Below are 144,179 nucleotides of genomic sequence, written 5' to 3' on the forward strand. Positions count from 1 at the left end.
CTGAAATGAAGAAAATAAAAAAAAGCTAATCGCGTCTACCTCCCGAATTGGGGGAGTTGTTTAAAAGCGACACCGAGGATGAAGATTTCATTGGATTTAGTGATTTGGAGTGAAACTGATAGTTTGGTAAACTTGTTAGCATGTTCTTTATGCTAAAGTTATCATAACTATTAACATGTTACGTCGTTACTGACATTACCAGGCATGTCAGTCATGGAACGTTAATACCGTACACTTATTCAGCCTGTTGTTCTCTATTTTCTTTTTATTTTAAATTGCCTTTCAAGATGACATGTATGTTTTTGGTGTTGGATTTTATTTTTAAAAATTTCCCTCCAAAATGCGACTTCTACTCCAGTGCGGCTGTTTTTTTCCTTCTTAATTATGTATTTTTTGGCTGGTGCAACTTATAGTCCAGAAAATACGGTATGTCTGTGATTTTTTTTCAATAATACCTTGCACTATAAAGTGTTAAAATCCCCATCTTGGATGAAACAACTGCACAATATCAATTTTATAGTTTTAATTCACCTATTAAAGCATTGTGTTTGGCAAGGACTGTCAGTAATTTGTGTTAATATAAATTCCAAATAATTTTACCTTGAGGGCAGCCCGACAGCTGAGTGGTTAGCGCAGCCTCACAGCTCTGGGGTCCTGGGTTCAAATCCAGATAGGTCCACCTGTGTGGAGTTTGCATGTTCTCCCCGGGCCTGAGTGGGTTTTCTCCTGGTACTCTGGTTTCCTCCCACATTCCAAAGACATGAATGAGGCATGATAGCTGAGTTATATACAGAACATTTTAATACCTCTGGACTTAACATCAACATGCAAACATTACTATTGTCTCCAAAGCCTAGGGCACATTTGAGGGGCACTTGATCACCAGCTCATGTCCACGTTCATCTCTGACAGACACTGTGCAAGGTGGCTATCCCGGTCCATCTGGGAGGCCCTGGAGTGGCAGGAAAGATTTTTTTTAAAAGTATTTCATTCCAAAACCTATAGTTAAATTCCTGCCATAATGTAATATAAGAAGGTAGTACGAGGCAGTAATGGACAGTGTTAATGAGTGAACAAAGTACAGTTATTCGTACTCACTCAACAGGGAAGGCCAGCAGGCACATAGGGCAGCTGTTCAACTTTTCTTGAGCTTGTTCTCCACTTTTTGAGGCATGAAAGTGCTTTTCCTCATCCTCTTCCTCTTCACTTTCCATTATCACCTCAATCATATCAGCGTCTCTCATCCTATTGAGACAGCTGCCTTGTACCGGTGGTCTGTTTTCATTTTGTTCCATTCCTGCCCCAATGCGTGAGGGCCCAGCGACAGCGTCGAGATATGTTTGATCTTTTTCAATGCTAGCTTTTATAGTTTTACTCCCGCAGTCTTGCCGACTGAGGGAAGAATGCGACGTATCAGCAATGTCCAGTTCCGTTTTGTCCTGCTGGGGAAAGATAACTGGGAAATCTGGTTTCTTTTGCGACACCTGAGGAGATTTGGGAACCTTTTCATTCAATTTAGAGCACTTTTGTTCAGCTGGTGGCTCTGATGTGACTTCCTAAAACAAATGCAGAAAGCCTGTTAAATCAGTCAGCAAATACTCAATAACCTAAGAAAACCAGATGACTACTATTAATTATATTGTTAGCTGAAAATAAAAACAGTCATTATCATACTGACTGGTATAAAATATATGCAAGTATATCGTCACCGTCTTAAAATCGCTGCTTAAGTCACTTGTACTAAAATGACTAAAAATGTTAGTAAAAAATAATAATACAAAAAATAAGTTCTCCCAGGCTTGCGTAGGTTTTCTCTAGGTGCTTTGGTTTCCTCCCATTTCCCCAAAACCTGGGTGGTAGGCTGCTTGAACACTCTAAATTGCCCCGATCTATGAGTGTGAATGGTTGTCCGTCTCCTGGTGCCCTGCGATTGGCTGGCCACCAAGTTGGAGTTTCAAAGAGTTGGTTGGGATGGACTCCAGCACCCCCAACGACAGATACACGTAATTCTACAAGAGTGAGTCACATTCAGGTGGAAGTGTTTTTAACGCCATCCAAGTATTCGCCAACGGATCGCCACTCACCAACCAATTGAAGGGCACAAAAAGGCAAACCACTGTTCACGTACAAACTGAAGTAGTGATTGGAGCAAGTTATAGGGGGGGAAAAAATAAAAGTTCACATACTCTTGCTGATGGATGTGGAAAGTCAGGAATTTCCTCCCAATCTTGCTCATCAAAGTATGGCAGCGCTGCCTGTAGAGTCAAAGCCCACAATTCTTCCCCAGAAGATAGGTTTTCCTTCTTCCAAAATGGTAAATCACAATCTGTGGACCTTCAGATGACAATTTTCAATCTTCTAAAATAGATGGACTATTACACTGTGAAAAAGAGTTGTCTTTCTATTGAATGCTTACCATACCGCGAGTAATCACATTATTAGGACTACTATATTTATGAGTTGAAGTACACTATTCAATAGGAATAGTACTCTTACATCTTACATATATTGTTAGTTACATATAATTGCTAGTTCCCGCCATGCTTATTATTTCCACTTGTTTTAAAACTATTTAAAAAAATAAAAAACATGCATTGTCCTACTCCTCGTCAATTTGAAATGTTTCACCTACCTGGTCACATTGGTCTTTGATAATTTATGTTTTGTCTCCGGTGAGCCGGTGGAAGTTGTTTTAGTTGTCGAATCTTCGAGGGAAAACTTGCGTTTATTCATGTTGTTTGATTTCGTAGTTTCGCGGTACTTCCGTGTTTACACTGTGACGTCACTGTTTTGTGTCCAATTAAAGATCGTATTTTCATGAGAACCTCCCACGCAAGTGAGAAGCTATATTGAACATTTCGGAAGCTTATTGCATCCACCTTAAAAATACAAATAAAAATCAAATTAAGTTATTTTTGGGTTGTTTTTCAAATTTATATTTTTTTTGAAAACTCCGTTTTTCAAATTTATTTATTTTCTGTGGTTGTTTTTGATTTTTTTTGTTCTTTTTTCAAATTAATTTATTTTCTGGGGTCTCATTTCATCTCACTTTTTGAACCGCTTTATCGTCACTAGGGTCACGGAGGCTGTTGGAGCCTATCCGAGCAGTCTTCAGGCCAAAGGCAGGGGACACCCTGAATTGGTGGCCAGCCAATTGCAGGACAGACAAGGACACAAACAACCATTCACGCTCACACTCATACCTAGGAGCAATTTAGAGTGTCCAGTCAGCCTACCATGCATGTCTTTAGAATGTGAGAGGAAAACAGAGTACCCGGAGAAAACCCACACAGGCCAGGGGAGAACATGCAAACTCCTCACAGGTGGACCAACCCGGATTTGGATCCAGGTCCCCCACTGTGAGGCCGTCGCGCTAACCACCTGTGTGGATTTAATGTTGAAAAACAAAGAAGAAAAATAAATTGAAAAACGATGAAGGAAAAAAAAAAGTCAGAAAACAACCACAGAAAATACATTAATTTGAAAAACTGAGTTTTCTAAAAATAATTAATTAAAAAATCAACCCCAAAAATAAATTCATTTTAAAATCGGCTCAGGCTTTTTTTTTTAATTTAGCTTATTTTTAAGGTGAATGCAATAAGCTTCTATAGAAAATGGCCATGGAACTCAACTTTCTTTTTACATTGACTATTTGAAAAAAATATATATGTTTTTTTCCTTCTTGAGTGAAATTAAACAGAAGCTGTCCTGTTGCAGCTCAATTAATCATTCATTCATTTTCCGTACCGCTTATCCCATGTTTACCAAAATTCATATTTTTAAATGCAGACTGAAGAGGGAAACACCTTTGCACAAAGTATGATGACTGTGTCTTTGGACAATTTGGGAACATTTAGTAGATTGATTTCATGTTTTTAGAAGCTTCTGATCTGTTAACTCATTAGATGCCAATGGGGCCATTTAGTATCCAGTCCTTTATAACTGGGAGGGCTCGCCGTGAATGATCACTGCCAGCTCTCTAGGTTAAAACCAATTGGGCGATGTGAAAATGTTCATTGTCATTCACTTTGGGCAATTTACAGTGCTCAATCAGCCTACCCTATCCAGCGAAAACCCACAGAAGCCCAGGAAGAACATGCAAACTGTGAGGACCGACATGGGATTGAAGCCTTGACCCCAGAACTGTGAGGCCAACAAGCTAACCACTCATCCGCCTCTTCCTATTATTACCATATTATATTAAAGTGACTAAAAAAACCTATTAAACACAAACTACTGCCAGCAACATTACTCCAAAGTGCGGTTTTCAAATTCTCTCCCTCTTTTATTTTGTACAGATAGACCACAGAAATAATTATGAAGTTTTATTGTGTTTATCCACAAGAGAGCACTCATGCTTTTGGGATGGGTGTTTCATTGTTGGATATTTTTTTCCAGTTTGAATTGGAATATTGTTCTTTTTTTGGTCTAATATGGTAATGTGTAATCCGTTGTATTATAATAACTACAGTTCATATAGATTACTTTTACAATTACAATATGCACACAGGGAAAAATACATTTTGGAGACTAGAAGTCTGATGAAGCTAAAATGTAGGTAATTGTTTGCAGCCTTTAAAGAGCATTCATTTCACTCATTGGCTCCCACTGACAGGGTTGGATATCCAAACCATTTTGAGTTGTTTAAGTGGGACATGTTCATTCCCTCTACCGCCATCATTAGCATTAAAAAAATGAAGATTCCAACCAGTTCTCGCAGTTTAAAGGAATTGGACGTCTACTGTTGTCAATGGCAGGCAATGAGTCAACTGAAAGCTTCTCCCAGTTTAAATGAATTGGATTCCGATAATTGTATTATTAGGGGTCAGAGTGCTTTTTTTAAACCCATTTCATCAACATTTTATTGCTTTTCGATTGTATTTGGCGGCCCGGTGGTGCGAGTGGCTAGCGCATCGGCCTCAAAGCTCTGGGGTCTTGGGTTCAAATCCAGGTCACGTCCACTGGGTACTCTGGTTTCCTCCCACATTCCAAAAACATGCATTGTAGGCTAGACTCTATATTGTCCCTGCGTATGGGTGTGGGTGTGCATGGTTGTCCGTCTCCTTGTGCTCTGCAATTGGCTGGCCACCGATTCCTGGTGTCCCCCGCCTCTGGCCCGGAGATAGCTGAGATTGGCTCCACCACCCCCCACGACCCTAATGAGGATAAAGCGGTTCAGAAAATGAGATGAGAGACCATTGTATTCAAATTGTCATGAAATTATTATTTAAACATTCATTTATTCATCTTGCGTACCGCACATACGTACCTTCAGGCGAAAGGCAGACTACACCCTAAACTTGTCGCCAGTCAAGTCGGAGGGCACACAAGGAGACTGACGAACATCTGCATTCACATTAATCATGCCACCAGCGTGTGTGTCCACAAATGTCAACATGTCCATGTGTGTGCACGCTATTTATTTGCGGTTACATTATTTTTCTCTTCTCATTTTCTGAACCGCTTTATCCTCATTTGGGTCGCTAGGGGTGCTGGAGCATATCCTAGCTGACTTCGGATCAGAGGCAGGGGACACGCTGTATCGGTGGCCAGCCGATCGCAGGGCACAATACAATGTGACAATACATATAAATGAACATATACATATTCATGTTAATGAACATATATATCCTCCTGACTACCAGTAGTTCGAATTTTTCCTCTGTAGAGGACATTTGTAAACCTAGTAAATACCTCCCACCCAGTGCATCCAATCGCATTCACTCCTTTTGACGACATTCAGAGCTCTCCAATGATACCCAATTTATTTTGCAGTGTTCCAATTACTTCGCATAGATTGGAGAATTTCAAATTAAATGTGATTGGATACATTTTTTTCCTGGTAGTCAGGAGGTTAAGTCAATATGTAAGATTATAGCCAAAGGCTGATTTTCATCTTTATTCGCTTGTGCAGGTTGAAGATAAAATCAATAAGGCTATACAGGACCAAAGACTAGAAAGCAGCATAGAAACAATGGGACATATACAAGTAGCACAGGTCTAGGCTGTGTTGTGCTCACATTGTTGTTCATCCAGCAGTCAGACTTTAAGATGATTACCGAAGAAACTCCTGAAATTTATATATGTATATATATATATATATATATATATATATATATATATATATATATATATATATATATATATATATGTGTATATGTATACACATGTATATGTATATTATATTATATATATATATATATATATATACACATATATAATTTGAAAAATAGATAAGATAGACATCATAGCTGGTATTTCTTCTCAACAAAATGAGTTAAAAAATGAGTTACAGCAGGGTCATCAGCTGCAACAGTATAATACTTTATTTCCTCAGTGAGGACACATGAGGTGGAAACTTCACGGAATAGCGGTGGGAATTTCTGAGCCCTGTAAGCTTTTGGCCGGCAGATATGGACCAATGGAGATTGGCAAGCCCGATGCAATGGAAACAACACGAGAACATTCAGAAAAGAAAGAACAGAGAATCACAACCAAAACGGAAAACAGCATTATGGGGCAAACCTCTTTAAAATTTGGTGACCGCATTTCTTTGGCAGCTGACCTGCATAAAACCGGTGTTTAAGAAGGCCTATTACGGGGGAGGGGATATGAGCTGATGTTTCTTTTTTTGTTTTGTTTTTTTTCTTCAAGCTTTGCAGTGAAATAGGCAGTGGTCTGGTCCTGTCGTACATAGTGCTACTCTGAGAAAAAGACAGGCAGCGCCAGGAAAGAAACTTGACGTCATTCCATGTGATGCTGTTTGGTGTTCTGCTACCATGGAGATCCTAGCGACGATGAGCAGAGCAGATGTAATGTTAGAGGCCGACCAGCACCAATTTAACCACTTGAACAATCAAATGTAAGAACTAAACGCAGCATAGAAATAAATAATAGTCTTTGGTTGTTGTCGAGCACAAAACATAAGGATAGAACCACTTTGTTTTCAGACAAAGCACTGCATTCAACTTTCTATTGTTTGTATCTTCCATTCTTCTATAAATTCAACTTTCTTTTATCTGTTGATCCCTCTCAAATGAATACCATTCTGATGGTGTCGAGAGGTTTGTACGGGTATTTGAACCATTCAGTTGGATGACACAGTACTTCAATGTGGAATGCTACATCAACAAGGACTACAATTGACATAACTCGGCTAGAGCGGTAATGTTGTTGTAAATGGTGAATTTTCTTTTTCAATAGAAACTAATCTAGGTGGGGAAGTGAATGGCTCGGTTTGCAATACCACTCAAGAAACAGTGGCATGTAGCCGTGACATTTAGAATTCTCTCTTATTGATGTTAGAACACGGATAATTGGTGTCGTTGGTGGTTTTTCTATGATGCTTAACCCTATTCATAGTCATCGAGCATTCTTACCAAAGACCTGGCTGTCTATTGCATTCAGTGAGAGCTTTTAAAATACATTTTCATTCTTATTAACAGGCACAACACATTCACATTTTTTGAATACTATTATTTTACCTGTTATTTGATGCCATTGAGGGCAATAGATGTCCAATCTATTTGAATTGGAAGGAAAGTTCATTTGCAGCCAGCCATCCTATCTTAAATAGATTGGATGTCTATTTGTAACAAACTAACTTACACTAGGAATCCTGGGTTCAAATCCAGGTCGGTCCACCTATGTGGAGTTTGCATTTTCTCCCCGGGCCTATGTGGGTTTTCTCTGGGTACTCCGGTTTCCTCCCACATTCCAAAGACATGCACCGTAGGCTGATTGGACACTTTTAATTCCCCTAGGTATGAATGTGAGCAGGAATGGTTGTTTGTCTCCTTGTGCCCTGCGATTGGCTGGCCACGAATTCAGAGTGCCCCCCGCTGGGATAGGCTCCAGCACCCCCCGCATCCCTAGGGAGGATAAAGCAGTTTAGAAAATGAGATGAGAGATGAGATGAGCAGAAGGATCAACAGAGTCACATGATCTGCTGTCTATTGACATCAATGGCACCGATAGACGTACTGAGTTAGAATCAGTAGAATTTGGATGGCTAGTTTGACATGTTTTTCCAGATGTAATACTTAGCTCAAAGAGCAAACTGTTATAAATCAAAGAAATTGGCCTCTATATTTTTATGCACATTGTATACTCGTCCCATTTTTAAGGGACACATAGTAAAAAGAAAGCTACAATAGTGTTCATTATTATGTATTTTTTTAAATAATCATTTTAACACTCCCCGCGACCCTAATGAGGATAAAGCGGTTGAGAAAATGAGATGAGATGAGATTTAAAGACTATTTGTTAGGGTTATCATTATTATAAATGATAACCCTAACACTATTCATCAACAGCAATTCAGTTTTACCATGAGAGTATTGTTCTTCAATTTCTCATTGAAGAAATTGGTGTCCGACATGACGATTTTGCCCCATTTAATTTAATTTATTTCATTTTAATTTTAGACGAGAGAAACCTTTCATTTTACTGTAAGGTTATCACGTTGCAGTGGCAGCAGTGCCTGGCTGGGGGGCGCCACCAGAGCAGCCAACTATGGCACTTCCCTTGAAGTTGAACTTGACACGTTGAGTCAATGGGTTTTGGTTTTTCTTCACCAACTTTCTCTTTCTGTGACACGTCCTGTTTTAACATTCAGAGAGAAACTGAGTGGAAGTAAGGACTTCAATTCACAAGTCACAAGTCACAAGTGGCCGGATGTGTCAAAATGATGAGGGCAGCCTCATTTGTATGGCACAGAAGCAGTGCAGGCCGCAAACCCCACACGCAGTAAAGCTCAATTTTCAGAATATAGTATATTATGTTTTACAAGTTAAGTACTATTTCAGGCTCATTCATGGCAAAAAATAATGGATTAAAAACAGCCAGCAACCAACCCATTTATGAAAACAAGTAAAATAAAAATAAAATTCACTAAGCTGCCGTCTCAAATTAACCTATGTAAATATTTCCATGTGGCCTGGTGGTGCAAGTGGTTAGTGCGTCGGCCTCACAGCTCTGGGGTTCTGGGTTCGAATCCAGATCAGTCTACCTGTATGGAGTTTTCATGTTCTCCTCGGGCCTGCGTGGGTTTCCTACGAGTACTCTGGTTTCCTCCCACATTCCAAAAAACATGCATGGTAGACTGATTGGACACTCTAAATTGCCCCCAGGTACGGTTCTGAGTGTGCATGGTTGTCTGTATCGCTGTGCCCTGAGATCGGCTGACCACCGATTCAGGGTGTCCCCTGCCTCTGGCCCAGAGTCAGCTGGGATAGGCTCCAGCACCCCCGTGACCCCAATGGGGATAAAACAATTCCGAAAATGAGATGAGATTAAATATTTCCATCAAAATGTACAATAGCAACGCCTGATGGTAGGGGGTTTACTCGCCTTACTTCGGCGTGGGCAGGCGCAGGCTCGATTCCCACTGGTGGCAGTATGATTGTGAGTGTGGATGATCGTTTGTCTCTACAGGTGACCTAGAGCTGACTAGCGACCAGTCTAGGGCAGGGTGGAAATGAAATGGACGTCTATAATTGTGAATGGCACGCAATGAATTAAATATACTATGATTTTTTTTAAAGGAAAGACACAACTAGAGTTTTTAACCATAACCATTTTAATTGCATTAATTTTCCATAATTGCATGTATGAATCAAAACATAATAATTAATAACTGAAAAATAATTGAGTTATAATGGTGACCTAGTTTGTCCTAATGTTGATATTGCGGCCTACATGACCCAAAATGTTACCCAAACTTGCCCTCAAGGACTGTAGTGCGTGTACGGTTTTCAGTCAGATGAGGATACATTTTCACCAATCTGGGGTCTTAAACGTGTAATCAGTTGCCTGTCATCAGGTGCTGCTGGGTTCCGAAGAAACCTCATTGGTCAAGCCAGAGTTGCCCTACTCTGGTCCTCGAGGGCCCTTATCCACTCTGATTTCCATATGTCCGCCCCCCTCTAGCACACCTGTATCAAATGATGAACTCATCAGCAAGCTGTCCAGAAGCTTAATAACAATCCTGATTATTTGATTCAGGTGTGTTGTTGCAGGAAAACATGGAAAACAAACTAGATAGGAACCCCCGAGCACCGAAGTTGGGCACCCCTGGGTCAAAGTGTCTGTGCTGGATCAGTTGGAACAAGAAATACCTGCACCCACTGCGACCCCTTGTGCAATAGTTTGGACACCCCTGTCATATGTGGATGGGAGGTCTTCATGGGGTTTAATTTGTTTTCTAAAAAATTGAATTTAAAGATGGGCGGCCCAGCGGCCGAGTGGTTAGCGAGTCGGCCTCACAGTGGGGGACCTGGGTTCAAATCCAGGTCGTTCCACCTGTGTGGAGTTTGCATGTTGTCCTTCGTGGGTTTTCTCCAGGTATTCTGGTTTCCTCCCACATTCCAAAAATATGCATGGTAGGCTGAATGGACACTCTAAATTGCCTCTAGGTATAAGTGTGAGCGTGAATGGTTGTTTGTCTCCTTGTGTCCTGCAATTGGCTGGCCGCCAATTCAGGGTGTCCCCCGCCTCTGGCCTGAAGTCAGCTGCTCCAGCACCCCCTGCGACACTAGTGAGGATAATGCGGTTCCGAAAATGAGATGAGATGAGAATTTAAAGATCCAAAATTGTCATGTTAATGGTTAATCAGGTAACTAGGTGGTTTCCTGTCTGGCTGTGTGCTGGCCAGCAGGGGTGGGGGTGCAGGCTGTTCCCTGGAACAGCCGTGCCTGCAGAGTCACTCACATTCCTGGCTTGGATTCAATGACTGAGCCAGACACACAAACACGGAGGGGAGGGGAGCGCGTGCGCGTGCGTGTGACCGAGACAGACTGGGCGAGAGAGAGAGAGAGGGAGAGAGAGAGAGAGAGAGAGAGAGAGAGAGACAGAGAGAGAGAGAGAGAGAGACAGAGAGAGAGAGAGAGAGAGAGAGAGAGAGAGAGAGAGAGAGGGAGAGAGACAGAGAGAGAGAGACAGAAGAGAAAAAAAACTCATCACCATACAGTCAGTCACAGTGAACTGCGGGGGCCGACGGAGCTGTCCTCGAGAGCGGAAAAAGACTAAACTAGACGATTCAAATTCAATGCGTATCGACTTTTCCAGCGTCTTTCGCTTCGGAATTGGACGCGGGGAACTTTTTTTGTGGCGGAGTTTGGAAAAGCAGCCCCCATTTCTCGTCGCCATGGACAGTGCGAGATCAGGGAGCCACTGACCGGCGTCCACTCTTTTTCGTCCCAGGAATTATAAACTCGGATTTTACATTTTTTGTATTTTTGATTTTTATTTTATTTTTAATTTCTGTGGTTCAACTCGCACGTTTGATGAAGTACTCGGAAGTTCGAGGCAATTCACGGACGCGGTGGATTTTTCCGTTTCAGGCGCGCCAAGTGGCTGGTGGTCCCCGGTCCGAGCAGACGAGGAGAGGGCTGTTCTCTGGTAAAGTTTGGGGGAAAACATGGAGACCTTAAGTCGGCAGAGCTTCCAGCCTCACCCGGGACTGCAGCAAACTCTCAAGCAGTTTCACCTCAGCTCTATGAGCTCTCTAGGCGGGCCGGCCGCCTTCTCCGCCCGCTGGCAACATGAGCTCCTCTTCAAGAAGGAGGGCAAGGAGCCCGAGCCGCCGGTCCTGCAGCATCTGCCGCCGCCAGTGATGCCCGGTCCGCTCTTCATCCCATCGGACCGCTCCACCGAGCGCTGCGAGACCGTGCTGGAGGGCGAGACCATCTCCTGCTTCGTGGTGGGTGGCGAGAAGCGGCTGTGTCTGCCCCAGATCCTCAACACGGTGTTGCGGGACTTCAGCCTGCAGCAGATTAACTCGGTGTGCGACGAGCTGCACATCTACTGCTCCCGGTGCACCGCCGACCAGTTGGAGATCCTCAAGGTGATGGGGATCCTGCCCTTCTCGGCGCCCTCCTGCGGCCTCATCACCAAGACGGACGCCGAGCGCCTGTGCCACGCGCTCATCTACGGGGGCACCTATCCTCCTCGCTGCAAGAAGGAGGCCAGCGGCGGAGGAGCGCTGGAGTTGGAGTTGGAGCTCACCGAGAGGAGCTTTAAGATCTACCACGAGTGCTTCGGCAAGTGCAAGGGCTTGTTCGTGCCCGAGCTCTACACCAGCCCCAACGCGGCCTGCATCCAGTGCATGGACTGCAGACTCATGTACCCCACGCACAAGTTTGTGGTGCACAGCCACAAGGCCCAAGAGAACAGGACTTGCCACTGGGGCTTCGATTCGGCCAACTGGAGGGCCTACGTCCTCCTGGGCCAGGATTACACGGGCAAGGACGAGAAGAGCCGCCTGGAGCAGCTGCTGGATGAAGTCAAGGAGAAGTTTGATTTCGCCAACAGGTACAAGAGAAAAGCCTCGTCCAGGGTGAGTTCCCTCATTTAGAAACTACAGTCATACCTCTATTGGTTCCAGAACTGTTTTCCTAACTTGAACATTTTGTAAATAGAGCAGTACTTTATTAGTAAATCCTCTAATTTTAATCATAATAAGATTACATATAATCCGATTTCGGAATCGTTTTTGAGGTTCATACGATTCCTGTTGATAAAACTTTGATGAGAATGACTTTATATTGTTAATATAGGCGATATAGTTTTAAATTAGAAGATTTTCAGCCGGTGATGTTCCTTGAGATTTGTTCAATGCAAAAAGTGTACCGCAGCTCAAAAAAGGTTGGGAAACACTGCTGTAGGGGACAACCGGGTGTCTGCCTTGGACATTCCTCCCTTTTTTTATGAAGAGCTTCCAATCCACAAATCTTTGAATAATCATTTTTGACATGCATTCATTAGCACCAAGCTTAAACCTTTGCAGGCCAAGTGACTATTTTAGGCGATTAGAACAAACTTAATTTAAACTTGGCTTCCACACACTATATGTGAACGTCACATTTTGGAACATGTCGGCTACAATATTAACACTTGGTGTGTGTGATACAAGATACTTTTTAATATCAATAATGAATGCATTACTACTAATTTTTAATGAATAAACTAATGTTTAAGTCGATAAATGGTTTATAAAACCAAATATATCAAATTAAAATGAATTCAAATAAAAATATGGTTATGACCCTCAGTGACAATTCATTTTTTTCCATTTCACAATATTTAACCGCTAAATGCTCATATTTCAATGCCATTGACGACACTGGACATTCAGTGCATTTGGAATGGGAGGGTTGACAACCATTATCTGCTGCGAGCCTCTCCTCATCAAAAATGGATTGGACATTTAGCACAGTCAATGGCAACCAATATTTTAAATGACTGCCTAATGGTTTAATATTTTGATTTGGATTTTACATCTATTTTTGAAACAGTAATTAAATATCAATCAAAGACAGACAGACACTTTGTCAGCTTTAATTTAAGTGTGATTTTCTTTAAAAATGATGACAACATCTGATTGGAGTTCATGTGTGCTCTTAATTAATCATCTTAATATACATACAGGTAACATTAACAGGACGGCACTATAACGTTTCTAATCAATTCGAATGAGTTTACAAAAAAGAATAGGTTTAAAATGTTGGTTCAAAATAAGACAGAAATCATTTGAACTGTTACATGTGTGACAATCAACCCCAACTTGTTTTTGGGATATAAGCTAAGTCAATTGCTAGCATTCAACTGACCATTCATTCATTCATTCATTTTATGAACCGCTTATCCTCACAAAGGTTGCAGGGGTGCTGGAGCCTATCCCAGCTGACTATGGGCACTAGGCTGGGCACACCATGAATTGGTGGCCAGAGCACAAGGAGACGGACAACTATACACACTCACACTCACCTAGGAGCAATTTAGAGTATTCAACCAGCCTACCATGCATGTTTTTGGGAAGTTGTAGGTAACCGCAGTACCCGGAGAAAACCCACGCAATCCCGGGGAGAACATGCGACCCCAGAACTGTAAAGCCAGCGTGCTAACCACTTACCCACCGGCCCTCAACTGACTAATGAATGAGAAAAACTACACAATTATAAAGACCTGGGCATTTTTAATTTGAACATAAATAAGCAATTGTCTGTTACCTCAAAGTGATGTGAGACATGACAGTAAAAAGAATGTCATATTTTTTTACTGAGCACAATTGTGATCATTCTGATACTCATGTTGTGCAATACCACCCTCTAGTGTTCGAGTAATAGCAAGTGTGACAGCGAACCTATGGTACAACTAACCCCGCTCCCCCTTACTTCAGCGTCAATGTGCATTTAATTTATTCGCTGCCTTTGACGGCAGTAGACGTCCAATCCATTTGAAGTTCAAATGGATTGGATGCCAATCGCCGTCAATGGCAACATATCCTATTGGCTGAATGGAAATGACACGCTAAAAGTAACACCTTGCTCAGAAGTGTGTTTTAATGAGTGTTTGATCACCATTTGCATGTTATTACTAATTAGCCCCCACACAGTGATGACACTAAAACACCTCTGGTGGCAATAAAGCCATTATTTGCAGGGGAAACACCTCTCAGCCTCAGTTTTATTGGGCCTTACTGTAAATAGAATCCCGTTTCCCAACAAATGCCTCATGAGGACTGTGTAAACACAATATTTGAGGTAAAATGAAAACAGAAAAAGACTGACTCAAATCACTTTTTCTGTATACACGCCAATGGGAAACTTTACTTTATACATCCTGTGGTATGCTTTGATTTATTGCACGTGTGTGTGGTCGTTGCACTGATGCCTGTTGGTTTTGATTATCATAGCAAGTTCAGCCAGTTCGACATATGTGTTGGTGTGTTTTTATGTTTGAAATATTTGGTGACTACATAGCTCTCTCTTCTTGCTGCATAGATGAAGTGATTTAATATTGTCGTTTTTGTAGTGTTGCTTGTGCTCACATTTTTTCCCAAATCCAAACATTCCCCGGTTATTTGAAGTTGAAAAAAACCTTTACAGTAAAGTAATGCCAGCTGTGGTTGCCAGAGTTTTACCATCAACTCTTTCAGTGCCACCGACGATGATGTGGTTCTCAATAATCTTCTGCTTTGAATTTGAATGAGTTTATCACTAGTAGGTCAATCCAAATAAAATGTGTGTACGTGTGTGTGTGGAGAGGGGGGGGGGGGGGGGTTGTTGTTTTCTAGGTCGGATTGAAGAAACATTCGTTTAATGCAAGGAGTTCTAAAAAACAAGCAAAATGTATAAAGTTTGATTTCAAATTAACAACAAATTACTGTAAAAAGAATTGCATTTTCTATTGTTATTCTACACAACAAAATGAGTGTCCCGCACAGAGGATTACCCCAGAGGAACATGCCAAGGAAAGAGAAATGTATGTGTAACCAGTTTGATGGTGACGATGCTGCACTACATTTCTCCCCCCATCAAGGGTTTGAATCCACATGTTCACCGTGGCAATTAAGCATGTTAACTACTAAATCAACAACGTAGTCTAGTTTTATCAGTGCGGACGCTCTTTTTGGTTCTTAGGGAGCAAGATTTTCCTAAGCCTCCATGTATACGCATAGTACTTTCTTCAATGGGTTTACATATAGATCAGAGTATGAAATAATTTTCTGTGCCATAATTTTCATTTATCAAATTACAAAAATCTACCCCAAAATCTACACTTACCCAATCCTAATACTGTTTTATGTGTGTTTTATGGTTTTCCCTTCTGTTTTTTATTGTAATAATCTGGGAATTACAGCTGCGAGCAGTTTATCACAAAAATATCTTGTGTTTTTTCGTTTTTTACAATGTCGTAAGAGTTATAACTTAGTAGCCTTGATGACAAATGTCAAGTATGAGCAATTGACAGACAGGTAAAATAATATGAATGCATTATACACCATTGATGCGCCTGTAGCAGTTTTCAGGGAGAAGAAAGAAAGAAGTTTGTGTGGGAGATTGATAGAAGAATCCCACCCCCACCCCGCCCCTAGGAAAAAAGACTAGTGATGCCATTTGCATGAACTGTTACACATGAATGGGGTTGATGAAGCAGGGTTTAGAAGTATTGTGGTGGAAACATAATATGATCCCAACAAAGAGGAGCATTCAGCAAACATCAGGCCCACCCCTCCCCCGAACATCCACCTACCCCAGGCCGGCAACCCACCTCTGACACACACAAACACATTGATCCTCACCCTCTCGTACCGAGTCTTTACTGAGATCTGATTGCCAGGAGAGTGGACTCGCGGGTCAAAACACTTGGTTTTGATCAGGCGCGGTGACGCAGTGTTTGTCCCGCACAGTGGATTCCCCCAGAGGAACATGCCAAGGAAAGAGAAATTGGAGAGACCCTTAATGTCCTGGAGAGTGCCAAAGTCTTGCCATGCATGGTGAATACCCACTCCTGGTACACACGTTCATTCAAGCTAGAGTGGGCACACCTCAAGGACCCCATTTTCTAGGGCCTCTTCTACTTTCATAGAAGAGCCCGCAGGCCACTCAAGTGTTATGCCAAAGGCTCATTTGCTTTTTAATCTGACTCCTTCATCCCACCCCCACCGCCCGAATACCCTGTTTCAAGAAACGCTAATGAGGGAATACATGCTGGGTAGGAGTTGAGGAAAATTGCTAAACTTACGGCAACAGAGCTCCCCTTTGTCAGCACATTTAAGCAAAGATGAGGCACTTTGAAAATGTTCTTGGAGCATGCCAGCGAAAAGTGCCAGCCTGTGCTTCCTTATGCCTTTTTCAAGAAACGCTGTCATCTGTGTGCCGTCAGCAGCGGAACTGTACGGCCTCTGTGAATATTAATGAGCGTGTTACAGCAGAGTTAGCGGCAGTCTCGAAAGCAGACAGACGCAGGAAATGATATTGCCACACTCTCGCCTTGCAGACACTCCTCTAAGAGCTTCCTCCCCAGACACATGCACGCAGAAAAGGGAACATGACAAAATGCAACTTTTTGGGGGCCCGTGACTTTAGTTTCAGAAACTGTTTGAAGCTTATGTTCAGAATAAAAGAAGATCTAGATTATTATTTTTGTTTAAGCAAACATAGCTGTTGAGGTTGTAACTAGTGAAAATGTCTTCTGGGTCAACACGGTTTTGTCTCTGGTTTCTTGGTGGGATGGAAAACACCCAAGTAGGATCGTATGAACATTCTGGAGGTTGTTGATTATATAAGAGACCAGTGGTTAAACATAATTTTAATCCTAGGTTGTGGTCATTCAGTCTGGAGTATTATGTGTGGTTTCTCCCGGTGCTGTTTTTGTAGCCCTCAACCCACTGTCAGTAAAGACACGTAGCAAGTTACCTCGACACAATCTAGATCTGGGGATAAAATGGTTGTGTGGACATTTAGCTTTTCATGGTATGGATGAAATTAGCCAAAATTATGCATCATCATGTGTATCATCTACTTAAATAGTGTGATATTCTAACACAGTGTGTGATATTCTGGCACGGAATCAATGAGTGGATGATTCCTGTAAACAACAAATGTTTGGCTTTAAAATCCTCTAATTGTAAGTTTTATTTTCATCCCAGTCAAATCATCTTGCTATTCCACTGAAAGTGGCAGGAAATGAGACCAATTAAGCAAACAGCACTTTGATTGAATTATAGGTAGTGCTGGGCAAAATGACAAACTGTCCCACAAAAAGATACCAGAATCATCAATTTTGAGAATTAATTATAAAATGCAGTGTATACAAGTCAGTACCAGTATTTCTTAAAAAACAAACAAACAGATATACAGCTAACTAATTGGCCACCATTCATAGTGATACGCGCCCAATATCTTTGAACTAGAGGTTTGAATGATCATGCTCCAATGATAAAGACAGCGATATACTTTGTGCAATCCAACCTGCATATCCATTAAGGAGTTGGGTTTTTAAGGAAGAACATGTTTTGTGTTGCCATGTCATAAAGCCATGAAAGTAGAGGCCATTTTTGTTTTGTTAAAATCTTAATTTGGTTTTCACTGTGTGAAGACTTGGTTTTTGTTTAATCCCACCACCAAAATTCCTTTACTTTTCCTCTGGATATTTGGCCTCTATCTGAAGGGGCTGCTTGTTTCAGGGGCGAGGTGGGGCATTGGTGCTGCTGGGGACTCAGAGGAAGTGAACTCCCAGAGGGGCTAACAGTCCATGTCCTACTTCATATGCAAAGTGCAGTGTTGGCTAAGCCTGCTGACAGCCAGCCATGTCCACGCAGTGGACAGGACAACAGCTGGTGGCTGTCCATTTCAATGGCTGCAGAGGGAATATTTCCATCCGCTTTTCGCTGCATGCTGATCAGCAAATTTGACAGTTGGAAACGTCTGCTGAAAATCCTGAATTAGCACTTGAGTAGTTTTAACGCCCTTTTTTAGCCCATTCATTTATTTTTCTCGATTTTTTTCCCTTTATTTTTGGAAAGGAGTGGTATTACTTGATAAGCCTGTCAGTCAGTATTTGTTATGGAGGGCCAAATGTCAAATGTGACTGAAGACTGAATCACTTCCAAAGCCAAATTTCAATGGTTTAGCGGTTGGTCCGCCCTGAAAACTACAGTTGGTATTTAGCCAGATTATACAATGAAGGGAGGACATTCGAAAAACACAATCTCAAAATCAAAAAACACTCAACACAATTTGATACAGTATAATAATAATTGCAAATAAATACTACAAAATGGAAGCCAGTAAAAATAAGGATGCACAATTAGAAGTTAAATAGAGGTTTTTCCAGATTCTCTTATTACACACATGGCTGTATTTTTTATGGAAGCATATTACTATTCCCCCGACAGAGGCTCAGCCACAAATCTGCACAAGTGTTTGAATTGCTCCTCGTTTTAATTTCTTCTTGTAGAGTCACCATCATGCTCAAATTTGCGCATGAAAATGTTTGCTCACAACTCTTTTCTTTTGGCCTTAGGTGTTCGTTTCAATGGCTCTTTTGTTTATGGGAAGAAATATTTCCATCCCGTTGAACACAATAGACTTTTTTGTTGTTGCATTTTTAGATTTGAGTGTTATTTTTCAGTTTAAAATTCAAACAAGAGCAAGCTTAATATTTATAGAATTTGCAGGACCTTCATGGAACAGAATTTAAAATATGTATGTTGTTTACATTAGAGCAGGGGTCGGGAACCTTTTTGACGAAGAGAGCCACAAACAATTCATATTTTCAAATGTTATTCCTTGTGAGCCATACTACGAATTTAAAAGTCAAAATACATACATGTAAACGAGTGCCTTTTCAATTTTTTTTGGTAATTTCACCACTTTTAAAGTGGAAAAAATGAATATTTTTTAAGAGATTCTTATGCTGTTGCTAATCAATGAGAGGGTGCATTCCAGAAGAGTCTACTGCAAAAAAATGAAGATTAAAACAAAAAAAGAAGAAGATTAAAGCAGTTCTAAATGTAATATCTCAGTTCTGTCAATAGCGATTTCCATATTTTAGCTCACAGGTTAGCAAAGAGCCAGATGCACCCATCAAAAGAGCCACATGTGGCTCCCGAGCCATAGGTTCCCTACCCCTGCATTAGAGAAACAAAATCTTAAATCTCTCCCAAAAAGCTATTGACTTTTTTTCAATTCTGGCCAGCAATTGTCAGACAATCTGAAGCTTCTAAATGCTTTTCCAAAATACACAAACGCATGAATAAGAAATGACCTAAGGAGAAGACAAAAAAGTATTCTAATATCTAGTTTTTCACACTAACTAACCACGTTATTAGTTGAGGTCTACGGACCCTGAACAATTTACGGTTCACGTGATGTAAAAATAAATAATGTATCGATTTTATTCCCGTAATTTTATGACTTTTTTCCCAACATGACTTCAATCTCTTAATATTACGCAAAAAGGAGTTTTGTGGTCGCTCAGACTTTTCATCGCCAAAAGTTGATGCCCATGAAACCAAATAACTTCCGGTTCACGTTAAATAAAATAAAAAACGTTAATCTTGTCATATTACGATGTGAATCTTTTAATATAGCAATATGAACTTATTGTTCGTCATATTTCCTTTTTAATATTAGAATTTTTCTCTCGGAAAATTACATTGTATGGCTTCTTGGCAGGTAATTTCCCCGGCACAACTGACCATCGCTCACAGCAACCCACTGTGCCAGTACTTGGTCGTTTGGTCGCCGGTCTTTTGGTCGCCCGGAAGGTTATTTATAATTACCATTTAAATCGTTGCTCAAATTCTTTAAATACAGACTGCAAATTTTTTTAGTCATACTTGATGCCCTATTAATTATTAGGCTAAAGAAAAGCTCCAAATTTCCCGTACTTTTATTGTGTTTTGTTGGAGAACTTGTTAAGACCCTGACTGATGTCCCTTCCTAAGGGGACAACTCATGTACATACAAACTCTTATACACTCACACGTCCGCTCAGTGAAACTGCTCAGGGCCATTGTTGGCTTTTATTGATGCGTAGACCATGTTGTTTTACCTCGTTTTGTCACCGGTCTTTTGGTCCCCCGTTGTTTGGGTCCGGGCGACCAAAAGACCGCGACCATAAGTCCGGCGACCAAAAGACGGCGACCTAAAGACGGGTGACCAAACGACCGCACACGCATTGTGCCACAGCACAGTTTTTTGGTCAGTTGTGGTTATTTTGCAGTCATATGGCAGCTATTCGTGTTTCTCTTATTGTTATTTGCATTTGTGTTTTGTAATTTACCTGATACTTCCCAGCCACCGTGAACATTGCAGAGATCAGTGTTTAACTCAAGCTTGTGATAAATTATCAATGTACCCCATAGTTAAAAAAGAATTATTTGGTAAGCATGTCAGACGAGTCCAACCTTGTCTTTAAACGCTAGTATCAATTCAACAGGTGTGAGTTCAAGCCTTTGTTTAATCCACTTTTATAGTCTCAGTTTCTTCTTCTGTTATGAATGGTATACCGTAACCGGACGTTTGGTCACCGGACTTTTGGTCGCCAGACGTTTGGTCACGGACGTTTGGTCGCCCGGACGTTTGGTCGCCCGGACCCAAACAACCGGCAACCAAACGTCCGGCGACCAAAAGTCTGGCGACCAAAAGTCTGGCGACAAAACAAGGTAAAACAACACGGTCTACGCATCAATAAAAGCCAACAATGGCCCTGAGCAGTTTCACTGAGTGGACGTGTGAGTGTATAAGAGTTTGTATGTACATGAGTTGTCCCCTTAGGAAGGGACGTCAGTCAGGGTCTTAACAAGTTCTCCAACAAAACACAATAAAAGTACGGGAAATTTTGAGCTTTTCTTTAGCCTAATAATTAATAGGGCATTAAGTATGACTAAATAATAATTCGAAGTTTGTATTTAGGGAATTTGAGCAACAATTTTAAACGGTAATTATCAATAACCTTCCGGGCGACCAAACGTCCGGCGACCAAAAGTCCGGCGACCAAAAGTCCGGCGACCAAACGGCCGAGTACCATGGTATACTACCAATGAAGTGTACGTTTTATAGCGCTCACTTAGACTAGACTCTGCCTGTGTCTCTTTATTTTTGGACCAATTGGTGATTGAATTGGATATGGAAAAAAAGCTAAGCACTAGGGACATTACAGAATGCTACTTAAATAACATGGAGGAAGAATTGCTTGCCATAAAGTATTGCATGAAGCCAACATTCTAGGCAGCCATGCATACAAGTAGTCTTGGAATGTGCTGCACGCAAAGCTCAGAGCACATGCGTTTCAGGAGCAAAGAGCATGCATGGAAATAAAGTATTTCCTCCCACTTGGTGAAATCCCTGTCAGAATATTCATGGCCCTCTGCTAACAAGCACATTCAGCTCACAGTGTCTATTCTTAAATCTTCGAAGGACTTTAAGCATGTCTCATTGGGATTATTCTACAAGCTGCACGGAAGCAAGAACTCGGTGACCTGCTCCAGGTGTTGCGTGAAAAAGAAGCTCTCTTTCAGTCAGATGGTGCGATTTGATGACTGGACTGTCTGTTGGCTTGTGAACAACACTGTCATTTTTTTTGTGAGCATTCAATATTGATGGGAGGTTACCGTAGGCATTGAGGTCCAGCTTGTTTATTTAATGAGCTGGTCTTTGAAATATTTATCGACACACATGGTGCATAAGCCTGAATACGGCAGCAACTACTCTACACCACATATCTTTCACTTCAACTATTCTATACATTAAAGCAATTTTCTTGCACAAATTTACAGAGAATGGCCAAACATATTCTTTGAGAATCATAGGGATGACGATTATTGAGTAAAAGGAGTGATTAAACAATGAAAGACTGTTAAAATAATACATTGTATGTATGCCAGTTCAATTTATCTATTGACAACAGTAGACATCCAAACCATTCAAAATGGATTGGACGCATATCTAATGACACGTACATTAAAATTCACAGCAGAAGGATAAACAAGTGCCATATGCAGCTTTCGAGCTACAGGTTGTAAGCCTGTCCTCAATGGCACTGAAAGAGTTCATGCAAATTACAATGTCACGCAAGCAGAGTTCACAACATTGATGTGACAAAACGAGTTCAAGTTGATAGCCTTTTACTCAAAGTCAGAGTCCAGCGGTGTTGAAAATGACAGAATGAATTCTAGACTGAAGCCCAACTTATCTGACTGGGCAAAACGGTTTCCTCTCCCATCCCCAAAAATGGATGGTAGGGTGGTTGCACACTCTAAATTGTCCCTAGCTATGAACATGAGTGTGAATGATTGTTTGTTTCATTGTGCCCTGCCCTGCCCATAGTTGGCTGGGATAGGCTGGAGGACCCCCGTGACCATTGTGAGGATAAGCGGTATGTAAAATGAATGAATGAATGAATGAATATGGAATTAATCTATACTATAGCATATATATCGATCTTGCTCAAATGTGCACCTGTGTATGTAATGTATTCCAGTTGATAAACACTATTTTTGTTTATTTGAGCAACAGAGCATTTTTTATGAACCAGGTTAAAAAAAAAGAAAGACTTATTTGATTTGGCTAATTTTCAATACAATTTCTTGTGAAGTCACATTTAGCATTGACCTGGAATGAATAGTTTGGAAGGAAAATATCGGGATATGTATATCGTATTTCAACATCTAACCTAAATATATCGGAATATGACTTAATGTCCATATTTTCCAGCTGTACTTATAGGCCTATTTAGACAACACAAACATTTCTGGACTATGAGACTCCTTTTTTGTGCCTCTTTGAACTTTGAGTGCAACTAATATATGGATAATGCCCAAAAATATCCCATAATACAATGTGCAAATGTGGTTTATATTCCAATGTGGCCTATATATGAACAAATACACTTTTTTTCAGATTTGGTGGGTGCAGCCTATAAATAGAGGATAGAAATCCCCCACCTATACAAAGTGAACATAAATATTAAAATGTGGTGTAGCTATGGTTTTACTGTATTCTTGGGCATAGATGCAGTTTTACAAGGGAAAAGCTCCTAGGAAAACAACAACATATTTAACAAATATGGGGAACAAGTTGTGGACAAATCTTAATGAAAAGTATGTTTTGCCATAATTATACTTTAAACCGAAAAAAACAATGTTTCTTTTCTTACCTCTTCCAAATCTGTCCAAACTGTTGGAAGGAAAAAGTTCTTTTGTGTGACCATGAAGTGCTGAGACGGTGCGGCTGACGTTGCTACATTGATGCTTCAAACACATCACATCAGATATGCTTAGTTTAGACAAGCAAGACAAGTAACAATCACCCTATTGTCTCCTGCTTGTGTTTTTTGTCTGTACGTCAGCAGTGGTAGGCCCCCCAAAAGCTATCGAATTTGATGGGTACGATACACATCTTCAGAATTCATGACTTAAGGTGTTCCACACTGGAAATGACACATATTGCAACAGGCTTCATGAGATTAAATGCTGGGTGTACATGTGACAGAGGGTACTTGACACTTTTTGCTGCGTCAGCCCTTTTGACAGCACCAGTGGCCTCTCCCCCTACCCATGTTCCTCTGCGGCCACATATGTATGTTTAGAAGAGGAGTCAGCCCCACTCAACCTTCCCGTTCCCGAATAAAGAGGCAACCTGCTTCACCCATGGCTTCTATTATATGCCCTGCCCACCAATTGCGTGCTGCTGTGTAACTCCCACGAGGCAGATGGCTGTCTCAAACACACGCACACACCACACACACACACACACACACACACACACACACACACACACACACACACACACACACACACACACACACACACACACACACACACGTACACAGTCACAACAAATTAACATTCACTGGGAGTGTGATGTAATGGAATTAATGCTTCTGTTGTATATATAGACTAGTCCTGTAATGCTTTTTTAGGGTCTTGGTGATGACTCCCAATAGATTGGATTTGTCTCGGATTGGCTGGTGTGGTGCGTCAGGATGTTCTTAATTATTTGGTGTGTGTATGTGTATATATATATATATATATATATATATATATATATATATATATATATGTGTATATATGTATATATGTGTGTGTATATATATATATATATATATATATATATATATATATATATATATGTATAGTCACCTTTTTAACTTAAGAGAGCATTGGAATAACATTTGTCCTTTTTAGCCATAGTTTATAAAATTTTGATAGTGTCACATTTTCATGTTCTGATTATGAATATAAACCCATATATTTTCCACCAAAGCCCCATTTGAAAAAAACTGCCTCAAATCAGAAAGCTTTATTATTTTTTCTAAAAATAGTTCAAACTTATTTCATATTATATTTAATGGCCAAAATCTTTTAGACTTGTATTCAAGACGAAATAATATTCGAATGGCCAAAATTTTTCAGACCTGTATTCAAGATGAGATAATATTTGAATGGCCAGAGCATCTCATGTGTCATGGGTGCGTGATTGTGCATCAATCTGGTCTCATGTATTATTGGCTACGTGTGTGTGTTTGCCGTCTGGATCAGCTGTAGGAGAAGATTAGCATGAGCTCACTGCCTACTCATTTCCATCCCCATCTGCCTGTCTCCCACAGTCATATACACTCCCTACCCCCAAACACAGACATACACACGTGCACACATTCACAAAGACACACTCCACTGTCAATGTGTAGTACAACATCCACCTGGGACAGTCACTAACAATGTCTTGTCACAATCCAGTGGTCTGTCTCAGACCATTTGGACAATATTCCACTGATGGCCGTTTTTTCTTTTTGTAAAAGGCATCTAATTTCAACCCAATTTTGAAAACGGCAGGTACATACTAGCAGATTTCAAATTCATACTAAAATACACTAATCCCATTTCTGTCTGAACTGACTTGATTCCTCAGAGGACAGAGCTGCCAAGTCAACCTTGCAGCTTTGCGAAATCCTGCAAATTAACTGGATAGGCTGTTGGTCGTGGAGAGTTACTTAAGTACTTTTAATCATATATCTTCTACTAAACAATTTGAATGATCTTTTTTTCTCACACAGTTTAACCATTGTAACCCGCCGTGGAAGACATTTACTTTGTTTGCACAGTGTAAATTACATGGATTTGTTAAAGGTTTTAATTAGCACATGATCTCATAAGAAAGGCTACAGATTTTCACCCATTTACAGACACCAATCAGACGTTTCCATTTCCCTTTCAAGAAAAAAAACACAGATTAGCGTTTTGAAAACACATCTGAAAAAAAAACACTGTTGCCCTTAAATTTTAACATGAATGATTAAAAAAGGCACACTGGCTTTGACTTAGCCATGTGGAGTTGACAGTTCCCAGGAGATCGGTGAGGTATTGTTGTGAGAGAATTTGATGGGGTTGGGGGTAGTATCTGCATTCTGACTGGTTTTTCTCACCCCCTTTGTACTCAGTATCAGCTGTGGATCTACAATTGTGCTATGGATAGAGGTGATGACCCACCCCCATACCAACAGGGTGATTGGGGCTCCCAAAGCGCCTGAGTCATGGGACACTGTCCATTGTTCCCGCCCCTCCTCCATTTTCAGTTGTGCCTATTCGCTTGTTTTGCTGAAAACATTATGGTTTCCTGTATAGACAAATGTAACAGGAAATGCATGAAGTGCAATTTGATTGGTTATTTTTAAGAAAGAATACATTAAATTACAGGCCTGATAGTAATTCTGTTTTGAAAATTGGTGATGAATCTCATCAAAAATCCGCAAACAATTTTGAGGATTTTTTTTAGTCCTGTTGATGTATTCAACCATTTTTTTCTATACCCCGCAACTTCCTCAAGCCAAAGCATTTATTTCACACAGCCACGATTACTCTCAAGAAGGTCTTAGTTACAGTAGGGCCAAGTGGGTTAATCTCAACGAGGATTTATCAGGAGCTGCCTTAATGATCCATTAAAACATTGTCCTGAACACGGGGTTGAGATCATAGGTCCAGTCTTTTGGTGATACGTCTCGGACCGCAGAATTGTTAAGACTAAATGAACAGAGCTAGAGAGCGTTCATTGAGGCTGCTGGACAGAAAAAAAAACTGCAACCACACTTTAGCTGTAGCTTGTCAAAAAGTTCAATTGAGTGTTTAAGTGTTATTTACCCCTTCTTGACCAGACAGTGATGGGGTCTCTCAATGTATTCTTATAGAATGAACTTGATGGAGTGATCAAAATGTTCTCTTTTTTAAATACTAAACTACTCGCCAATTGTTTTAGCGATGAGTCAACTTTTCGGCTTTGCAAATCAAAAGACAAAAGAAGATGGTTCTTAGTTTCCTTCTCTAATAGAATGGTCAATGAATAAATATCAAGGCAAAAATGGTTTACTTTCTCAATTGAAAATAGATTCATGAAAACAACTTCAAAACGGCATATTTTTGATTTTATTGAAGAGCTGAATGACAATATCTACCTTGAAGCTTTTCTGTAATAAAAAAAGACAATTTAAAAAAAAGACTATCAGTATCTACTTTTAGGAGACATTTTAGACAATTTTCTAGTCAACAATGTTTCTAAATTAACTAGAAAAAAATGTCATTTATTAATTTGATTATCATTGAGTGGCACAGCCCAGCCACACTTGGCACAATGAATCATCTATACAAATGTTAAATACAACAACATGGTGAAAAGAGATCCCTCCTCTCAGAATCTATACCTGCCTTCTGGGGTTCCGGAAACCTCCACCTGTCAAGGACTTGAATACTCGATCCAATTTGAGCCATTTTAGTTAAATCCTCTCCTCCACCTTCCCATCAGTCAGATATTCTTGTAAAGCCTTCACAAGTATGCAGGTACATACACAGGCATGCTTCTCAGATATCTTCATGCACGTACAGCCCTTATTCTACTCAACAGACCTCTCAATGTGGTTCTTCATGGCCACACCGTGTTATTAACCTAATTATAGATGTCTAAGACAAGGTAACGAGAGTGTGTAACCAACCACCAAGCACCGTCAACCTCCTGTGAGAACAAAGAAGTTATTCTCAGCATCTTCCTTTACCAAGGCCATCTTGAGCAGTCGGACATCTGTTTATATAAAGCTGACTGCCATTTCTATACGTCTGCCTTCACAGTGTATGTATGTACAATGGGGGAAGGTTGGATGAGCTGACTTATCCCATGTGACCTCCACAGTCTTCTCAAAGGACTCATCTGTCTGCCCTGTTTAATTATCTTCGAACATACATGTGCACAGACACACGCATGTGCACACATGCAAAGGTCAGAGGGGCAGCTGACCCTTGCCTCACCATTGCTTCGCCCCTTTTACTACTTCCAATCCCCCTCCCTTCTTCTATCCCCCTTCCCCCAATTCTTTTGCTCCAGTCATGGCAGACTGCTGCTGGTCGTCTGCATGTCTCTGCAGAGGATTAAGCCAATTGGACGTATGTTTGTGCAGCTACGCGTATGGGGTGTACACATAAGTTAAAATTTACCACACTTGTGTTTTAACATGCTCGCAATGTCTTCTTTTACACAAGCTGGCAATGTTATGTAAAAGTCATTCCAAATTTGGAGGTCCCACCCTTCAAATTCTTAGTAAGTTTCAGTTGCGCTTTATTTGAATACTTCTTATGACACCACCATTAGACTGTCATAATCACGACATGACACCTGTCATAAAAATGCAAGAATGTCTAGGACAGATGTCATTAAGTGTCATTCAGTGCATTCAGTCACTTTTTATGCAAAGTTGACTTTGTTTAAAATGTCTGGGTTAGGCTTATGAAAATTAATTTGATCTGTCATGATCATGCATTCATTCATATATCTGACAGTGATTTAAGTCACTTTACTGAGACTGATATCACCTGTGTTAAAAATAACTCACACCGTGCTGGATGTGTCATCCAAACAAAACAAATAACAAATTTTTGCGCTCCTATCAAAAAGTGAACACAGGCAAACACAATGATCCAATGTCAAAATATCAAGCACTTGCCATCCAAAAACATATAGCTGACAAGTCTTCACAGGATCTGAAATAGTGTCTGTATTGATATACTGCAATCACATCGGCAAACAATCATCTACATTTAACTGTCCCAGATGCACTTTAATCAGAGTTTCGACTGCATCAAGGTCTGAGATAGAGCGCAGTGAGTTGGCTTCATTTATTCAGGGTAGCTGGTGTTCTGGGAGGAAACTGAAATGGGAGTTAGTGTTTAGTCTTGGACCAAGGACAAATCTTGAGGTGTTATGTCTCCTTGTCTCTTAGCCTTTCATGTTTTCATGAACTAGCTACTTCCCCTGTGTCATGCTGCCTCCCCAACCCTGCCAGAACCTCACATCTCACTGCTTTCACTGTCAGTGGCAAAGCCATCTACTCAGGAAGCACTGTGAAACATCAGCTTCAACTTCCTGCAGCAATCAATACAATCTCCAGCAGACACACACTCAGAACTGAGTGTACACCAAGCAGTCGCTCAGTCACTTCTGCACTTTATTTTTTAAATTAACACTTTAGGGACACCTTGCTTTAAAAACAAAAGCCGTATCTTCCTTTATTTAAAAAAAAAGTGTTCTAATGATTTGTAGCTGTCAATCAACCAAATATTAACGCATCAGTCAGGCATAATCTTTAAGCACTTAGTGTAGAAGCATCACTGTTGCTATTGGAGCCCAATCATCATGATGTACATTTAAAATACTTTCTGAGATGAACGAAGGACTTTAGACTTTGGTTATACGAAAATTCACATTTTGGCCGTTATCAGGGGATGAATCCCTACAAGAAATGGTATAGTTCCTTTTACGTGTAACAATCCAAATAACATGAGGTTTAAGACTGCCCATTAGAACACATTGGTTTCATGAGCAAATTACAGCTTTTCTTGAGACGTCACCGATCCAATTACCTGGTCAAATATGAGCCCAATCGTGTCATTTTTGAAGATGGAATGATTTTTTAAAGTTGTGTTTTCCACCCTTTATTTTATATATTTAAGAGCTACAAATCAACAAAATGTACCATAAAGAAACTACATTTCATATATTTTATAGTATGCAAAATCACAACATGGTGGAAGTAAACAACATCGATACGAGACAGTTCCGTTAGCTGTCGCACGAAGCTGAAGGTAAGATAGTATCATGCAAACGTGACAACATATACATACAGCAGCATATCAATATTTTACATTTGGCTTTGCTATATTTTTCCTCATTGCGAATGTATGGATTAGGTGTCTTGTACTTGGACTTCAGCGCAAAAATCGAGACGTGCGTAGCATTTTCAATTTTTTTTGTTTTTAATTTTAGTTCTCATTCTACCTGAATCTTTTCAGCATTTGCTTTGCCTAAATGGATGTCTTTATGGATCAACTGATGATTCTGTCAGGACTCCTTCCCGTTCTCCTCCCCATGGGAGTAATGAAATGATAGATCTTTGATGTTGATGAAGGCAGAAGTGAAGGGATGACCTCACAGCCACCTAATCACCGCAGAGGGACAAGCCAGCGGCTAATGTGTCCATTAGCCTTCCCTCAGACGGAGCAGAAACCAGCCTGACTGTGAGAAAGAGGGAGGACAAAAAAAACTTTAAAGAATAAATTTGATCCCTTGACAGACTGATGCTTTAACTTACCGTATTTTCACGACTATATGGCGCATCGCATTTAAAGGCGCAGTGTCAGTAACGAGTGCTAGTTCTGTATTTGACACACACAGGACGCACCACTTTTAAAGACGCAGTCAGGCACATTCGTCCAGGCAGCCACAATCCATTCGCAAATAGTGGCGTAACTAGTCCGGCGCTTTAGTTAAGCCTCCGGGAACGACGGCAAGCTCAGAGTTCATTTTCGTGACTTGGTTTTTCACCGCTGCTTCGGGGGGCCTTAGAAACCAAAACAAAATTGTTTTGCAATAAACACATGCCCACACTATATACGGGAACCTTGTTGGGGCGTGCCTTTAGCGTCTGACCCCACCCACGTCCGCCTTCTCTCTATATAAGAAGCGTGTCGGCAAGAAGTGTTCTCAGTCAGACTTCGGAGCTTACACACGGCGCTCCGCATTATAAGGCGCCCTGTCTATTTTGGAGAAAATTTAAGACTTTTTATTGTGTCTTATAGTCGTGAAAATACGGTAACTCAATTTGATCCACATATAATCGGTTACTTTTGAGGCATGCTGCCTTTCTCGACTGCATTTTCGTGTTATCAACAGGATTTATGTTGAACTCATTAATTAAGACACTGTTGTTGAAGGCTGTGTGGTTGCTCATTCCTAATCCGAGTCCTTATTTGCCCTTGTTCCATCAGTTATAATGAAAGTATAAATTTGTCTGTAAAGCTTTCTTTTCAAAGGATTTTTTTCTGATGTCTACCAGCCACTCTTATGCTTGTGTAAATACAGTATTCTCTACAGAGGTCAGTGAGGTTGAAGGCACGAGAGTTAGCACCCACAGGACCCCCCACTCCCTCTTTATCAGGTGATAATACTGGGATGGCTGTCAGTGGTCACCTCACAACAACAATGGGTTAGAGTCAAATGGCCTTTTTTTATTAAACAAAACAACAAGAGTTCTTTCACTGTTACCAGACTCAGCTGTGACTAGAAGATTGAGTGCTTGATGAAAAACAACAACACTTACACAGCTGGCAAACATGTCAATCTGTTGTAGGTTCCTAAAGTAAGTCAAAAAGTATGTCGATTCACATGTTGTTGAAGCCTATAAACTTGAACTAACAGCGAACCCCAAGGTTCAAGGCACCCTCTTTTCCCATTAGAAACCAAGTGGTTTGACTACTGAGTTAAAGCGCTCCCTCCTTTGAATTTTTCTCGCACTTACTCAGCTCCAAGAGTTTAACAGTGGAACATAATGTTCGGCTTCAGAGCGGAAAGTGCCAGCGTGTTCTGGCCAGCCAAGTTGATTTTGAGGCTTCCCAGCAACCTGTATTGAACCAACGGGCCTCTTTCTGCTCAGTATTCACAAAGATATACAACACATTGAAACACAAGTAAACAAACAAAAAAACACTTCTAAAAAAGGCAGACAGTCAAGACTGCTTGCATCTATCCAGTGTCCAGTAAGAGGACCTGCCAAATTTGGGGGTTCCAAATAAAACCCATTGAATTAGCTCAAGAAAAACAGGAAGGAAGTTTTCTGTCTGAGCTAAAAAGGCTGTGCATAGTTGACTTCTCTCGTTCCATTTCCCAATCTAGCAGGTTGTGATGGCTTTGCAAGTGCTTGTGTATACGCATTCCACTGTAGCCAAAATACACACTTACTTCCACCATGTTGAATAATCATCGGTATTGCAACAGTTAGATAAACATCTATACCTGACAACAGTTCCAATAATGTTTGGTTGATTATTTTTTTCCCTTAATTTTGTACCCACGGTTTCTGAACAAGTCGCCAATATGAAATTATATTATATACTATATGTCCATCTACTAGCAAAGCAGGGCTGTAATGAACACTAGCATGTGGTGCATAAATACGTATATCAAACAGTTAAGACAGTTGCTGTCATTGATGGTGATTGATGTCTAATCCATTTGAACTGGGAGGATTGGCAGCGATTATCACGTTTCAGTGCTATTGGTGGTGAAACATGTCCAATTCATTGGAACTGGGAAGGACTGGCAGTGATAAAATGAGCGCTACTACTATATTGCAAAACAATGAGCCCCCCAAAAAACCATATAATTATTAAAATGTTATCTTTTTAAAAAACATTGTTTCATTCAATAATTCTTCATTCATTCATATTCTGTCCTGCATATCAGTCGAGGGTCACCGAGGTGCTGGAGCCTATCCTAGCTAATTACGGGCAGTAGGCGAAGTACACCCTGATTTGGTTGCCAGCCAATTTCAGAGCACAATGAGATAAACAATCATTTACGCTCGCACTCATACCTAGGGACAATTTTCAGTTTTTAACCAGCCTACTATGCAAGTTTTGGGATGTGAGAGGAAACCGGAGAATTTGGAGAAACCCCACCCAGGCAAGAGGAGAACATGCAAATTTCACACTGGGAAATCTTTGTGCTAGTATTAGACATGGTTCTCAGTATTCAAAGAGGTAACCCGTTTGTTTGTGTATAATATACAGCAATAAATAAAACTAACAGGCCCCAAGTTAAAGTTTATTTTTGCCATGTTTTGTGTATTGACAGATTTCTGCAATTTCCCAGTGTTTGCTGGGTCATAGAGTAATTACTCAATTATTCAATAGTGCAAGGAAGATTAAAACTGCTGACCAATGGGAATTGTGTTTCAGCAAAAGTTACAAATCCCATGTTGACAAGCGCCTGTAGGAGTCGTAAAGAGATAGCCAGACACTATCTACACTGTTAACACATCTCTGACTGGGTTTATTGACTCAATATGTTTGTGTGTCTTCATACAGTGGTGCTAATGAACTTTGAGCCTCATCTTGAGGCCTTAGCAGCCATCTGTAATTGTGAAAACAGTCGGCCGCTGCATTGATGTTGTTTTGTGCCCTTGACCAAACAACCGGAGTTTCCACCCTAAACCTGCAACTTTACAGCCTCACACGCGTATTGCGTGGGTCACCGTTTTGTTGACTTCCGGCTGCATACAGGGTGTGTTGAACAAAGTCCCATTTAGAGTTCTGAACGGGACCTAAGTCCTTCCTAATAGAAATAGCTGTGAGGTATTTCAGAGACACTCTTAAAAAGTTTCTGTGGTACTTGTGCTACAAAGAACAGCCAACAGCAACAACCACAGATATTTCTATTTCAGTCTGATTAGGTTAATTGGAGAAGCAGGGGGTACGCTGCAGACAGTCAGACACCCTCGTGGCATAGAGAGGCAGGGAAAAGCGATAATGGATTGACTTTAGAGTGTGTTTCAAGGTGCCAGACAGTCTCTCTCCCTCAAAGTGAGCCAGCTGAAGCATTAAGGCAAGGCAGTCTTCCTTTCATGCTTGGGGGGAGCTGAAGCATTAAGTGAGGAAGACCAGTGGCTAGTCTGAGTGTGTTTATGCTTGGAAGCCTAATGCACTGCCTCCATGCAGAACACAGTTCCCTGGTTCTACATTATCCCAAATGCTGCTGCTGTGATTGGAGCGTCTATGTGGTTACTAAGCAAATGCAGTCATCCTGGACAAAATCAGAATAGGAAAGACTGCTTCCTGGCTGTCTGGCTGGTGGGCTGGGCCTCAGCTAACATGACTCATGCAACTTAGAACACGCACATGCACAGCAAGAGATGAAGCTCAGAAATGAGCTACATTTGCTCATTAATGTGAGATATACAAAGCTGTTTTTAAAAATAGAACCCGCAACTGATCATTGAATTGATTAGCAAGCATATTTTTGATCCTGTTAGACTGCATAAAATATTGATAGCTTTTCATACATACACAGCCCAGGAAATTATATTCTAATGATTGTGTAACATATAAACCTGGCCTGCCATGAATAATCAGACCAATATGAAGAAACAAGCAGAATTAAATCTATCTACATGCTTTAATGCACAAGGCAAAAGTGTATCATTAGGATTTAGCATTTCACACTACACATATACATTATACTACACCATGTCTCACATGCAAGTTTTGCAAAATAGGAAGCAATCTTAAACTATAGGATGAGTCACTAATAGTGGTTGTGTGAAGTATGATTAGAACTGATTGACAGACGAAGAAAAAAAAACAATATTTTAAAAAATGGTTATAGTGAAAAAATTGTCATTCACAACTGAAGTCCACAGCTTTTATTGTTTGAAGCGCTAACTCCATTTCAATATCAGTTTTTGGGAAATTGTCTCTTGAGGAAACTAAATTGTGGCGGTATCTTTTTCAATCATCGAAAGAGTTGCGAGGATTGCTGGAGCCTAACCCAGCTGACTTGGGGCGAAAGGCAGAATACACCCTAGACTGGTCGCCACTCAGCCCTAGGGCACACGGAGAAACAAACGACCATACACAATCACAATCATACCACCACCAGCAGTAATCGAGCCCGCACCTGCCCAAACCGAAGTCAGGCGAGTTAACCTGTGCACCACGAGGCGGCTCTGTGCTGTATCTTTTTCCCCTCTTTGAACCACCTATGCAACATTTGGCTGTTGAAAGGTGTGCTGTGAATATGTCGCGACTGATTGATCAACATAGCTATACAGCTCTGTTAAGAAATACATTTTTAATCAATCAATAGATAATATTGACATGATTACTCTGGCCAAAGCCTCTGGTTCCTTTCAATAACCCATTGGCCCGCCAGCTCTTATTTCCGGAAAAGTGATATGGCAGCGTGATCTCAACTGTCTGTCCGAGCAAGAGATAGGGGTGTACGATGGGGGAGGGGTTAGGAATTAGGGGTCTGAACGTGGCTTTAATTAGAGCAACTACTGCTAAGGTTACCAGTCAACACCACACATTCTTGTCAGAAGACCTGAGAGGTCTTAGGCCACCAATTAGGCTGTGTTGAAGTCAAAAGGTTGTTATGAGTAGGGTCAGGAGATATCAACATGGATTCACTTTCAACATGTCTGCGGGAGTAAAGGCTTGTGCGGAAGAGCAAAGTGACATCTACTTTTAACTTCACACTTTTAGTGTTAAATTTACCCACCTTACCACCAGACTACTGGCTCAGTTTAACACTCACACTGAAGATTACACATGCAAACATTGGAATTAGAGAAACATTCCCAACAGTTATAAATGAGAGCAAATTGATTTCCTGGATGACTTGTTGGAGTAATCATTATTATAAATGTGTTTGCAATGAATATAAAGCCTTATAATATACATGCTTACTATATTAATCAATATATTTGCTTATTAGGAATAGATGGGCTGTTATATTAAATAAATAAGGTTGCAAACAAATTACAATTGATTATTCCGTCTTAAATAAATACCTATACAAAAAATGAAGAATAGTAACCATTAGTAATTTCAGTCACAGCAAAAGATGAATGTAAAGGTCAATAGATGCATTTTACATGGTGAAAGTAAACCTGAACTGCTTAACCTCTAAAAACCAAAAAATAATTTGAAAATATAATAAACCCAAATCCATATATATATGTATATATATATATATATATATATATATATATATATATATATATGTATATATATATATATATGTATATATATATATATATATATATATATATATATATATATATATATATATGATCATAAGAATATAGCGACTATTAGCCATTATTCTCCAAGACATTGAATATTTCATTATAAAACTGTTGTGAATTGATTGGGAAAAAGTTTAAGATAGCATTAACAAAAGTGTGATGGGTTACTACTTTAGCTGGTAGCCTATGATGTTGTACATCCCTGAAGAAGTGTGTTCAACTGTATGAGCTGTGACGAAGGCCTGGTGTGGGCCTGACCTGATTCCAGCAGAGCATCGCGTGCCTGACCAGAGCATCTCTCTGTTCTCGTCCTCTCTTTCTCTTTCACATCCACCCATCCAACCCACTCTCACTTGCCCACTCTCCCCCTCTCTCCTCCATTCTTCTGTCGCTCTCTTTTTCCTCCCTCCTTCTCCCCACATTGCAGTGTGACTCACCACCCTGGCTGAACAATTCACTTGAACACTCTTTTTCGCACATGTGCAACCCCCCCCCCCCCCCCCCCCCCACACACACACACACACACACACACACACAAACACACAGGTGATGTAGGTTCGCTGTGCACTTACTTCTACAGAAACTACTGGCAAATGTTAAATTTTGCAGGAATTTTTTGCTTTAAAAGAGGCAAAAAATGTTAACTGTCTTGTAATACATACTTGTTCTTCATAAACGTGAGAGAAGCAGTACTAAAATTGCCTTAAAATCGTTGACTTTTACAATTTCTCGCGTATAAGCCGCCCCATGATTCGCAATTTTCACCTCCATATTCATGGTTTTAATCGGGAGTACAAATGTGTTACTAATTACCTTCTGTTTAACAAACACCTTTTGTTTTTTTAATAACACATTCCATTAATTCATTATTAATTTATTACTTTTATTAGCACCTAATATCTTCAATAACTCCCAAGGATGCTCCCGTAACACTTTTGTTTTCTGTTGTGACGGAAAAGACTCGGCGAGACACGATGGTGCTGGTCGCGCTGACCCTAGACGCCTTTCCACGTCTTTACAAACATCATTTTGGGAATAATTTCTGCCAGCGAGTTTTCAGGTGCACACACACACACATCCATCCATACATCATGCTTTATATGGATCAGAGAATAGATAAAGCGTGATTTATGGATGGGTGGATGTTTTATAACTCCCGTCATGACAGAAAAACAAGTGTTCTGGGGAGCACCTAGAAACTCGCTGGCGGACCAATCAGCCTTGCGGTGCGTTTAGGGCACATCAGGTAAAAACAACGATTCATACATCCACTCGGCTTTCAGCTGTAACAAATAAAGGTTGAGTTTACACACTTAGATAAGGTGAAGAAATTCAACCAGGATCTGACAGCCGTTTCAGGCCCCCATAAAAAAATTCAACTCTCTACGTCGCACGGTTTGGACAAACATAGCGAGAGAATCTTAACATACACACACACACACACACTCACACACCCATAAATCATGCTTTATAAGCACTTGTATGTCGAGGTATTACTGTATTATTTACAACAGGATAAAAACTACCTGATATCAACAGAATTTAGAGAACCATAAGGTAGCATAAGATCAACAGGAAATTATAAAACATATACAGGAAGTGACCCCAGAAAGCCCTCACATGTGCAGGAAGTGACCCCGGAAAGCCCTCACATGTGCAGGAAGGGACTCAAAACTAAAAGTCAAACAAAGGAAGTGACCCAAAATTAACTTATTGTCCACCATCAACAAGGAGAGACATTCAATTAATTTAAATTTGGAGGAGTGGGAGTGAAGGCTCATGCTTCACTGCCATTGACAATAGCAGCCGATGATTCGACAAGGAAATTACCTAAAAATACTCAAAAAACAATATGAAGTCACCAAAAAGCTATAGGAAATGACCCATGGAAGGAGGGAGTGTATATTGTTTTGGGTAAATACATCCATGCATGCATAACATGCATAGCTTACTCAATAAGAACTCTTGAGGCCCATCTTGCCTAGTTGCCAATGGAAAAACGTCACCTTGAAGCAGAGGGCGTGAATACTCTGTCACGATTCATGTTTCATTGGGCAGGTGGAAGGATCATGTGTGTGTGGGTGTGTTTGAGCAGTAATCTGCTGTGCCAGTAGATTTTCAATGTGCCAAAACAAAACGTGCTCATACACAGTTAGCAACTGATGGTGACAAAAGATATATTCATAAACATCTTCGATATTGTACTCATGAACAGCCGTGTGCTTCACATAAAATCTTAAATTGAAAGGAGTGGTTTGGTTCAACTTTCAGGCTTCACCTTATTACAAACTTTGAAGCATTTAGGAAACCCGTACCCCTCTTCATTTTTTAGATGTTCTGTTTTTGAGAGGGATGATCCAAGACCTGTCATCCCCAATTACCCAGATGTGTGCCTCAATCCCTCACTCTAATCCTCATTTCTCTTTCTTATTCTCTCTCTCGCTCTTTCTCTTTCCTTCTCTCTCTTTCATTTTCTGCCTTGTGGTTAGGACACAAAAAGATACTTGGGCAGCAGTGTTCCTGTTTTTCAGTTCAATATAAATGTTAGTCGGCACATAGTAGATGCGTCCTGTCTTATCCTGCCGATATCTATTAACTCGTCTTTCATATAGTTCACATCTTAGCTTGGTACAGTAGTATTTTTGCATTAAAATGTATATATATATTTATATATATATATATATATTTATATATATATATAAATATATAAATATATATATATATATATATATATATATATATATATATATATATATATATATATATATATATAGGCAGGATAGTAATGGATTTAAGATAAGGTCAAAAGAACATTTTTGAGATGCAAATTTTTGTTAGATTTCTAATCGGCTGCAAAGAGAAGCGACAGGTAGCAATGGCAAAAAACAGTTGTAAATCCAGATGCATGGAGCGAAACGAAAAGAAGGACAATGTCAATATACTTAAAGCAAAATAATCTGATAGGACTTTGACAGCCTTGCATGTCATAAATTTTCATTGGATTCCTTATTTCCAACCAGGACTGGGCACCGTAAATCAGTGTTTCCCAACCACTGTGCCGGGGCACACTGGTGTGCCCTGGGCAATGATCGGGTGTGACGCGGGAAATTGTCATACGATGCAATATTCAGAGAGAAAAATTAATATGAATATAACAACATTAAAATTGAACTATTACAAGGTTAGAATCAAAATATGACGAACGTTAAATTATTGATTATACTATTTCAAGATTCAAATTGTGAAACAGTCATTTTGTTATTTTTCTCTAACATGAACCGGAAGTTGTTTGGTTCCTTGAGCATCAACCTTTGGCGATGTAAAGTCTGTGTGAGCACTTTTTTGCGTAATATTTGGAAATTTAAGTAATATTCGGAAAAAGTCATAAAATTATGTGTTTAAAAACATTACATTACTTATTTTTGCATCACTCGAACCAGTTGTTCAGGGTCCGCAGACATCAAATTTTGGTGACATTTGATAAGTGTGGAAAATTGGATTTTGGAATAATTTTGGAGGCTTATGTGATTTCTGCTGATAAAACTTTGATGAGAATGACTATTGTTAAAGTAGGCGACATAGTTTTAAATTATAAGATTTTCAGATGGTGGTGTCCCTTGAGATTTTCTCAATGCAAAAAGTGTGCCACAGGTTGGGAAACACTGCGGTAAATCATAAGAAAGTACGTTCGACCTGGCATCTGAATAAGGTACATCACGTTTTGGGTCAATGTAAGACAAAACATTAACATTTAGTGTCACTAACATAATAGTATAAAGTGGGAGTTAACCGGAGGACCCGCAGAATACCCACGCGTGCCCGAGGAGAACATGCAAACTCCACACAGTGAGGACTAACCTGGGATCGAAACCTCGACCCTAAAACTGTGAGGCCGACGCGCTGACCACTCTCCCACCAGGCCGCCCCACCAGGTTTCAATTATGATTATAAGGGGTGGAACATTAACACATTCCTTACAATTAGTTGATCGTAAATCTTTTTTTTGGTACCCCGGTTAAACTGACTCATGCAATAGATCAAAATATGACTTAAAATGGAATCTGTATTGTTGAGTAAAGTTTGGGAACCCCCTATACAGAAAAATCGTTATTGCTATAGTTGCTTAGAGTTTCTTCAAATGACCATTTACACACTTTGGTACTTTTTTCCCATTTAAATATCTTGGAATGGTTCTTCAGATTGTTTTTTTCTGGTTAATATTTTTCTACTGTTTTGTGTTGATTACTCACAATCAAGTAGCGGACGAGTGGTTAGCGGGTTGGTAGTTAGCTGGGATAGGCTCTAGCACCCCCGACCTTTGTGAGGATAGGCGGTTCAGAAAACAGAAACACAGTCTGTTGTAATCACTTCTCCCATTCTAAATGGATTTAACTACTTCTTGCACGACACATTATAAAAGTTTATTGCGTTCAAAGATATAAATGCTTCTCATCGCTCATTTGAGATTTCCGGCATGAAGTCATCTGTATTGTTTTCCTGGAAAAAAGGTCAGTGGCAACAAAAATATAGGCGCGTTTACACTCATAACAGTTATGTTGTGCCGAAATGGTGATCTTGGTGGCTTTCAAACACCAAATGCATCGACAGTTTTACTTTTGCGTCAGAAACATTAAGACATGTGCGGCATCTGAAATGTCTACACAGTATGTGGGCAGACTTAGGAAGCTGACCAATGCTGGTTAGGGGGAGCGGGGACAGGCTGCCACCAGTGCTGTGTCTTTAAAAACTCTACCCAAGCTGCTTTTCAGATTACCAGGGCTGCAAACTAGGTAATCGCCCCTCAGCACGAAGGGGCTTATATACCAACTGCAAAGTACACACAATTCATTTCCAGCGCCACCTCTCCCTGCTCGCTGCTTTAATCCGATTCTTGCTTTTTCTGTTTTGTTCTCACTTGTGTGCGAGTGGGTGAGGTTGTTTACTGCCCATTTGTGTTGTTGCTTAGATGCACTTACGCGTATGGTTTTTGTATGTGTGAGCGGCTCTCTGTGCAAATTGTGGCTTTGCTTGAATTTTCATTCAGCTCCTGCCAACCTTTGCCTGTTACACCAGTATGAGGTTTACAAGTTGAAATCAAATATGTAAAATGGTAAGAAATATTCTATAAATATGCAATACAAGCTGTTAATTAGGTCATTTCAGAATTGGAGGACACTTTACATGCACATTGTAAATAATACACAAGCAATAGACAAAACCATGCGATTTATGAGTAGATTGACTTGTTCTGAGACGAAATAAAAAAAAGCTGTGATTTAGGATACCAGAGAGGTGTGGAGTAACCTAATTAAAAGCCATTTTATCCCACCCCATTCGATTATGATAAAATCCCTTCCCAAAACATAAAATTAAAATGAGTAAAAAATTCAATTTTTGTTGTTGCATTATTGATTCCATTGTTGTCTTTGTCAACCATGGCAACAATGATACACATTATTTCAAATAAAAATTATTAGTCGTGTAACATTGCAACATGCACACAGCCCAGTTACCATAATGTAAATAGTTGATGTGTAAAGTTTTGTGTATTACATGCTGTCCTTAAACAAACCACATGACTGACTGGAGAGAGAGAGAGAGAGAGAGAGAGAGAGAGAGAGAGAGAGAGAGAGGGATGGGTGGACAAGTTTCCGGGAGGGCCTGGCCTGTTGATTTGTTTTTCTTATATTGGTGTCGGCCACAGCTTACAGTAGTTGTGTTGGTGCTCTCAGTTGCAAAAACAAATCTAACATAAAGTTATATATCTTAGTATTAATATATTAAATAATTCATTCATTTTCTGTACCGCTTATCCTCACAAGGGTCACAGGGGGTGCTGGAGCCTATCCCAGCCAACTATGAGCATCAGGCAGGGGACACCCTGAATTAGTGGCCAGCCAAATGCATGGCTCACCTTCATACCTAGGGGCAATTTAGAGTGTTCAACCAGCCTACGCTGCATGTTTTGGGATGTGAGAGGAAACCGTCGTACCAGGGGAAAGACCATTCAGGCACAGGGAGAACATGCAAACTCCACACAGGAAGCTCCAGACCTGGGATAAAACCCTGACTCTCAGAACTGTGAGGCTGATGTGCTAACCAATCGACCACAGGGGGCGCCTGATAAAATATTTTTTTTCCTTTATCTTTTGTGTTTTCCCATATTATGTTTTCACTTTCACTGTACGCCGTATTGGTCAAAAAGATGTACGAATTGACAGGTATGATGTACTGTAGCAGGAAATCAGAAAGGTGCAGGCTGAATTTTCAAGATTTTTGAAGCCCAAATATCCTCTTATTCAGGAATGATCTTACTGAGAGGAGCGTGGTCTAATTGTCTGGGATTGTAATAGCTAAGTAAAACCATTACTGCTTTAAATGTTGACACAGTAGATGAGTATCTGCCCAGAGAGCAGCATTCAAGGTTACCGTATTATGCTGTTTAATATACCTGGGTATATTAAATTATTTTTGCTTTTTTGAGCCTCCCGTTTGTGCGCCATTTAATATACCCCTGCCGTTTAATATACCCGGTATATTAAACGGCAACTCAGCTTTTTTGGCAAGATTTGTATGGTGTTCATGGGGGCATAATTATAGATACTTAAGTTCATTAAAATTCCAAGTCAGACTTTATTCAGCAGTAAGTAGTTACTAGCACAGTTTCGCTTGTTGTTTCTGAAAGTGGTTCGCAGCTCGTGTAGAATGGCGAGCTTTCGTTCGACAGTCAGTTCTGTCCGCTTTTTCCTACTCACTGTGCTGGAAGTAGACGCAATGTCGTCTCTGAAAGCTTCCGTCCTGCTTGTGCTTTCCATATTGAATGAGTGACTGCACAAAATCACTTATACCATATTTACCTGGGTATTTTAAATGGGGGGGGGGGGGATTGGGGGGTATATTAAACAGCAAAATACGGTAGATTGTACTGTTAAATTAGTAAACTTGGCTAAGGTACCAAAATCTCTTGCACTTAAAGTGCAGCCTTTATTTTATTTACTTATGAAACAGATTAAGGTTAATCCTGTTACATGACCTACTTAAACCTAATACAGGTATAGTCTGCAAAATGTTGATGCACCCCGTCACGTACGTAGTGGATGGTACCTTCCCGTTTGTGCGCCATTTAATATACATCTGCCGTTTAATATACCCGGGTATATTAAATGGCGGGGGGGGGGTATATTAAACAGCATAATACGGTAGTTTTGGCACACAGAATGGTGCTGCTCTGCAGCAGGAAAGTGAGACAAAAATACTGGTTGGGCGGGAATTTCATTTTTCTTTCTGGAGGCACGTCCAAATCTCTCCCCGTATTGTTTTGCATGACGGAAGAGCTGTGAATAATTGCACAAAAGCCACACTAGATTTGGAGAACGACGCTGAAGCCGTCATTGAAGACATAGTTTTACCAGCAAATGAGTGGAGCTAATGTTCTTCCGTGCTAACCTGCCACTGCTTGCAATGCTTGTGATGTGGTTTTATCAAGCTGCTGCTCTATTAGAAAAAACATCCAGGAAAAAGTGAGCTCTTCTCTTTCTTGTGTGTTGTGGAGACAACACCCCCTTCCTCAATGTTCCTTTCTCAGCTCATATGCTTCCCATCAGGAAAAGTGATCTGCATGACGTCAGTCTGTACGTGTGTGTTGTGTGAGTGCAGGGAGAATGGCAGAGAAAGCACTCCTGCTTTCCAGATGTGAGAGGAGAGGGGGGAATAGGCAGAACAGAATGGACCAAGGCGTGTGTAAGCCACAAACTGTAATGGAAAAACGCCTGCCCCTGTCGTTTCCATTAGTTTTGAAATCAATGTGGAGGTAGGATGGCCCATGTCACCTCATGTCAATTAATGGTGTTAAATCATCTGTAGCCGCAACTCATATTTCCAGCCAATTCTGACACTATAGTCAAACCACAGTTTCCTCATTTGCTTACATTGCAAGGCATTTCTTATACAAATAGGACTTTTCCTTCCTCTTCCCTAAATATTTTGGCATCCTCAAGCTCTCCTTCAGAAGAAATGCCTCAGAAGCGTCCCAAGCTTTTTTCTGAGTTCACCTTTAACCCACCTCGACAGGAATAGCAATAGCTGTACTATAAAATTAAAAAAAATGACAGAACATGACTTTTCAAGTCAAAGTATCCTACTTGAATTTTCACATATTGATGGAAAACTAAAGTTTAAAAAATGTTAATATGCAGTTAATAACCTTTAATGCACAAACCACTAAATTATTTCCTGCATATTAAAAATCTTTAAACTTTGAGCCATTTATGGCCACTCTGAACAGAGAGGTTAGAATATTCTAAATATAATTTTTCATAAATTTGTATCATATTTAAATGATACATCAGTTTTTATCAGGGAAACAATACTAAGTATGATACATTTGACCATATATGGATCAGGTAAACTGGACCTCCATTAACTGGTTTAAATTTTAAGTAAAATTAATGACATTTGAAGTAAAGAAAGTTAATAACTTAATCCATTAGGAATCAATCACAGGCCACAACAACTGAACTAAAGACCCTGGCTGATTGGCAAGTTAGTTTATAGAACATAAGAATTTTAGTAAGTATATTAAAATCCTAACCCTGTTAAGTGACTGCTTTAAAAATAAAAAAATAAAAACTTTAACCCCATAAAAACCTGGGTTTCCACAAAATTTTAGGTAACATAGGTCACAATGTTAACATTTAATATACATGTTTGGCCTACATGACCTAACATAATGTCCACATGTTTTTTTTCTCTAATTCTGTAATATTTAACTCATGGTCTGCCCTAGACAGCGCTAGATCCAGTTGATTTACCATTCCTAGTCAAAATATATTGGAGGTCTAGCTCTGTGAATGGCACCCCCTGAGTTAAATACTATCACTGCCCTTTAAATGATTAACTAATGGAATTACTAATAATCAGTTTTCTATTTTGCAGTATGTAAATGAAGCCCAAAATTTGCATTACATGTTGTTCAACCTGACCCTTCAACGACCTGGGCTGATTAATGAGAGAAATAAAGAAGGGCTGTGACCTCTAGTCATTAAATGACATTTGGTGCAATTAAAGCTTTGCGGGCCCCTCCCTTAATTACTTCTCAAGGAAGTGTTTGCAGAGTCAGTCCGCATTTCTAACAGTCTGCCTTGTGTTTCTGCCTGCTTTCCATTTTCACAGTGGTTCAGTAAACCGGTCCTGTTTTGGATTTTTTGTGAGGTCAAAAGGGTCACCAATTCTGTGAAATGTTAAAATGAGCCACGCCAGATTACTATTTTATTTTTCCCACGCCATAATTAAGCAGCTAATGAGGTCCCCATGAAACTGCAAGCCAGAAAATTTTACGTGCTATTTGAGACTGCAGAAATGCTGAAACTTTAAAACCTCCGTTTCCCGTGGTCTAGGAATCAGATGGCATTAATGCCAACACTACTCCAATGACCTGATTAGAATTAGTGTTTGGAGCCTTGTTGTTTTAGAGTCCAGGTTTATATGGCTCTAGGGTCAACTGGTCACTGTTTTACGGGGGTGGAGGCTAGTTCACAGGCAGTCAGGCCCCTCTCATGCCATCTGGCAGTCATAAAATCAAACCAGAATGCCAACTTTTATACTGTTTAAAGGGACTCTGTGGGGCAGAGTTAAGGCGGAAGAAGATGGAGGACTTGCGCCTTACTTTTACCCAGTAAGCCTAGATCAAGCTGCATTTTTTTTCTGTTTGTGTACGTGGGTTTTTAGTGCGTTAACTTCCCTACTTCCTTCCTTCCTTCCTTCCTTCCTTCCTTCCTTCCTTCCTTCCTTCCTTCCTTCCTTCCTTCCTTCCTTCCTTCCTTCCTTCCTTCCTTCCTTCCTTCCTTCCTTCCTTCCTTCTTTCCTTCTTTCCTTCCTTCCTGCTTTCATTCCACGCCTTCCAATGAGTAATAGTAGATTGCTTGATGGAGTTTAAATGTATGACACTGAAGTAAAAAAATGTTTGTCTGTAATATACAACATTACAGAAGTATTTTTTGGATTACAAATTGCCCTGAGTATAAGTCCCTCAGAGAAAGAACAAAAAGTATTAAAGAGGAAAAATATACACAAGCCACACTTGGGTATAAGTGGCATGTTTGGTGGGATTTTGTTTCATCAGAGAGTCGGACTATATTATAAATTGCTGAGGCAACCAAGCTAAAAAAAAGTGATTTAGGGTACCTACTGTCTCAGCCATCATGTATTTGTGACATTTTCTAAATATTTTATACTTGTGGGGTCGACATATTTTAGCCTTGGTAGCTTCACTTGCAGTATCAAGAAGCAAAAGGTACTATTGTGCCTTTAGTCTTCGTTGCTTGTTCACATCTGTTTCTTTTGTCGAGTAGTGCTGACATATTTCACTATTTAAAAAACAAATGCTAGATGTGGTTTTACCATAACCCTTACCAAACTAGATTAAAAAAGAGTTCTAAAATCCTAGTTAGAGGAATTCACTGCAAATTTAAGAACCAACACAAACAAATGATGTCAGCCACGAACTACTCTATTATTGTGAGAACAGATATTTTTTCTTAGCAGTCATGGCATTTCATCTCCTTTTCCTTTTTTAACACTTTCTCTGCTTCTTTCTTGTTGAATCACTTCCATATGCAACCAGGCTTAGCAGATATCACAGATAGGCTTTCCAGTGCATCTAGAAATGACATTAGCCACTAGCTAATAGATCATAGATAACTATAATTCTCAGCCTTAAAACACCAAACTAGTCAACGATAGCATCAACGATTAAATCATTTCTTGAAACACAGTATCTTGAGCTCAGGGCTCCTTCAAGCTGCCACATGTCCCGCAACGGAATTCCGAGGTACTCCAAGCCGAATAGATTTGACCAGTAAGAAATGGGAATTCTGCAGAGGAACTGACTGTCTGAAGCCTTCTAAAAAGGGAGGCCCTATGTGAAAAAATGCTTGGAGACAGTGCTTTTGTCACAATTACAGCTAATCCCTTTAGCTGCAGAGAAAGTGAAGACCCCCTGCATGCCGACTCTCACACACAGGGAAAGCCAAGCTGATGCAGGGTGGAAGGACCCTGTCCCCTCCTCCTGGAGAAGAAAAAGTCAGGAACTATCATCTGTCTTTTGTCTTTGCAATTCATCTACCCTTTCATATTAAAATCTGCCTCTTTATAGCCTGGATCTGAAATGTGTTAAGCAGAGACATTAGCCAGACCAATCCTGTTATGAGCATCAGCATAAGGGTGTGGGGTGCAACAGGGGTGGGCACAATCTTCTTAAGTGATTAATCACCATGTGAAAGTGAGACCAACTAAGGGATTTCACCGTCTCCAAACACATCAACCGCCCTCTTTTTGCTATTGTTTCTGAGTTCTACTCCCTCCCAGAATTAATTGTTGTTGTTTCTTAGAGATGTATGCATCATTCTATATGTATTTATTTTAAAGTAGCAAATCTCTATGTGGTATTTACTTCTTGATCCTTTTGAGATCAAATCTCTGACAGCTTATCTGCTCCAGGCAATGGGGTGGTGCTTTTGAGAAGACGCAGCTCTAGTGAAATATAAGCATCATTCTTACCCACTGCTTATCCTCATGAGCATTGCGGGGGTCCTGGAGCCTACTACCATCTAACTATGGTAGACTGTAAACTGTTTGCCAGCCAACAGCAGCAGAAAAATAAATAAATAAATAAATAAGTAAATAAATAAATATGGAAAAGCTTATTTTACCTCTTTTGGTTTCCAATAGTTGTTTGTTAAGAGGAGTGGACAACCGACCTACATGCATTTTACTTTTTTTGACAAACACCCATATAGTCACCAGGTAATCATTGTATGTGCTTGACTTTTTAGCAAAACTACCAAATGTAAGGTATCTGATGGTGAGTGGGTCCTTGGTTCTGTTAAAAATCATGTTCAACAAAAGCAAATCAGGTGCATCGGCTTCATGTTTTGTGCTTAAAGCTTTTATCCAGGTTTCATCAAGTGAAATTTAGGTATTTTTAAGACCACTTAGAACAAGATTTAAAACTAGACTTTCAAGGCAAATTCTCCAAATAACTCCTAAAGCTAAAATTGAGGCCAAATTCTATGGACATCCTCACAACTCATTATAAGGTCTAAGTTAAAACATCTGAAGGTTTCCTGCAATGCAGATCAATTTATAATACAAGTAGTTTACTATCTAACAAGTGAGAGTTAATGTCTTTTCAAGACACTTTGGTGGTATGTGATAATATGAAGTAACCACATGTTTATATGGGTTCACAGTCGAGATGCCCATTTATGAGACTTCAACTATGCAACCCTTGACAAAAAAAGTTTGACACCTATTTGTTAATAGGGTGTGCATTTGACATTGTGACCAAGACTGGTATATCCAAGTTGAAGCTCACCTGTAATAGAAAGCTGTCTTGTAACAGTTGACACACCATTCTAACAAACTGATGCATTCATTGTCTGAACTCTCAATGAGAGCCTGCACTACATTTTATGGATATGAGAACCGAAAGAAATAGTTTTGTAGTAAGTCTCATTGCCTATACAACAAAGTCAAATGTATTTAACTAAAGAAAATATGACAAGAAACAGTTCTGTGTTTTTGCTAAACAACCATCTCTCTTTCTTCTTCTTCTTCTTCTTCTTCCATGATCCTCTGGCACCTTCCTGATGCGGCTGATCGATAGGTGAGTGCACTTGGTTTCCTTAATTTCTAGTCCAGGAGCTCTTCTCACATTTTTCCACTGCTGCACTCACAACACAGTGTGAGATGTAGCAATGGCTGTCCATTTTCACCTTGATACCACATTACACATGCTTCCAAAGACACTAGTGTCTTTCATGCGATGGTAGTTTACTCTGGAGCGGCAATAAAAGACACCGCACTTCACAGTTTGGCCAATATACTCTCGCTACATGTAGACTCTCAGATAATTGAGCTTTTTTGGTTAGCAAAAACTGCTTTCATTTTTCAACAGACATTGTCAACTGAGACCATTACAGACCAATGTGGGATTAAACAAAATGGATGGCCCCCACAGGTCTTGTTTGGAAGGAGAAGGATGTAAACACGTGCCTCTGCTATCTCATAGTATAGTAGTCTAATGCAGTTTATCTTTACACTCCAAAATGGTGTATTAGTCAGACTCAATGTTACAATGATTAAGTTTATTCACCGGAAACTCACTTTCAGTCACACTCTTGTAAGCACCTGCAGAGAGACAGTTTGAACAGTTTAAATAATAACCACAATGCTGTTTAGTGGCAAATTGCTTTTCTTAATGTGTTAAAGTTCACTCCCGCTTTTGATCCTCCTTAACAGTCCTGTTTGCTTACTACTACTGCTCACGCATTGACAATGATTCACACTATATTTATACTCTTGTCATGTAACACTTGCTACTGCCCCCATTTCTCTCAATGAAATGCAGTTACTCTCCCAGTAGCAGATGTGCATTTGTTTTGACAGCTGAATAGTAATTACACATCAACTTTGATTAATTAGTTTGTATTCTGTTGTATAAGTAGTGCTGGGCAACATGAAAAAAAATGCCCATTCATTCATTCCTTTTCTGAACCCCTTATACTCACAAGGCCATATGGGCATATAGATATCATATGATAATGATATGCCATAATATAGTATATTTCGAATTACTGGATGTGAAAAAATACATCCAATCCATTTGAACTGAGGGGGCTAGTACATAGCGATCAAATCCTGTTCGAATGGATTGGATGTTAATCGCCATCAACAGAAACCAATGCGTTAACTGGTTTTTAATTTAGTTGTTGTTGTGTGGTATTTATGCCACCACTGGTTTACTGCAATATAAACAGCTAGTGATCATTCCCCAAAACTTCAGCACTGTATACAAAATGTTTTTAGTTAGTATGTAGTAGTATTTGTATGGCATACATAGAGAGAGATGTTCCACACTGTCAAAGTGAATGCATCCCTGCTCAGAACAAAGCCTTAGTCATCCACGTTTAGGTAACAATACATCAGTTCATTTGCTGAAATCAGGAGAGCCTGGGGGGAGATAGAGGAAAAGATTTGAGGTCAATGGTCAGGGAGGTATTTTTATGTGTTCCATTGCACGGGTCTCCTCTTCAAAATGTAAATGAGTCTCATAGTGTGACCAAAACAGGGCAGAGGTCATGTCCTGTTCTGAGAATATCTGTACCGTGGATATAGAAAATCTGATATTGACAAATTGAAAATCACTTCGCTTATTAGCATTAAAAAAGTTTTTTTTGACGAAACAAGGGCTTTGTTTCTTATTATTATTTTTATCTGTCTATCTATAAAACACTGTAGCCTTTGATACGCATAAAAGTAAATTGAAAAGAAGTCATTTGAGGGATAGCTACAGTAAACACTAGTTCAATATATACAATGAAGTGAATTGCATTTTTGATGTGACACATGAAGCAGTTCGCTTCCAGACATGCACTTCCACAGATCCATAGACATGTTTATCTGACACATACTATACATTTACATGTTAAACAGGTATATTCTATACATGTGTCCATGTCCCCCACACCCTTTTATATTCACATATGGCATGTGTATGCGCGTTGGCAACATGTCTGCGTATGCGTTGGACGGCACGCCCTTGCAGTTTTCTCTATAACTCAGATTCCATTAATTTTTAATTGCTCTCTCCACCCTGCACACAGCTCTACTTTGGTTAGTGAGCAGAAGGGAAGTGGAGATGGAGAGACAGGGCAGTAGGATAGCGGGAATGAATTGTGGGTGAGATGGCTGAAGATGTGCAAAGAGAGAATGAGAGGAGTGGGAATGACACAGAAGACTAATCGGTCATGAAAACTGCTACCACAGGCCAGATTTGACATAAGGCACCACCACAAAACCCATTTCACTTTTCCAGCTTCCTGCTGCTCTTACCCCACCCGTCCTTTCTTTTTTTTCTCTGTATGGCATCCCATAGTCTCTTTATCACTGGTGGGGAATAAATGAAAGGGAACGGATATACAGCCTTTGATGGGAAACTGTAGAGTTTCAAGACAATTGACAGCTCTCCACCGTGGAGCACACACACCGCAGTGTCTCTCGCTGCTCTCTAAAAGAAACATCAAAGGCAGAGGCCTGAGCAAGGTGCTGTCTGCACCGCCAGCAATGCCACGCTGCTTCATCCTTGTTTAAAAGTGCGGAATGTATTTCACAGTCAATGTGAGCCTCTTCTTTTGCCTGTGGTTTGCTGAGGCTGCAGATTGTGACTAAGCAAGACGGCTGTAATTTTGATCAACTATTCCAATCACTGCTGTGATCAACAATGTGATTATTGGTTGGTGGAATATTTGGTTAGCCTTTTTATGCAGCTACAGGACATTTGTACATCCCAATAAGTTAATGTACTTGTTCCGTGACCGACTTTTAGAAAAGTAAGATGAAAGAATGCTTGAAAATATGCTTAAAAATACCAAATTAGTCAGGAGTATCCTACCAACTCGGAAAAAAAGACCGTGCTGTGTAGTGACATGCAAAATATTAAAAACCAAAAGGAATGCTTGAAAATATGTTTAAAATACTAAATAAATCTATATGAGCATAATTACTTCTGACTTTTTTAAAAATCAGAGAAAGAACGTCTTGAAAATATCTTTCAAAATACACAATTAGTCAAATGTAGCCCTTGAACTGGAAAACAATTTCGCTCTGCCTTGTCCAGTGACAATAAAAACCCTGTCAATGCATTTGCGATTTAGAATAATTTGAATCCCTGTACTACCATATTTTAACAGAATTCAAGGCCATTTACTGACCAATTACAAGAATAGTAATGAAATGTATTGTCACATCCATCAATATCTGGAGAGAAAACAGCCATGTTTCCACAAAATCATTGAAAGTTCACACCAATTAGACAGCTGTGAGTGGGCGTGGATGAGCTGTGCAGCCCCGTGCCTGCCGCTTTGAGAAAAAGACTGAACACTACTGTTGAGCAGCCACAGAGAGAGAGAAGGATTGAGAGAGAGACAGAGGGACAGGGAGAGAGAGAGAGAAAGAGAGAGAGAAAGAGAGAGAGAAAGAGAGAGAGAGAGAGAGAGAGAGAGAGGAGAGACAGAGAAACAGAGATAGATAGATAGAGAGAGAGAGAGAGACAGAGAAACAGAGAGAGAGAGATAGAGAGAGATAGAGACAGAGAAACAGAGATAGATAGATAGAGAAAGATAGAGACAGAGAGAGAGAGAGAGAGAGAGAGAGAGAGAGAGAGAGAGAGAGAGAGAGAGAGAGAGAGAGAGAGAGAGAGAGAGAGAGAGAGAGAGAGAGATTGGTGGAAGGGGAGGGAACAGCTGCAGTCTAGGATTCCAGCCTACTGGCTAGACTGCTAAAAGTTATTATTGAGCTCCTGACCAGACTGCCTCCATCATTCGCCCATCCTACCATCCCGAGGGAAGAAAGCTAACAGAGCGGGCCTACACAACTCTGGGAGACTTAATGAACTGTAAAGTGTGTTCAAACGTAGAAAGATATGCTGATTTGTCTTTTGAACCGCTTCCTTTATTTGCATTTCTAGACTGGGATTTTTTAAAAAATCCCTGAGAAACGATTTTATGTTCCTTTATTTTTAACACCTCTTATCCTGGTCAGGGTCGCAATGTGCTGGACCCAAACCCAACTGATTTTAGGCGAACGGCGGACTGCACCCTACACTGGTCGCCAGTCAGTCCGAGGGCACACAGATACAATCATTTGCGTGCACAATCACACCGCCACTGAGTGGGAATTGATCCCATGTTGCATGCACAACAGTCAAGCGAATGACCCACTGCACCATCAGCTATCTTAAATTTGTTTTAATTAATTTTCAATGCAGAATTGTTTGCAAAGAGGTGGCAGGGACTGTATTAAACACAGATATATGGAGAGCGGGTGTGTTTGGTGAGCGACTGCTGCCCCCTGACATATGCTCTCCACGTGACCTTCCTTGTAAATAGCTTGTGTGACTTTGTGTAATTCTGTTGGGACGAAGAAATACAACACCGAAATGAGTTTAAGTACTGTAACAGGCGAATGTTCAGTTTATGAAAATCTCATTTTTCAAAGAAAGAAACGTTTTGCAGACACTCACAATCGGGAATTGCTGCCAAAGTGCATTAACATAATGGCCTCTCATCTGTCTTGTTTTAATGTAAGGGTGAACAGCTGAAGATGTTACTACAAAGAGATCATTCTGTGTTAATGCACGATGCACACTCCATCTCCTACGCTTAGTAACTGTCCTATCATCCCTCTTCCTTTCCTATCAGTCATTAGGTATATGCCCTCTCCGCATGATGTCCGCTTCAGTGAATTAAGTCATAATGGAATTGCAATGCTCTTCATAGCTAGGTAGCATATATATTCCATCATGTTGTTATTAGTTTCTCACCTCTCCAGTTATACATTTTCTTAATAAACACCAAAGTATTCCAAACTCCCCTGTGACACATAACAATTGTTTCAGGATTTAAAGACATTCAGATTCACCATTCTGTGTCCAAGTAGCTGAACAGTACAGGTTTAAAAATAAAAAAATAAAAAACTTTTCGCCATGCCAAAGGAGTCAACAACTCTTACTCAAGCTTTCTCCCTGCTTGCATTAAAATACATTACATCACGGAGGTCACAAGACTGAGGACATCTTCCAGAACTCATTTGACTGTTAAATAGAGCACTGTTGCAATTAATGATTCCATAAATTAGTTTGCCAAATTTAATTGGCAGAGTGTGACATCAAGTCTCTATGGAGACAAGGCCAATTCTTTGGTTTAAGACTGTAGGCTGAAAAACAGATTTATTTTTCATCAAGTTAAAACTAAAGACCTGGATTCAAATCAAGTGTTTTCTCAACACTATTATGAGAGCTGCTGACTTATATGTATCATACTATTCAAGTTTAATGAAGACGCCTGAGTGGGAGCCTGACGACTTCATAGCTTCCATTTCTAAGCCAAAAATTACTCGCCGGCGATCTTCCTCGGTCCTTGTTCCCTCTTTGTCACCGGGATACTGTGAGAGCTGGCCCAAGCAGATGGCTTGTGGTTTGTGATAGGACAGCTCCCACCAATCTCCACCCGCCAACTCATGAGCACCCACCTAGTTGCCACCTGGTCCTTTTGTCTGTTTGACCCTCATGCCAGCACACTCACCCCAACCAACTCCAAGCATAAACAGTAAAATTTGAAAGAGTCCGCCAACAAGGCCATACCGATGCTTTCTCAGTACATTTTGCTTAATGTGAAGTTTGTTTGTTCAGTTTGTAGGGTGTGTCAAAGACACTTCTTCTGAGCTGTTACTTGTATCGTAACCACAAATGCCTCGGAAAATGTCCAGTGAATGCTGTTGCCAGCAGAGTCTGATCCTCCACTCACACTCTATGTTTCTATAGGAGACTTCAAGGCTGACCTACATGCAGTAGCAAGCTATAGACAGTGTTTGTTGTCTCCAACTCACCCACTCTGTCTCCCCCAAGGCTTTGTCATTCAGAAACAGTCCTATAGGGAAAGAGGGCTTTTTTGTTGTAATATGTGTAACACAATATTAGCCATTGAATAAACATTGCAATTATGTATTGGAATGGCTTGTCGCCATGTAAAACAGGCTTAAAACTGTGTATTTTTTAAACAAGTTTGACTAAAAGTTGGTAGATAGATAAAGGGAGAAACAGCCACTTCATCAACTGTATTCCAGCAGAAAGAGTCTTATTTAAAGATATATTTAAAAATACACAGCCAAGAAGTAGTTTGTCCTTAGTGCCATCGGACATTTTCTCAGTGTCGGTACTGACCAATCAAATTGCTGATTCCCCGCCCTTTTTTATGTGCAAAATGGCTACACTCATAAACTGCGTCTTTTTTGTGTTCACATATTATTTCCTCCATTATCGGGGGTGAAATACACTTGCAATTGACATATTTCCTTTTTTCCTCTTTCACATGGTCATTTCTACCAGCAGATGTTTTAAATAGACTGTAAAACTTTCAGTGGCATGTATTATCATAAGTGACCCAGAACACAGCCACAACAATCAATGTAAAATGCATAGTTTGTGACAATATTAGCATCAAATGGAAAACCAATAGTAAAAAGGCAAACAATTACTCTTTTATATTTCCATAAGCTTTCTATTTCCATAGGCTTTCTTTTAAAAATTCAGAGGTATGCATAATCCATCGGTGATATTTGTTGTTGTTTCCTTAGCATCATCTGAGATCATTTGAAATCTCCACTATATATTATCCTGTAAGGCCATTGGCCAACAGTAAAAATCTTCCCATCTCCATTATGCATGCGAAGTGTTACATTCTTTCACACATGGTATTCTTATTACAGGACATTACATGAATTTGAGGTCTCCTCCTTCCCAGTTAGATTTTTACAAGGGAGGCGTGGATTACATCAGTGTGGTCCTTGAATAAGTCTACTTGTTCCAAAACAGATGTGGTGTGTTTGTGCGGCGCTCAAGCCGAAGAATGAGCTCATTGTTTACAGTCGAACCTGGTGCTAATCTTTTCTGAAATACTAACAGCTGCCCAAGTGTACCCCGACCCATGATATTGGTGTTCACTTGTCTGCAGTGAGTTCTGTGAAATTCAAACCAGTGGTTGACCATGATAGCAGAAGCTAAAACGTGTGACACTCTTTCCCACTAGATGTATTTTTTTTGGTCAGGCGTGGCTCCATTCTTGTGGCCAGCGTTTGCGCTCAAGAGGGCTTTTATTTAATTTCCATCTATTTGAGCCCTGGGATGGTTTCATGCCAGCCTTACCCCTATTTTTAGGACACCCCGTACAATATTGTCTTCATTGGACCATACCAAAACAGATATTCTGTTAATTCTTTATCTAGAAACCTGTTATCAAAAGCTTGCACCTTTTTTATATTGACATATAAGCTTTCTGAGCATCTTTACAGGACAACTGGGAGTTACCCAGTATTGTATGCTTGGGTGATTCTGTGGCTTTTTTAGCATGACTCATCACAATGTACATAGAACATTTCACTGGGAGTCTTGTTGTGTGTATTTGTCTCTTTGTATGTGTATAACGGAATGGAGGAAAGTAACTTGTGTGTTCCACATTGCAGTAGCAAAACAGACTGTGATAAGTCTGTCTGGGAATCTCGTCTTCTCACAGTCATAACAGATGAGTGCAATGTGAGATTGGGGGGGTGGGGGTTGGGGTGAATGTCACATCTTTTACAAAATGCAATTATGTAAGGGTGTCATGATGCAGGAAAATGCAGTTATGGCTAGTGGGAGGGATATGGAAAATAGTGAAAGTGACCTACAACTTAATAAAAAATTATCATAAAAACAAGTAATTAAAACGGCACAGCCTTTGTCCAAACGAGAGTTTGAGTTGTTAAAATGTATTAAACTTTGTCTTTACTTTATCTGCAGAAAGTGGACTGCAATCGACTGAATCCAGACATAAATGTTGGCGTCTGTTATGTTGTCTGCTTATGTCTTTCTGGCTCTTGTCTGTGTGTCACATATACATTGCTCATTGCCATGATCGGGCCCTCTGCACTCATCTTTCTTTAGTCTCCCAGCCCTGATATCCTAGAGGGATTGCCTTTGGGCAAAGTCACTAACGACTGGCCTATTGCCCTGACCTGGCCATTGTCAGCTGACAGTTATTGCATGTTTGCATGTTATAAACCAGTCCCTAAGCCTCCAAAAGTATATAGCAAAAATTAGTTACGTTTTGGTCAAATGTTACAGGATTGTAGCATTTGCCTGTTGCATGCTTTACCCGATGTATTTTTTTCATTCAGATGGAGATATCCTTTGATATGTGTGGGCTTTAATGAACAGTTTGTGTCTCAGGAAATGGCATGGAAGTTAGCCTTGTCCTGAGCCAGGAAACACTAAATGTCTGAGATTCGTCATTTGCTCCATCTGGCAGGGCAAGTGGAGGTTTTTGGGGAGGGGGAGGGTTCAAAGGCTTACATAACTAAAACAAATATCCAACATTTTAGGGGATTACGTCACAAGAAAGGGATCGAATTGTTATGTTTTAGTTCCATCCATGTGTTCAGAAGATACAGTGTTAAAGCAAGTGTTGTTTAAACAAAAGATGTGTAAGAAATAATGCCCTATAGCAGTTAGTCTTGGTTAACTACAACATCATTATGTCAATACAGTCTTATGCTTAGACAGGGTGCCTTTATATTGTGCATTGTCAGACACATGTAAAGCACTTAATACATTGAGCAGACTTGCCGAATGACGTCTAGTTTCAAAACTTTGTACAAGTCCCCACCCTCTTTGTCCTCCTGGAATCGCTCGAAAATATGGCTTTGAGTGCCCAATGAAGAGTGAAAGAGTTGGGGAGGAGGCGGTGGTCTTTTGCACACACCAACTGAATGATGGATTTTATTTGGTCTCTGTTTGCTGAGCCTTAACTTGGCTGTGTCAGACTGTTATGTCGGTTTCTATGGAGAAAAACATGGAACATGCCAGACTTTCTGAGTGCTACAAGGAATAATGAAAAAAATGTGTGCAGGGATGAGGAGAGGGGAGGCAATGTGGTAATGGTGAAGGGGGGCGGCTCAATTCCAAGAATTCAGAGGGTGTGTAATCATAGAGCAAGAAAAAAATAGAGATACATTATATCTGCAGCTGACTCGAGCACTAAAGTAAAGACTGCATTGCAAAAATCTGGTTTGACCATGTAACAACAATACAAACAATCCGATGTGTCACAATAATTATGTATTAGTTGATTTAGTTTTACAGTCTGGAAACATTAATCAGCAATAAAGTGCTTGATAGTTGAAATTCATTTGGTTTCCGGTCAAATCATTATTACTCTACACTGTTAGAGTTGAAATTCGTCCAAAAATGTTTTCTGTCCATGAGAGGTATAGGTCTAAAATAATATGCATTTGGTTATAAGTAGGCTCAGCGGACGAGTGGTTAGCGCGTCGGCCTCACAGTTCTGGGGTCCTGGGTTTGAATCCAGGTCTGTCCTACAGTGTGTAGTTTGTATGTTCTCCCTGGGCCGGGTGTTTTCCAAGTCCTCCGGTATCCTCCCACATTCCAAAAACATGCATAGTAGGCTAGTTGGACACTACATTGCCCCTATGTATTGAGTGTGTGTGTGTGAATGGTTGTCCATTTCCTTGTGCCCTGCGATTGGCTGGCCATCGATTTAGCGTGTCCCCCGCCTTGTGCCCGAAGTCAGCTGGGATAGGTTCCAGCACCCCCTAAGACCCTTGTAAGAATAAAAGCCGTTCAGAAAATGAATGAATGGTTAGAAGTAGTATGGTGAAATACAAAAAAAGGCATAGATGTGAGCATTGTATTTCAATGTGCTTTTTTACTGTCAATTATACCTTGTGGGGTTTTGTTCTAGGGTTGGAATTCATTTTTAATGAGAGTCACGGGCGACTTTCGAATGGGTTCAATAATTTTGTCCTGAGTCAAATTACCCATAAAGATTCATTGTGTAATTTTTGGGGGTCATGTTTTCCCCAACATTTTTTGGGGATGAAGTTGAAAGTTTAAATCTTCCTCAAAACTTAAAAAACACTTTAGCCACCACTGTGATATTACACATCTATTTTAAGCAACACTAGTAGTAGGTGACTGCTACCCCAAGTTTTCAACAGTCAATTCAGAAATATAGTCAACAGTGTGAATGCTACTTTTCAGTGTGAAAAGAGCTGCTGCTTATTCATCGTTTTCCTGTCCATGAATGAAAGATGGAGTGAATTAACACACGGCGAAGCATGTCTGCGTGTGTGAAGAGGAGAGACAACACTTGGAGTGATGGAATGAATTTTACTTAGGATATTGAAGTGATTGAAATGTCAGCTGGGAGTATGTGGATGATGCTTTGACTTTGCCACTTGCTTAAATGGTGTCCGGGACTATAATTGTAAGAAGGTAATTTTGTATTCACAGCTGTGTGAGAAAAAAATGTTTAAGCTAGATCAAAGTGCTAGGTTTTAATTTATGCATGAAATATTTTAGTTTATTATTACAGATCTATATAGACTGTCTCCATATGTTTTTGAGTCCTTACCTTTATGTCTGTTACCAGTTCATTTATCTTCTGGTTGACTGATGGAATGCAGCTTACCTCAGTGATGTGCCCCTATCCTACTGTATACACACTCACTGCCAGGTGTTTTGGCACAGTAGCAGGGCATTCACTGAACCCATCAGTTGGGTAGTCAGCCCACGGGCAAACAAAGGCATGGCTTTGCACATGGTATGCACATTCACACTTCTCCTGGCTAGTGTTGCCTGTCTGCAAACAGCCGAGGTGAGTCACTTGCAGCCTCTTCTGCCCACTGTTTGCGTGTGTTCAATCAGCTCTCACGCACGCATTGAAAATTTTGCCAGATTCCCTAGCAAACAGATGTCACTTTGACCACAAAAAAGCCCAGCAACAACAGTGTGCACCGTTTTGCTAGCAGGTCATGGTGATCCCGTATCGGTAGTGTGCCGCTGAGCCTATTGAGTGAATTGGTTTGGTCTTGTTTTGACTCTGCAGTAACAGTTAGGTCTACACTTGATAAAATAAATGGATTCAACAGTCGGCGATGATGCCGGTCTACAATTTTATTCCATCATTTATTGCCCGCAAGCTGGAAGTGTTCACTCACTCTTCTGAGGACTGCCTTGACCCCAGTTACAAGGCAGGCATAGGCTTATCTTGGTTTGCTTTGGTCTTTAATTGCAGCTTGAATAAAGTGCCCTTTGGGTTTGCTAGCATTTCCTTGACCCTTAATCGACCTCTTAGACATTTGCCACCCCCTAACACAGCCTAGTTTCTACACTAGCTTGACAATACCCCTTGACAAAAGTGCACGAAAGGAAGCCCTCGAAGCAAGAGGAAATGGCTGTTAATGTAACAGGAAGGGAAAAATGCATACGCAGTAATTGCTACTTGAGGCTTGTGACATTTTTGTATCTTTGTGGAATTTACAAGACCTGGCTAGACTGCCTGATGTGAAAAGGCTAAAACATACACAGATCTAGAGTTGGTAATTGTGAGCCAGACGGTCAATCCTTGTAGTCCGACGCTCAAACCATCCCTAGGGTTTTTTTATTTTTATTTTTTATTTCAAACTAATCTAGAGTGACTATTGAGACGTTTGCTAGTTAAAATGCATGGCTGCGAGGCCAGGTATGTTTCTGTTTGGGGGGCTTTGGATGAAGGAATGGCATCTGACATCCAACTAAACTGACTTGATGAGTGAACAGTCCATCTGACATTTCAACTCCCAAAGACAGATCCTGGAAGTCTGCCTGCTCACACAAGCACTCTGTGTGCTGTTGCACCAGGTGAAGAATAGACAGCAAACTGTTTCTGTTTTTGAAATGTTACCACCGAACGGGCTTTTCATTTATCTATAAACATCTTCAATTCAATAATCTATTTTTCGTAAATTCCGCTGAGTGAGTCTTGTCACGACTCTATTTTACGAAGTGTATGCTATTTCTAAATTTCCATATTTCATTTTCATATTTTTGTCTATTTTACATCACTTTAAATTTTTGGGTAGTCTACATTTTACTTATAGCTGAGTCCTTGTTGTAAAATACCATTCATTTTACGTAATGCTTTTGCTACTTCTGACTGTTTAGTACTCTCGCAATAAGCAATTCCTCCTGTCAAAAAAGTGATTAACATACACAAAGATGTATTCGCAGAACACTTTGTGATGATTTAGTAGAGTCAAATGTATTTCAAAGCATCCGGCCTTAGATGGATGCTTTTGAGCCTCTGGTTGTAGCAAAATGGGCTCATCTTGTGCAAACACATTCACAGGAAACCAATTCTTTTTAATTAAGAAAGATTCTTGTGTGGAAACTGCAACCTTTCCCTTCGCTGTCAAACATAGTCATAGCACCCTATCATTTGTTTGTGTTGAACTTTCCCTTTCTTACCGCCACTTTTTTAGCGAGTTGCTCCTTCAAGTTTGGTCTTTTTCTGTTGAAGGCGTTGGCTTAGAGTAATGACACACTCCAAAAGACTGTATAGCAGCATATATGTGATTGACAGGCGGAAGAAGAGCTAAAAGTAAGATGGCAGCAATACAGACTGAAACACTACAATCTAAATGCTGCACCCTGGTTGACCCTAGATTTTAGTGGTCAGTTGACCTCCCCATGAAACAACCTTTCCTTTGTATTTTACGGTGCCCTTGTGTTTCTTGTCCCTTTTGCCATCCCCTTCCACAACATGCACACACACACAGCCACACCCTGGACGAACCATTAGTCGACAGAATGCAAAACAGAAAACCAAACCCCAATTGTGGCTATAAACTTCAGACTTGTTTACGGCGAGGGTCTGCTTAGTCACCTTTGTGTGAACTCCTAAGGCAGACACCACTGTCCCTTCATGAAAGAGCAAAGAACAACACGACCCCAACTTCACCCTTCCCAACCTGCCCTTTGGGTGACTTCGGACTTTGGGCACTGTCATGCATTTCATGGATATTAATCTACTACTGTCATTTTTATTTTTTGGTTTCAATTCTGCAATCAACTCACTGTGTGCCATTGTGGGAGAGAAAGACCAGAAGTGATCTAAAAAATGAACGATTTTTACAGTGAGTTTAGCATGCAACTAATACAATACTGAAACTATCAGATCACCACACTTTCCATTGATGTAACGGGTTAAATGTTACTTAATAAATTAAATGATTAGCTGCTGTTCACGGTAATAGACGTCAAATCCCAAAGCCAGTTCAAATGGGTTTGATGTTTTTGCTGTAGTCAGAGGGTTAATCAGACTTTTTATTTACCACACATGGCTTTTAACCCTCATTCATGACTTAATTTGGAAAAAAACGGTGTGTTCGTTGGAATAGGTAGTTATAGGACGGTCATTTTATTTTTTATACCGTAACTGTTTTTGCAGTTGTTTTAAGATTGTTTTTCCAGTTTTTTTCTTTTTTTTTTGTATTTTTTGTCATATTAGCATTAAGCTAGTGGGTGTTCATAAAAGTACATTTATTTAGCATTTCAATACAGAGTAAGCATGATTGAGCACTCTGACAAAATATAGTCATGAACTCTGAACTCTGTGGTGTACTGTTATACAAATGTTATCAGGGAATGAATTTTTTTTAGTCATGTGCATACATGCAAATCTAAAAAACAAACCATTCAATTAACATAACTCCATCATTCCTGTGGTAGGTTGACTGGTAACTTTGCAAATGTAGTTGCTCATAATGTGCCAAATTCCAAATGGAACCTTTCATTTTAAAAATAAAATTGATTGTACAATTCAACGTAAAGTAGGCTCTGTTAGGAGAAAACTGCAGGCGTGTTAATCTTAATAGTAATGAGAACCAAGTCACATAGTTTTACCACTGATTTTTTAAAATAGCCAGTATGTTTAAAAGTACGTTGACTTTCCTACACACCTTCACCTGAACATAATTGACAGCATTTTTTTTTAAACTCACCCCTTCCTGTTTTCTAACTCTGCATGCAAATGTGCTGTAATTGTCTGAACTCCTGTTAGAAGTATTTCTGTTTTGACGTGGGGATACTGGCTGGGATTTGAATCTGCTCACCAAGCCATCTGCCACTGACGTTGGGTTGCATATCTCTGGGATTAAATCAAGAGGATGTGCAGCACGTGTGTTGCTCTCATGCAGACTGGCACAAGTTGGCATTCGCACAATCTTCAAAGCACAACATATCAAGCTACAAAAAATGACACATTTTGTCTAGCACACACAGGAATAGGTGCACACATGATGAGCAATGGACAAGCAAAGAATGTGGGCCACTGCCATTTCCCCCGCAGCACAGACTGTCAAACGACCCTACAATGCCTGCAGTTAAAGGCTGTGATTACCATTTTATTACACTGTGCCATTATTCTGATGCTATCAATGGAAATGAATTGGCCTCCAATTGATTTACTATAACCGGCCCCACCTCTTCGTTGGCCCTAAGGGATCCTATGCTGTTCATTGATTTGTTCCCCCTCCGTTCTAACAAGGCATTCACTTATCACGTTATGGGATTGTAGAGAATTAGAGATTGTTTTCTTAATTTCCTATTTTATGATGCTGCGATTATAGCCCATTAACTGAAACCTTTAACGTTCTGTGGCATGAAAACACAAATATGTGTTCAAATCAAGCTCAAGTGTCAAACTTGTTGCCCCTGGCCCTGATACGATTCACCATGTAATTTTATGTATTTATTTACTGTATTTTTAATTGAAAGAAAAAATAATTAAAATAATATTTAAATTTATTTTTGTGTTTTGCATTTAAAATGTTTGAGTAAATTAACAGAAATGAAAAAAAATGAACATTTGCAATGAAGTAGCTCAAAATAGGGGATTAAACAATCAAAGTACCGTATAATCTACACTATAACGATCACTGGATTATAAAGCACACTTTCAATGAATGGGCTATTTTGTTCCATATATAAAGTGCACCAGATTATAAAACACAGTAATAGTAGTAGTAGTGGTGGTGGTAGGTGGTGGTGGTGGTAGTAGTAGTATTAGTAGTAGTAGTGGTAGTAGTAGTATTAGTAGTAGTAGTAGTAGTAGTAGTAGTAGTAGTGGTAGTAGTAGTAGTAGTATTAGTAGTAGTAGTGGTAGTATTATCAGTAGTGGTGGTAGTAGTAGTGGTAGTATTATCAGTAGTGGTAGTATTATCAGTAGTGGTAGTAGTAGTAGTAGTGGTAGTATTATCAGTAGTGGTAGTATTATCAGTAGTGGTAGTAGTAGTAGTAGTGGTAGTATTATCAGTAGTGGTAGTAGTAGTAGTGGTAGTATTATCAGTAGTGGTAGTAGTGGTAGTATTATCAGTAGTGGTAGTAGTGGTAGTATTATCAGTAGTGGTTGTAGTAGTAGTGGTAGTATTATCAGTAGTGGTAGTAGTAGTAGTAGTGGTAGTATTATCAGTGGTGGTAGTAGTAGTGGTAGTATTATCAGTAGTGGTAGTATTATCAGTAGTAGTAGTAGCAGTGGTAGTAGTAGTGGTAGTAGTAGTGGTAGTAGTAGTGGTAGTATCGCCTGCTTCTATGTCCGTCTGTGTACCCTCTGCTGCGAAATCCGTCTAATTTTAGTTATATTAAACACATTTTATTACTATTAAACCACTAGTTATGTGTTACTTTGTTAATAGATGGCGAATTAGAAGAAATAAAACATTTTTTTCAATCCAATATCCTGTTTTGGTGTTTTTTCAGAGGGTTGGAACAAATTAATTTGTTTTTAGTTCATTTCAATGGGAAACGTTCGTTCGAGTTACGAGAAGATCGACATACGAGCTCAATCCCGGAACGAATTAAGATCGTATGTAGAGGTACCACTGTAGAGGGAAAATCTTCCTGCTACCCATAGGTCATGAAGAACATCATTATAACCGAGTGTCTAAAAGCTGTCGAAAACATTCTCATCACAGCACAACTAGAGTGCTCACTAACAACCCAGACCATTCATTATGCTTCTGCTTTCCGAGTTGGCACTTCAGCACGTATCGCCTAAATGGAGACAGACATTCTCTGTCACCTAAATCCAGTCCGTCAAGAGCCTATAGTAGTTTCTCAAGTGTGATGGTTGAGAGATGTTTTTTTCTGAAAAGTGAAATTTCATAAAAAATTTCCATTGAAAAAGCAAAATAAGCTTTGACAAGCTTTCAGGCAGAGTGCTAGACTTTTTTTTGCGTCCTAGTGTAGATTTTTTTCGTTTAAAATTGCAAGAAATGAAAGGCAAGTTCTTAATTTGTATTTTTTTGCAAAACATTATTAGATGAATAATTGATGAGATATAGATTCCAAAGTCACGCATGGCAAGCTTGTTGAGTTGTTTGTCTCATTGTGCCCTGCGATTGGCTGGCATCTAATTCAGGGTGTCCGCCACCTACTGCCCACACTAAACTGAGATAGGCTCCAGCACCCCTGCGACTTTTGTTAGGATGAGCGGTTTGAAAAATGAATAAATTAATGGGAGGAAACCAGTGTACCCGGACACAACCCACAATGCAAACTCCACGCAGAAGGGTTGTAACCTACTGGGGATTGAACCCTCAATCTCAGAACTGTAAAGCTGATGTGCTAACCACTTGTCACCCATTGACTAGTTCTGTCACTGTAATTTGACTGGCCATTACTGCAACTATATGCATGGCCCACTTAATGCCTATGCACAACAAACACAGCTATTAGTGAACACAATGGTCTTTATTCTGCAGTATGTAGCAAGACACTGTCTGATTGTGAGGGCCCAGTGTAATCGGTGGTTTGTTCTACAAAGTTGGTCAAGATGAGTGGCTGGATCTGTCATATGAGAAGACCAGTCAGGAGAGTGGCTAGCCATGATGTCTGAAACAGCTGACAGACAGAACTAATCCTACCTTGCAGACAGGAAGGAAAAATCCTGTAGCCTCAAGCCACCCGATCTCTGGCTTCTAGAAGACTAGCTGTTTTGTGTACATCAAGCAGTTTGTCATCAGACATGTGCTAGCTGCTATAATGCAACACTAACTTTTAACTCTTAACTACTCGTGACTAGATACTACAGTGGTACCTCGAGATACGAGCTTAATGCATTCCGTATGTCGATTTAGAGTATCCAATCAGCCTACCATGCATGTTTTTGGATTGTGGGAGGAAACCGGTGTACCCAGAGAAAACCCACCTAGGCCCGAGAGAACATACAAACTCCACACAGGTGGACCGACCTGGATTTGAACCCAGAACCCCAGAGCTGTGAGGCCGACGCGCTAACCACTCGCCCGGATTTTTTTTCTCCACGCATAATATGCAATGCATACAATTTATGAATGTGACTCCGCCGGGCCACATTAATAGTATTATTATTAATAATAATATATTACCTTGAAAAAAAAACGATGACATAGTGGGAGGAAAGAATCAGAAAGAGGGCGCTGGAGCCTATCCCAGCTAACTACAGACACCAGGCAGGGGACACCCTGAATTGGCATGTCACAAGGAGATGGACAACACTCATACTTAGGGGAAATTTAGAGTGGGAGGAAATCGGATTACCCAGAGAAAACCCAAGCAAGCCCGGGGACCAAACGCTCGACCCCAGAACTTTGAGGCCAACACACTAACCACTATATATATATATATATATATATATATATATATATATATATATATATATATATATATATATATATATATATATATATATATTTTTATCATTCTTCAAGATGCTTTCTTATTTCAGGTGTTTTACACACCATGGTTATAGTTTGACATAATGATCAAGTGACGCCAAGACAAGCCAATGTAGGGCATAGAATCCATTCCTAGTTATTAGTTATGGTAAAACTAAAATCATAAGCAATAGTGGGAGCACTCTTGTTTCTTATTAGAAACCCTCGAAGTACAGGTGTTAGTGGGTTGAATACAGAATATGCAAGAGGGGATAAGACTGCAATTGGTGGTCGGTCTTGGGTCCCTGTTAAAGGAGGAGGGCTCTATGGAGAAAGCTTTAGCAGGCCTAATGATGCCTGTAAGATGAGAAGGGATTTGATTGCAGGCCCCCACCCTTATTTAAATCCCCTTCCTCTACTCTGACAGGAGGATCCAAGCAGGGCAAGTTACCAACGCAAGGACACATGATGCGCTCACAATAACAAACTTTTATTAGCAGGCATCAGTCTGTCTCATTTTAAGCCAACTAAGCAGAAGAATGTCATTAAAATCTAAACACACTCTGGAGATTGAATTTTAAATGGCAATATTATACAATTTTACAAAATAGCAAACTCTTATTAGCAAATTTTGTAGTCTTTGCTGTCTTTTTTTTAAAAGAAGCATTCTTATACTCTTCATGTACACTATCATTATTATCTCTACAGTAGACGGTGCCTCCCACAGTTTATGCCTTGTCTTGAAGTCTGGATTGAGGTGGTGATATATCTGCTAGTGTTGGATTCAGAGTCCCTTAAGTCATGATTGGAAATCAAACTGCCCTTTTGCATGTGCATTCATGCCCTCTCAGGCCTTGTCAGCTGGCAAGTGTTCATGCCCACACACACATGCCCCACTGCTATTTATGTATTTGCTCAACCATGCGATTTAACCCTTTCACAAGCAAACTCATCCTTAAGGCACGTTACACATCAAGCAGAATTACGCCCCTTGAGCTGCGTTTTCCCCATCTTGTACATACACAGACACATTCCTTCCCTTGTTAACCATAATTCACATCTGGCCTCCTTTAAAGGAGGGCAGCTATTTGCACTGATGCAAGGCTAAGAGCCAGCAGCATATTTCAAATACACACATTCAAACGCACACACCCGTCTACAACTTTTACGAGGGCTGTAAACAAAGGATTTTTTTTGCTCTCATCAGTCATTCAATAGTTCCTATGCCAAACGTCATTCTTGTTTATCACCACCTCCCAATGTAATGTAGTTATAAAAACTAAGCACATCGCTCATTGATTAACAACGATTTACAATAGTCAAACATCAAGGGTTCATTGAAAGTGAAATTGTCTGCATTATGACTGAGCGATATTAAAGATCGTGCTAGAAGATGGGAACTTTTTATTTTATTTTTCTTTACAGGGAACAGCCATGTCATATTTAATCTGTAGTATATGCAGATGCAAACTGAATACAGTAATCCCTCGAATATCGTGGTTAATGTGGACCAGGGGATGATCGAGAAATCGCGAAGTAGGGTCACCCCTATTATAACTTTTTTTTTCCTTTAATGCTGAGTCCTAGTAGCAAAAGTGGCTTCCGCTCACGAGTTTCAGCGTTTTCACATTTTTATGAACTTAAAAAAAAACAAAAAAAAACATTGTTAATAATTAATAGCGGAAAAAAATCGCGAAGTAATGAATTTGCAATAAGTGAACACGCAATAATCGAGAGATTGCTGTAGATTCATCTCTTAAGAAAAAGTCAAATTTCGATAATTTTTTAACAATTTCCACTGACCCAAAAATACACATACACAATAAAAATTATACTCGATATAAAAGTCACAGATGGATATAAGTCACATTTTGGGGGGAAATATTACTTTACCAAAGACCAAGAACAACATATTATACTTTATACAAATATATACCAAATATAAAAAATATATAAAAATAAATTTAAAAACAAGAGGCTAAGTGTAACAAAACGTTATTGAGGTAACTATAGCCAAAACAACACAACATAAGGTATTGTTGTGTGTCGCAATTTGAGGGCGCAACCTTCAAGCACACTTAAGGAAACTTATTTATAAAACTCTTGATTTTACTCCAAATCACTACTACACTATAAAAAGTTTGACTTACATATTTTATTGACTCTATTTACAAAAATATCACCCAGCTCATACCAAACTTTATATATAGTGTGCTACATAAACAAATAGAACATTTCTGTTGTAATCTAACAATGCCAAAACAACTCTTATGTCAAGAATAATCAAATAACATTTCTGTTTAAATTTCCCACACTGGTAACTGTAATTGCTGTATAAACATTTAAGCCATGAAGTGGATGCAACCATGTCTTGTCACTTGGGGGTAAGAAATGGAAAAGGAAGAGGGATGGAAAAGTCCAGCTGTATTTACTTACACTTTAAGCCTTCTCGCGTCTATATCTTTGGTCTTTCCTTTCCTCAGTAGGCGGATCCATGGCTCTCTTCGTCTGAGGAGAGCCAGTCTCCCACAATTCCCACGGAAACTGTTGCCAAAGCAAATTTGGCGAGAGGATATGGAGACCCTGCTCTCTTTCCAACCCTCCCAATCTCTTCCCGTCCCTTCTCTTATGTTGGATGTTTCTTTCTGTTGTTTCAACAGTGTGGTACAAGAGTGATTGTATGCCTTCTCACTCTTTTAATACATTACTGTATTCCTTCTAAATCTATTTCTTCAAGTACAATTTGTCCATGATTTTTTAAATATGGACTAGTGAATAAGTGGAAAGTTTTAGATTTTTTTAGCACATTCTAGAAGATGTTATACAACTGGACATGTATTATTTAATGACGTCTTTTTATACAAGCAAACATTTTTGTGTTTGTGTTTTATGTGATCCAATACATGCTTTCCTTAAGAATCCATAACTTTGCAGAGCCCATAACTTTTTTTCCTGCCTTTTTTTTCTAATGTGCCTGTGAGAGTTGAACTTTCCTTCCTTTTGGGACATGGGACTAATGCAGCTTCTTATCCTCCCATTTGTTCCACTGTTCCCATTTGTTCCTGAGTGTTTACATGTTTGCTATATTGGGGAGCAAACACTGTTACCCAGTATTGTACAACACAAAATGACCACCATGCCCCTTTTATTAAATCAGCGACGCTTAACTTTTAGCATGTTTTATGGCTGCAGCTCTGCTTTCCTTTTTATTTTGTCTACCAGCTTCACTGGACTCTTCCTGGAAGTAGAGGCTGATGAAAAACAACAGACCAACTGCTGTAAAAATATTGTGAACAGAGGATGTGGAAATTCATGTTTCAACATGAGAGAGATGAAAATGTCAGTTTCCCGCCTGCCAAAAACATTGAAGGATTATATGAATGACATTTTCTACGTTGCAGGTTCCCTTTGTTTTAGGAACACCGTTGATGTTTACGTGCTGAAAGCATGAATGATGGGTTGGTTTAGGCTGAGTGGTGCAAGACTTTTTGCTTTTTACAGTTACTTAATAACCTGAGCGGCTGTCTGAACACTGACAAACTAATTTCTAGTACTGTAGTTAGTTAAATGCTGAGAGCATTGAAAAGTTTGCACGATATCAAAGAGAATTCTAGATGAGGCCGTTTTAAGTGTAGTCAGCAAATCAGTTCAAACTGATGTCAGGAATCAGCCCAAGAAAGCCAGTCTTGAATAATAATCATCCTTAACATTAAAGTGTGTCAGTGGTTTTCTGGTGACTGCAGACTGTTTTCGCTACTTTATTGGATACATTCACTGTTCTTCCCGTCAAATCCCAAGCCACTTGAAAGATAGCAGGATGAAGTCGCCAGTTGAAGCTGTGCATGTGCTTTTGAGGGCGCAACCTTCAAGCACAGTTACGGAAACTTACTTGAAAGGGGAGGTAGTGTTTCCGTTCTTTTGTTCCGATGGTAAAACTGTACAAATAGTTATGTAGCCCTTAAGACAATTTGTCATGAACTCATTCCCTGTCACTGACAGTCATAGACATCAAATCCATTTTAGTTTGGGGTGGGTGGCGTTGAGTCATCACGTCTCACTGCTACGGTCGTCTATTGCCGTCAACGGCACAGAAACGTGACCAAGTATAAAACGTGTTTGTCGATGTACAGGTATGTGGCCGACCGAGCTGCAAGAGGTGAAGTGCTCCACCTTTTTCTTCACAGAGGGCGCCTCCTCTTTCAACACCACAGGGGCCTCTAGTAAGACAAGCAGAGGCCAGTGTTAGGTCATAGGCAGGGTGTGGCTGTGTTCACTCTCCTGAGTTTAGAAAGAGCAAAGAAAACAGGTTTTTGGACCTTTCATCTTGGCCTAAAAAGTGGGTTGTTAAGCAAAGCAACCAGTCGAGCACCATGCAAAAAAATAAAAAAGACTGTTTGCCACTTTCAGTCAGGCAGTCTTTATTCACATTATGCGGTCAAAGCAAGAATTGTTTCCTGTTTAAGGAAATGGTAACTGCAGTCAATGGAATTTTCAAAGGGGCTAAGATTTACTCTGTTGAAATACATTTTAAAAGCGACTCTTTAGGAATTCTCCTTAGAAAAATTATGCTGCTATTTTTCTGGGGAACAACAATCTTGTTTGTTTGTTGAAGATATCCTGTAATCTATGACTCAGGAAATGGTCGCAGACGAACGGACTACAACATGTGGCAGATTATGAAGCATCTCATAAATTGCTGTCTGTCACATGAGATGGAGCTATAGTATGAGGGATTTGATGGTGCCTTGCTCAGATGACACCCCAAATAGCCGGAAAAGTCTTCACTTAAAAACTATCCGTAGGCTAGTTTCACCTCTGCGGTGAGCGAATTCACTGAGATCAAATTTTCAGAAAACAGGAAGATCTTCGTAGGCCATTTTGGCATTGTTCCAGCAATGTTGAACGTATGTAACCCTTCCATCCGGCTGTTCCTTTTTCCATTGCAATTACTCTATTGCAATACATATTTGGTAGATCGCTGATGTCAAACATACGGTCTGCAGGCGGGAATGGGCCCGCCAGAAAATCCTATCTGACCTGCGAGGTTGCTCTGCCTGTCGGGTATCTTCTAGCATTCATACAAGCACACCTTATTTTGAGACTCACGCTTTCATTTTAAAATGACTGTGGTCATTGTTGTGATTTATATGAATGACTCATTGATGAGAAAAAGAGAAGAAAAAAAAGATATCTTTCATGTCTGCAGTGAGCAATTATGTTTTCAGGCAGAAACAGCTATGTGCCATATCATAATGTTGTTTGTTGTGTGGATTTTTGTGCATTTAATAATGAGTTTGTGAAGTTAGACTCAGACAGACAGACAACCATTCATGCTCACACATACTTAGGGGCCATTTAGAGTGTTTTGGGGATGTGGGAGGAAACCAGAGTACCCAGTAACACCCACTCAAGCCCAGGGAGAACATGCAAACTCCACGTAGGGAGGTCTGGACCTGGGATCGAACTTGCGATCTCACAACTGTAAGGCGAATGGGCTAACCACTCGGAAACTGGGCCAGCTTTCTTGCCAAAATGTTCTAGTAAATGGAAATGTGTGGCAGATGTTGTTGGGCTTGGCGATCTGACCAAGAAAGATTTTTTATTTCTTATTGCATTATGGCTTTTCGAATAATAATTAATAATAGTTTAAAGTCATAGTTTTAATACATTTATTTATGTTAAGCGGTATGGTTTAATTATTCTGAACTGTGATAAACTAGTACATAAAAATTGTCAACATTAGACTCTTTTGAAAGAAAGATTCAAAATCTGTCAAGCTCCATTAAATATGACACAGCTGAACACTAAGATCGATCTAAATTTTTTTCAATCTAATCTTAAAATTTCACTGTCTATAACAGACAATGCAGATTTGATACACTGACGTGAGAAAAATATTTTGCTATGTAATATTGAACTCACATAGCAATATTCAAATGAAATGTATTACAACATATATGTAAAGATTTAACTCTAAACCAAGGCGCTGAAGGCATGCTATGCCTTAAGTCCCTTGGGGCAAAATATGTTTTAAGAAGTATTCTTTACAAAGTCGACCTTTGTCATACATTAGTGGTTTGCAGACAGAGGAAGTGTTCTGAAACTGAGGGTTTCAGAAAGTGCAGACTTTCTTCGAACTGAGAAGGTTGCTTTCACCCCACCCATCCTGTCTCACACACAGACACACAGACATACTAACAGAAATCCACTTGCCCAGACACGTGCACCCATAGGAGCTCCCGCATTGGCTGGCCTCTATGGCAGCTGACGCAGGGCTGCCACTCTACTTCTCCACATATGCCATTCATCACTGTGACTTGGTTTCTCAACCAGGCCATATTACTGGGCTCACACACAAGTCATGTTAGGTTACGTTATTTAACCCTGAAAGCATTAAAGGGCATTCAAGAATTAAAACCATACAATAACTAGATGGTGGTCTTTATTACAGCAAATTGTATCTTAACACTACATTGCATACAGTGGAACGATGCAAGTACGTAGATATTCTAAACATGTCATATTGTCAGTATGAGGTATTGTCATTCAAGAGACGATGCAGAAAAGTAATGTCTAACACAGAGCTAATCGGAAACCCTTATCTAAGAAGTGTGACATCCTGTCTATGTTGGGTAATCCGCAAGGGATCATAAAAGGGTTGGGCTGAAAAGAGTGCGGAAACATGCTTTCACACACTTACAGCGGAATTAGTGTCTATCTTTACACACTTGATCATTATATATAATCAAGAGGGCCACATTCTCATATTTACTCATATTTAGATTTTAAGTGTACCACTCTTGATTTGGTCCCTTGGAACCATCACTATTATCATACTGTATATCATTAGATATCGCCTATCCAACTGTCACTCTAGCTGTGCGGGTGTGGGTTCCCACCTACAGAAACCAATTTAGTCAAATAAATTCTGCTGATACGCAGTTCTCCCTTCCTTCCCTGATGGTCTAGCAAGTCATAACTCACAAGAAGAGGAAAGGCACGTGGCATAGAGACTTTGCTCAGAGTGCACTATAGTTTGTGGATGTTTGTGGGTGTGCATGTAGTGTTGGCCAGATTTTCGGTTTACCTGTAGGCACAAGCCTGAAGGCATAACTCTATAAACCGATATGTAGGGCATATCTCCTCATCAGTACTAAATGCTGGTAACCACAGACAGTTCTCCCTTAAGCTATTAGTTGTCCAAGGCTAGAATAATAATGTCCAACTGATTTTTTTGTCAGGCAAAACCACTGCCTGATGGAAAAGTTGAGCCAATTCTAAAATGCATTTAGCTAAAACATTTTTTTTCCGAGTACAGTATAAAAAATGGGTGGGCAATTAGTCTGCAAATGGCCACAGTAGGGGCAGGTTTTTAGTCCAACCAAACAATTTGACACCTTTTCACCGATTCAGTCTCTTACAATTATAATCAATTGATTACAGTTGTGTGCAGTTTGTTTCAGTTGAAATCTTATTGGATAAATTGTCTGTGGTGCATCGGTCGAAACCAAGACCAGGACCCTCTGCTGCCCATTGTGGAATAATTATCCACCTCCTGTATAAAATATAACCATTGTTATAGAATTATAGTCTATTAAAATATTTTTTTTAATTGAGTATGATTACAAAAACACCTTGACTGTGAACAGTTTGGAAAAAAAATGGATAGATAGATACATATGCACAGGTGTGTGCGCGTGCACAAGGGCGGACGCGTGGCAGCTCGTGATAGCCCCACTTTGGAGAGGCTGAGGTCAGTGCCATAAAGCCAGCCTACAGAGCAAAGAGAAACAAAACCCTACTTGTCTGTCTTTATGGGTGTGTCCATGTGTGACAGACACAGGCGCACACATCCATAGACATACACAGTGCCCCAGTCACCTCTTGCCATCACTCTTGGCAACTCATGAGCAAACACGCCTTGCTTGCTTGCTTTGGTGTGTGACACATTATCATCGTCTGGTTTGTGTGCATGTGTGTGTGTGTGTGAGTTGCTTCAGGATTACCACACTATCAAAGTCATCCAAAGTCAATACTGCATCTAAATTTAAAAGCACTGGCACTTCCAGTTATCAAAAACCTCCTCTGGCACTCCTCTATCAGTAATTTCATTTTACACACAAACATGTTGGTTTTTCTGGCACAATGCGGTGCATTTGCAGTTCACCGGCCTTCTATAGTGTGACAGTTCTTGATTACACACCAAGTGGGGAAGACCCTTCACATGATATGAGGAAAGAACATTGATTTGGATGTGCATTAATTTATAACTTTTTTCAGAATTCATATTAAATACTGGCTATTTCTCAAGAAATTGAAATTTAAAGCCATTCTATATCATACAATAATCAGTCAATTCCATCTTTTTCAAGGCGTCGGATCCCCTCCCAATCAAAAGGCCCAAATACGAAGACATCCCAATACAAACCCCGGTGGCTGACAAGGAAAAGCAGCATGACTGGCTACAATCTTTTTCAAACTCCAATAAGGTTGGTCTAACTTTGTTCACACACAAACACATAGTATGTTAATATATGACTGGAAAAGACAAGTCCCAGTTTACCATGTGAAAGATGGTTCCGCAAAATATTTAAGTATGCAAATCTTTTCAAATTTCTTTGAATTCTGACACTCAAGAAACTCAAGTTTAAACCCACCTAAATGACAACACTTTCAGTACCAGACATTTTGTGACATTACTTATAACCAAGCACAGGTGCATGTGATTTTTTTTTTTTGCGAGGTGCGAAGTATTGGATTATCATATTTAATTGGCTGAAATAGTACAGACAGCACAGTGGTCACTTCCCGCATTTTATTTCAATTTTCTTCCACTAAGACATTGGAAAAATGGAAGCCTGATTTTTATTAAACATGATTTTTTCGTCTGGGATCCACCTGATTTTGTTGCCGTTTTTCCTTTTAAACGTGTAACAGTACCGCTGAAATATCATCATGCATTTATGCGTAAAATGTTAAAGTCTGTTTAAATCATAGTAGTGGAGTTTTGCCATTTTCAAAAATACTTGTGCTCATCATGGTTGATGTGGTGCCCATCATAGCTCATTTTTGCACCCAGATTGGTTGCCAAGACAATAATAATAGCTCTTTCAACCATTCGTTCATTCATTTTCCTCGTCGCTGAACCTCAACACTTACAACCTTATATGCTGAGAAGGTTTTCCCTGAGAACAGTAATAATTTGGTCTTTGGGACCCGAACGTCAGTTTATGACTTGTTATGGAGTTAAAATGTGGAAAGGACGGTATTTTTACGGATATACGCCATATTTGTCGCTAAAAATATGATGATTGAATTGAGGGTACGGCTTTTATGTTCACAAATTAGACTTGACATGCACGAAACTGCAAGGTGACAAAGACGAAACGCCACAACACAAGACAATGCGGTCGATACGGTCATTTATTTCAAAATAAAGAAAAGAGAAACAGAAAAAACGCTAAACTAAATTTATTTTGACATCTATGAATGCAAGTTAAAAAAAAACGTATCTTGCATAAAACGTGAAACAACTCACTTGTGCCTGCCATTGCTTGCTCAGGGCGCCGCCATCTTACCGTAGTTAAACGTGCTCTGATTGGCCAGACAGGAGTAGTCTTGATACATGTGCTAATAGTGTTTACCATGTCAGCACATCCCAATAGTTGTTAAGGCTGATCGAAGGTCTTGGGGTCGATCATTAAAATATCATCCTTGATACCTGCGTAATGTGTATCTCATGCTATTATTGCACCCTATTATTGACTTCCTTTATGATTTTGTCTACGTGCAGGCAACACCCGTTAAGAATGTGCGATCCAGCAGACAATCCTTTCGATTCATACAGTATCTCAGAAATATCATGTGCGATGATTTTTCTCAAGATTTTCCCTTCAAAGTAACACATTTGTACTCTATTAGATATGGAGGTGAAAATTGTGAATTGGCCATTTTATATGAGAGAAATTGTAAAATTCAACAATTTTAAGACAATTTTAAGGGTACAGCTTATACGTAGAGGCGGCTAATATGCAAGAAAATACAGTAGTTGTTGGGCAGATGCCAATAAAAGCACTCAACTGCGCAAATCCTCATGGATTGTAAACCCCACACTTTCTACATATAATATACATCTATCATAAATTGTGTAAGAATCAATTGCTTGCCAACAGCATTCCTTAAATTGCTTCATGCATTTTCACCCTCAGGGTCTCAACTGCATTCAGCAGAGACAGAGGCCATCAGCCTTTAGACCCTGGTCGCCACACATCTCGGTTGGTGATAAGGAACCCTCGAGTCACCCTCTCACTCTGCTAAGAGACAAGTAAGTACATAACTACTTTTTGGTTTGGAGGCGGGGGTCCATGTTTCAAATACTTACCTGTCTTTACTGTGAGCGATTACCACCACTTTGTTCCACTGGATCTGATCAAGTCATTCTGACTGTACCACTGCCACCCACACTTAAACATTAATAGACATCTGACACACTCATACCATTAATCCACACTTGGCATAGTGTTGCCAATGTAACATTACTGTAGATCTGGCCCAGATTCTCATAAAGTGGGAGTAGGATGGGATCCAAATGCTGTACTGCTTTGAGCGCTTTCATTGTTTGATGTATACCTTCTTCAGAATTAACCCTGACTATTTTTGGTCAATTAAAAAAAATGTAACCACCTTAGGTAACTTGTTTCCCACATTGAACGATCTTTGCCACCTCCTAGTGCAGTGCTAAAAAAGGCAATATGACATACATAGGACATAAAATGAAAATAGTTCCTATGAACTAAATTGGATTGTTTGATATTGTATGACTTCTAGCTTTTACAACTACAAGAGCTTGGAGAATGCTGTGGCCCCGAATGTCGCCCTCACACCACTGCCTCTGGGAAAAGTGGGTCCGATGTCCCCATCAGTTCCCAGCACGTCACACCCTAGCGCGGGGGAACCTACGGGTGAGGGTGCCAATGCCACTTCTCGCCCACGCAAGAGAAAAGCCACAGCGGAGCTTCAACTTCCAACTCCTGAGGGCACCTGCTCCCTTACCTCCACTGCCAGCAAGCAGCCATCAACCCAGGATGACAAAGACTCAGAGGTGGAGATCGAAGTGGAGAGCCGTGATGAGTGTAAGATAAGAACATGAACAGAATACATGGAATATGAAACAAATGCATTTTCGGACCGACATTTCCCACAAATTTCAATCTCTCTCCCAACAGTCACATCATCTTTGTCCTCCCTATCATCACCATCGTTCACGTCGTCCAGCTCAGCCAAGGATCTGAGTTCACCTGGCATCCTGGGGCCAATCTGCACTGTCACAACTGCTGAGGCCACTACCCCTGCAGCTATCTCAGCCCCTGTGACACCTCCAGAACTGGGGTTAGAGTCAGAGCTGGAGAGTTTGCGGCAGGCGCTGGACAATGGACTGGACTCCAAAGAGTCAAAGGAGAAGTTTCTGCATGAGATAGTTAAGATGAGGGTGAAGCAGGAAGAAAAGCTGGGATCTGCCCTACAGGCCAAACGCAGCCTTCAGCAGGTAATTTCTAAATACAGTGGTACCTCGAGATACGAGCTTAATCCGTTCCGGAACTGAGCTCGTATGACGAGATTCTCGTAACTCGAGCGGACGTTTTCCATTGAAATGAATGGAAAACAAATTAATTCCTTCCAGCCCTCTGAAAAAACACCAAAAACAGGATATTGGATTGGAAAAAATGTTTTATTTCTTCTAATTCGCCATCTATTAACAAAGTAACACATAACTAGTGGTTTAATAGTAATAAAATGTGTTTAATCTAACTAAAATTGGGCAGATTTCGCCGACGGGAGACAGAGACATTTGGGGATGGGGGGGGGGGGGGGGGGGGTTCGATTGTTTTCTACGACAACGCACTCGTAAACGGAACAAACAAATTAATTTAACTTGGATTAATATATACAGACACTCAAACATACGTTTAATGTAACTTTACACAAAACTGAATTCTAATTTTGTTGTAATCTTTTGTTACCTTCGTTTTCCGGGTTGGCGGTTTGCCCCGCCTCCACCCTCACGTTCGCTATCGATGGACTGTTTGCTGTTGTATTGCCTTCAAAATATTCCCAAAATGATGCACACAAATGTCCTCACAATAGGATAACGCACGACCACTTGCCAACGATAAATAGTCTTTAAAGAACGATCGCGGGAGCTTCTTTCCTTAGAAAGAATAACAGGAAATACAATAGTTGAGCTTACCCACGTATTGATTGTGGGTAATGAAGTTTTATTCTGAGAAAGGTTGCCATTGCCTATGGGTGTTGTGTGCACGAGTATACTTCATTAGCCAGAAAGCCCTCTTTTTGCCTGCGCATGCCCGTTGTGCGTTTCCTGGTCTTAGGAGAAACTCGTCTGAATTAATCGTTCCGTGCTCGTAAATATTGTTATACACGAAAGATATGCAAAAAAGACCTGGCTTGGTCGCATCACGAAATTTTGATCGCATGACGGGCGAATTATTCGATCGAAATTTCCGCCGTAAGACGAGAATTTTGTATGAAAGCGGTCGTATGACGAGGTACCACTGTACTAATCCAAAGATCTAAATTCTTGCTAGAGAAAGTTCTGATTTTAAATATCCAAAACATGACTCGAACAAGCCACCTGAAGTTGTAGGGGTTCACTCGCCTGACTTCGGTGCAGGCATGCGTGGGATCAATTGCTGCTTGGTGGTTGTAATGTTTGAGTGTGTGAATGGTTGTCTGTCTCTCGGTGTGCCCTACGGATGACTAGCGACCAGTGTAGATTGTTGTCTGCCTTTCACCCGAAGTCCGCTGGGATATGCTCCAGCAACCCTCACAACCCTTGCGAGGATGTGTGGTATGGAAGATGAATAAGTGACTCAAACAATCCAAAACTTACTACTAGCATATATGAATACCCATTTAAGGCAGTTATGAAAAGTTAGGAAAATGTAGGCCCCACCTATTAACACTGTGCTATTGACCTTGATAAATGTTCAATCATTTGCCTTTTTTTCAAACTTTAGTGTAAATACAAATGAGTTTGTCACTATTAGACATCCAAAACCATTTGAACTGGGCGGGTGAAAGCAAATGAACACATTAGATGTCTGTCACTGTCAATGGCAGCCAATGTGTTAAATGTGATAATCCACATGCTACCATTGGTTAAATGCTGAGTCGATTCACAAAGTGTCAATAGGTCATTCCAGAAGAGAAGAACACTTTATGTCCCTGGCATCTAGATGTCTAATGTCCACATGAAAAACAAAAACACAGGCAGTTTCTATAATCAAACTTGTCCTGAGACCAAAATATATATAAAAGGGAAAACAATGACTGAAAATATTTGTGAAAACAAACAAACAAATATAGTAAATCAAGAGTAAGCTGGAAAGCAATTACACGGTTCCCTGTCCAATGACAATACAGTACATTATTCCTTTTGATCCTTTGAGCACTTTGAATCCCGATGGACACGCTGACAGATTCTTGTGAATTATATTGTACATTAAAAAAAATCAATCCTATAGTCAGCACTAACCTCATCAAATAGTGACGCGTCATCAAGCCCACAGAGTCACAATGCCTTCTCCATTGTATGAAAATCATTGCAGCCTCTTTAGAGTTATGAAGCTCTTTATTTTAGTATTCACTATGATGGAAACAATTTGGGAATTTAAATGCAACATGTGAATACCATCACTGCCTGCAAAGTTTAGTGTGAGTTGGCAAGTGATAACAATGAGAGCGGATGTTTCTGCAAAAGGAAAGGCCAGACTTCCATTTTTATATTTGGTCTTGGACCGGGAACAAGAAAATGCACTTCAAACTGTCTGTGTGTGTGTGTGTGTGTGTGTGAGGGGGGCACAAAAATAAATGTTGAGCAACCCAAAGCTACTCCAGTAGAACGGCACTCAATTCTCACTCTGTATCAGAGTTCTGAGGAGGCGGCAAGAAAAAGCACAACCTCCAGGAACATCGCAGAGCAGCCAACAAGCTTCAGGCTGAATGAAGTGTGGTCTTGGTTAGCGAGAGAGAGGGGGAAGGAGAGAGAGAGAGAGAGAGGGGGGGAAGGAGAGAGAGAGAGAGAAGGGGGGAAGGAGAGAGAGAGATAGAGAGAGAGAAGGGGGAAGGAGAGAGAGAGAGAGAGAGAGAGAGAGAGAGAGAGAGAGAGAGAGAGAGAGAGAGGGAGGGAGAGAGAGAGAGAGAGGGGGGGAGAGGAGAGGGAGAGAGAAAAACTGCCATTCCTGCTGGGTTTAGCTGAAACAACACTCGATGTGGAAACGAGAAGTGTTGAAAGTACGGTCTCATGTACAGTCTGAATAGCGCAAAGGGTGTGATAGGGATAGTCTCTTTTTCTTGGAACCAACAAAACTTGATGACAGACATGTTTGTCGAAACTCAATTTCCCATGAGTAGACAGACTATGGTTACTACTAACGCACACAAACACTTGAAGCATTTTAAAGGAAGGAACTGTCACCTTAGTTAGCCTACACATTGGCCTCACCCTTGACTTTTTTTTTACATAAACACTGACATTGACACCATAGCTTTCTGGAGTAAACAGTCAGAGACTGCTTTTACAACAGCAATCGTGGTGCACATAAAACAAGTAGTGAATAACACATAATCCAAGATTGTTTCCTGCTTTGCGTAGCAACAACTCTGACAAATGATCTTTTTCCAGGAGCTGGAGTTCTTGCGGGTTGCGAAGAAAGAGAAGCTGCGGGAGGCGACCGAGGCCAAGCGTAATTTGAGGAAGGAAATAGAACGCCTGCGAGCCGAGAGTGAGAAAAAGATGAAGGAAGCCAACGAGTCGCGGATCCGTCTGAAGCGCGAGCTAGAGCAGGCTCGGCAGCTGAGGGTCTGCGATAAAGGCTGCGAAGCTGGACGTCTACGTGCAAAGTACTCTGCGCAGGTCAGCTGGACTTTCAAACCCTTGTAAAACTACTCCTCTTGACCTGACACATCCCAGAATGACAAGGTTTATGATGTACATGCAAGCAAACTTTAGTGGTTTCAAGTCTGCATGTTAATGAACCATACACTTGTACAGTCATTTGAGTAGTTCATGACTGACCTCTCAAGGTCTGCCGAGAAGGGAAGAAAGGATGGAAAAAAATACATTTCCTTTTCCCCGTCAAAAATAAAAGGGTGTTGCCTCAAATGCAGAGACCTAAATTCAATCTGTCGCCGGAAAGGAAACAGGAAGAAATGTCATAGGAAATGCAGATGAGACAAAACAAGAGGGAGGTTGTGCTCTCTAGGTGTGTCTGTCTGCTTGTAGATACCTCTCTCTGATTTGAGAGGCTGAAGCATTTTAACGGTTTAATTTCTTGTTACTCATTGACAATGAGAGAGATCAAATCCATTTCAATCGGAATAGCTAGCATTGAGTGATCATGATTCATTGCCATTGACAGCGAACAAACGCTGCCATCCCTCGCAGTCAAAGTAACTCCAAAGAAAACCGTTGTAAAACCATTGAGGAATTTTTCAGGCCCAAATTGGGATAGTTGTGTCAACTACCGCAACAGTAAGGCATCATCACACCTTCATCTTCTTTGACGCAACAGCGAATGCAGGAGTAAAAAAAAAAGTGATAATTTGCTCTGAACCAATCATAAACAGCTTTCTCAGTGCAGTACCAGGGCTAAAAACAGGTTAGCCTTGAGATAAGACCAACTTTTTTGCTTTTGTTTGCAAAACCTGAGAGTTTGGTTATTACCACTCTCAGTTTAAATTGACTGACAATCAAAACTAAGAAAATTACAGGTTATGATTGTAAAACCACAAGTCTTATCCTTTTTCAACACAAATTTGAACACAAATAGTATATAGAACTCAGCTAGTGCGAGGCAATATGATGATATATGCTGCCAAAAGTAGATTAAATAAAATAATTAATTCTTCTTATGTCACTGTCGTGAATTGTAATAATCTATTATAAAAATCCACGACTCAACTCGACGATGTTAATATTTTTACAAATCACCGATGAAGAATGGCCACCAGATGTCCCGACATCAGCAAAGCAGTGTTGTGATCAATCACCACAAAATACAAACTACATAATGCTTCATGAATAAAACAAAAAGTTTACTCATTGGCTGCCTTTGATGATGATTGATGTCCAATATATTTAAAGTTAAAGGGGGTAGAAACTAAGTCATGACTTGTCATCATTTAGCTGTAAAATAACTCATCAAATAGGATTTTTTTCTACATCCTCCAAGCACTACTTATCCATATATTCTTTACAATCTCTGTTTTGTCCTCACTGTTGCCGTCTATCCAATTTTGTCCATTGTTCCTCCCCGTTTAGTCACTTTTCCCCCTATTTGAACTCATTGCATCCGTCTGTCTATCTTGTCTAGTCTGCTTTGTCTCATGTCATCTGTCTATTCGTGTCTCTTCTCGTTGCCTCTGTTTCTTTTCCTCGTCTGTTTGTCTGCGGGGGAAAAGGGGTCAGTAATTGGATCACTGCTCTCGCAGTCAGAAATGCTCTGGTGTATGATTTTATCTCCGTCCCGTGATGTTTTCCAGATCGAAGACCTCCAGATGAAACTGCAGCATGCCGAGGCTGACCGTGATCAGCTTCGAGCTGACTTACTGCACGAGCGGGAGGCCAGGGAGCACCTGGAGAGGGTGGTGAAGGATCTGCAACAGCAGCTTTGGCCCAAATCCGGCAGTGAAAAAGACTTGACAGCCAAGGACAAAAACATTACGGCCAAAAAGTAACCCAGTAGCCAAGTTTTTCCTCACCACCTGCGTAATCGAACACTTTCCCGAACGACTGGGACCAACATCCACACCTGTCTTCACCGTGCTCACCCCCCAGCGTGGCAAACAACATAGACCTGCAGGATTTGGCTCTCCATCTTCACTAGGGAAAAGCAAACATCACCTTCAAACTCACAGAACTGAAAGGACAATGTGGTTTTGCTTGTGTCCGACAAGACAGGTCAAACAGTCTGCGATGAAATGGATCAAGTACTAGTCATACAGCAGAAGCCTCCACGTTTGTCTCCACGTGACGAGGACGGAACATTTCCAAGACTTGATAAGCTATATAGAGACTATGGAAAGAAATACATGCAAATACATCTGAAGATGAACAATACAGACAAATGATCTACCCACATGTGCCGCCATTTTATTTTATTTGACTTTTTTTTTCACTTTTGCTTTTAGGGAATTCATCACATCAGACAGAGAGCTAATAATCAAGTAATGGTTCAAATTTCTTCTTCGTGCAAATTAACGTGATTGGCTGGGCAACGGGTATCTGCCTCTAGAAGCGAGCACTTGATTTTAAACAATCAGACTATATCCATTAGTTTTTGTCTAGTGTTCCTCACACTCAGTCCACTCAACACAGTTCACCAGCCATATTTGGGTTGAAGCATTTGGGTCAAAACCCAGAGGTGTCAAATCTTCTAAAGATTCAATAGTCCCCATGGGCTAGCATTTATTTTCCTTCATTAATCAAAATATAATAAAGTTATCACTGTATGGGGCACCCTTGGCAAGAACCACATGTCACATTAATTAAGTTAAGGTCTGTAAATACATATTTTTGGGACTTCATAATGAATGGCACTTTGTCCTAACAAACTGTTTATGCATTGTACTCCCAATTATGTCTTCAATGTTATTTTGAAAACATCATCTTATATGTGAATGCTACCGTATAAATCCAGTTAACATTTTGTTGCTTACATTCATTCTCTATTAAATATTGTTCTGTTTACTTAAGGCAAAGTATTGTAAATAAACAGAAAGGAAATCAAGGCTCTACCTGTTGCTGCCTGATTGGTGGAAATGTTGGATTCAATTTGGTTCACAAACATAGGAATAGATGACAAATTAAGAGGGAAAATGAATGAATAGCTGCAGATGTATGTGATAATTGGTTAAGGTTCCTGAAAATTATGTTATAGTTCATCTTGGCTCAACTTTAGCTGATGTGTTGTGGTGAGGAGGGAATTTATTTTTATGGGTGTAATGCAGGCTTAACATCATTTTTCACTGCCTAATAATTCGTCAACAGTGTGTATCTCAATGGTGGGATTTCTATTTTGAAAAAGAGCATACAAAACCAATCACATTTGGATTTTTATTTTTAAAAAATCAATTAATCGAAAACACGGAGAAAAAAAAGACTGTCAGGACAATGCCGTTGCAGTGGGTACAATGCAATCAGAATGTACATGATGTTAATGCTATTTTTCCTTTGATTGTTAATATTTTAAATGCGGAGGAATTTTACTGCTTGTCTGTTATGTTCACGTTTTGATAGAAAACTCATATTTTTGTTTATGCATGAAAGCGAGAACGTTTGCCATTCATATCGTCCAATATCGGGCATTTACTGTGTACTGTTTATGTATAGGGTTTAAAATTTGATGCAATTTATCTTATCTAGGAGGAGGAAATGGTAACTAAAAGCAAGAAACTGTATATATGCGTTAAAAACAATAATATGAAAAAATATGTATCACATGCAATGCTGGACAACTTCAAGTGCCTGACACTGGCGAAAGGTTTCCAAACAAGGAAAGCTATAGAAGGAAGTGATCAGGGAAAGACAGCTACTTTATTTAAAAAAATAAATAAATTGATTAAAAAAAATCACTCACTTTCCCAGCAGCTCTTAAAAAACAGCAATCAAGTACAACCAGTTTACACGTTTTTTTTAAAAAAATATTTTGTTTTTCCCTAAGCCAAGAGCAATTTAACAAAGGCGTAAAGTTTTTTTTTTCTCCTAAGACTGTGTGCTTTTTATTCTTCATTTCAAGTCAATGACGTGCATGTGCAAACACTTATAGGTTCTCTTTTCGGAAGAAAAAATAAGCCACCTCTTTCGATGATTTACTTTTGTACATATGAAGAGTTTTACTTTATGTGTTTAATCCTCGTTTGTGGACACACAATGCTAAATCATGCATGTTGAGGATAATGAAGAGGTCATTGTTATTATGACTTTTATCAAAAGGCTAGCTCTGAGTTACCTGACACTCCCTCGTCCGCCACTTTGGCACCTCTGCAAATTGGTACATTTTGTAGTTGTTTTTACACTCTAAAAAGTTGATAGCCTGTGTGTAGTTTTTTTTGTGCATGGTTTTCTACAAAGCGAGGGAGAGGATAATTACATCGGCCCGTGCAAAGCAAGCTCATTGTCTTGTTTTGGACAGGATTTTGCTAAAACAGCAATCACCATCCACGTTGAGAAAGAAATACTTGCCAGTGTGATGATTTGAATACAAATTTACAAAGTGTAAATATTTTTTTCATTAACGATACTGTATAATATATGTACATTGTGTTTGCTTTTTCAAAATGAAATCTTTTCTTACAATAGAGGTCTTGTTTAATGTTTTTCTTTTTTAAATTTGCATTTGAAAATGTTTCAAAAACAGTTCATGCAGTGCGTAAAAGGCTTTTCCCTACATTATTTCATTCATCTTTTTTAACCGTTGTCTTTGTATGGCATTTTTTGTTTTGTTTATTTTCAACAGTGCATATATTTTTTAAATGTATGTAATGTGTGTATCACAAAGCAGAACTTCCCTTCTCACTCACATTTACACAAGGTCATCTTAAAGATTGTTCTCCTCCATTACCCTTGTGTATCTGTTTAGCCCTGTGCTGCTGCTAATGCTATATAAAACTTCTAGAAATATTTTTATGTAAGAGGCAAAATGGAATCTTTCCCATTTTTAAATGCTACAAATGCAGTACAAAAAGCTTGGCCCACATGTGATCCCTCATCTTCGCTCATCTTTTCCCAACAGCACATCTTTCGCACGATACCGAAAATATTGTAAAGTAAAGGACTTTATCTGATTATGTTTGAAAATAGCTATGCTTATATACTGCAGTGACTGAATGTACAGTGTATAGATGCATTACCAGAAATAAAGTTGTTTGTCCAGATTGAATGGCCCAGTTTCTTTCCTGCTTATTTGGTGAAACACTTAGACAATAATGATCTCGTAAACATGCCATGTAAAGCCATGCGGTTCCAAACTCAGCTTGTTGTTGAATGCAGTTTAGGTAGTGGTGATAAATTGAAAACACCTCTCAAATAAAAAATGCTCACCAGTGGCAATCGAGCCCAGCCTTGCACGTACCAAAGTTAGGCGGGTGAACCTCTACACAATCAGGCGGCTTTACACATATACATATATAAATACACATTTATATATATGTATGTATATATGTATGTATGTATGTATGTATGTATGTATGTATGTATGTATGTATGTATGTATGTATGTATGTATATATGTATATATGTATGTATATATGTATGTATGTATGTGTATGTATATGTGTATATATATATATATATATATATATATATATATATATATATATATATATATATATATATATATATATATATATATGAGAATGAACACCTGACCATTTTTTTCCATTTCTTTTAGAGCAAGGGTGTCCACACTTTTTTACAAATATGCCTAGGGGGTTCACATTTTTGTTCCAAATTATCCAGTAGAGTCTAACCAAAGATCTTTCTTCCAAAACAAGCCGCACCTGAATACACTCAACTTTACCAAATTGGTGAAAACGTGTCCTCTTAATCCAGTGGTCTCCAAACTACGTATTCCACAAAGGGCCGCAGTGGGTGCGGGTTTTCATTCCAACCCAGAAAGAGGACACCTTTTTCACCAATCTGGTGTCCTACAAGTGCAATCAGTGGATTGCAGTCCGGTGCTTCTTGTTTTCTGCAGAAATGTCATTGGTCAAAATGTCTGTGCTGAATCGGTTGGAACAAAAACCTGCACCCACAGCTACCCTCGAGGGCCGTTTTGGGCAACCCTGTCTTAATCAGTTGGAATGAAAACCTGCTCCCAATGCAACCCTTGAGGACAAATTTGGACACCAATGTTTTATAGCATGGGTGTCCAAACCGGTCCTCGTTGGCTGCAGTGGATGCAGGTTTTCGTTTCAACTGAAGAAGAGGATACATTTGCACCAATCTGGTGTCTTAAAAGTTTAATGTGTAGATGGCCGCTGTTAGGTTTATCTTGTAAATAAACCTAGTGTCAGGCAAAAAATATAGATGGAAGGTGAATATAATTGCTTTTAATGAGAAGACTCTTAGACAATCACATCAGCTACAGGACGCAAGGAGCTTACAACCTTATGCCTACGGCCTTCCATCCGGGTCTCCTATCTGAGCCTTCTGCTGCCTTTATTTAGGGACCAAAGGGCCATGGTTTTCTCTCTGTGTGCCCTACGACTGACTGGCGACCAATCTCCTTTTGCCCAAAGTCAACTGGGTTAGGCTCCAGCTACTCCCCTTTCGAGGATGTGCAGTATGGAAGATAAATGAATGAATGTTGATTGACTTGTTCATTTCAACTTTGCTTTTGGCATCAAATTAGTTAAATATGATGCAGACAAGAAATTTCTTCACATAAAGTAGTGAAATTGACAAAACTCTGGCAAGTCCTTACGTTACTTGAGCCAGCAGAGTGGGCAAAGCCGTCAGACAGCGACAGTTCTGCACATAAGTCTATTGACTGACCCAATTACAGCAGTCACATGAGGAGGAAAACCCCACAGCGAGCTTATTAGTCTCTGGAGTATCTCTGCAGCTCTCGGTCTTCCTCAGCCTCCACGTCTCCTGCTGTTTTATAATGTACAGTCAATTACAAAGTCATGTTTAATTCATGAAAACATTTTTCTTTTTTTTTATTTACAGCTGAATGGAGTATATATTCTAATTGGCTGGCATATATTTCTCTTCAGATATACAGTATGTAACACACTATATATATTCTTGTAGATGGAAAAACATCAGCCTTTGAAAAATATGCGCACAAAAGTATTGGGACACCTTCCAGGAGAATGTGCACATTTTACAGAATAGCTCCTACTATGGTTGGTACATGTTTCGGCTTGTCCCTACATTCAAAATCTGACATTTAACATTTGATATTTTGTTCGACCAGATCAAGCGGAACCAAAAATCTGATTTAAAAAAATTAATGTAATTTTACATGTAGAAAAGAATTCAGAAATCAATACAGCAGTTTTTTACTATTTCATAGGTACTAATTCACCCAAAATTATGCATTAGCGAATGTCCATGTTTTTCAGCATTTCTGGTTGTCACAACTACATTTAATGATCATGTTTTTTTTTTCATTCCGAAGAAGACGATAAATTTTCACCAATCTAGTTTCTCAAAAGTGTAATCAGTTGATTGCTGTCATGTGCGGCTGGTTTCAGAAGAAACCTCATTGGTTAAACTGTCTGTGCTGGATCAGTTAGAACAAAATCCACACCCACTTCGGGCCATTGTGAAATAGTTTGGCTTCTGGCCAATGAGGAGGTCTGTTGGAAGAAGCAGCACCTGACTGCAATCAATTGATTACAGTTGTAAGAGAACAGATTGGTGAAAAGGTGTCGTCTTGGTGGGTTGGAACAAAAACCTGCACCGAACTCAGCCCTTTCTGGAATGAGTTTGACACCTATGATTTAGATCAGGGGTGGCCAAGTCTTGTCCTCGAGAGCACCTATCCATTCTGTTTTCCATGTCTCCCTCCACGAACACACCTGAATCAAATAATCGGGATCGATATGAAGCTTCTCGATAGCTTGCTGAAGGTTCAGGAAGTATAAAGAGTCTGTGCCTATTTTCTGTGTGACTTATGACCTGAGTGTATCAGTGTTTATGGCGTGACTAACATCACATTTGTCAGCAGATGGCTGCTTCGCAAGCAGTGTTGTTGTTTTTTTTTTTAAACATTATTTCCTACTGTTTAACCGATTGGCTCCCATTAACCGTTGACCAATCGATTGTTTTTACATTGGCCACAATATAACTTTCAAATGATCCCCTAGCAAGGCCACAACTAAGGAAGCACATCAACAAGCTTCCTACTCTAAGATCAGCTTTAATTTTATCTTATATATTAACATTAGCAGCCACTGACGGTTCTAGACGTCCAATCCATTCGGACTGTCAGACCTCCCATTCCAAATCGCTGGATATCTCACGGCCTAATTGGTAGTGGAACATAATCATTCAATGCAAAACATCCCAGGTGAACTAGATTTCATGTCTTTAACTGTTAATAGCTATGAATGAAGTAAAAGGCTTAGAAAAAAGCACATTTAAAATGATAGAATATGAAACATCATTTGGCTTACCTTTTAAGATGTGTTTGTTTATATTTGCACTTCCTTTGGATTGTCAATGAAACATAGCTGTACATTAAAGTTGTATTGATACTGAGCTAGCTGCTTTGTTTAAACGGATTAATGAACACTTTATCAAATGAGCAGAAATAAATGAAGAAATGAATGAAAACAGTAAAATCCTTAAAAGATTAGTGCATATGTTTATTAGACCATTCAACATATAAACTACTCCGTGAACTCCCCATGACCTTTTAGCACATTTTTTAAGGCCTTGACTGGGACTCCCTTGCGAGAGTCTCCAAATTGATTCTATTTATAGACGTTGACCCAAAGCCATCAAATTGAATTATTGCATTAATTTCATTTTAGGGACTAGGCTGTGCTGTCACTCATGAATGCTGTGAATGTATCAGTAGGGAGGAATGTATTACCATTACTTTATTTATATACTTTATGGCCACAAATTTTTTTTGAACGAAAAGTGAAACTAAGGCAATCTAACAACTGTATATTTTTCATTTGGGTATATTTCGAACAATAATGTGAATGTTGCCATGTAACGTCATATTTGAACTGCACATTACGTATATTATTTTTTACACAGCAATTGTATTAAAAATATGAGATATTGTAGCATGTTTAGCTGTATTCATGGAAAAAAGGAATTTAAGAATATTTTTAAAAGACAATGCTGCAATGTTAGACTATGCAAACACACGCAAAAACCATTTCCCAGTTCATACACTAAAACTAAAATTTCATGGAATAATCTTAAAAGCTTATTAAAAAGCAATTCCATGAAAAATACTGTTGAATCGATACTAGTATAACTGTTGGTACCAATACGGAACTAAAATGATTTCATCATTATCGAGAAGTACGAAGAATTACCACTCAGTATGTCATTATAGAGCTGTCAACTATGCATTCTGCCATATAAATAGCAGCACTTGTCACGCTTCTCATTGATGATGGATGTTCAATCGTGAGGCTTTGCTATGAATTGAAATGAGCATCCCAAGTAGATGTCCAATCCATTCAAGTAGGAGGGTGACAGAAAAAGAACGTTCATTCATGAGAAAAAACGTCAATGGCAGCCAATGCGTTAATTGCAATTACATTACATTTAAGTGAATATACATTAATTTGGATTCAATTAATGTATTATATTTGATTATTTAAGCAAGTAAGAGGAGCCATAAAAATTGTATCTGTGTAACACTACTAGCTGAAAGCGCAAACACTTGTTAACCAGACTCTCTTTAAAAAAAAGGGAAAAGTAATATAGAAAAAAGAAGTTTTTCATTATTCGTGCACAAAAGCATTTCGTTTTTTTGTATTTTCCCCCAAATATATATCATCACATAATGTGAATTTAGTCCAATAAAATAGTTGACTTCTAACCTATACTAAAGCAAGTGGCAAATGCACATACACAAGTAGTATGCAAACTTGTCTTACTGGAAAGGCCACAATCATCCCATGCAGGTCATTGGCCCTGCCCCCCACGAGGCAGGTTCAATATTTATGGGTCGCTGCAGCATTTTGTCGTCTCAGCTTGACAAAAATGATCAGCATCTCAGTGCGCCGCCTGTCAAAGCGGCTACTGCGTGCATCATTATGTCAGTAGCTGTCACTGTCGGCGCTGCAGGACGTGTCTGCCTCTTGGCCATGAAGCAGGTTTTCCCATCCAACAATATTAGCTAAATGCAATCAGTGTGAGTATATTTTTTGGCAATTTATTTCCAGAATTAACAAGTGAAACCTCAAGTATTAAAATGATTCTTATTTTGCCTTTGGAAAAGTTCCGAAGTCTTATTTTTCTTAATAAACACATTTGAATAGCCTATTAATAGGTCTCACTGGGCAACATATGTAAAAAAGCAGACTGGAACTTACATGTGTGTTTGTGGGTCTCTTTTTCCTCAATAATGCGTGTCAGGCATTTTGTCATCTCCATCTTGAGTTTAACACCTTTTTTTACCTGTTTTTATTTCTTTTACAGCAGTTTTTCAAGAAACGTATTTTCTTCCCATTATTAAAAAATATCTGTTTGGAAAAAATATTTTCCTAACTCTTTCAAAGGCAGTTCCTTGTTGTGTGGTAACACCAGTGGCGGGCCGTCAGGGCCGTCAAGGCCTTCTCTGCTGGCCTAAGAAATCTGAATCATATTATATTTTGTCCATCAATACTTATTGTTGGAATAATGATTCAAACCTTTTAAATCATTATTAGTAATATTTAATTAAAAAAGGAAAAACATCTTTCAACAAACTCTGCGGCGAACTTGCAAGGAGATACAATGTGGCGTCGTCTTAGCCCCCAGTGCATTCTGAATTGCAGTAACTGAATCATTGTATTTAATCGCGACACTCGAAAAACATGGTTATGTAATCAGTACAATAACACCCTCGCTGGTTAGAAAAACAACAGTGTGAGGAATGCTTTCAAGGTAAACAAAGCAAAGCCGTATTTTCAAACAATAATGCGATTATCGCCATCTTCTGCTGGAGTCCCGTCAAAACAGTCCCGTTGTGTTCTGCCGAAAAGCGTGTGTGAAAACAATGTGTCCTCGAGCTGTGGGGCCTTGAGAAGACGATGTGGAGGAAAAGTGTCCATGGTTCCATGAATTGGTTTATAGCCTTATTACTTATTGAAAAATGCTTACAACACATATAGAATATTCATAATAATTCTAACATTCCCTCCTTTTACTATATGTTTGTTATTCATTTTATGACAAATTCAAAATAGAGGGATATCACCGTTGGCTGTTTTAATTTTACCCGCTTAGGCTCTACTCGTTCGGCAGAAAATAAGATCATTTTCGTCCAATCCATCCTCGTAATTACCATGCTCTTGGAATTCACTGTTAGTGTCAGCACTTCAGTAGGAGATATAATTCATGCAATTTGGAATTTGTAGGGGCAATCGCAGTGGTTATAAGTCGGCTCATCAAAGATCTTAAGCAGGGAATAATACAACACCCACATAATGTCAAAATCGTAGCAAAAAGGGCTACCACAAATTAGGCCAAATCATTATTAGTGAGGCCACAAATCTGTCAGCGGACATTATTCTACTCCAGGATGCTTTTTCATCTTGCGGTTTAGGGTCTGCAGGCCATCGTTGGCCCTGGTGTGGGACCCAGTGGGGGGCGTGTTGTTGAGTGCAACATTTTCAAACGTTGCATACGCCCCCTGCTCCTTCAAGAAGCATTTCAACCGCTGCACGATCCTGGAACGCCGTCAGACTAGTGGCTGCCAGTTGTTCCTTTATCGCCACAAATCCCTGTTCAGTATAATTTCCAAGTTTTTGGACATTGTGATGCAGGTAATTTATCCAATCAACATTTTTGTTTGGAGTAATTAAAAGAAAAATATACTCCCAACCTGCTGCGATCTGATTAGCCAACTTATACTCATCCTCGTGGATGCCAATCGCATCAATGTATGTCGGATCACCCTCTCTCCATGCGACGCCGTCGCGAGGGGCCCGCCATCATACCTGATTTCTGTGCGGCCAATTGTATCTCCTCTACTGTAGATGGAAAAACAGACACTGGTAATAGCAGTGAGACCAAGGCCCAAAGTCCTGCTGTCATTTTGGCAGGAGTCGTATAATTTGTTTTGACCCCACCACCACCATAGGTCAGAACGTGGAATCAGGGGTGTAGTCTGTTTTAGGACGTGGGCACACCACGTCACATTTATCGCTCCCAGTGCCGGTCCGTGCCCTGTGAGGACTAAGCAGGTAAAATGATTAAACGCGACATGTGTTGAAAAGTTAGGCTTGTCCTTTGCTGCCGTTGTAACTGGGTAGACATTATTCCATTTCATACATTTTGGGCTTACATCTTTTGTCAATATCAATTCTTTGAAAAACGATACAGTATGTACAGATATTACAGTCTGGCAAAATTCGATTCAATCCAAGATCAATATATGAGTACAGTTCAATGAGCCTTTATGCCACAATAATTGGTATAAATTATTGTAATAAATATTGGTATGATTCTAATTATAAATTATTTCCTCTTTTGTGTAACACTTCTAAACAGAACTTGTAGTATGAGACCTTTATATAACACTAAAAATTTTGCATTATCTCCTTTACACAATCAGGGGTAATTTGCGCGGGTACTACTCTTAAGAGAGGTCGGCCCCCCATACATGTTATACAGGTTTGATACAGGTTTGATACAGGTTTGATTTATAATAGCTGCATTTTCCATCAACAATAACCAATTATTTCTTACCGCCTCCCGTTTGGGAACTCCCCGTTGCAGAAATGAATTCTCTGGTCATCTCAGATTTTAATTTTACTATGGCGGATCCGGGTGTTTCCATCTCCGACGACCTTCTTACCCATGGACTTAGGAAAAACGTCAGACAAAGATTCACAAGTTAATTTGTCAGTCTGAATTATGATTTGTAATGCCCCACCGTATGGGTTAATTTTATCGAAGGCCTGATGGTTTTTTGCACACGTGTGTCATCCAAGCTTGCCAATCTAGACCAGTTTCTGCAACAAGGTTTCCCCAATCTGTTTTAGGATTATGTACCACACATATTCCATGTGTATCCCTTGAAATGGATACGTAGCTTTTGTAGCTTGACATAAGGGGGAATCGCCCGTGTTTTTGCCATATATCTGCATATAGATTGAATATATAACCTCCCCCTTTTTTGAGGCATGAAATTTACCATGACTCAAAATGGCAGCCCTCCCAGATAAGTCTTTTGTTTTTGTTTAGTCCCCCAGGTTCCCAAAATTTCCCATTGCAGAAATCAAAAAATTTCATTTGGCGAAATTCTTTTCTTTTTGTTTCTGTCCTACTCTGCCACCGCCGTCCTTGAAAGGCTTATCAGCGATTTCAGAAATATTCCACCTTGATATTAGAATATTGATATATCTTGGTGGCTAGCCAATTGAAACACAAAAGACAGACACTCATCCACGCTGGCACTCATAATCAAGAAATTTAGAGTGCTCCCCCAATCATCAAGATTGATGCCTGAAGAAACTAGATAATTAATGTATTAGATTCACATGCCACATATCTAAAAATAGAAATTTGTTTAATTGCCACCGCCCCTTACCCCATTCAGTCAGCATGTAGATTGCCATGCGAGTGGCTGTGATTAACTATCTATTCGCCAATAAGGCAATAACGGAAAAGTTGTGACACATTGAAACACACACACACCCCCTTTTTGTATTTTAACCGTTTGTAAAAACTTTATCTCACCCCCTTTCAATGTTATCGAATTTTGCCCATTCTAATCAACCCATCTACTTAAAGCATTTCCCCAAGGTTGATATTTTATAATTTGGAGATGTTATTTTTAAAACATAGACATTATTTCATCACTTGTTTCACACCATGGAAGGCCCTACCTGAATTTAGATTTTTTTGTTTGTTTGTAGATATTCCCCTTTATCTAAGCTTGTTATTGCCCATCGTTATCACCGTAACATTCAGTTGTATTAACCCCATAATTGCAATGCAGTAAGTTTTGGCTAAATTCTTAATTTGTATGCCCCTAAAGCAATAGACAGTAATAACGTCCCAATAGTCATCAATATGACCTACCAAAGCATACGCCCCCTTCAGGTCAAACAAGGAAAGTCTTTTGTGCACCTAAAGACGCTCCATGTTTCTTCTAGGGAAACTATGCCTATCCTTAACCAATTATCTTATCTACCCCAGCCAGGTTCAATTTACCTAACAATTTGGACGAATGCCATGAAATTTCTCATTTCCGCATTGTTAATTTCATGTCTGATTTCTTTAACAACCAAATAACCCTTAATACCTAAGACATAAATTGCACCCCATATTATGTTTACTTAAGATAAGAGCCATTTCTTATAGCTCCCTGTTACCACAAGAAAAATCTACAATAATTAAATTAGTGAAATCCACCTTTTACTAGGCATTTCCTAATTACAATTTTCAATGCTTAATAAAGGACCCACAAATTGTAACCAATATGCCATAATATTGTAAAAAAATCCATTCATTTTTCTTTAACCAGCCAATCTCCTATATTAAAGTAAAAAGAAACCAATAATAACAGTATTATTCCCAATTCCAAAGCCAAACAGATCTTCTATCACCTTGAAAGACATTTCTGATTAAATCCCAAAAATAAATGCGAAGATAATCGCGGAACTCTGCATCCCTTGCAGACCATGTTTTGTTCTTATTCTGAAATGTTTAAACGGAAGCGCGCCCTTACCCGCTGACTGTGACCTTCACGCTCGCTGCAGAAGCAGCTTATCAATGTTGACATTCCTAAGTGCTCTCTTTTCTTTGTGCCCAATCCTTCCCCTCTTGTGCCTCCTGTGAGCAATTATTTTTTTAGAGAAGACTAAATTACAATATGCTGCAAGCACAACTATATCATAGCAAAACCCATTTCTGCCCTCAAGTTTGCTTCAGCACCCCCAAGGCCAATTATTGTAATATTCAGCCGCATCAAAACAGAGCGCTCCCCCCGCAATCAAAGCATTATTCGGCAAGTTTAGAGTCTGACCAAAACGCAGTTTTGGCAACCCCGCTAAACATTTAATTTGCTGTTTTGTATTTCTGTTAACCAAAATATTCCCGCTAGCAGACGGGAACGAAACCAGGATAAGCCACAATAAGCCATTTCATTCCAGTACATTGACAGTACATTTAGTTACTATTAACAAGTATGCCTAGCAGCATCACACAAAAATTTTAATTGCATCTATCATCCAAATTTGCTGCGTTTCCACCCCATTCAGGTGATAAAATCTAATGTCCTCTTTTCTGTGGAATAACACAGCCTCTGTGTTTCCAGTCCCACCGTTATCAACCGATTTAACGCATCCATCACTCCGTTCCCTTGCCATCATAAACCAATAATAGGTATCATTATATCCCTCCTGCTCCATTTTGCTAAGGTTTCCCCCATGCTTAGCACGTATTTTATCCTGCAGTATCAATATCTTATGCATATTAAGCTGGCCAGCAAATCCATATTTATTTATCCATAAGTTTAGGTGTTTAACCCTTGTAGCGCTTTGATTTTCAACAAATTTCCAATCTTTACACGGCAGACGCATCTTTGGATCGTCAATAGCCGCTTTACTGTCTCCACTACCCATTTTTGGAGTGGATTTGTGTGCCCCCGTAGTACCTTTTTTTTTTTTTGTACACGGCAGACGTTTATAGACCACACCGTGTCTACCTGCTAGTGACTAGTATCCACAGGGTTTTTTTAAAATCGCTAATCCCCAGGACGCGAGCCTTACTTCTCAAAATAAGGCCTTCGCGTGTGATGCCCTTCACGCACTCGGAACCCGTCAACAATATGGAGCCATCACACGCGGACTCGGCAGAAATGTCGAAAGATGCTTACCAAGAGGATAGTCGTCAACCGATTAGAAAACAGGCGCTGCTGAGAAATAGTCCAGCCTGGAAAAGGGATTCTCGCCGTGCACGGTCACTCCAGATATTAAACCGCAGCGTCTGGATTCCCTATCGGTTTGTTGACCCCGGCTACTCGAAGGACCAAATGTTGGAATAATGATTCAAACCTTTTAAATCATTATTAGTAATATTTAATTAAAAAAGGAAAAACATCTTTCAACAAACTCTGCGGCGAACTTGCAAGGAGATACAATGTGGCGTCGTCTTAGCCCCCAGTGCATTCTGAATTGCAGTAACTGAATCATTGTATTTAATCGCGACACTCGAAAAACATGGTTATGTAATCAGTACAATAACACCCTCGCTGGTTAGAAAAACAACAGTGTGAGGAATGCTTTCAAGGTAAACAAAGCAAAGCCGTATTTTCAAACAATAATGCGATTATCGCCATCTTCTGCTGGAGTCCCGTCAAAACAGTCCCGTTGTGTTCTGCCGAAAAGCGTGTGTGAAAACAATGTGTCCTCGAGCTGTGGGGCCTTGAGAAGACGATGTGGAGGAAAAGTGTCCATGGTTCCATGAATTGGTTTATAGCCTTATTACTTATTGAAAAATGCTTACAACACATATAGAATATTCATAATAATTCTAACATTTATTATTCCAAATGGTCTGTTAGCTTCCTTTCATTGCTTTCCCCCCTGGTTGCACTGCTTCCAGATGTGTGTTTTCATATTGAAGCATTTAACCAATCATATTTCAGCCATTATTTGTTGCCAGATTAGATCTGCTTCAAAGCCTTCACAATCAGTTCTGCGGGCTCTGCTGCATTAAACTAGACTGTTGCTTTTAACCAATCAGATTTCGAGTTGGCAACCACACAATGCTTTTTCATAGCCATTCACATTTTGCTGGCTGGGATATGTCATTGCTTTCACCAACTATGATTGGCTAGTAGGCGGGCCGCAGCCAGAGATCGCAAACTCCACCCACAATGGCCGACAGTGGATTCTGTTGCAGATTTCTCTCATAAAGCTATTTTCCAGACGGACTTTTCCAGAAAAAAATGGACATCATTAAGAAAGGGCGGTCAACTCCGAAGCTAGCATGCCTGTTACAGCCGGGAAAATGGTGTGTGCGCGCCATTTTCAGTGCGCTAACTTAGCTGCACAAGCAAATTTATTGTTGTGTTGATTTAAAGCCATTTTCAAAACGGACTATGCCGGAAATATGACAGGACAAGCTCAACTTTCATCATTAGCTTCGATGGCGATAGGAAAGAAGGAAGAAAGAAAGGAGGATTTTTGGTGAGTAAAATTACAAATATGGCTATATTCCTAAATAATATTTCAATTGTGGGCCAAGTTCTGATATCTGAAAAGCTCCAGTGTTTGTATTTAAGCTCCAGTGTTTGTATTTAATCACAAAATGCTGCTAGGAAGTGGATTTTACCCCAGTTTAATTTTTGCCGTTTCGCCATTGACATCCATTGCTGTCTTTTCCCAAGGAAATCACCCCCCCGGCCTGGTTGTAATGTCTCAAAAGCTCCAGTATTTGTATTCAATCAATAAATGCTGCTAGGAAGTGGATTTGACCTAATTTTAGTGCATTTTTTGTCATTTCACGTATGGACGTATCGACGTTCATCGCTGTCTTTTTACCGGGGAAATGATACTCTGGGCCCGGTTCTGATGTCTAAAAAGCTCCAGTATTTGTATTTAATCAATAAATGCTGTTCTCGGCTGGATTTTACCCCATTTTCGGGCAATTTTGCCCGTACGCCATTGACGTTCATCGCTGTCTTTTCCCGGGAAAATCGCCCCCCTGGCCTGGTTTTAATGTCTGAAAAGCTCCAGTATTTGTATTTAATCATGAAATACTGCTAGGAAGTGGATTTTACCCCATTTTTGTGCATTGATTTATTGATATTTTTTTATGTGTCGCAGCTCTAGCTGCAGTAGAGGTTTTATAGCCATAAAATAGTTTTTGAGGGATGGATTAATACGTTGAAGGCGCTACGAGAAAATGCACCGACCGCCACTGGGTAACACTAATCAAAAAGACATTCATATATATTTTAATTGTCACTTCTTTTATGTTGCTAATAAAGAATAATGAAATGCTGTAATGAATTAAAAACGTTTTAATAACATTTTTGCTCAAACAAACATTACTTTTTTTTTTTTATATTTTCTCCCACACAAGCCCAGAGAGAACATGCAAACTCCACACAGTGAACCCACCTGGGAGCGAACCCTCCACTCCAGAACTGTGAGCGACACGCCTACCACTCTTCCACCGAGCAGCCATTTTCATTATTACAGATGATAAATGATTAGTTTTTCACTCGCTATGCTTGCATGTGTAGTCGAAGGTTGTACATGTAAGATATTTAGCATTCAGTAGATGCTCAAGATCCAATGAAGGCCAAGATGCTTTTGTGTTAGGCTCTACTGCTCACGTTCGTCTATAACCCACTTTCAATTTTGTATTCACACTCATCACATAATGACAATGAGTCTGCATATCTACCTAGTCATTTTCCATTCAGTTCTACTCCCTCTGCCAGGTCCTAACATCCCTTTACGTTATCTTTTCTAACTATGGAGAGGCAAACCTTGACAAAAATTATTTTTCTTGCTCAATTTTGACAGTCCTGTGATGGTCTGGCGACCAGTACAGGGTGTCCCTTGCCTACTTCCCACAGTTGACTGGGATAGACTTCAGCACCCCTGTGAGCGACCCTTGAGAGGATAAGCGGTATGGAGGATGAATGAATGATTCACATTCTACCTTTGGAGCATACCTACTAGGAATATTCACCATACCACCTTCAATCTCCAGCTTCTTATTCATCAGTTCATCTAACACTCTATTCACCTGTAGAACACTGTACGAACTCTTTCTTCAAGAAAAATCTTACTCCATTCTTGTTTGCACCCCTCCATTATTAAACAACTTGGATCCCTCTCCTAGTAGAAGACACATATATGTAGTAAGGGAGGACATGAATGTGGATGATGCAAAGGATAGTGTAAAAAAAAAAAAAGATTTGCATTAGAGAACCCTCATGGGACAAGCCCAACGTGTAGGAGTAGTAGTTCTTAAACAAAAAATAAACAAATAATATAAGGAATGGAAGAGGAAATAAAGCCAGCCCAGAAGGTTAAATCCTGTTGACACAGGGCGTCATGGTTTTTCACTCAGGATCTGTGTGACTTATGAAGAGTCCACAGCAGGATCACAGGGTGGCCTATGCCAGCTGGCGTTGGTTGAGAATCCGCAGGGTCAACAGATCAATTCAACAGCATGGTGCTCTAACAGTAAAGCAGTTTCAGTCAATAGTGATGGAGCCAGCAGTGTGGAAACCGAAATATCCTCAATAGTAATGGAAACATATTTTCTCATCTCATCCCATCTCATTTTCTGAACCACTTTATCCTCATTAGGGTAGCGGGGGGTGCTGGAGCCTATCCCAGCTGACTCCGGGCCAGAGGACACCCTGAATCGATGGCCAGCCAATCGCAGGGCACAAGGAGATGGACAACCATTGACACTCACACCCATTCCTAGGGGCAATTTAGAGTGTCCAATCAGCCTACCATGCATGTTTTTGAAATGTCGGAGGAAACCCACGCAGGGACGGGGAGAACATGCAAACTCCACACAGATGGAGATGACTTGGATTTGAACCTAGGACCCCAGAGCTGTGAGACTGACGTGCTAACCACTTGTGCCACCAGGCCGCCAGGAAACATATTTTCTCCACGCATAATATGCAATCCATACAATTTATGAATGTGACTGAGCACGAAATCTACTGCATAAAATACACAACGTTTAGAATGTGAATTTATTTTAAAAGATTTAAAGTTGTCTGAATGTTTTTGTAATCTTTGTTGCTTTCTGTACTAATTAACTCTTTCAGTGCCATAGAGTCTATGGTGATGATGATGATTGATGATGATGATGATGATGATGATGATGATGATGATGTTGATGTTGATGTTGATGTTGATGTTGATGTTGATGTTGGTGTTGATGTTGATGATGATGATGATGATGATGATGATGATAATGTTGTTGATGATGATGATGTTGATGTTGATGATAATGTTGATGATGATGATGGTGATGGTGATGATGATGATGATGATGATGATGATGATGATGATGATGTTGATGATGATAGTTTATTACCAGTCCAGTTCATTTGAACAAGCAAACCCAAAGGAATTGGACGTCTTGCGCTGTCAATGGCAGCTAAAAAAATAATCTAATCTATAAAAATGGCTTTGGTGTACTTTGATAGATCACAAATGATTCTTGGACAACATGAATAAACATATCTGAAAAATTCAGTGTGAGATTTGTGCCAAAAGGCAATTTCTAGTCCCTCATTAACTCATTCTTTGCCACTGATGGTAATAGATGACCAATCTACTAGTCATACTGGATATTGGGATTAAATACCCTATGACGTCAATATGGTCCATTTTCTTTTCTTCGTGTTGTTTTTTTTTTCTTAGTTTTTTTTCTTTTAATTTTTTTTAAAGGTGAATTGATTTAAATCAATTCATGGATGTTATTTCTTTTGCTCAGAAGAATTAAGATGCAGTTTATTTTCAATCGATTTTCAATCTAATTGCCCTTGGGGCCGCTGCCCCTCCCTCCTGAGATCTGGCTCAACTTGGGCAGGTGTGCATGTTTTTTATCTGATTACAGGTTGGATGTCAAATGGGTGGAGCTGCCACAGGTGCAAGCAATGGGCGATCGCAAAAACAAAATACACAGAGAAAAACATGAAACTAACAAACTCAAACCCAAACAATTCCAACTTAAACCCCCTTCCAAATAGTTAAAATCTTTCTGTCAAGCTCAGTCTACAAAAAAGTGCATTAGAAATTGATGCAGTCTGCTCTACTCACACCATTCCAAACTAAGAGGACTGGCACAAGTTGCTCTTTGGTTAGTCAAAATGCCACTTAAGCGATACGTAATTGCATCTACACTGATGAAGCAACACCCCCTAAAATTATCTCCAATCTTTTCTTCTTGAGAATAGATGATCTGTCCTGGGAGTGAATTATGTCACATATGCATTTTCAAAAGGAAACTTTGCATTCAAAATCAAAACCCCAGCATATAACTGCTCTAGCTGCCCTTTGTGAGGATAAAAAAAGCCAAAAACAAGCTATATATATATAGCTTGTATTTTGCTGTTTTTTTATCCTCACAAAGGGCAGCTAGAGCCTTTCTCAGCTAACTTTGGGCAGCAGGCGGGGAGACCCTCTGAATTGGTGGCCCGCCAATCACAGGCCACAAGGAGACAGACAACAATTAATATTCAGGCTACCATTCATGTTTTGGGGTGGTGGGATAAAACGGGAGTACCTGGAGAACCCCCCCTGCTGGCACGGAGCAGAACATATAAACTCCATAAAGCAAGGTCGGTACCCCTGGGATTGGACCCTCGATCTTAGAAAAAGTGAAGTAGACGTGCTGACTACTTGACCACCATGCCGCCCCCGAGTGCCCATTTTTCATGAAAAATATTGTTTTCACCACCACTTTTCTAACAGCATATGAAGCCACAGGCAATGCCTTATAATTATGTGTGATTGCACCTAGCAATTCAAAACAAAGCTTAGTATGCTGATTGCTGATGCTCCTGTAGATGCGTGTGTGTAGGCTGACCGTTGGTAGGAATGAAACTGAATGTTGGCAGCCGTCCAGGTTCGAAGTAGGCTGAGCGACGCCTCGGCGTTGAAATATTGATTGAGAGAACTGAAGCACCCGCGGGCCCCGTGGACAATTCATGCAGTAAAGGTGTAAAAGTTCACTTTTTGCACAATGCTGCACAACTGTACCGATTAACTGGAAGACGCCTTGATTGAAAGCCACATTGAAAGGATCATCAACACAGCCACCTCCTTTTGTGCTTTTGCCCTACATGAACATCTTCATACATCTACAAGCTTTCACTAAGTTTTAACACCTTGACCTTCTTTACTATAATCAGAAACTATTAAATATTTTATATTCCCTGATGACCATAAGTTAGATTTTCATTCTTTTACAAGAGCAATTACACAAATGACTAAGAAAAAAATTCAATTCAATTCAAGTGTTGAATTGTCGCGTGTGTAATGCAATGTACTTTATGTAATGATGTCAGTACAATGCAAAACATGCTTCAAAAACAAGAAAATTTGATTAATTTTGGTGTTAATTAACATTTTAGATCGTACATGGATACCACATTCTGGGTCATTTAGGCCACACTTTGTTAATGTTATTGAATGCATGACCCGAAAGATTTCCATAAATATGGTTTATAATGCCCAAACTGTATTTATAAAAATAAACAAAAGTTAAAATTTATTGTAAGTGATGTGCCCAAGCAACAGTGGGTACTTCAGTTAGTTTACAGTCCAGGGGTGTCAGACTCGGGTTGGTTCGCGGGCCGCGTTAACGTCAACTTGATTTCATGTGGGCTGGACCATCTTAGATATAATATTTAGATTTTTTTAAATAAATGGATTAAAAGAACTGGATTAAAAGCCCTGAATATTCAGTTTTTTATAGATCTAAAACAATGTTTATTTTAGCTTTTTTTAAAAATATATTTTTAGATTTGTTTTTGTCAAAATCGCAGTGTTCCATGTTAAACACACCTAAAGGACTAGCTTTTAGAATTAAAATGTATTTAATTTCACTACTTATTTGGGGGAAAAGAACATTATCTATTAACTACAAATGTTTTTTATTCATTTTACCTAATGAGATATCTGTGTATGTTCCTCAAGTTATATTTTCCTCAGGAAATATTCACTTTACCATATCACAAACATACATACAATACCTACCTCAACTTGTTTATTTTTTTTTCTCTATATTTCTATGTTCATTTCTGGGAATACATTAAACAATTCTGATTGTGATTTGGATTACAAAGTTCACAGGCAGTGAGTGAAAGCTAATTAGAATGCGTACACAGGCTTCCACTTACTATAACATCAATGCTTTTTTCTTTCTGTGACTGACACCTTTACCCTCTCTACTATAGCTCCTTTTGTGTGTTTCTCCACAAAGAGGGGGCTGCCGGGTTCTTTGTTTTTCAATAGGAATGCCAATATACCTTTAATTCATTTTTTACTAGAACCCTAAAGCACAAGCACCATGCTTTCTCTTCAACCACCTTTTTATGTTTTTTCCTCTCTTTTGCCTCTCACTGAAAGAGTCAATAGGTTTCCTGCATATTGTAACCAAGCATTGCTTTTCTATTATCTTGTGCTCGGTTTGTTTGTCTTACTGCCATGCAGAATTTTGGCCCTGTAGGTGCCGTTCTATGTTAATAACAAGAGAGCAGTTGGCTAAAGTGCTGGTAGGAGTAGTTGGGATGCAGCAATAGCTTCATTTGTGGAAATGTTGGCATGTGCTCATGTTCCTCCATCTCCTCTGAGACCATCAGAGACAGTAGGAGGAGGAGGAGGAGGAGGAGATGGAGAAAAAGGAGAAAGGCAGCCAGTTATCTGGTCCCGCTCGCGTCCTACTTCTCTTTTCATCGCCATCCCCCTCCCTTCTTATCCCGGCGCTCGTTCCTCTCAGTCTTACGCCTACACAAGTCGTGCGCTGTCTCCCGCTGCAAATCTTTACGCTGTCGTGGTAGTATGTAAACAACTGCACACATAAAAAAATAAATAAATGGGTGCGGACTGTATGCACGTGATGGCAGCCCACCGGGGGCCGTCTCGTCTTGTCGGCTCAAGCCTCATCAAAGTTTGGTCCCGGCAGGGACGTGCTTTGAGTGTCAGGACTAGTGAGGCATTAATACTTGTCAGATTTACTAATGTATGAGGGTGCCGCATTTGGCATTAATATAAGGACAGATATTATCAGTTTTAAATATACTCATTGGTATACATTAGCCGACACATGGTAATACACTCACCTGACTTCGGTGCGGGCAATCCTGGGCGATTGTGTGTCTCTGTGTGCTTTACGGCTAATTGGCGACTAGGGTAGGGTGAAGTTCGCCTTTTGCCTGAAGTCTGCTGGGATAGGCTTCAGCGGCCCTGTGACCCTTGTGAGAATAAGTGATATGGAAGATGAATGAATGAATGACTAGAACGCAGTACATGTTCAAGGTAGCACCAGAATGAAAATTCAGAAAATGAGGGAGCCTAAAACAACAACAAAAAAGAAACACTAGAAATATATTATATATATACTATATATATATATTTTTTTTTTCTTTTTTTGTATACATATATATATTTCTTTTTTGTATACATATATATATATATATATATATACAAAAAAAGAAATGTATATATATATATATAAAATATATATTTCCAGTGTTTCATTTTTTTTGTTTTAGGCTCCCTCATTTTCTGAATTTTCATTCTGGTGCTACCTTGAACATGTACTGCGTTCTAGTCATTCATTCATTCATTCATCTTCCATATCACTTATTCTCACAAGGGTCATATATATATATATATATATATATATATATATATATATATATATTTATGTATATATATATATATATATATATATACACTAATCCCTATTTTTTTGCAGATGATGTAGACCAGATATGGCCTCGATAATTGAAAAACCGTGAAGTAGGATCACCCCTATATTACTACATACCAACCATACTACAAGTTTTCGCGCCTAAATGAAAATACAAGTACACAAGTACAAATATCTAAATATAATCTATAAATAAATAAAATGTAAATACTGTACTCACAGTGAAAATAGTTCCTCTCCACTTGATGTATATATAGCATTACATATGACTTGGAATAAGACATGCATGCAATATTTGTTGCTGTATTGTGCTAAGGAAAAGCAGAGAATTATTGGTCTGGCTGGTTTGCGTCTACCAGAAAAATTGACTCAAAGTTGTAAAAGGCTACCCTCAAACTCTTCGACCATGCCTGGATGAATCGTATTTTTTATAGGGAACTGAAATGGGAACCAACACTTGATCTTTACCTGGACATGAGGCACCAATTGAAGTACCAGAAGTCGGGCCCCTCTGCTTGTTAGATGTAAAAGGCAGCCGTAAAACGTGCCAAACTTAGTAATAGGTTGTTTTTGAGAATCCACTCGAGTGTCTAAAATCGAGGGTTTTTATCGATTCTTAGATACGTGCAGCCATTGAACTAGAAAAAGATAGGCTTAAAATGTTTGCGTTTTCAAGGTGCTTTAAATTAACAAAATAATTTTTGTCCTAAAGTGTTGCATGTACCGAAAAAAATTGCACTCTACCTTAAAAATGTGACTCCCAGTTAGAAATATCTATTTTTTGAAAAACTGGGGCCCAAATTAAAAAATCGAGCGTGGTAACATCCTAGATTTTTTGTTCAAAACCGGATTCAAATCGGATGTACGGTGTTGTCTCCATTGTGTCCGATGTTAACGGACAAACACATTAACGCACACGCACACATACATGCACACACACCTTCTCAGAAATAGTAATATGTGTATACTAGTAATAGTAATATATATACTATATGGCGGTTTGAGTTGTTAGCGCGTCGGCCTCACAACTCTCAGGTCCTGGTTTCAAATTCAGGTCAGTCCACCTGTGTGGAGTTTGTTCTCCTTGGGATTCCAGTTGGATTCTCCAGTTTCCTCCTACATAGTTCCTACATGGGCGGCCTCACAGTGGGAGACCTGGGTTCAAATCCGGGTCCGTCCACCTGCATGGAGTTTGTATGTTCTCCCCAGGCCTGTGTGTGTTTTCTCCGGGTACTCTGGTTTCCTCCCTCATTCCAAAGACATGCATGGTAGGCTGATTGGACACTCTAAATTGGCCCTAGGTATGAGTGTGAGCGTGAATGGTTGTTTGTCTCCTTGTGCCCTGCGATTGACTGGCCACCGATTCAGGGTGTACCTTGGGGCCCGTAGTTAGCTGGTATAGGCTCCAGCACCCCCTGCAACCCTTGTGTTTCAGAATGAATGAATATACATATATACATACACATGCATAAATTTAATCTTAAAAAGTCATGAAGTTATCAAAACCTTGACACAAGTACTTGAGTTTATATTTACGTATCTCTACAAGTGCTGGTCTCTGTAAATTGTTGATGCATGGACATAGATGCACACACACACACAAATGAGGGGAGGAGTAGTGAGTGAATGACTCCATAATTAAAGCGACAGGAGAATTCATCAGACGGCCCCTGAATACTGGCTGTGACAGCAGACCTCTCTAGGCTAAGCAGTGGCCCTGGCATATCATAGTGCATTTGAAGGACAGGTCTCTGCAGCCTCTGGGCCAGTCGAGGGAAAAATCAATGTGTCTCTGGCAACCAGGATCATTAGTTGGAGCTACTTCAATAAAGAATTCAGTCTGCAGAATAACTAAAGTTCTGCAGTACCGTACAACATTTAACTAACTAAAGTTGTTGGCATTTTCAAGCTATAAAATAGCCACTATACCAACACACATTTGCAGAGAGTAGAGCTCAAAATAATTTAGAGGTCCATAAACACAAAATAAGTCAAATGAATACAATAAGAAGTAAAGAAAATGCTTCATCATTCTTTGAAAGTGAACAGAAATGCCAATAAAGCAGAGGAAAGGATACAGCAAAAGTTCCGGATGTGCCTTTGCCTCCTGCCTGAGGGGAGAAGACGAGAGACTGGGCAAGTTAGTCGTTGATGATGCAGAGAGCCCTCTCTCTTGTGAAAATGTCTGTGGTTAAGGGAAGGCGGGTCCCCCGCAATTCTGAACACTCTTTATCGTCCTTTGAAGTGCCTTCTCCGCAACTGCAGCTGCTGAAGACAGCCATCACCACACAACTGTAGAGGCTCCTCATCACAGATTTCAGAGGAAGTAGACTTTGGTGACATACAGAAAGTGTGCTGGCTTAAGGTTAAGTTCTAGGAAGGTTGGAAAGGAAGGTGCAAAAGGTTCCACTGCAGACTGGCTACAATATAAATTAGGGGAATAAAAAAACAATTTTCCTTTTCATCTTTTCAATAAGGCCCAGACTGGATGGCAGGGGAGTCAAATCCAGCAATTCAACTTCAAAGAAAAACTTTAAGGAAAAACACGTTAAAATAAACATACACTTTTTTGCATGCATTATTAACACTCCACCAACCCTGTAAATTCTCAACCGTTCTTTCATTTTCCTTGCTGCTTATTCACACAAGGGTCTTGAGGCCTATCCCAGCCAACAGTGCGCAGCAGGTGGTGGGCATCCTGAATTGGTGGCCAGCCAATCGCAGGTGACAAAGAGGCGAACAACCATGCACGCTGACATTCATACCTAGGGACAATTTAGACTGTTCAACCAGCCTACCATGCATGTTTTTGGCTACCTGTAAAAAAAACCATTCAGGGACGGGAGAACATGCAAAGAAAAGTTGAAACCCACCTGGATTGAACTCTCAATCTCAGACATAGGAGCTAACCCTGCTAACCACTCAATAACTTTAACCTCTCATTTTTATTTTATATCAATTTATTTTTATTGTCTTCATATAAATTTAGTCTTGTCTTTGTTTCGACTCCTAAAACTGTTGATTTTATCTTGGTCACGAGCAAGTGCAAGTACACTCTGAACTAGTTGTTAGCCAATCACAGGGCATATAAACATAGAAGAATTAGCAAAACTAAATTCCTCTGCTCGATATACATGGCAACTTCTAATAAATTCATGATCATACAATAAATATACAGTACAGTATAACAGTGTTTCCCCTCTTGCTCACTTTTTAAATCAGAATGTGTCGTTAATGGGTGCTCAGTCGTTGGGGCATGTAATCTATGTCAAAGGCTCAATAGTAAATGAAGGGGGCTTGAATTTTCTTCTTTTTTTCCAAAAATTTTCTATTAACAAACATTGACTGGCTTTGACCATATGTAGAAAAATAGTAATGCAGTGTATTTGACGGAGCCAGTCAGATCCGTTTGTGTTATTTTGTACGGCCATGTGTAGGCGACGCAGTTTGGTATCAATGTTTGAGAGAGCGACTCAGTAAGTAGGCTTAGTGAGTGCTAAGTGGTAAGTGGTGCGGCTGAAAAGAGAGTTGGACACGTGTTGGTTCACCCACTCGCCGGCCCTCTGGTGCCTTTTAACAGACTCTTGATGAGTGAATGACTAAAAGTTATGGACAGGAGGATCATTCCACTCATCCACCCACACTGAAAGACTAAGGCTTAGTCAAAGGTGTTGGAATCAAATGTTCTACACACTGTAAAAAGATGCAGTCACACCCACACCACTAGAACCAAATTCTTGTGTGATTCAGTGTTGGTTTGTTTAAAAAAAAAGAAAAACAGTCATTTTAACAATTGGATAATGTTCCTTAGTCGATGTTTTAGCTTTGTCATATGCATCTTCTGTTTTGACATATGTTCTCATACATAAATGTCCAAAGTCAGGTCGGAAATGCACATATTTTTTTCATTATAAGTGGAGCAAAGAAGGTCTAAAAGCTTCTTTTTTTGGCAGTAAACAATATTTTTGCGCTTCTCCCGACCATTTGGTCATGTGGTTACTTAATGTGGATTGGTCGGCAATGAGTGTGACGAGAAGAGCCATCGTCCAATCAGCAGCTGTATATTTTTTGAAAGTTCCTCTGACGAAAAACGTCTCAAATTGATCTTTACCAAATTGATTCCATTGAATAAAGATGACAAGGAAGCCGAGAAGTCAATGGCAAGATGACTACATCTCGCCTCAGACATAGTTATCATTTTTGGGCTACATCTGCTCTTTAATGTAGGCTAGGCACACACACAACAGCGCAGGTGCGCTAAGGCCCCCACTGTCATACTGTGTTTAGGGGCCAGCACCCCCAGGGAAGGCTGGGACTATCATGTTGCACATGATTAATGCAGGGCCCTTGTCTGCTGGAAACGCTGAAGGAGACTCCGAACCTCGAGGCATCGACAGACCCGCTTCTCAAAGTGGGACGTGGCCCCATCCCTGCATGCTTGACCGGAGTACTTCAGGGTGTTTGGGAAGCTGTGCGTAGCTACTGTAGTGCCATCAAGTAAAGATGAAAGCAGTTGACCTTGTGAAGTTCAAAGTTTCCCCTCCCAGTTACCCTCCTCTTTTTTTCTCCACCACTCTCTCAAGCCTGTCAGGCTCTCTTTATCTTTGACTCAAGGCTCTCCATCTTTGCATCCCTTCGTTCCCTCCATTTGTCTACCAAGCCCTCACTGCTTATGTGAGCGGCATATTCATTTCCCTTGTCAAAAGGTCACCTCTGGTTCAACTGGCTCTGCGAGTAAATGACTAAGAGACACGCAGTGAGAAAAGCAGATCCTATTGTTCACATCTACCAAGTTTACTGTGTCAATAGGACTTGTGAGACAGCTTTATCCAGTCCTGTGGCCTTCCGGCTTTGAATAATGATTGTTTTGTCACTTCGAGCCGTACACAGTGCACAAAACTAACAAAAATACTACTGCATTTTTATCACTATAAGGCGCATAAGGATATAAGCAGCACCCACTAAATTTTGCAAGAAAACAGCATTTTTTTTGCAGATCTAACGATTACTGTTGTCATTATTCAAAAGTGATTCTACTTGATATCGATACAAAAAACATCTTTACCATTTTTGATACATAAACAATAAAAAAGTATTTTTGTTATTGTGAACTCTTTCAGTTCCATTGACAATGATAGACCGCAGATCACGTGGTTCTTAAAAACTAAATCTCCGTAAATCGGTTCATCTCTAGTTGATGTCCAAACCCTTGGGTTGGCCTTGGGATGGTGGAAGCGAATGAACACCTGCCAGGCCTCCCACTGAATATGGATTGGGTGTCTAGTGCCATCAGTGAAGCCAAAGAGTTAAAAAGGAAAATGCAAAAACCCACTCATTACTATCGAGTATTGCACAATCAAATTACCAGTGAAAACAAGTTCTGTTGACCTGTGGTTGTTGAACATTAAAAAAAGACTTTTTTTGTCATCAAGCTTAGGGTAATTATAATGGTTCAACATAAACACAAAAAGTAGATAAAAGGATTAAACAGGGGTCTGCAAACTATTCTGGCTGCAGAGGTTGCAGGATGTCATCCCAACGGAAAAAAAACCTTTTTTCCAATCTAGTGTTTTACGATTGTAATCCATTGATTGCAATCCATTGATTGCAATCAGGTGCTCCATGTTTTAGCGGAAACCTCATTAGTTTAATTGTATGTGCTGGATTGGTTTGAACAGCGGCCCCTAAGGACTGGTTTTGGAGAACCGTGGGTTAACAAAAAAGACAACTTTATCATGTCTGCTCCAGTGGAAAATATAGTATTTAATACTTTAATACAGTTGAATTGATCTAATTAGTAATACTAGTGGCGAAAACAAATGTAAATAACAGCCAATAATTCTGGGAAATGGCCGGTCTGATGTGTGCAGACTTTTTATCAATGTTACTGCCATATGAGCCAATCAAATGTGAGTCTCCTAATCTACCTGGCCTTCCTGATTATGTTATTATTACCCAATATAACGTGGATCTGTGGCCAAGTCTATCAGCATATATTTGCATGTGTATAACTGACATAACAAGAAGACACACCCTCATATTCCTTTATTTAATAAATCATTTTTGGTGTACTTTTGGTCTCAAACGTGCTTTGGGAACTACTTTCCCTGTTTTGCTTGACATATAAGGTGCATAATGTTTAATCCAATTACATGAGTTGTAGTTTAAAATTTTTCAAGGGGAAATTTCACTGACCTCTGAAAGAAATTTCACTCCTCACCAATAACTAGTTGCCAATTAATATTATTATATTTAATGTTATTACTCTTTAAATTTTGTCACCACAGCATATGCTTCAGGATCTCAGGTTTCTTGTCAACCAATGACTAGATGGACGGCCAAATCATGTGAGGGCTGGAGACATTTAGCCTCCTTTATGTTGAAATAATAGTGAAAAGTGATGATTATCTTAGGATATGATTAATATAGAGTGCTAGTATATCCATTTGTGCATCTCAATAATTGAATCAGTACTTTGATAGAAAAGATAGAAAAGCGTTTATCTTTAATGGCATGAAAGGATAAAACAGTGAGCTGAAACACTTGCAAGCTCCAAAATGCGGAGTTTCTAGCTTTATTTTAATTTATCTTTTTATTCATCTTAGGGGGAATTTAAGTGCTCCTCAGCGCAGCAGGGCAATTAAGTAGAGCTGTGCAGTGTATGGAATTGCTGTGTGCCCGATCAGTGTGTTCTTGAGGAAACAATATTCACTTTCATTTTCCTCCGAAAACTATTAAGTCAAACATATGAGGCCATCTAAAAAGAAAAAAAAAGATTTACGGCCCCCCAATGGTGCAGTGGTTCTTCCGCCTGACTTTGGTGCGGGCAGTCTGGGTTCAATTCCCACTCGGTGGCAGTGTGAGTGGTTGTCTGTCTCTCTTTGTGCCCTACGACTGACTGGCGACCAGTCTAGGTTGTAGTCTGTCTTTCGCCCGAAGACAGTTGGGTATGGCTTCAGCAACCCCCGCAACCCATTCGAGGATGGGAGTTATGGAAGATGAATGAATGAATCACGAATGAATGAATAATTTGACTTACCAAAATCTGAATTACTTGAGGGCCACTTATTTCTGCTGGCTGGTGTTTGCATGGTTTAAAAAAGGAAACGTTTGTCGATGCGAATATCATTGTATCATTGCATCATTCATATATCACTCATCTTCCATACCGCCAATCCTCGAAAGGTTTGCAGGGGTTGCTGGAGCCTAACCCAGCTGTTGTCGGGCGAAAGGCAGACTACACCCAAGACTGGTCGTCAGTCAGTCACAGGGCACACAGAGAGATAAACGACCATCCGCATTCCCAATCATACCACCACTCGCGGGAATCGAGCCCGTACTTGCCCGCACCGAAGTCAGGCGAGTGAACCTCTACACTACGAGGCGGCTTGTCATTGTATTACTGATTGTTGTAAATCGATTACTACTATTGTACCTGAAGAAGGTAACATTCTCCATTCATACAATTCAGAGCTTGCTAAACACTGTATTTTTTAGATACAAATGACCCACAATAATTACTTATATTTTATGGCAGTTTATTTTAGAGTGATTTTGCATACTTATATGCTCAATTTGTGCGTGATTGATGACATTTCTTCTAATGCGTTTTTGAATGAGAGCCATTGTTCTTAATGTAGGAGGCATAACTGACACCTCAAATAATCTTGCCAGACAAAAAGGCCCACACAACATATACAATCTTTATAACGTTTTGGTAGTCGAACTGAATATTTACTGCAATACTATGGTTTGTCGATTTCACTGGATCCAAATTGGAGTCAGAATTGGAGATACTGTCCAATAATTGGATAATGAAACCAACAGAACACTTGTCAAAATGCATCTATGAACTATCTCAATTTAAATGAGCAATTTATTCATTCATTCATTTTCTGAACCGCTTTATCCTCACTAGGATCACGGGGAGTGCTGGAGCCTAGCCTTGCTGACTTCGGGCCAGAGGCGGGGGACACCCTGAACCGGTGGCCAGGTGATGGCAGGGCAAGAGGAGACGGACAACCATTTACGCTCACACTCATACTTAGGGGCAATTTAGACTGTTCAATCAGCCTACCATAAGTGTTGTTGGAATGTGTGAGGAAACCAGAGGACCCAGAGAAAACCCACGCAGACCCGGGGAGAACATGCAAACTCCACAAAGGTGGACCGACCTGGATTTGAACCCATGACCCCAGAGCTGTGAGACCAACGTGCTAACCACCCAAGCCGCCGTTGATTAGAGGTGATGATTTCTATTAAAAAAATGTTTTAGAATTCTTGCATACAAAAAAAAATGTGTGCTAAAATAATATTTGAAATATATAAAACTTCAGATTTAAAAATACATTTTTACTTACTGTTAGGGTTATAAATATATGATAACCCTAACACTTACATTGAATAAATGATATTTAGATTAAGGACCTTGCAATGTATTTCTTGTCCTAACGAACGGATATCGTTATATATTCTTTGTCACTCCGATTGAAACTGCTATTCACTCTCCTGACATAGCACTTTTTCTATAAGCTGCAATTGCTTTGTATTTGATCGGCCATTGCAGAGATATCACCATCAGTGCATTGTGGGTCAGACAAAGCAAGACTGAGCCACCTCTGTTATAAAGCCCTGCTGGGCAAGGCCCGATGCCATTAGATGGCTCGACAGTCCCACTCCTGCCATTCCCTCAGGCAACAGATGGACACACTGTGTCAGCATGGCTGTTTTATTTGCTGCTCAAATTTGTTTTTGGACTCTTAAAATGAGCCCATCAGGTTTAGCTCCGTGTTTGTTTTATCCACATATTAGTCGTACACAAGGTAAAAAATTGCCTCTCTTAACGCTGGACAACTTAAAGCATCTGCAAATGCACTGCAGATTTAAAACCATAAGATTTATTTTATTAAATCTAGCCAAATAATTTCCTCCAGCTTGTTTTGAGTGTTAAAAATGAGTTACAAGATCAATGTGTAAGATCATTCTACTTTCTTTAAACACAACTATTTTCTTTTTTCTTATTAAGCTCATACATCTAAAACGTGGTGATTTTTCAACTAAATCAAGAAAAAAACTTTTTTAACAATATTTTGAACATTTTTTTATTCTGGAATTCAAAACATTTCTGACACATTTATTTTCCCCCTCTAAAATAAGAAACTCTCTAATATAACTAATAAATCCAATTTATTGACATCTCAAATTTCTCAAATTTCAAGGGGGTGTAGATTGTTATTTTTTTCATTCACCTTCCGTACCGCGGATCCTCGTGAGGGTTGCCGGAGCCTATCCCAGGTGACTTCGGGCGAAGCCCAGACTACACACTAGCCTGCTCGCCAATCGGGCACACAGAGAGACAGATGATCATACCGCCATCAGCGGGAATCGAGCCCACACCTGCCCGCAACAAAGTCAGGCGAGTGAACCTCTATACCAGGGGTCGGGAACCTTTTTGACAGAGAGAGCCATAAACAATTCATATTTTCTAATGTTATTTCTTGAGAGCCATTCTCAAAATTGAAAAGTAGAAATACATGAAAAGTGTGATTTTTTTTTGTCATTTCACCACTTTTAAAGAACAAAAAGTCTCAGAATTCTTTTGACAACATTGTTATGCTGTTGCTAATAAATCAGTATCAATGATATCATGCATGCAGAAGAGTAATAAAAAACAAAATTATGATTAAAGTGGTGGTAGAGGTAGTGTCAACGCCACAGTGACGCTCATATTAGTGCGTTCGGGACTCAGCTCTCTCACCACTGATTTCCATATTTTACCTCACAGGTTAGTGGAGAGCCATATGCACCCATGGAAAGAGCCACATATGGCTCCCGAGCCATAGGTTCCCTACCCCTGCTCTATACCATCAGGCGGCATCAAGACAGAATTGTTTTCAATTCATTTGTTGCTTGATAGTGATTGGAGCTTTTTAAAGAATTGATTTCCTTAATTTGTTACATAGAATAGGTGATTTTTGCTTATTATATGCAAAAATGACACATACATGTAGAGGTTAAAATGTCCTTTAAATAAGTACTTATATAATAGTAATTCATTGCTTAAAACAAGTGAACTTCTTTTAAAAAACATTTTTTTCTATTTTGAGAAATCTAAATGCCCTGGCAGATAATTTCACTTATTTCTTGGTGATTTTTGCTTATTATATGCAAAAATGACACATACATGTAGAGCAGGGGTCTCGAACTCAAATTACCTGGGGGCCGCTAGAGGCCGAGTCTGGGTGAGACTGGGCCGCATCAGGATTTCCACAAGAAAAGCACTGATAAAACATTCCAACGTTATCAAATATCTTAATTTTTTAACAAAAAATAATGAATTAAATAAATTAACTTAAAGATGAATAAAAAATAAATCAATCAGTAATACAAAACCAAATAATACTAATGAGCATACAGTAGATATACACTGGCTGGCTAAGTAGAGAAAATGAATTATTTTTATTCCGTTTCAAATGTCTGTATTAACAGCTCTTTAACCTTTAACTTTCTGAACTTGAATGGAACATTGAACATGAATATTCTGAACACGGCTTCTCTTGCCTACTCCTTGCTGCTAGAGACCTGGCAGCGCTTCTTCTCACATAGTCACATTTGGCTTGAGGGAGGAAGCAGTGGAGACCCTCAGTAGAGCTTGAAGATGCTCATCAGTAAGTCTGGACCTGTACTTGGACTTATTGAAGTTCAAGGTGGAGAAGAGCTTCTCACACAAGTATGTGCTTCCAAAAAGGCACATGGTCCGCTTGAACCTTCGGGAAAGTTCAGGGAAGCTGGGGGTCAACTCTCTCAAAAATTGCCCAAGCTTGTCTGCTTCTCCACTCACCTCCCTGAACTTGGCTTTGAGTGCAGAGTTGCACTGCAGGTCAATGAGCTCCATTTGAAGCTCAGGAGGGGCATCTTGCACATCAAAGGAGAAGGGGTCCGCAAAAATTTGAAATGTGGCTTTGTGTGTCTTGAAGTCTGCAAATCTGTGATCAAATTCCTCCTGTAGCTTCGAAATGGCCTCAACATACTTCTCACCACTGAATGGTGTGCCTGCATCCACGAGAGCCTTGCATGCTGGGAAATGGCAAAGGTTTGTCTGAGAGAGCTGGGCTTTCCATAACACAAGTTTAGTGCAGAATGCTCTCACGTTGTCATAGGCAGCACTGACAAGTTGCCCCTGGCCTTGTAGCTTCTTGTTCAGTACATTAAGCTCATGTGTGATATCAACAAGAAAAGCCAAGTCCATGAGCCATTTGGGATCACTTAGCACAGGATCAATCAACTCACAAACGGCGTAGCTAGCTTTGACTGCTGCATTACTGTCTTTGGTAGCCTTCTTGAAGAGATCCTGTTGCCTCAGAAGACGTGTTTTAAGACTGGCAACCTGGTTGGCTCTCTCATCTCCCTGGTATTTTTCGTACTCCACAGCATGTCTCGTAGTACAATTACGTTTCAAATTGTATTCCTTGTGCACCGCAACTTTTTCAGTGTAAATGAGACACGTCGGGGTGCCCCTGTGTTCAACAAAGAAATATTGCACTCCCCACTTTTCTTGAAACTGTCTGTGCTCATCACCGACCTTTCTCTTCACGGCAGGCTTTGAAAGAGACATCTCTGGGGCTCTGTAATATGTTTTTCCACTTGGAATGAGTCTCGGGTTGATCTTTCACATTCAGTCGCGCGGGTTTGTGGCGCATGTGCATTTTCGCTCTCCGTTTCAATCGCGGAGATGGCTACAGACACTGACACAGGCTGGATCACGGATCATAGCGCCTCATTCAGTTGTATGCTGAGAGCAGCGGAGGAGTGTGCGCGCCGAGCGGAGTGATCGGCCTCACGGCTTCTCCTCCGCCCAGCTGATTGGAGGAATGAATGAGTGAGTGAGCGAGGCACTGGACAGCCCGGCCGATGTCCCGCCCTCCAGAGCCGTATACCTCACCGTGATTGGTTCATTCAGCTCCGAACCAAAGTTCCCTCTAATTTTTTGTTGGTCTGAGCAGAAAGACAACCTCCCCGAGCGCACTGAGTACCAGTGTGAGCGACATGATCGGTACTCGGATGATTCGCCTAAAGACGTTTCGCCGACGGACGTTTGACAGACGGGCAGGTCGCCGAATGGACGTTCCACCGAACGTTCATTCGGCCGAACGGAGGTTCCGCCGAAACGGGATTCGAACGCTCGCCCCGCCGGATCGTGTGTGTACAAGTTTTTCAACCTCGGCCCGCGGGCCATATACGGCCCGTTAGGATTTTTAATCCGGCCCGCCGCCGGTGTTGTCCAAATTATAGTAAAAATCAATGTTCGTCTACCATCAATGGCAGTCCGGGAGTAAGCACCCTTGGGCAGGCAGATGTAGCAGAACCGAGCCGTAAAATGACAGCAATCGGGTCAAATCCATCCTAAAACAGCATTTAATGATTAAATACAAATACTGGATGATATCGCGATGGAGGCAAAAAAACGTCTATAAACGTCCATTCGCCAAACGGCTCAAAATGCTCTCAAATTCGGTCAAATCCAGCTGAAAACAGCGTTTAATGATTAAATACAAATACTAGTATTTGTATTTAATCATTAAACTAACAAATACTAGTACGACCTGTCCGTCTGTCAAACGTCCGTCGGCGAAACGTCTTTAGGCGAATCATCCGGTCACGACATCATCATTGCTCGCTATCGGCACACCAGTATCACACCTGCCACAAGCAGGTGCATGTCAATGTTCCCTCTAATTTTTCATGTAAAACATGCTGTAAAACAAGAAAAACATGAGTGGACAGAGCTACTGCCACTGGCTGCCACTTAAACGGCGCCATCATGGGGAAAGGGGTAAAAAAAAAAAAAAAAAAAAAAAAAAAAAAAAAAAAAAAATTAAAAAAAAAAAAAAAATTAAAAAAAAAAAAAATCGATCTTTCATATTAAGACGGGGGCCGCAAATTATCGTCCCGAGGGCCGCAGTTGGCCCGCGGGCCGCAAGTTTGAGACCCCTGATGTAGAGCTTAAAATTTCCTTTAAATAAGTAACTTATAGAATAGTAATTCATTGCTTAAAACAAGTGAACTTCTTTTAAAAAACATTTTTTTCTATTTTGAGAAATCTAAATGCCCTGGCAGATAATTTCACTTATTTCTTGTAGATTTTCATTAAAAACAAGGGAATTTAACTCATTTTAAGTAGGTGTGTTTTTGCAGTGTGGATATTCTCTACTTTATCTTGTTTAATTTATGCCTAGTAGACGTCGCATAGATTTGAACTGGGAGGGTGGCAACGAAGGAACGAATGTTAAACAGTTAAATATAACAACACTTGGAGGAAGCTGCGGTGAAAGCTTGGAAAAAGCCTAAAAGCCTAAAAAATGCAAAAGTTTGTTGACATAAGTAGGTCACAGCTTGATGCACTTAGTGAAGTTGAGGTCCAGCATTGCTTCTCTATTGGCCTAGACAATTTGACAATACACATACATACATTTCTAATGCAATGTGAACGATGTAGTAATTCAGATTTTTTTCAAACCTTAACCAAGGCATAATTAGTAGGTGGATATATAAATAGGATGCGGATCCAAAGTGAGTGCAGTCTGGCCACTCACGTCGCGCTCATCTAACCAATATGCCACTAAAAGGGAAATATATCTCAACAAACAGATGATCTTTTATGCCACTTAAAACAATTTATTCACATTAGAGGCTGCAATTATTCTTGTAACATGAATGGCTACATAAAAAGCTTGGATTTAAGACAAAATGGTAATTTTAGCATGCCTTACATTGTAAAAGTCAAAGCTAGCCATTTCTGTAGTTCAAATGCCAGGTTTTTATCACAAATAAAATGAGTCCATGATATACTGGTGCGACCCGTCGGCCTCACACTCCTGGGGTCGAGGGTTTGATCCTCACTGTGTGGAGTTTGCATGTTTTCCACAGGCTAGAGTGGGTTTTCTCCTGGTACTCCAGTTCCTAATATACCAAAAACATGCAGGGTAGGCTGGTTGAACATTCTAAATTGTAGTAGCTAGTTAGCATAGTAAGCACCCCCGCGACCCTTGTGAGGATCAGAAAATCAATGAATGAGTGAAAGATTATATTGGTGAGAAAATGTTTTATAACAGAGAAATGATCATTGCAGTGTGTGATGCAACATTAACCGTCGATATTTCAAATGCATTTTGTCGTGTAGCAGCTTGCTCAAATATTATTTTAAGCAAACAGTAGTTTATACTCAAATTTCCAACGAGGTTTGCTCCATTGAGTTGAACATCCCCCTCTTCAAAATATCACAGTGCAATCTTATCTGAGTGAAACAGGTGGCCAGAAGATGCAGGGTAAAAATAAATGGAGGTAGTACTTGAAGATATTGCTTGGATATGTAAAGAATTGAGTGCTAAAAAGGAACACACTTTTCAGGAACCTGACCTTTGATTTTACAAACTTCTTTTGATTGGTTTTACAATGGAATTTCTATCATTTCAGATTTTCTTCATCTGTCAGTCAGTTTCATCAGAATCAAAAGTGTTACGATCACGCCGAGACGTTGTGGCGGGATCGGAGGGTTTTGGACCCAGTAGCAGGGAAGCAGGAGGGGTTGAGACGAACTGTGCTCATGATAATAGTTTTAATGACTCAAAAAGCTTTGCAAAATAACAAGGACTTGTACATACCAAAACGAAACAAAACCGGCGCATGGAGAAACAGTACCTCTGCAGCGATGTATGCAGTGTCACGCAGGACGATCCGACAATGACTACCACTTGCGTGGTGCTTAAATACCCACATCAGGAAGTAATCAAGAATCACTTGCAGCTGCTCTAGCCTAACGGCAAGCCAGGAGGGACAAACAAGCTGCTACTGACACAAAAGTATATTTCTGAGTTTGCACCTCAATTTTGAAAACCAAACTCCACTCCAAACTCCACCTAATTTCAAGGTGAGAAATAGTGTATATGTCATTGGAAAGATGAGATTATTCTCATTCTAATTATACCAAAATGTCAGTTTTGAAAAAAAATGGGTCACTGTGACTCATAATCTGTAGATGTATGCATCATTGCATTAAAAAAAACGGTAAAACAACAGTAGAATTGCCTAAAGAGATGTGAAATTGAATGTCGGCGCTACGGTTATATGTGTGACTCTCAGGACGAGGGAGCGATGGCTTGGCGAATCTTAAAAGGTTTCTCCTCAGGCACCCTTTTGCAAAGTGTTAAAGACTTTCTATGGGTGTCATCCAAATTGAGTGCGATCAGATGGAAATAAACAATATTTACCTCTTGCTATTTCTAGATTAGATTTAGTATTCATTAACTATTCACTTGCCTGACTGCGGGGAGGTGCGGGGAATGTAGGATGAAATGCAATATTTGACATTTGGAAGATATGGTGTACCTAAACAAAAACCCATGCAAGCACCACCTTTAAAACACTAATTTGAAATTCCCTATTAACTCATTGGCAGCCATTGACAGAGATAGTTATCCCATCCATTTAAAGTAGGACAGTGGCCACATTCAATGACTGCCACCTTCCCCTCTTTCATCTTTACTATTATGTTATTATTCTATACACGCAGCGGAAAGCGGGTGTCTTTGATTCCCATGTAGTCGATTTGGTTTGTTGCAGTACCTTGAGACTACGAAAGAATCTCGTAAGCGTCATTAATCTTTGTCATTTGACAATCTCTCAAACAAATCAAATACTTTTATGTGCATCATTTTTGCATCATCACCTTGATGTGAGATAAGAAATATGCGTGTGAGTGCTGTGTACAGTTGCCTCTGTTTAACCAAACATGGGTTGCAGCAGCATATGGTGCGCGCCTGTGCCCAGTCCATCTTCTTCCTGCAGAACCATGCCAGTTTTTTCCCTCCGACTTCTCAAAGGCTAAATTACATTTTTTTCTCATTTAAAAGTAGAGGCCTCACATGCTGTCTACACACACAAACACACGCACACACACACACAGTTACTCTACATGCACCTCAAAGACCCACATGTACGTCCATAAAACTAACCAAAACCATCAGCAATTTAAGGCATGCGTGGGGTGACATAACGCTACTCTGTAATTTACCATGTAAAGATGCATTCAAGCACAATGAGTACAGAAATTGAATTTGGCTGCTTGTATTGGTTAAGAACAGCAAGAAGCTAAGCATCAGCGCTGATTGAAGGCAGACTGGCTTAGGAAACAGAATCAGAATTTTAGTGGATGGGAGGTTACAAGGAGGACCCTGGAGACATGGTGGGCTATCAAAAGAAGCAAACACACAAAAAGTTCCACCTACGCACACAAGACTTCTGAAAACACAGGACAGCTTGTTGTAGGCAATGATGTGGGAGAGGAGTGAGAGGTGTGAGGCAGCAATCAACACTTATTTTTGAATTGTTGTTATAATTAGTTTATATCGCATTGCAATGACTCATCTCAGCCAAAAGTCTTTAGAGATGTCCAAGCGCAAGTAGTCACACTTTTTGCTTCTTAGTTTGGCATGTGACATACTGTATACTCAGGTGTAGCGTTTATAGATTATTTTTAATGAAAAAACTCACTTGTTCTTTTTACTGATCTGGCAAAATTGAGTGGTTTTAGTAACCACAGTGAATCCTGGTACACCTTTAAACCAGTAACCGGCATGTGCCTTTACCTATACTCTAATGTGAATTAGAGTTGAAAATAAGGTAAATACCAAGGTTGTAACGGTTCACATTGATATATTGAATTTCGGTTTTGCATGTTAGGTTCACTTACGTGGCATTTTGGTTTTGTTTTATTTGTTTTCTCCTCATCAAATTTATTATTAGAGCAAGGAAAGTTCTGCGTGCAGTTCTGAGGGCCTGCGGGAGTTTCCGCAAGGATGCTTTAAGTGTCAGACAATTGGGGCTGTTAATAATTTGTTTAGATTTTACAGGCATGACCCATGGTAACAAGGCAAATGCAAGAAAGAAGGTTGAGCTAAAAGCTCGTCTTACTTCACTACTGTAGCTAAGGATAGAGACACGACTGCCAGCTCAACAACATATTCTGGCTTGCTTGTTAAATTTACCCATGAACAAAGGCAAGTGGAAAAATCCATAGTTATGTTGACAATTGCCATACAGATATTAACCCTTTTATAAAGGGACAATCTGACAATGAATCGACATAAATATGAGAAAATCAGATAGATATTGTCACTGCTACCACATGTGTGCAGAAAACTCTAACCTTGGATAATTACAGGTTTAGGAACCTAATGGTTCATTCGCCTGACTTCAGTGTGGGCAGAGTTGCTCAGTGGAGATGTGATTGTGAATACAAAAGGTTGGCTGTCTCTATATATTCCCTCAGACTGACTGGAGACTAGTTTAGGGTTTTCTTCCGCCTTTTCCCCGAAGTCAATTGGGATAGCTTAATGATCCTAACTGGATTAAGATATGTTGAAAACAATTGAATGAATCACTGCAGGTTCTTGCTGCTAGGGATTCAAAGCTTCAAAGCTTTCATACCTTTTAGATTTTAGCATTGTTACCACTGTTTACCTTTGTTTTAAATTCATGAAAATAGAGTGGGCGGCCCAGTGTATGAGTTGTTAGTGAGTTGGCCTCACTGCTCTGCGGTCCTGGGTTCAAATCCAGGTCAGTCCATCTGTGTGGAGTTTGCATGTTCTCTCTGGGCCTGCGTGGGTTTTCTGCGGGTACTCCGGTTTCCTCCTACATTTAAAAAACATGCATGGTAGGCTGATTGGACACTCTAAATTGCCTCGAGGTATGAGTGTGAATGTGAAAATTTGTCCGTCTCCATGTGCCCTGCGATCGGTTGGCAATCGATTCAGGGTGACCCCCGCCTATGGCCCGAAATCAGCTGGGATAGGCTTCAGCATCCCCCACAACCCCTTGTGAGGATAAATTCAGAAATAAAGTTCAGAAAATGAATGAATGAAACCAGAATGCAAATGACCTCAAATGTCACCCAAAATGATTACTTTTATTAATTAACAGTAAGTTAATAAATAAAAGTGACTTTGCAGTTCTATTAGATTTTAGATTAGATTAGATAACTTTATTCATCCCGTATTCAGGAAATTCACTGTCGCAGTAGTGGGTGAGAACACAGACACAAGAAAAGACATTTTATAAATAAATAAATAGATAATAAATGAGTAAATAAATAAATAAGCGTGTTGTATGAAATATATATATATATATATATATATATATATATATATATATATATATATATATATATATATATATATATATTTATATATATATACATATAAATACATATATATATATATATATATATATATAAATATATTTATAAATATATATATATATATATATATATATATATATATATATATATATACACACACAGATATATACATATTGTTGGTCTTAATATTCAGACATTGTTTACATTTTAATAGATAAACGCCTTTTAAATATTTTTTCCTGCCTTTCTGTACAGAAAATGAATTGAACCGAATAATTTCAGCGCACCGTTGTGGTAGATTTATAGTACGCAATAGTAGATAATGAATAAGGTTATATGAATAATTAAGGGAACAAGTAATGAATGTGCATTTCTAAAAAATGATTTAATTCATTATCTATTTCAAAACTTTGCGTTACCATTGATTAGTTACTTTGTCATTTTGAATTGTAAGTCAGTAATTGTATATCAGTCGTCATCAAGTTTGAATATGAATATGTGCCCTGTGATTGACTTGCGACTAGTCTTTCCCGTTCAGTTAGCTGGGATGAGATGGACCACACTGTGATTGTAGTAAAATTGTTAAATTGAGTGAGCTGATGACTATCCCAAGCAAACTACAGTGCAGATGACCACAGTCAACCAAGAGAGCCACTACACAACAGGATTCAGTATAAAATTATTTTTATAATCACATTTTCATTTTCATACGTGTAATCATTCAGATTTGTTGTTGTCAGTGTGAATGTTTTGCTGCATGTGCATTTCGAAGTTGTTAAGTGTGTTGACTCGCAGGGACCCCGGCATTTAGGCTGAATATTCCCACAAGCTGATGTGTAATTAATTAGCCTGCTGTTCTCAGACACAGCATCCTATCAACCCTCCTCCACCCCTACCTCACCCCCAATCTCATGAACTTAAGTGGGGATAATTATTTCCACAGGGAACCTTTCATCCAGCCCACCACAAACTCACAAATTGCCCCCGCCCCAAAGACACATATGCACACGGGCGCGTGCGTGTGCATACACATGCACATCCTAATCACTGCCACCCTTTACGGTTTACACCTTTAAAACTGTGAACTAACACAGCGTGTTACAACAGCTTCCACCAGGGTTCTCTTTGTCCCCATCTTGATAACAAGGAAAAACAACACTCATTTGACATTTTGGCTTTGCTAAATCAAACACAAACCTAATACTGTATTGGTCTAGCGGAGAAAAAGACACTTTAAAGGTCATTAGGGTTGAGATTTAACTAGTTCTTGGTTTAGCCTTGATGTCGGTCGTCTCTGGAGGAACTGAGCTCTTGGTAGACGTCGGAGAGCTGCGGGGGCCCGCCTTCCTCATTAACCTCATCATGTTCCTCGGTGTACGTTGGCCAGGGAGTTGCCTCATTTTTCCCCCCTCTCAAGGTGATGTCAGAGTATTGCTGACTCGAAATCCCTATTGACTGAGGAAGGTATTATTTCTGCTCTCCAAGGAAAGGGTTCTGACCTGGGTATGTTCAGGAGAACAGATTAAAGCAAACGAGCAGTGAGACTAGAGGAGAATAAAGGCCAGAGCTTTTTTCTCAAGTTGACAGCTTTATGCTTAAGCACCACAGGGAGAGAAGGAACTCAGCAACATTTCTGATTCTGAGGGCATTTGTAGTCCTAGGGCATTAATGTCTTACTTTGTTTTAGTGATTTGGAAGGGCTGCAGGTGCAGTATGACAATAACATTGGAATAATCTTTTGTAGTAGCTGCCAGATGGTCTAGTGGTTCATTTGCCTGACTTCGATGCGAGCAAGCGCGAGCTCGATTCCCGCTGGTGGAGGTATAATTGTGAATGTGAACAGTCGTTCGTCTCTCTGTGTACCCAATGGCTGTCGAGCGACCAGTCTAGGGTGTAGTCTGCCTTTTGCTGGAAGTCAGCTGGGATACACTTTGGCAATCTTTTGTACACCTAATGTATACAAAAAAACTTGTAACAAAGCTAAAGAAAAATGCTGGTGTATCATTTGACACAGTAAGGTACAACTATTTCAATAAATGTACGTATGTAGTGTGTATGTATGTAACTTATTTTCCAGACTACAAATCACACTTTTTTTCATAGTTTCTGGGCCAGCAACTAATTCTCAAATGCGACTTAGTAAATATGTTTTCCCCCTCTCTGACCACCAATATTCTGTTATGTTCTTTTATTTTGGCTATATAACTCAAAATGGTTATTTTAATAGATACCTATTTAGCTTGATGTATTTCATTGTACTGTTGTTACTTCACCATATGTTTGTTCTTGGCTTCTGATCAAAAAAAAAAATGCGACTTATAGTCCAAAAAATACGGTATATAAATGAGGACACAATATGATGAACACAGATGTGTTTGCTGCTACCAAATTGTTTTAGGAGGAAATAGAGCTTCCCAAATAAATAGTTCTTGAATTCAATACAATGAGGAAAAAAATGTTTTCATCAGTGCTTTCACAGGCATTATCTTAAACTTGTGGACTGCTGCTTTAATCATACACAAAATAAAAAAAAATACTTTGCTCTGAATCTAGGCATGCAAGAGTCATATTTCTTTCTTTTTTTTCTTTATGAATTATTTTGAAAAAAAAATCTCACTTCGTTTACCTTGAGAACACTTGAGTAAACTTATATGTATTGCTTGTCACATAAGTGAAGTGAAGGCCATCTTTTGTCCTCGTTTGAAAACAGCATATTTGATTACATGTGTTTCTATATGTTCTGTCGGAGTTGGGAAAGCCCGCCGAGAAGCTCATTACAAATGTTGTTGCCAAGGGCATTTGATTACGTAGTACTGTCTTGTGACTTTAATATATGCTGCAATGAGGTGCCTGGAGGGGATGTTACTATGTATTCTAGAAGTGTAGGTTCATGTGAAGAACGTTACAATTTGTTGACCTTCAAAAGATTTGGCTAATGATGTGCTAGTTTCTGCTGAAAAGGACACAGGCAGGTCAAACACAGGAATATGACAGGTATTGTATAAAAGTACAAGGGTTTTCGATTCAAAACACAAATTAGACCCTAACCAGAAGGTTTGTCATTAACATCAATTGTACATATCCTGTAAGGCACCATTTTTTACGACACATAACAATAGTTATCTCATGTCATATGGATATATTTACTTATGGTCAATAAAGATTCAGTTTTGACTCCTTCATTTCTGACTCAATTTTGGGGAACTTAGCTTTTGGCAGTCCTAATATTTGTAAGATATAACTTAATGGCATGATAATTGGAAATTGTATGTATATTTTTTTTAAATCATCTGTTTTTGCAGAATAATAATCTTGAGGTTTTTAAAATGGCAAAATAATTCCTAAAAAGTCTAGTGACATATTTTAGGTTTGAAGGAATTCATTATTGCTAATTGCACAACTTTTTAACCACTCATTTTGTAAAAATATGTTGGTCTTATTTCCTTAAGAGCAGTAACTTTGAATCAACCTTTAAGTTTGAAGTTATTAAAACGCCAAGATAAAAATAATATGGTGGCAAAATGATGGTATTTCAAAACTGTGTTTTTGGAGTTGAAACGCAACCTTTGTTCTATCTAAGATAGATAAAAGCTAGAAAAGAAGAGGTTAATGCCATCTTGGGAAAAGAGATATTGTTGTCGGTCTTGCAAATAATATTGCATAAGAGTACCAAAAATCAACTCAAATTAAATTTCATTTGACTTCCACACGCATGCGCACATATTCCACACACACCATTTCATGCGGTTGTAGCAGTCTTGTCCGAACCTTTTCACCAACACCAGTCATTTAACATTATCCGTAAATATGAATTACTCTACTTTTCTAAAGCGGTTTACCAAGACCAAACACAGACACACTTGTATAGACATTGCAAAAAAGCCCTTCCTCATCCCCGAGGCCCATTTCCTGTTGAACTCTATATTACCTGCCACGTCTGGCAGCCCTTGTTTCACCTGGCCTCCGTTTCCCTTAAACCATATGTCGAGACAGAGAGGGTGACTGTTCCACCGTCAAATGTTTCATTTGGGAAAAAAAAACATTCTCATTACCAAATCTTTCCAAGGTATACAACTATATATATATATATATATATATATATATATATATATATATATATATATATATATATATATATATATATATATATATATATATATATATATATATATATAGCACATTCCTTTTACGGATTATGAAGTCTGTCAGTAAAATAACTAATTTGATGGTGTGTAAGAGCTTATTCCAATTCACTAAAGCCAAAAAAAGTCAAATGGTCAAATGGATTTCTATATTTATTCATTATAACAATATTTTGTGATCATTATTATGACTGAACGAAATATTACCAGTCTGAAGAACGAGTTTGCCTCAATTAGGGACTAACCTTCCAACTCATTTGTTGACCAAAGTCATGCAGTTATAGTTACATTGCTGTAAACACTTCAAATTGAAGGTTTCAAAAAAGAGCAGCCATCTTTGAGATAGCCACAGGAAACTGGAAGACATGTGATTGGGTATTTATGTTTTTGTTTCTTATACGTTCACTTCCCCCACTGGCATATGTATCTACAATTTCAAATTCCTGACCTGAGACCTTGTAAGAGTGTAACATCTCCAGAAGGCAAGATAAAAGTAGTGATTTTTTTCTCCCCCTCCCTCTATAATGGTAGCCTTTTTTGTCCATTACATGTCATTACAGGGAGCTGCATGTAGTTATTTGTGTCTTGTGGCTGCATACATGTGCACAGAAGGAACTCATTTGTATGGGAGGTGTGTCAGGCCAAAATGAGCGACTGATTTCAGATCGGGGAAGTTGCTGGCATCCAACGAGAATGTCATTGCGAGCTGTACTTGGTGGTGTACCGCAACATAGACAACAATATCTGGTGTCTGGTGTCTAAAGGCGTAAAATGAAACAGTTTAAGTATTTCTATTTGGAGGAGAGCTGAGAAGCTTCAGTCATTGGTGTGTCTGACAAAAGCTGTCATTGCAGAGATTTCTAGACTGCTATTTGTCCACTGGACTGTTGCCTAGTCAACGTTCGAGTTTTGGGGTTGCTCAGGGAATTTTTCACTTAGTGTTGCGAGCCAGAAATTGAGCTACGATCAAGCGTCAGAAATACTGACGCTCATGCCGAGTGGAAAAAATAAAGACATTTTTGGAACACAACATTGCCAAATAAAGACAGACGGCCGGCCCTCTCTGCCGCCTGAGCTCCGGAAGAGCGTAGAAACATTTAGGCATACAAACACTGACACAAGACTATCAGTTCAATAACAAGACTGGTCAGAAGTTATGTTTGATGGATGTAGTCTTTTCAGAGTGTTAAGACTAATGGAAATAGCTGCCAGGCTGTTACGTCCACGGGAGACGTCGAGGCGAGGTAGGAGGGATTAGGACCCAATCGCGGGGAAGCAGGTGAGGACGAGGCAAATTGTGCTCAAAACCAAAACTTTAATAACTTAGGAGGGACTTTACAAAATAACAAGGACTTGGGAAACGAAACATGAAACCAAACCGGACTAGGGAAAACACGTGGAATCGAGGAACAAAGTAACGTGGATGCATGGTAAGGGAATTTAGGCAGACGATCCGACAATGACATTAAACTCAGTGGGGTTTAAATAGACACATCAGGGACTAATTTCGAATCACGCGCAGCTGCGCGAACACAACGGCAAGGCAGGAGGGACAAACGAGAGTCGGGAAAAACAATAGCAGGCTGCTCCAAACAATGGCTATTGATTACAATCAGAATTATGAAACGTTAGACACGCAAGTTTTTTCTGTTCATATTTGTATTAGTTCTGATAAGATCGGCTAAGAGATTTGTCAAAAAATAACAGCAAAAGATGTTAGTCCCCTTTAGAGCAGCGGTCTTTAACCTTTATTCCACACGTGACCAATTTTATGTATGAAAATATTTCTGTAAGGCACAGGTAATTAAATGATAAGAAAAAAATCATTTGTCATTTCATAGTATTCAATCTGAATACAACTGTTCCACTTGATATTAAGCAATTAAAACAATTGTGTACGAGAATATTTACAAGTGGAAGTCATGGGCTCATTTTCCTGCAATGAGCAATTGTGGTGTTGGTTGGCAAAATTATCCCACAAAATAAGTCATCGTTCACATTCTCTTGGAGGAAAATTGCACGAAACCATGAAAAATTGCCTTGGAAGGAATGTCAATAATCACACACCTGAGTTGCGTACCACGGTGAATTATTTATCCTCTAACAACTGTGCCGCAATTTTATTACATTTTCTTATTATGTGTGTAGCTGAAAAAAGATTATTTGCTACCTTTTTCCTCTCATTCTCTCCAAAATGTTCAGGGCAAATGCCCCTCGTAGCAGGCAGAATCAGTTCTTTGTCAATAGCAAAGCGTTTCTTAGCTTTGGCAATGTGGTCTGCAATTAAGAATGATGCTTTCAGGGCAGACACGATTTCTGAGGTGGTGACCCTTAATAACTACAGTTGAACTTCAAGTTGACTTTTTCCCCCAAAAAATTTAGAGGGCATGTCTTTTATTTTGGGGTATTTACATTGAATACGGGAAATACGTTTTGAGGGTTTTCATTGCATTTTTACTTATCTCTTAAACGCAAATACCACTTTTCTGTATCACCTGTTGCCATGAATCCGTAACTGAGTAGAAATCTTAATATTTTATTTTAAATGAAGATTTCTGTTGCGCTTCTGTGGTCTCATTTGCTTATTTCCTCCCTAAAAATCTCGCTGAGTTTTGTTTTTTACTCATTTGCTTCAAGAGGTAGTTTGTGGTTATCTTAAGTTCATAAATGCTGTTAGCTATTGTGTGAAATTATATAAATACATAAAAATAAAATGTCAACTGCGGAAGTAAGGTGAAGGTGCAAACAGTCTTTTTCAAAATGAGTTCAGAACCGCTAAAAAAACACTCTAAGAATTACTATGAAATAGGTTGTATGCGTACCAGTATCAGAGGGTCCATGGACTGAAAGATTAGGGACCCCTGATTTTGAGAGTAAAATTATTTTTTCCATGTTTTAATAACTAATGTCAGAGTTGTACCTATATCTGATAGTCAGCATTTCAGTTTTTATTTTATGTTATCAGTACAACAACATTTGCAATTACCTCATTTTTGGTAAGCTTTTGCAAAATTTAAATAGTGAAGTGTAAGTGAAAAATATGAGTAGCAAATAAATACATCTTGGCTGTAGTTGTGAATAAAATATAAGTATGTTCATTCATTTTCTGAATCACTTATTCTCACACACCTGCTGGAGCCCATCACAGCTGACTTCGGGCACAAGGCAGAGGAAACTCAATGAGTGGCGAAACTGACAAACATTCACCCTCACACTTATACCGAGGAGCAATTCAACCAGCCTACCATGAATGTGGGAGAGAACCGGAGTACCCAGAGAAAACCCATGCAAGCCCAGGGAGAACATGCAAATTCCACACCTACCTGGGATCGAACCCGCAGAACTGTTAGGCTGACAAAATAACACTTTCCACTGGGCCGTGACTGTCTAACTCCCATCAAAATTTAGGCCATCTACGGTGAACTCATCCAGCTGGATATAATAGCAGAGTTTATGAAATCAGGCTTGGTAGCTTAGACATAACATGTGGGTCTGTTTACATTCTTGCTTTGCAGGCAGGATATGCTGGTGTTAGAGCCCACACCATTATCTATTCAGAGACAGGAGGCAAGTGAGCTGTCAAGCTAGTAATAGCAGACATCCGCATATGCCAGATAAAGAAGGAATTCCTTCATTATTTTAGTACTGCAAATAATAGTCGTCATTTTTTCAACAGGGATATTTTTGCATTATTTTAGGGGTCAAAAATTCAAGAATGCACTCACAGATCTCTCCTAATTAGGTCTAATCTTGGAAACTATAGTTACATTTTCAAACTTTACTGACCATGCTATTCTCAATCTACACATTCCAGTGGATCCCAACAGTCTTTTTTCCAATTGTTAGTTAGAATTTTATTGTCTTTATTTTGTTAGTTTTCAGTTACGACTGTATGTAACGTGTATGGAAATTCATTCAAATCAGTACTAATAAAGAGATACTTATAAGGGTGACCGGTGGATGAGTGATTAGCACGTCAGCCTCACAGTTCTGGGGTCCTGGGTTTGAGTACAGTCCAGTCTAGTATCGGTACAGATAAGCCTACGCACGCCGCCCTGGCACTCTTGTCCTTCACAAGTTGATGATAGACATCAAATTGTGTGGGGCCAATAATTATTCTCCTGTGAAACGAAAATGATCACTTGTAGATGTCCAATCCATTTGAAGTGGGAGGCTAAATAAACGTTCTTTCCTTGGTTGCTAACTTTCCCACTTCAAAAGAATTGGACGTCTACTCTATTATGTCATAATAGCAATTACTTTACATTCAAGTGAGTATCCTGTCTATTTCTTTTTTCCCCAAAATGTGGTGTGGGCAAAGTTTCAGCATCGGCCAATACCAAAAATTGGGTGTCGGAATCGATAGTGGGAGACCCCCCCAAAATTATTTGGTCAGTCCTGCATAAAAACACATGTATACCTTTATGGTGTAGCTGAGGATAGACACAAAGGGCTTTCATTTTAAGAATCATAAAAATCTCAGGCAGACTGCTGGAAGAGTGGTGAAATCATTGGTCTCACAGTTCTGGGTCAAGGTGGGTCCTCATTATGTTCTCCCATTTTGTTCTATGAATAAGTGTATATGTTAAAAGAATATAAAAAATGTAATTAATAATAATAAAACAAATTAATACAAAATCACAATAGCTATAGCCCCAAGTCACTCTAAAATTGGCAACAAATTAGTTTTTTTCATATTTCATAGTATTTAAATTAAAAAATAGGGCCATCTCATTTAAACTGGAAAGACTCGCTGTCAACGCTTATTTGTCAGGCCTATTGCAGGCACAATTCATTCAATCTCTTTTGACTAAGAGGGCTGGCAACAATCATTTGCTGCCTATCTCATTTAGTGAAAGAATAATTGGACGTCTAGTGCCGTCAACAGAAGCCAATGAGTTATAAGTGGACTATAAAGGGATTTTAACCTTCTTTATTTCATCAAAATAAGCTTCACGTAAACTCCCCACCTCACTCACAAATGGTCTGTTTACAACTAGCTATTCATTCAAGATGAGGATGAAAATAATTTATAGAATTTCCTTTTCAGGAATGTTGAAATACATCTAAAAAGAGTCATTTAAATAATGCATGCTGTATGATTTCCAAGGAGAGATTTAGTTACATCATTAAAAATGACATTTGTTAATTCTCTCAATAGAAAATTCTGAGAGAAACCATCAATTTTTAATTTCAAACTAACTCATTATCAGTGTTTGTGCACTGGAAGCTTAGAACTTTCACATCATACTGTATATAGTGCACTGCTATAGGAGTGGGGGATACTCACTGACTTGTATGAGTTTTGCATTCGTATGTATGTATGTATGTATGTATGTATGTATGTATGTATGTATGTATGTATGTATGTATGTATGTATGTATGTATGTATGTATGTATGTATGTATGCATGTACGTACGTACGTACGTACGTACGTATATATATATATATATATATATATATATATATATATATATATATATATATATATATATATATATATATATATATATATATATATATATATATATAGTTAGCCTGTCAGCCTCACAGTTCTGTGACAGTGTGGGTTTTCTCCGGTCGCTCCGATTTCCTCCCACACCCCAAAAATATGCATAGTAGGCTGGTTGAACACACTAAATCATGGGTGGTCAAGTCCGGTCCTCGAGAGCCCCTATCGAGTCTGTTTTCCATATCACCCTCCTCTACCACACCTGAATCAAATGATCAACTCATCAGCAAGCTGTCCAGAAGCTTCATACCTATCCCGATTAATTGATCCAGGCATGTTGGTGGAGGGAGACATGGAAAACAGACTGGATAAGGGCTCTCTAGGAGCAGTCTTTGCCATCCCTGCTCTAAATTGCCCCTGGGTATGAGTGTATGCGTGAATGGCCTCTCCGTGTCCTTGTGCCCTGCAATTGGCTGGCCACTGAATCAGGCTGTTCCCCGCCTGCTGCCCGCAGTTAGCTGGGATAGGCTCCCCTTGTGAGGATAAGCAGTTCAGAAAATGAATGAATGAATACATATGTATTGTTTACCACATGGCAACATCTCATCTCGTTTTCTGAACCGCTTTCTCCTCATTAGGGTTGCGGGGGGTGCTGGAGCCTATCCCAGCTGACTTCGGGCCAGAGGCGGGGGACACCCTGAATCGGTGGCGAGCCGATCGCAGGGCACAAGGGGACGGACAACCATGCCCACACATACCCATACCTAGGGGCAATTTAGAGTGTCCAATCAGCCTACCCTGTAGAATTTTAGACAAGTAAATATTAGAAACTGAATTCAATGACTCAATGATAACATTCCTTGATCCAACCCTACTTCATTAGGCAAGAAAAAAACTAAACTAAAATGTTCAAAAAAAATCTCAGGACAAAAATAATATAATCTTGAAAAGGATGCCCAAATTGGAAAAGAAATAACACTTGATAAAGTCGTTGCCCTTATCTAATGAAGTACCAGTAGCAAAATGGCATGCGGTAGGTGTTTGATTTTAGACAATACATGCACATGACATTGATGGCAATTTCTGTACTTACAGAGGTATTCTACCGTTGAGAAAATCTAAATAATCCTTTCTTCAGTCTAATCTTTTATCTCTTTTCCTATAGAGGTAATTATTAGTACAGTCACAGGATTCTGATTCATTAATGAAGCTTTCATCTGAGACTCTCTGCAGTGCCAAAGCCCATGCCAGCCTCACCATCTTAATTAGCTTCTGCTGCATTGGATCACGTTAAGGCCCCTCAAGTAGTGTGAAAGTGATCTGAAGAGAAGGAAAGGGGGAATAGACAGGATAGCAATTCTCATAAGTCTTTGATACATCACTCATGCTACACTAATTCAAACAGATTCTCAATGCACACAATTTTGTGGGTACCCGCCAAAATTATTTGGAGAGCGACTGCAAAGGAGTTAATTGTGTCAAGTAGACTTCTTATCGGCTCACGGTTCAGTCTAAACTCCTCTAGTTCATAGAGAAAGGTGGATATTTGATTATTCTAGTTGGAAGACACAATCTAAAGGCAACACCTACATTTTTAGTGGAAAGTATCAGAATGTAATGTCTAGTCTATATATTCAGATTTTTATTATTATTATTTTGTCTCAAAAGTGACAAAAGTGACTTAGCTGGATATATATGTGCTGGGCTGATGAGATAAGGGAATTCAAGCGATCATACTTCAGTTTGATTGTTGTTGTTTTTTTTTAATGACTATTAAACTTTAAATTTCATTTTGAACTGGTACACTTCTTAGACTGGTAGACAGTGTTTATCACGTAATTTTCATCGTTAAAACAATAAAATCATTTTTAAGAGATTCTGAACTTTTAATCAAACCTCATTACGAAGCTGATTGTAAAATAGATCAGGGCAGTGGGATTTTTCATACCACTAAAAGAAAAATTCAGCAATACCTTTACATACGAGTGCCCGATATATGAGGAATTTGAGATACATGAAAAAACTACGAGCAAATATTTACCTTGAGATACGAGACACATTTTGAGATACGAGCATACAGGACACCCAGGTGGCCGAGACGCGAGAGGCTGCTTAGGATTTCAGCGCATCTCCCTTGTGCAAAGATCTCTACGATCACTGTTAAGTTAAATTTAAAGTTTGTGTTACGTTACGAGCGAATCCGTCAAGTCTCTCTCTCCAATGTGTGAAATCCCTGTTGTATTGAATAATGCCTCATTTTATTATTAAACATCATAACCACTAGTTATTTGTTACTCTGTTAGAGATGGTGAATTAGAACCAATAAAAGTATGGTTTTTCCATTGCAATGTCCTGTTTTTTGGTGTGTTTTTTTCAGAGGGTGGGAACGAATTAATTTGTATTTAGTTCATTTCTATGGGAAACATTGATTTGAGATACGAGTAAATCGACATACGAGCTCAGTCCCAAAACGCATTAAGCTCGTATTTCAAGGTATGACTGTACTGAACTTTACACTCTTTTTTAAACATCTTTGCATCAATCAACATTAGAGGCATATATCACACAAACATTAAGCGTAGCCTAAATGAAGGCGTATTTTGGCTGAAATTTGAATGCTTCCTCGCTGCAGGCATGGTTTGGGACATTTTAAGGATTCAGTAAGAATATTTTTCGAATGTTTTTTTTTCCTTTTCTGAATGACACATTGTGACCGGCTGTTACCAGTAGTCCATCAGATCTTGGACATTTTTCGATGCTGTATCACACAGAAAAAACAATATTGGAAAACACTGATCTCACAAGACATTGATGAAACATTTGGCAAGTGAACTCTATTGTTTTGAAAAGTGACTCAATGTGTCTGACTTGGATGGTTGTTATATGACTCTGTGCATAATGTTTGGCTTAGTCTTTCGAAGACCACAATGGTAAAGCGCAAGCCCTAGCCATCAAGAGACCGCATCAACATGTTGTTTTCATTTCCTGATATGACTACAACAGTTGTCTGTGGAACGCAGATGGCAAGTATCGAAATGGAAAGATCTCTACTAAAGATTCTTCAGCCTCAGGCCCACGAGCTTTTTTCTATGATGTCGTGCTGGTTGGAAGTGAAATACATAATTTTTGGATGACTTGCACTGACGCACATACACGCAAATGCAATTTGAATTGCTGGGGAAGTCTGCTGATTGGTTACCCACCCTGGCACACTAACCATGTTAAGACATGAGCTTTATGTCTTTGAAAATTGGAACATACCAGTGTTTTGCATTACCCATATAAGAAGATACAAAATGTGATTAAAACCGGCACTTGTTTTAAGGCCCGAGCTTTTGGTTTGATCGGCGAGATGAGCGAAATACTCTGCTTATTTATATTGGTCTCATTCTCATACCTGTTGAGTATACATGCATTGTCAACATCTATTCCATGTGTTTTATATGATATGTTTGTATGGGGGAGGCCCTCAAAACAGAATCCAGACCGTACTCCAGACAACACAGCTGGATAGGGGCGCCCTTTACGCCAAACTGCAACATGTTCCCTCAAACCCCAGTTAAACAAATCACAACCTCATTAGAAAGATTCTACGCTTCCCTGCTGGCTGCTGCGCAAAACACGACAAAAAACGAAGAAAATAGTACACAAATAAAAGCCTATCATATTGACATATTTGTGTCAGTTCATCTAATCATCATGTGCTTTGTTATGTACGGTGGCGCTTCTTCAATCCACTCTGCTCTGTCATGTCTCAGCATTCACCAGTATTTATTTAATCAACTTTTTAAACAACATTTACACTTCTCTGCGGTTCACTGATTGCAGGTGAGTAGGATGAATGTGCTTGTGTCTTATCTGTTTTCTGAAGGACTTAGTGTTGCCTTTTAAGTATGGAACATGCTTCTGAAAAGTTTTGATGATTAAACGTCCTGTTCTTTTCCGTAGTAACAATGTCACAAAACTGTTCCTGTATATGCCTTGTTTTCAACCGAGGCCAGGCATCAGCCAGACTCTTAAATGCAAATAGGGGTGAGTTATGGACCTTGCAACTACAGCTGGGGCCCCAAAGGGCCAAGGAAACACATTTAGCAAGATATGAACTCGGAAAAAAAGTTTTTTTGCAGAGTTTCTTTCTTAGCCAAACACTCTTTCTTCCTCTTTCCACCCCCATCTTTGACTTAGATACTCCGCCTTCCTTTCCTTTCCTTCCTACCACCCCATCTTCTCATTCCTGGCTTCAAAGTGATATTTATGCTAAAACTGGTGTTTTCCCTGCTCCCAAGGGCACAAACTTCTCTGAAGGAATTCATGTTTCTACAGTTCTACAAAAGTCCCAAAAATTAGGAAAGAAGACATAACCAAAGCCTTTTAACTCATTGGATGCCTTTGACTGTTATTCACGTCCAATACATTCTAGCAGGGAGTATAAATGGAGTTCCCAGTTCAAGAGGATAGGACGCCTACAAGGGACAAACTCAATTGACTTAACAGCAGATGGATGAAAAGATTCACTGTCATCGTCGATAGCACTGAAAGAGTTGAAGGTAGAAGAAAACATCTTTATTATGTTCATCCCTAGAGAGTAAAAAAGATTTAAAAAAATATATATTTATGGTAGCAAAGTACCTAAATATTAGACAATTTCTACAGGAACTAGCCAAAAAAATTTGGTAGGTATTTTATCAACCCCCATATTATTTTAGCCAATAAATTGCAAGTATTCCACATTTCCTGCCCTTTCTTGTTATATGATTGATAGCTATCACATGCACCTGTGTGTGGGTATGACTAATATCAAGAAATGGTTGCACCCATAAGCTGTGTCATATTTTTTTCATGTGTACTACTTTTTATACAATTTTATACTATACATTTATTTTCTCTATTAAAGAAGGAGGTCTAAGAACATAGCACTTTTGATATTCAAAAACTTTGACCAACTGTGTTTTATATATGAATGTTATTCATGATGGTTTTTTCTGTGCTTTTATCGCTATTATCCTTCTTTAAGAAGTGTACATAAGTTTGTGTTTGATTCATTTAATAATGGACAGCACATATTAATGAATATATTCATATTCATGTTAATGAACATACGTGAGTAAATATGTAAGATTGTAGCCGAGGGCTAATTCCCATCTTTAGTCCCTTGTGTAGGTTGAAGATAAACAATGACACATAGTAGACACACGCACACACACACACACACACACACACACACACACACACACACACACACACACACACACACACACACACACACACACACACACTCACACACACGTCAAAGTTTTAGACAGCGTTGTGATCGCAATTTTGTTCGTGTAACAGCCAGTCTTTAAGTAATGGTTAAGACAACACATTTGCAAAATTCAGATGTTAAATATTTGTCTCATCCTACTTACCACCATTGTGTTACATAAACACTTTTTATTCGCAAATTAAACACATGCAGCATTTTACCAGTCCAGCTTGCTAGCAGGTAAATTGACAGTTAACATATTTATTCTCATTTGATTTTTTTTATTCTTCAATTACAGGTTAAAAAAGTTTTTAAAAATTCACAATGAAATGGCGTAAACAATCAAAACACACATTAATACTTTCTAAAATTCCACTATAGTGTAAATGGGATGCAAGTGTGACAGGTACTTGAACAGAACAACACATAATACAGGTTTGCACTAAAAGGAAAATGAGCATACATTTTCTGTTCATTTGGTACTTTGCATTATGGTTATGAAGCACTGGAAGTCATGCATTTTAGCATGCATTTTATTTAGCGCTACATCAATGCTCCTAGTTAGTCTCTAACTGGGGTCTTTCACTCTTTCCCTCCCTTCGCCTGCTCTCTTCCTGTCTGTGCAGCTGGAATCCTCTCGGTTCTAATTCCCCCCTCTTTCCTCTGTGTGCTGGAACCCCATCCAACTATTTAACCACAGCCCTGAAACAAACCAACATCTGTTTGGAGACTAGCCCAGTCCCGGCCTTTGCTGTCCTGCTGCGAGCATACCAGCCGCTGCAAGCTTAACCCTTCTTTGGCCAGAGACAGCCTCCATTTGAGCATGGAAATTCATCATTACATTTCAGATTTTAGTTGGAAAATACTGAGTTGAAAGGGAGACTTCTGAAATGCAAATTAATATTAGTCTGCCGCCGAAAATATATTAGACGACTTTGAGTTTTTTCCATGTCTCATTTGCTAAATAATTTCAATCTCGCTTGACCTGCATTTCACCAGTTAAAAGTGCTGCAGAAACACTCTGCGTTGTAATGTGAACTATTGCCTTCACCTATAAGCGAACACTGTACAGCACAACATTATTTAACGTTTTTTTTTCTTTTTTCAATTTAACCAATCAGTGGAAAATGTTTGACCTTCTTGGCCTTGACAGATAATCGCTGGTCTACCTATGCCTTTTTGGTATCATGAAACAACTGCTAATTATTTTTGAAAGCAAGTTGTGTTGAGGACCCGTTATTTTTCAGCATAACAGTTTGTCATCCTGATTAAAATCCAGTTTCTTGTGTCTATTTTCCCTTTTAATTATACTTTCTTGAATCCTTTTATGGATGAATTATGAATGAGTTTTTTTTCTTAATAATTTGTTTTATTACATTCTTATAGGACCAGGGTTTCAAACTTTCGGATCAGGAGCCATTTGCAGCCCATGGGACAATCACATATTTCTGATGGGCAATTCAAAAATATATTTTTTTAATTCATCGATTTTCTGAACCACTTATTCTCACAAGGGTCGAGGTGAATGCTGGAGCCTATCCCAGTTGACTTCGGGCCAGAGGCCGGGGACACCCTGAATCGGTGGCCAGCCGATCGCAGGGCACAAGGAGGGCACAAGGAGTTCACACTCACTCATACCTAGGGCCAATTTAGAGTGTCCAATCAGCCTTCCATGCATGTTTTTGGAATGTGGGAAGAAACCAGAGTACCTGGAGAAAACCCACGTAGGACCGTAGAGAACATGCAAACTCCACACAGGTGGACCAACCTGGATTCGAACGCATGACCCAATTAAAAAATAGATAAATATTTTTTTAAATTGATGAATGACTTGAATAATTCATCTAGTGGACAAAAGTCAGTTATTTAAATACATAATAATAACTAAAATAGAAATATTAAAAATGCTAATTTAATAAAGCCATGAGTATTCATTCATTCATTTTCTGAACCGCTTCAAACTCATTAGGGTCGTGGGGGGTGCTGGAGCCTATCCCAGCTGACTTTGGGCCAGAGGCAGGGGACATCCTGAATCGGGGGCACAAGGAGACACAACCACGCACACACTCAATTGCTCTTACCCAATTTAGAGTATCCAATCAGCCTACCATACATGTTTTTTGGAATCTGGGAGGAAGCCGGAGTACCCGGAGGAAACCCACAGAGGAGAACATGCAAACTCCACACAGGTGGACCGACCTGGATTTGAACTCAGGATCCCAGAGCTGTGAGGCCGATTACTCGGGCTGCCCAAACCAATGAGTAATAAAAACACAATACAGTCATACCTCTACTTACGAATGCCTCCAGGAATGAAATTTTCAGGTTATGAAAGCTTTTTATATGCAAATGAGTGCACCGAGATACGAAAAAGATCCAAGTCACGAAATCCCGCAAAAAGTAAATGCCTTTCCTTATTCGTTATTTTATTTTGAAAATATTGTCGCGGATGCATTGATTCCTTCGCTACACACTACTTGGCTCTCATTGGCTGTCTCACTACAACCACTATCCATGTATCAAGATTCTCTCTTACATACTTGTCAACCTCGGTTAAATGTTCCCCTTATTAAGTGATAAAAAACGTACAAATGCAACGCCCCCAAGTCAAAAGTCGAAAGCCTTTACAGTGGTACCTCGACATACGAGTGGCCCGACATACAAGGAATTTGAGATACGAGTAAAATTTCGGGCAAATATTTATCTTCAGAAACGAGACAAATTTTGATATACGAGCAGACAGCGGACGCGAGATGCTGCTCATTAGAACATCATGGGCACTGTCTCTCTCCCCGCAACTCCCTCGTGTCATGTCTCTCTGGTCGCAACTCCCTCTTGTAATCTCTCTGCGAGCACTAGGTAGAGTGTTTTTTTTCCCCGTTAGTCATTGCGAATGGCGAGGCGATCGTTAATATGAGAGTTGTATATACTACTCGTTGGCAAGTGGTCGTGCGTTATCCTATTGTGAGGACATTTGAATTAGAATTAAGTTTAGTGTAAGGTTAGATTAAACTTATTTTTGAGTGTCTGCATCGTAATCCAAGTTCATTTAAAAAAAATTATGTTATTTTATGAGCGCGTTGCCATGCAAAAAGTCTCCCCCCTCTCTGTCCCTCTATCTCTACCCTCCGCGAAATCCGTCTAATTTTAGTTCTATTAAACATATTTGTGTATACTATTAAACAACTAGTTATTTGAAACTTTGTTAATAGATGGCGAATTTGAACAAATAAAACATTTTTTCCAATTCAATATCCCGTTTTTGGTGTTTATTCAGAGGGTTGGAATGAATTAGTTTGTTTTTAGTTAATTTCAATGGGAAATGTTCATTTGAGTTACGAGAAAATCGACATACGAGCTCAGTCCCGGAACGAATTAAGCTCGTATCTCGAGGAACTACTGTATTGTCATTATACAACAACTGCGTATAACAAAATTAGTAGTGCTACTCCACAAAGTCCGTGTTTCCCAATAAAAATATAAATAAGTAATTTAAAAAAGTCACATCCGATAATAGAAAAAAACTTAGAATATTCTAAAATATTGCACATTGTTATTGCACACCCCGAAGTTGTTGCACAGAAGGGATTGTGTGATCGTGCTAATGTAAGTTCAGAGCCCTGATGGCTCTGGGAAAAAAACTGTCCCAAAATTTGTACATATTTACACATACACACATAGGGCACACAATCATTCATTCATTTAAATCTCATTATACTTGTATAATGACAATAAAAGCATTCATTTCAATTCATGCGTTCATTTTCCAAACCGATTTATCTTCACTCTAAAAGTCTAAAATGTACTACAAAGTGGAGCTTTCTGACGTGGATGGGTCAAAGGCGAATGCGTGTGCGCGAAATGAATGCACATGACCTTGTCATTTTATTGTCATATAAAATAGCTTTTCACTTACTCTACACCATCTTTTCATACTGTTTATTTATCTATTTATTTATGTATTTTCATTTCTTATACAGTTACCCAATACATTAACATAACTCTCAGAAAAATCCTCCGGTCCATTTATTTTTGTGATGGCAGATACTGGGGTCTGTATCTGGCAAAAATACTAAGTTTTTGTGTTCTCTAAAAGTGTAGTGTTAAGATCAAATGAAAATGAAAAAAAAATCCCCCAAAAAATGCTTGCTACTCCATAAAGGGGCAATAATGTGTTGAACAGCAAACTGCCATAATGCTTCTTTTAAAACGTCATTATGTACTGTAAATCCTTAGTGAATACCTCTAAACTGCATTCACATAGCTATTTTAAACAAGGTTAATAAACCAGTGAAGGATTTAAGGGGGATGTAAATCCTGACGCCTGCACATACAACCATGTTCATATTTGGAACCAGTTTTATCACCTGATTTGTGGCAGCCAAGTGAGGAAAAGGATGATGAAATTCCGAGGCTCCCAATGCGATCGTATTCAGGAGGAAAAGGGAATTGGAATTCTATCTTTGTAAATACCATGATAAAATATGCCCTACTTATACACCATATCCCTAATGAGGATAGCAGTATAGAAAATATACTGTGGTACCTCTACGTAAGTAATAGGTTACAGAAATGTTTTCGTTACTTGGATTTTTTGTTAGTAGGACATTTTACAATAAATTAGCATAATATGTTCCACAATCGTTAATACTAGCCCCTAAACCAGGGGTAGGGAACCTATGGCTCCGGAGCCATATGTGGCGCTTTCCATGCGAGCATATGGCTCTCCACTAACCTGTGAGGTAAAATATGGAAATCAGTGGTGAGAGAGCTCTGAGACCAGAATGCGCTAATAGGAGCGTCACTGTGGCGTTGACACCACCTCTACCACCACTTTCATCATAATTCTGTTTTTATTACTCTTTTGCATGCATGCTATCATTGATACTGATTTATTAGCAACAGCATAAGAATGTTGTCAAAATAATTCAGAGACTTTTTGTACTTTAAAAGTGGTGAAATGACAAAAAAAATCATACATTTTCATATATTTTTACTTTTCAATTCTGAGAATGGCTATTAAGAAATCACATTAGAAAATATGAATTGTTTAGGGCTCTCTGTCAAAAAGCTTCCTGACCACTGCCCTAAACCTTTCAAAAATTATAAAAAATATACTAATATTTGTATGTAAATGTATGCATGTAGGCAAAAAAGAAAATATAGGAAAAATATTTAGTAAGAGCCTTCATTAAAATGAATAAGAAATGAATCAGAAATGCAACAACATTTTCCAATCCTGTTAATTTCTTTTTTATTCGGTGGGTTGCGCTCATTCCACCGACGGCCGCTACCCCATTTTGGGGCAGCTCTGGCGCATTGTTTTTAGGTAAAAAAAAAATAATAATAATATTAATAATAGCCGCCTGATGGTGTAGTGGTTCACTCGCCTGACTTTGATGATTGTGACTGCGAATGGTCGTCTGTCTCTCAGTGTGCCCCACGGCTGACTGGCGACCAGTGTAATGTGTAGTCTGCCTTTTGCGAATGCTTCTACATATGACATATTCAGGTTACTAAAAGCTTTGATGGCGAACCTTTTGTTCCAAGATACGAAAAAACTGTCCAGGTTGCGAAACATCAAACGAAATATAAATATTAGAATAAAATGTAAATCACATGTTATTAGTAGGACTTTTTCATCTTTGTACCGTGCATCCTCGTAAGGTTTCTGGTGGTTGCCGGAGCCTAACCCAGCTGTCTCCGGGGACAAAAGGCAGACTACACCCTAGACTGGTCGCCAGTCAGCCGTAGGGCACACAGAGAGACAAACGACCATCCGCAAATCCCAATCATACCACCACCAGCAGGAATTGCGCCTGCACCTGCCCGCACCATAGTCAGGCGCGTGAACCTCTACACCACAAGGCGGCGTGAAAAAGTATAATATACAGTAAAATGATCCTACAAAGAGGAGGCAAAGACAAATATCGGTAAAGATGCATTCAGACCAAAGTTAAACCATCGCACAAAAACACCTTGCTCATTGCCAAAACCAGTTTTGCGTCGCCAAAGTTAAACTGTCACGCAAAAATTCCTCAACCATTGCCAAAAGCAGCCTAACGTCGCCAACAGTCGAAGCAAAAGCAAGAATCATCCGCTTAATGCAACATAAGAAAAAAGTACAGTAATTTAACGAATTTGGTTGCATGTATGCTTATTGAACGTGTATGTGTTGTAATTACTACACAATTTGAGCTGTCACTGAATGCACCATACAATTAAAAAAATAAAAGTGGCTACGAGGGCAGTCTTACGGATCTGATTGCATTTGGGCACAGATCTTTTGCATTTGCTTTTCAAATTGATATGAGCTTGCAGATCAAATTGTGTTCTCTCGTAACTCATGTTAAAAATTAGTGCCAGAAGTCACTTGACGATGCCATCAATTACTTTCTATAACAGCAGAGGACGCAACTATGGAAAGTAATATACCAGGATGAGATCACATCAAAATTG

General features: G+C 39.5%; 1 protein-coding gene and 1 long non-coding RNA gene across 2 annotated transcripts; one reads left to right on the plus strand and one right to left on the minus strand.

Annotated features, from left to right (window-relative positions):
- Positions 1-779: 779 nt before the first annotated feature.
- LOC144076067 (uncharacterized) lies at positions 780-2,777 on the minus strand. Its single transcript, XR_013300725.1, has 4 exons — positions 2,633-2,777; positions 2,187-2,334; positions 1,099-1,556; positions 780-952 (listed from the first exon to the last, which is right to left on the minus strand). It is a non-coding gene; the product is annotated as an uncharacterized LOC144076067 (long non-coding RNA).
- Positions 2,778-10,956: 8,179 nt separating this feature from the next.
- skia (v-ski avian sarcoma viral oncogene homolog a) lies at positions 10,957-85,494 on the plus strand. The gene is made up of 7 exons (XM_077615657.1): positions 10,957-12,337; positions 73,911-74,027; positions 75,747-75,862; positions 76,366-76,670; positions 76,764-77,083; positions 80,243-80,473; positions 82,102-85,494. The coding sequence occupies exons 1-7, from the start codon at positions 11,420-11,422 to the stop codon at positions 82,294-82,296; spliced, it is 2,202 nt and encodes a 733-aa protein (XP_077471783.1). The 5' UTR covers positions 10,957-11,419; the 3' UTR covers positions 82,297-85,494.
- Positions 85,495-144,179: the final 58,685 nt, after the last annotated feature.

The sequence above is a fragment of the Stigmatopora argus genome, chromosome 1 (assembly GCF_051989625.1).
Source record: "Stigmatopora argus isolate UIUO_Sarg chromosome 1, RoL_Sarg_1.0, whole genome shotgun sequence".
Classification (NCBI taxonomy): Eukaryota; Metazoa; Chordata; class Actinopteri; order Syngnathiformes; family Syngnathidae; genus Stigmatopora; species Stigmatopora argus.

What these genes read in the sequence shown, in the direction of transcription:
- skia (XM_077615657.1), top strand. Translation starts at nt 11,420, where the DNA reads ATGGAGACCTTAAGTCGGCAGAGCTTCCAGCCTCACCCGGGACTGCAG. An exon ending in CTCACTCTGCTAAGAGACAA is followed by an intron (nt 75,863 to 76,365) that starts GTAAGTACATAA and finishes TATGACTTCTAG; the next exon opens with CTTTTACAACTACAAGAGCT. An exon ending in GTGCAAAGTACTCTGCGCAG is followed by an intron (nt 80,474 to 82,101) that starts GTCAGCTGGACT and finishes GATGTTTTCCAG; the next exon opens with ATCGAAGACCTCCAGATGAA.